Source organism: Streptopelia decaocto (genome assembly GCF_964273445.1).
Source record: "Streptopelia decaocto genome assembly, chromosome: 2".
NCBI classification, from domain to species: Eukaryota; Metazoa; Chordata; class Aves; order Columbiformes; family Columbidae; genus Streptopelia; species Streptopelia decaocto.
Window position 1 is genome coordinate 129,256,916 of NC_138655.1, and position 144,179 is coordinate 129,401,094.

The following is a 144,179-nucleotide window of genomic DNA, read 5'->3' on the forward strand; positions in this document are numbered from 1 at the left end:
GTGTCTGTGACACTGGCAACAATATGGTTTCCAAGTTACAGATCTATATGTCACCACCACACTCCACCCCCCCCCTTTTTTTTTTCTTTCTTACATGCCACTTTAATGGCACAAAATAAACCCAAATGTTGTTGGGATGTTTAACTGGCTTATGACTGGAACAGTTGGACAGGCACGGGTAAGAGAGACTCCTAGAGGGACTAGTAGCTTAGAAAAGCTTGCACTTTACTGTGTGCTGTGTTGTTCTAAACAAAACCTATTAAAACCAGATCCATGTATTATATGTAACATGAAGGAAATAACTCTGAATGCTTCCATTTTAAACCAAATCTGTCAGAATAGATGTGTATGTGAATTTTGCTTTTTGTTACGTTGAAGCCCCATTGTTGTGGAGGCAGACAGATGCTGTTTTCGCCATTTTTCACTTTGCCCAGGAACTCAGTATCATTTCCGTAATTTATAACCAAAGAAGTTAGCATAATTCTTTCTTTTAAATGTGTCTTTTAAAGACTTGACTACCATGCCAGCAGCTTACAATAAGACAAGGTTCACGTCAACATGAAGACAAAATCTGGGCTTTGGTTCCAAAGGAAATCTCAACCTTTGGGAGCTGTTTGACTTTTCAAGGAAAGTGAGGATCTTTCATGGCTTGTTCCCATCCTGTGTTTTATTCTTGTATTAACTGGCAAAACTTGGCACAGAAATGAGTTGATATTTGTACTTATCTTTGTTGTTGGTAATTATCATTTGTACTAAAAATAACATTCATTTAACAACAAAAGAGGGCAGGGGAAATAATTAAAAAGAAAAAAAAGCTTTCCAGAAAGGGAGGAAAATTTGTGGAGGATGCATTAAACTTGCTTAACATCATATTTGGCAGCTACTGTGTTTACTGTCTGTCTGATTGCTGGGTTTGTATTTTCTACATATGGAGAGGATTTTCCCCATACTTTGTCATATGACCTAATAGTTGATAGCGTCTGAAATTTAAAGGATGGAGACCAAAAGTCGAAGTTAAAAAACTGTAATGCATTAAAATCAGCAGATATTTAATGAAATGAATCTCATTTGGGGTGCATGAGTCATGATTTTTGAGAACTAAAACTGGCAGTGTTGCCTTCTATTTTACAATCTAAAACGTCTAAAATACATTTGACTAATGACAAGAAGCATTGGGCAGAAGAGTGCCTTATACAAAACTTTCTTCAGCAAAATTTCCATGTAAAGAAGGTAAACTTCAGTATTTTACCATTGTCTTGAGAAAAACAATACCTGAGAATAATCCAGGGCATTTCTTAAATACATGAAGCAAAGTCTCCTTTTGTAAATCTCTGATATGCACCTGCAAACCTGGTGTAACCAGTTGTGAATGATCTCATGTTTCCAACTGCAGGTATGGTTGGCCCTGCTTACTTTTGTACGAAACAATTTGGTTTAGTTGTTAAACTTCTATCAGCTGTATATTAAGAAGTGGAAGAAAATTGTCTCGATGTTACTTCTGTGTATTTCTGCATACAAATATATTCATAATTCACAAACCTTAATATACCCTATACAGTTATTCTTGGTAAAATATGAAATTTTGGTAATTTTCTTCTCCAAAACTTCAGATGTGTTAATGGGTGCAGAATGTACATTAGCTTTCTGCAATATAACTTAAGACAGCTGTTGTTTATAATAACTGACATGGAGGGACTTTTTTCCCCCATTTCCACCCTGAATGGTAAAAAGAACTTACTAGGCAACTTACTGGCTCCTTTCTTGCCCAGCGATGATCCCAAAGCTGTTGAGCTCAAAGGATCACTCTTAAAATTTCCTGATGACCATTGCCTGCTATGATAGCTCTTTATTTGATGACTCTATAAATATTACTTAATATCATTTTGGAGTGCACTTTGAGAAGCACTCATCTAGCACTGCCTTCCTTTGTGTTCCCATTCACAAAGTCAGAAACTCACTATAAACTTATGTTGAGATGATGGAGGAGCTCAGGCCTTTGGGTATCAACACACTGGCTCGGTTTTCAACTTGCACAGCAAAGAAAGGAAAAAAAAAATCCAGGGAAATTATGTTCATAGAAACAGAAACCCACAGCTCTGCTTCCAGATTTGCAGGTTCTGATTTTCATGCAGTGTAAGTTTGGGTTTACGAAACAACATAACTTGTTTAGGAGGCTACTCCTGACAGCGAAAAGAGCCCTTTAGAGTGGGCGGAACTGGAAAGCACTGTTAACCATTGTATCTCTTTCTTAATCTCTGCTCTCTGAGACTTGCTTTATATGTTAGTTTGCCAGCACATATCCACTTCTTGTAGATGCTTTTTGAAATACAGATCCAGCAAAGTACTTAGGTTCTTTATACAGAGCTTGGAAAATTAGATGCATGGAAAGAAGAATGAAAACAGCCAAAATTTTGAGAAGGAAACATCCTAGAAATCTTTTGTTCTACCACCACGTTTTCTTTGGAGGACTGGAAGCAGGATTGCTGCTTTCTTTTAAAACTTGGCTCCTGAAGGAGGTTGTGGTTGCAGACACGGTCACCTTATCATTTGGCAGTTTAGTGTTGAGGCCAGATCACTGTATGGAAAGGAAGACAAATTTGTGGGGCCAGAACATACAACTGGGGACGACTTTGGAGTTGCATGAAGGTCCAGTGCTGGTCCCAAAACAAAACAACACCCAAAACCCAACCTAATGAAAAACCTCACCCCTTCCCATGTTGTCTGCTTTCTCTCAGCTGTTTACGGTTCTGTTTATGTTTTCTCTGTGGCCCCTCATATCTGAAAGTCCTTATTCGGTGTCCCATTTTCTCTTTAAATAAAGACATTCTGAAGAACAGGAAAACAGTTCATTCTAACAAACTTTTAAATGAGAAATCTTGCCTAAAAGCTGCAGTTAAAACTAAAAAAAGCCAACACATTGTGGCTTACTTCTGTGTGTTTTCCTTGACTGTGAACAAGGCTTCCTTCCCACTTGCACTCGAGTCAGTCAGACCACAGCCTGGTAAGGGTGGCTACGGAAAGGTGCAGCTACATCTGCTCAGCACACTCCTAATTAACGTTCTTACATCTGCTTTTGTGGAAATCTCTACTGTCATCTCCCTAGATGACCAGCTTTACAGAGCAGGACATTTTCAGCATTTGTTATTTTGTCAATACAATTTTGTGTGTGTACAACTCGTACAGAGGGAGCAGGCTGAAGAGGAGTGTGAAACTTGGCCCACAGTGCATATATAACAGAGAGAAGGATGAAATCCAGCTTCTCCACACAGCTGAATACATCTTGCAAGGGCTAGAATCAGATGGTGCTATTCAGGGAAGTGAAGTTAAGATGGAAGGGATTTTTTTTTCTTGTTAGGTGTGTTTTCATTCATGGATTATGCCTACTATAAATAAATTTCACAATATTCACTAACTCATCCTTTCTGTTTTCTAGCTACTGGTGGGTGCAACTTACTCCAGCAGCATAAGAAACTGCATGTTATGTGGTTTATCTGTTGAAGCTTAGTAAATGCTGTAACTTATCACCATATGTATTACTGTACTGCTCAGTTCTTAGATACTGTTCTTTCTGCGGCTTTTGAAAGCAATAAGATAAATTTTCCACATAAATAGTTGCCATATGTTTAAAAGTTATATTAAGTTGTTCCTTTTTTATATAAATTGTGGATTTGGTGTTTTTGTTGTTTAAAACAAAACTATCAAAACTTATGAGAATGTTTGGGAGGCTGACCACAAGAGGTGATGAGCTCCTTCAGCTCCACACCTTTCAGATGGCTGCTATCCCTGAGAATCAGGCAGTCTCCTATTTATGTTAACAGTATTGGCAAAACATACCACATATATGAGGTATTACATATGCAAAGCTGCTAAATGCTGGATTTGTTTGTTTTGATAGGGCATTAGTGATTTCAGAATGAAGAAAAGTATCTTATGTGTTAGAATTATCAGTGGCTTTCAGATTTGTGAGAAAACTTTCTGTAGTCAGGATCATACCTGTTTTCTGCTTCACTTACTCCAAAAGTTTGTAATAATGTTGGAGCACCTTGATGCACAATTTGATTTATTATCTTTGTCTCTGTAACCAATTTAGTTGGATGTTAATAAATCATACTTGCAAAAGGTCGTAGAGCGCCCTGACTTTTTCCCAGGGGTTATAGGCATCTTTCTTCAAAGGTTGTTAGTGACAGCTGAAATAAGTCTAGTTGCTGTAGCGATCTGTGCTTTTTACACTTGCGAAAATGGTGAGTATGAAACAGATTCCATCTGCCAGGAGCTTTATTTATCACTTTACAATCTGTCTGGGAGTTGTGCAATGTTCTAGTTGTTTACCAGTTACCTGTATGCACAGTACAGCAGTGTCATGTAGCTATTACACCAGACACTGGGGCAGGGTGAGGGTTAAGTGTATGGAATTCATTTAGAGCTGGAAGCTGATTCTTGCAAGCAGTTTTTAGTAGGCAGATGTGCAGCATAAATGTTATGCTTTAGCATGAACCTGGAGACCATAAACCGTGTGCTCTCCGTAAAACAACTTTTAAAAACAAAGAAACATAGTATTTACTGGATAAAATAAATAACCGGAAGGAAACTGTATCAATGTGGTGTTTTCTCCCTCAGAAATGGTGATTCAGGGGAGCTCTGCTAATCACATCTCAACTATGTCTCATGATCTCACCGTATACGTATAAGATGCAATACGGATGGATTAGGGTCTTGAAAACCGTTGGAGTATAGTGAGTGTAATTCCTGACCAACCTGTGATTCCTGATGGCAGTTCTGCAGCACTTTCCAGGCTCGGTCTGTACAAAGATTTGGTGGGAAGGAGCATGGAGGTTCCAGGAAGAGATGGGAAAATTGGATCGATAAACCTGTTACCACACAAAACATTCTCAGCTGTTGTACATGGCAGAATAAGGACTGAGGCCAAAAGAACAACAGTTTTTGTAATGGGCAAGAATCAGCTCATATTTTTTGAAATCCAGCCATTTTGGTTCTGTGTTGGGCTAAGAACTTTGGAACTTGATCATAGTGTCAGTGAGAATCACATCATTGCTGATTAATTTTGTCGAATCACAGAACAGTTTGGGTTGGAAGGGACCTTCAAAGCTGATCTAGGCCAACCCTCCTGCACTGAGCAGGGACACCTTCAACCAGATCAGGTTGCTCAGAACCCCATCCAGCCTGGCCTTGAATCTCTCCAGAGATGGGGCATCTACCACCTCTCTGGGCAAATCTAATATGCTTTCATTGGTACCTCAATTAACTAGCATTTTGTTCAAATTGCTGGGAAAATAGCCATTTACAAAAACAGCAGTATTTTTTTCATAAGTATAAAAAGGAGAGGAAGATGGTACGGGATCCTCATTGTCGATGCCCAGGTGATCAGAACTTCTCTTACAGAGATCAGAATGTGGGGTGGATCCCTCATGGTTGCCCCTGGTGGTAATAACATGCACCAACCCACAGCGTGGTCAGCACTACCCAGGCAAAACAGCCTATTTCTGCTCTACAGAAGTGTAAGGTAAACTTGGCTCCTATAGACCTTGCATCCAATTTGTGTTTAAGTTCAGTTGTCTGTTCATTTACAGTAATCTCCATTTTAAAGTCATTTTGCTTGCTGCAAAATGATTCAAACCACCATAGCGTGAGGAAAAACACTGACAGCTGAGCAAAGCTTGCTCTGCGTGGTAGCTGTCACATCTTGGCTTCTTTTTATTTATTTATTTTTTTTAATGCCTCTGTTACATTTCTTTCATCTGTCAAATATTGCTCTCCGTGCTCAATTTGTTGATTTTAACTTAGACCCCCCCTCCCCGCCGCCAGTGCAGCAGATGAGTAAGAATTTGTAGGGTTACTCTCAGTTTTTTAAATAAGGTTAAAAGCTGGCCCGGTACCAAAATCTGCTGTATACTTATGAATTTGTATCTTTGCTTAGTCTGTACCAAGGAAAATATTTGAAATTGCTATGTGTAAACCCTTATTTGAGGTAAATCAACATTGCTCTACTGAGCTAACTGAGGCTTAAGTTAACCAAGAATTTGACTCTGTGGGTTCATTGATGTAAGTTTTTACAGGCTCTTGAAACAATAATAAATTCCTGGAAGACAAGATGGTGTATATGAACATCGGCTGACGTTTCTGTCCATAATTTCAGAGACTTCAGGAATTATTTGCTTTCTCAAACATGTTAGGCCACTATTTCTCTTTCAGGATTTTTTGAGCTGATGTTTCACTTGCTGTTTTACTAAGATGGGCTGTTAGAATTTGAAAACATTTTTTGCTTAGTTAACACTTTATTAAAATTAATACAAAATTGCTTTCCTAAATTACAAATTTCTTACCTTTTAACTTGTGTTAGTAAAAAAGAAGCTATGATAAAGGCTGCAGTAAATGTAGTTTGAATTACTGCAGTACGTGCCTTGAAAAAGCCTTTCCTTCTTAGGTTTTATGAGGATATGTCTGGCATGCCTAGATTGCTGCCTAGAGCAAGGAAGATTATGTAGATTTATCAAGAGATGAGAACCTGTCTAATAGCTGAGGGAGATTTACTGGTTTGTTTACTCTTAGGTTTGTTATAATTTCAGCCATTGACAGACTGAAGATAGAGTGAAGTCAAGAGATCATCCTGCTTGTATTCATTGTTTGCTACTTGCAAGAGTAAAGTGAAACAAATCTTGTGGAAGCAACTAGAGCTATATTTTATAATAGCAATATCGTTTTTTGGGATGGGAAAATAATTTTTCTGACTAAGTTCAAAAATAGTGCACCAAATTTCAAAGTTCTTTCATGGCAAAAACTTCCGATGAGGACTTTGCCTGAGAAAGTGCAACACAAGTAGGTCAGAACAAGCTTGACTTCTTCTGAGTTCTCTAGTTACCAGAGGATAGTGAGCACAGCCCATCCTTAACCTGTCCTTTTTTCATTTTGGACAGAGAGTAAAACTTCAGTCAAAGTTGATGGAGGGTGGAGAGCTCAAGGATGTTATATTCTCACCTTTTGTGAATATCAGAAACTGGAAAAGAGTTTGTGCCACGTCACAAGAAAGGCCATAGTAGGAGCTCCATTATATTTTATCCAGCTGTAAAGCTTCCTGAAGCTCATGCTCATGTGAATATTTTGGTCTTGATACCAACAGGAATTGTTTGTTTGAAATGATGGGGGAAAGGAATGAGAGGAAAGCATATATATTGTTGAAATAAGGTTCTCAGTATTGAAGTGTGCAGTCACGAGGCCCCAGCCAAAAGAATGGCTGCAGTTCATGCTTTCCCAGTACCAGTTGCTCATCGTTTCCTTTCATACTAATGCTTCCTCTCATGACACAACTGCTCTTCCTCCTTTCTTTGGAACTGCATTACTGACAGCGTGGTGTATGGGCAGTGCTGAGGCTGGACAGGAACTGCGGAAGAGCAAAATAAGCCCCAGCTCAAGCTGACTGCGACCAGTTCTGTAAGAGGAAGCCCATTCCTGTCTCCCAGTTGCGAAGAGGATAGTACTGGCAATAAGAAAGCCATCCACCCAAGGTCACTTGCATCATACATTACAGATGCTACTCTCCCAAATCAATGTGTCATTCAGACAAACAAGGATGGTACAAGCAGCAAGGACAGCAGTTTCAGTCCTACGATAGAACAAATAAAACAAGTTTTTAATTGTCAGAGAACAGGCCAATTAGTTTCATATGTGGTCTTTTCTTCCAGCATAATGCAGACCTGGTCTGTTTGTAACTCCAGTATAACAAACAGCATCAATGACCTGGCATTGTGTGACTCCAGCCCTTGTCAGCACCTGTACAAATGTGGAGGACACCACTGGTGCTTCCTTGCTCCATGTTTCAAAAAGAACTGTGTTCTCTTCACCCTGTGTCCCTCCAGTGGGGAAAACCCAGGTGTGTTCTTACCGTGCTGTCTGTAAGATGCTGAAAATAAGGCCCTCTGCGTCCTGAAACTAGGAGGCAGCAGCAGCAAGCTGAAAAATGAAATGGCTTTACAAAGAAACCTTAGTCTTCATACCTAATGGGGTTGAATTAGAAACAGGGTAGGTTTGGGTTTTTTTTCCTTTTGTTCCCCCTCATGGTGTACATTTCCACTGCTGAGGATGCAGACCTGGCAGCTCCTGCTGCAGAGGCCCCAGAAAGCCCCAGGAGCCTGGATTCAACCTGTAGTAGCAACGCAGCCTCGCAGCTCCTCAGGAGCCTTTGCAGCCACTCACTTCTTTGTTGTTTGTGGTCTTCTCCTTGGTGCATCTGCTGCTTTTGTGGGCCACGGCCTGCTTCAAAGATCTCTAAATAAAATTCTCAATTTCTGTCTTTGTGGGTACTTAAAAAATGCATTTACTTTGTTCTCCTAGAGAAAGTCCTTTCAGAATGCCCTGGAACAGGAATTAGGGTTGTTCAGTTCTGAAACAGAGATAGAGCTGACAGTAAACAGGTAATGAGAATGGGGGTTAAGGGCTGCAAAATAACTGGGAAATAAACCAGAAGACGTATACATGCACAACCCAACAACAACAAAAGACAAAATGTGTTTTAAATCATAATAAAGTTATTGCTACAAATGTTGTAGTAGATGAAAACACTTGTCAGGTGTTATTAGATGAAATATTAATGTTAGCTTCTGAACATTTTGCAAGGTTTGGCTATGGCCGTGCTCGGCTGCCCTGCAAGGAGCTGCAATCACACACTGTGGATTCGTTGGACAATTCTACCCAAATCATTTGCTCCCACAGTCAGACGGTGAGTGTTTTGGAGGGCACTTGTGCGTACACATCCATTCAGAGGATACAAGAGGAATTGTGTGAAGCAGAATAAACCTGGGAAGCTAATCAGAGAAAACTGTTCCTTACAGTTTTCCTCTCTACAGACAGCTTCAGTCACAGGCTCTTCCCCACGGATCACTTAACTCCTCTTGTTTTGCCAGTTTTGTCATGAGCTTTCTATGTATTCCTTAGATGTGCTTTCCTTAGTTCTTCCATCCACTGTAACTTTAAGGTTATCTGTAAATAACAAAATCAATATGAACTGCCCTAATTTTAGGATCACAATTTCATTGATCTTAAAATGTAACAGCGGAACAATAATGAGTGGAGGTACCATCTACTAAATCAATGTGTATTATGCAATCATTTGCAATCAGTTGTACCTAGCTGCCTGTAGTACCAGGCACTGTACAACTGTACTTGTACTATACAGCTATATGCCCTAGTTATATTTGAAAGAACCCTGCCAGAGTGCTTAGAGTCTCAAAGGTGTTTGTGTGCAGAAACAGAATGATGAAGGTCCTCATTTTTTCAAGGCTCAGTGGCAGGTATCTTCTGTCTGCAATGTTTTATCAAAAAAAACCCCACCCTAATATTTGTTATTTTAATATAATTCACCATTTGAGTTCGTAGGTCCTGTTCCAACCAGTTGAGAACTAAAGATGAAAAAAAAAAAAGTAAGAAGCATAGGGAATAAGCTTCTTTTCAGATTTTATTACTGACACATTTTTATAGACTTTTGTAGTTTAATGTGAAATAATATGCTTTTAAAATAACTGTTTATATAGGACATAGACAAATGTTTGGGGCTCCTACATAACATTTTCATAGCCATTCCTTTTGGCTAATTTATGAGGAAGTCCTATGACTGGATAGCTTGAACAATACAGCAGCCAGATGGATTTTGATAAAACATTAATGAGACCAGATGGTTCATAATAAACTATTACAGAAGAATACTTTGAGACACGCAAGAAACGCTATCTATTCCTAAGTCTTCATTATCATTATTGTAAAAGAAATAAAGTTCTGTGCCTGCCATCTAACCTGTAATTTCAAGTTAGAAGCGCTTAGTTCATGCAGTTTCATGCAAACTGTCCTCCATATTATTGTTGGAGGACAACGCAAGATGACACGTTAGCCAACCACAATATATCAGACACAATCCTAACCTAGTCTTTCTGACAATTTTCTTAAAATAATGTGGAAAATAATCAAATAATCACAAGGTTTTCATAGGCGGATCTTTAGATAGAGTTTCAGGTACTCTAAACCACAGTCACTGCACCCTTGGCACTCTCCCCTAAGCAGGACACAGTCACCTGCTCTTTGCTAAGCCTGTCACCGGCTGCTGGCACGATGGCAGGGCTGGTGACAGCCCTACCAGTGGGATTGCCGGAAAGCTGTTGTTTGCAACAGGAACTGCTCGGGAGGACTGAATTGTGTAGGCGAAAACTAGAGAGCATCCCACCAAAACAGGAGATGAATTTTAATGTGAAGTATAAATAAACCAAACAAAAAAACCTGCTCAGATCTTTTATGCTGTTAAAAGGAAATGGGGCAAAAAAGAAGTTCATTCTTTTGCTGGCGATTTGGCTTATGTTGCTGGACACCTTTAAAAAGATTTGCTACCCCAAGTATCCCTCTTTTCTAAATGGGAGCCCAAAATAGTTTGACACTTTTTTTCCTACTTCCTCCACAGAACTGAAGCCAGCAGACCCTTCTCTAGCCAGCACGAGGGTTTAACAACCTCCTGACATGTCAAGATGCAGGCTGGATTTCAGTGAGCACTTTCTAGCCAGGCTGGATGCAGCCTGAAATAACCCACTGATGGCTACAAGGCATTATATACCATTAGTACTGCTGTTAATACTGGCTCCATTCAAGCATTTAGAAAAGTTTTTAAGATAGAGACCAAAAAATACAGCCATTTAAGAAATTCGCCTTTGCAGACAATTTTGGGCTTGCATCTTAATGTCAGTTGCTGAAAAAAAGTAAGACCAGATTGTCCCATCAAACAAAAAAAGGAAACAAACAAACACACAACCACAAACAAAACAACAAGGAAACAAACAAAAGCACACACACACACAAAAAAACCCACACAATAAAGTCTAATGCCAAACCTTTATAGGGCCTTTTCTGTACCTGATAGGAATAACCATTCTGCAATGCTGACACCTTGTGGTGGCCTGCTCAGTGATTTCTTATATTACTACCATGCCTGAGGAATTTCTCACAGGTGTTTAAGCAGCATACAACTATTGTGTGTTCCTTTCTGGCTACTATATTTTGTGTTATTAGTCACTTATTATTTGCATTACTGTTTGTTTGTTTGTTTGTTTGTTTGTTTGTTTGTTTGTTTGTTTGTTTGTTTTAAGTTGTGGCTGTGAAGTTCTTGTGTTGATTGTCTCACTTATCTATTTGAGGTAGCTAAATCTTGCCCCATACCAAAAGCAGTTTGTTGCAGAGGCAAAAGTTTCTGGTTTTCTGCCTTCTGCTCTTTCTGTAAGAGGATCTTCTCATGCAGGAGGAATGCAGAAGGATCTTCTAACGCAGAAGTGTTACACTTGGTGCTTCAGCACAGGAGATGGAGCGTGTGCCAGACAGATCCCAACGCAGACCATGCTCACGATGTGTATTTCTCTGTCACAATGTTCTGCCAGTCCCTCCTAAAGTAACCGCCTGCTGTGACTTTGGACTGTGCAGTGCACCTGGAGAGCATTTCCATGCAGACTGAAGGCTCAAGGTGGGTGTTCAGTCCTAAATGTCTCCTGTTTGTGGCCATTTTTGATAAGTCTTGCAAGCCTTTAAGAGCGGCACAGCCCAAAAACTCTCTGCTAATACCCAGACCTACGTTTCTCTCTTCTAATTAATGAGAAGCATCTGGAAACTATGTTGGCTTGTGGCTTTCAAGTGGAGAGGTTTCTGCTCCGAAGTTTTTTCTTGAAAAGATGGAAACATTCCCGGTGTGGGTACCCTTTATTTGGCGCACACACAACCACCAGTAACATCCTTAAAATGCAAGTTTCACTGTTCTTGTTTGTGTCCTCCCTCCTCAGTGAACATTTCCATGGCAATGCAGTTCAGTGCAACTTCTTGGCTTGATTTCTCAAAAGAAGCTTTAGCAGAGACTTGCATTTGAAATGAATCATGCATTGCCACTCCCTGGAAAAACACATGATGGCTGATGAAATGTGTGCTATTATTGTGGGAGATCGCTACTGGAGTGAGCAATTCTGCAGCACAGCGCTGATCCTAAAAAGAGATCTCCTGAGGATGTGTGGGCACTCTTCCTCAAGATGAGGATCTAAGAATGGAGCTTTATATTTCATTTTTTATTAGTCCATAAAAAGTAAATTATCACAAATGCAGATACTTGCTTAGTTCCATTCAGGCTATTTGTTCAAATTTCTGTAAGCAGGTGCAACACCAGAAGGGAAATGTATTTATTGATTCACTATCAAGGATGTCACCTGGGCGGAAACAGAAATGGGTGATAGATTAAAATCCCCTGAAATTAATTGAGAGTTTTGGATAAGGTACATAGCTAAACAGAATGGAAGAAATGAATACTACTTCAGCTACACTCATTCAGTGTTACCTCTTACCCAGGATTGTTCATTTAAGGACATACAACTTGTTATTCTACTAAGATCTGGTGATACTTGTGACTGTACCCTACAACCTCAAATGCCCTCTCTTCAAACCACAAGTACCGGGCCTGTGGCATGGTTCACTTGAAAAATATTTCTTTAATGTTTATTGTCTTGGAAAAAACTACTCCCTGGGTTTCTGCAGACTCATCTATTTCTCACTGGATCGATCCTTTGGTATTGTAAACAACCAAGTTGTTTTATTCTGGTTTTGCATTGTTTTCAGAGGGCTGAGCTGCAGTGACAGAGCTCAGTATTTCATAATGCAGTTCATTAACCCGTTCCTATGCTCCATTGACCACATTTCTCATTTTTCAACTCCCTGGACAGGGAACTGGGAGCCTTGGCTTGGAGGGTCCCATTCAGACCCCTGCAACCGCACAGGGCCAACAGCACCGCACCAGCCCTGAAGCTGCGACCCCGCAGCCAAAAAATGTGTCAGGGCTGTTGCTTCCAGCAGATTTTGCACCAACTGTCTGCATTTCTGACCAGATTTGAGAGGATGTCACAAAAATTTATTTTCTAATTGTGCCATGAACTATCACGGTCCGGTCATTACCAGAAGGCAAGAGAAGCTACCTGTGCAGGACAATTAACTGTGCAGGACTAGCTGTCCCTTCCCCTGGATGGCAGGGCCCCCAAGTCCTGCACCTCAGCCTCTCACAGGGCCGCACCACTGAAACGGAGGAATAAACTTAACAGCAGAGTCAATTATACTGATAAGCAGCATTCTTTATCAGCGCTGCGGAGCTCTGGGGATCATCCTCCTTAAGTGCTCCCAAGACTAGATGCTCTTGTGTTGCTTATATTCACATAAATACTACATATGCTTTACAATTTTTGAAAATTTTGACATACATTTATATTAAGAAATAATCGATGTTAGTTATATTTGTTTAGCTTCTTACTTAAAATACATCTATTAATTGCTAAACATAAACTAAGCACTCTACTTCTAAACAATGTATTATTTTATCTTCTGTCTCCCTCTTCCTTGTATACATTCTCCTTCCCCTCTACTCCACCCTGGTGAGACTACATCTGGAATATTGTGTCCAGTTCTGGGCCCTTCAGTTCCAGAAGGACAGGGAACTGCTGGAGAGAGTCCAGGGCAGGGCAACAAAGATGATTAAGGGAGTGGAGCATCTCCCTTATGAGGAAAGGCTGAGGGAGCTGGGTCTCTTTAGCCTGGAGGAGACTGAGGGGTGACATTGTTTATAAATACGTAAAGGGTAAGTGTTGGGAGGATGGAGCCAGGCTCTTCTCGGTGACAACCAATTATAGGACAAAGGGCAATGGGAATAAACTAGAACACAGAAGGTTCCATTTAAATTTGAGAAGAAACTTCTTCTCAGTGAGGGTATCAGAACACTGGAACAGGCTGCCCAGGGGGGTTGTGGAGTCTCCTTCTCTGCAGACATTCAAAACCTGCCTGGACACATTCCTGTGTAACCTCACCTAGGCGTTCCTGCTCCGGCAGGGGGATCGGACTAGATGATCTTTTGAGGTCCCTCCCAATCCCTAACATTCTGTGATTCTGTGACCTTCCATCTCCATCTTCCTTGCAGAAGGATCTAAAACTTGAGAAATACCCCTTCATTTTGCAGGTGGTCAGAAAGCATTTATCATGCCAATTGGTTACCGATGGGTACACCTTTTGTAACTTAACCACAGTATACGTTAATTTAGCAGCTTCTCTTCACCACCTCGCAGGGCAGCAGCACACGGACACCCCAGCCCAGACCGCCCATCCCGTGTGTCCAGCCACAGTATCACAGTATGTTTGGGATTGGAAGGGACCTCAAAAGATCATCTAGTCCAACCCCCCTGCCGGAGCAGGAACACCTAAGTGAGGTTGCACAGGAACATGTCCAGGCGGGTTTGAATGTCTCCAGAGAAGGAGACTCCACAACCCCCCTGGGCAGCCTGTTCCAGTGCTCTGTCACCCTCACTGAGAAGAAGTTTCTTCTCAAATTTAGGTGGAACCTCTTGTGTTCCAGCTTGATCCCATTACCCCTTGTCCTATCATTGTTTGCCACCGAGAAGAGCCTGGCTCCATCCTCATGGCACGCACCCTTTATATATTTATAAACATTAATAAGGTCCCCCCTCAGTCTCCTCTTCTCCAAACTAAAGAGACCCAGCTCCCTCAGCCTTTCTTCATAAGGGAGATGCTCCACTTCCTTAATCATCTTCGTTGCCCTGTGCTGGACCCCCTCCAGCAGTTCCCTGTCCTTCTTGAACTGAGGGGCCCAGAACTGGACACAATATTCCAGATGTGGTCTCACCAGGGCGGAGTAGAGGGGAAGGAGAACCTCTCTCGACCTACTAACCACCCCCCTTCTAATACACCCCAGGATGCCATTGTCCTTCCTGGCCACAAGGGCACAGTGCTGGCTCACGGTCATCCTGTTGTCCACCAGGACCCCCAGGTCCCTTTCCCCTACACTGCTTTCTAACATGTAATTTCCCAACCTATACTGGAACCTGGGGTTGTTCCTGCCCAGATGCAGGACTCTACACTTTCCCTTGTTAAATTTCATTTCCTGTCCTCTTGACAGGATTTGCAGCCCCCGGGGAAGGTGACGCAGCCCCGGTGCATTCCCTCCCATATATTGGGGCAGCCGCCCTGCGCAACAAAATGGCGCCGGGGCGGCCATCGCGCCCCCCCCCCCGCGCACCGCCCCACCTCAGCACCCGGGCGGGGCTTGCGCTCCCTCGGCCGCGCCGGCAGGAAACCCCTTCGAGGTCAGGGCTTCAGGCTTCACCCCCGGCTACTCGCGCAGCTTCGTCCCCGACACCTCGCCTCGGGGCGCGGCGCGGCTGGGCACGCCCCGCGGGCGGAGCTCGCCGCATCCTCAGGGCCCGGTGGGGATCGCCGGTAAAGCCGTGAGTATGGGAACGGGCCTGGGGGAGGCGGAGGGAACCGGCCGTGTCCGCCTCTCCGCGTCCCGTTGGGGGGCACAGGGCGCGACCAGGCCCCGCTCCGCCCGTTCGGGCGGAGCGGGGCCTGGTCGCGCCCTGTGCCCCCCGCAGGAGCCCCTTATTAATGTCACTGTGTGTCTATTTGATACTTTCCCTTTTAATTCTGTCAAACCAAGTGCAGCTCTAACAAAATTTCCAGAGGAAGGAGCTCCAGAGGCAGAGTTTTCTAATGCTGTGCCCATAACCATTCCATATCCATTCAGTCAGCATGCTGTCAATCCTGGTAGCTCTGTTAACTCCCTCATGTTGGCTAAAGGCATGTTCGGGTGTTTTATGTCTTTATGAATGGGTGAAAGAAGGTTATTTGGGTGTGTTTTCAAATCTGTGTTAAAGGCACTATAGCTACAGAGACATAAACAGGAATTTGGACAGAATATTCTTGCTTTGCAGGTACAGCTGCACCAGCAAATATGCTCCTTGCAAAGACGTTCCCAGCACAGCAAAGCGTGGGAGATGCTGATGGTGTCGTTCTGAGGCTGAAGATGTTCACATCTCTCTTGCCTGGTGAGTCTCCGCAGCCCTTGTACACACTCTGCGGCCTTTCCCAGGTGTCCTTTTTGCTGGTTGTCGAGGGTTAAGATTGCGGGGTGACAATCAAACCCTGGCAGATGGATTGTTAACCCCCTCTCCCCCCCACTTCCCCTTTTTGCCCCTCCCTCTCCCCCCTTCCCACTCAGGACAGGCGATCGGGAGGGAAAGAAGGACAGAGAGAAGAGAGTTGGAAAAATTAAAGATGTTTTACTAATGCTACTAATAAGAATAGAGAAGATAATACAAAATATACAAAACCAATCTTGAAAGTCTCAGCAACTGCAGAGCCGACACCCAAAGTCCTGGATTAGACTCTGCAGCCAACCGGAGCTGGATTCAGTCTGTCACTAGGCCTCAGTTCTCAGGGACGACTCACAAGGTCCTCTCCTAAGGTCGGCCATAAGGAAAAAGGGAAAAGGGACGAGATCGTAGTGATCTCCCACTTTTATATGAAGTATTCACGTGAATGGAATGTTATACACAGTTGGTCAGTTTCTTAGTCACTTGTTTCTCGTCGCCCCTCTCGCGAGATGTCCATCCATGCTTATCAATAAGTTTGCATTCCATTGCTAGGTTTACCAAAACATGGGTCTGGTTCTCCAGAAAAATGCAGTTAATAAGAAGGCTTTAGCTGACAGGCAAAATTCACTGAAAGAGAAACTCGGTTTTAACAAAACCAGGACACTGGTCAAAAGTGTGGTGACTGAAAGCGAAGACAAACCACCATGAATCAGAAGTTTTATAGAACAGTGTTAATGCTTCTTTTCATGAGATTTAACGAGTGCGTAACAATGCCAGGTCATAGGAACTGTGTTTTGCGTTTTGGCTTATCATAAACTCCTCAGAAATGGGTGGGCCCTTTTCAGAGACTGTGTGCATGTGCGTTGGTTGTGTGGGACTGGGATCAGAATGAGTGAACCATCATGTAAAGCACAGAAACACTTGAGGAAGATGATGCTGGTGAAGAGCAGCTCACTCAGGCAATGAGAATTTTCCTGATGGGCCCCTCTGTTACAAATCAGTCATGTAGTTGGTTGTGAAATACAATGTCATGCAAGAGAAGTCCCAGGGAAAAGGAAGACTAGTTTTTGGGGCTGTTGGGGGTTGGTGTTGGGTTTTTTCTGTTGGTTGGTTGGTTGGTTGGTTTTGTGTGTGTGGTTTTGTCTTCTTTTTTTTTTTTCTTTTTTCTGCTGCAGTGAAGCTGCATTGCTTATTCTGTTAAAGTGTTCTCACTGAGATTAAAACTGTCGAAATTAAGGAAGAGAAATTTAAGAATGCAAAAATGAGTCTCAGTTCAGAGTCTAGGAAAAGCTCAGAGAACAAGGAAGTCAGTGGCAATGTTCCAAGTGCATGTAGCGGGGGGTGTGATGCATGTTTGTTGCAGCCACAATTACAGTCGAAATCCCAGAAGACTCTTCAGTAAAATGTTACGTGACTTTGATGCTGTTCAAATCTTTTCTGTGCAGGTGTTGTTGGGAAACACCCTTTACTTGCTTCCATAGAGAACTAAGAGTAGGCCATAGGGGTTTTGTGAGATGGTAGATACCTCAGCATGAACTGGTAAATACAGTGGGGAATATCTGAAATGGGATTTGGGAAAAGCTAATGGAAAGGTAAGTTCCCAGCTGCAAAAAACTTGCGGGTTTTGTTGGTTTTTAACTTTTTTTTCTCTGTCCTTCAGCTGATGTTAAGACATAAAGCCTGGGGTCCAACCACTGATGTGTTTATTCAGTTTACCATTTTCTCTTGATAATCCTGAGTGCCCACTACAATATTAGGGTTTTTTTTTGTTTCAAGTCTGTTCTAACTTATTCTGGCCTGTGTTTATAAATGGCAAATTTAACATTTCTGCAGAGCAAGATAAGTAACTAATTGTGAGTGTGTGGATGCCTTGCTAAGACATCTTGTGCTCTTAGTTGAACATTCTAACCAGTGTCAACTCTGGGATTCAACGGAATGCTGCCAACTTTAAAAAACTTATTTAATCCTGGAAATATTATTAGATGAAATAACACAGAGTGAAAAACTAAAAAAGATTAGATTTATTTAAAAAATAGTGCGTCAGAATTGGTGCTTCACACTTGCGAATGGTTGTTTTTACCATTTCTCCTGTGAGTTTAGACAGTTTCCCTGATTGAAAAAGTTGCTTGTAAATACAGAAAAATGCATTGCTTGGGATAAAGAGAACCTGACACAGTAAGAAACGCCTGTATTTTTATATTTAAGATATTTAAAAGCTAGAATAAGATAATGGATGCAGATGTTCAGTTGATATGAATAATAGTTGCAAATAACATGTTCAGTGTAGCTGTAGTTATGCTAATGAGAAATAGAGAATTGGAAAACGTTGGTATAAAGATTCAGAAAGGAAAAAAAAAAGATTTGGGCTTTTCAGGGGCGTAGTTCATAAACAGAACTTAGTCACAAAGAGGCCAGCACAAGTATTTGCTGCTTTTTATAGCACAGTTTTTATCATCCCTTTATGTGTTTACTTGGTATTAAAAATATCGAGATAATTTGTGTGACTAATACCCAATGACCTTGTTTGGAGTAAGATAATTCTGTGGTGGGTAATAAAAGGAGGATTCTGTGGGGAGGCAGGATCTTCTGCCCTTGCACCGGTGCTGTCATCCTCCCAGCTGGTCTCTGTGGGTGCTCATTAGCAAATGCTTTCTCTTAGCACTTCAGGTAAGCTGTGCAAGTTTTTTCCTCCCTAACAGTTTAATTACCTCTGAATGTTCCTTAAAGGAACTTTTCAGCTGTAGATTGGAATATTTTATTTTCTCACACTTTTGTCTTTTCTTTGTTATCTGCATGATCATGAACTCATGCATTGTTGTTGTAACGTTTAACCTTGCATATTGTGTTTGCAGTGCATCCTTTTTTGCTTATTTACTGTTGCTTATTTAAAATTTTAACTAAAATCCTTTTGTCTGTTAAGTGGTTTGAACCATCATGATTCCCAGCTCAGAGTGGAGAAGGTCGAGTGAAAACACTTGCTGTTCCTGCATTAATACCAATACTATTAAGAACTTCTTAAAGTAACAGTGTAAATATTTATACTTCCTAACTGTAGTTGTTGAAAAACAAATGTATTCTTTCAGAGTTCAATTGATTCCCTGAGATGTTTGCAAAAGCAACAAAGAATTTTGTGAGAGAAACTAATGATGGAGGCGACTTGATCCCTGTCTCCCACCTGAACGCCTCAGACAAGCTGCAGCTTCTGAGTTTAGTTACGAAGAGGAGGAGATTCTGGTGCTGGCAGAAGCCCAGGTATCATTTCTTGACAGTCACCCTGAGTGATGTGCTTACTGAAGACAAACCAATAAAACCAGGTAAAGCCATGCTTGGGCAGCACTATTAGTGCAGATAAAAAGAATGCAAAGCCTTATTTTTTTATTATTATTCTCAATCATGTTACTGGAGACCTTCTTTCAGGGGAATGATCTGAAGTATTCTCCATTTGTGGAAATGAGATGGGTGGATCTTTTCTCACTTGACTATTCATTTAACTAAAACCAGTAATAATGAATGTTAAAAAAAATGTTTTGCTTAGATAGACTAAGTAGTAATTTAAGTAAATTAGTGCTGAAGGCCGACAAGCTGTACAGACTTCCTGTTTAATAAGAGTGCTGTTTGCAGGCACGGGAGCTCCCCTAGAACATTTTTGGGTGATTCTAATATGGGATAGTAGTGTGAAACTACACTGTGCTCAAGGTCAAAAAGCTCTGGATAAACAGTGTCTTGTTGGTGATAGCAGCCCAGGGAATGCTGGCACAGGCAAGGCCAAGCAAGTTTTACCGCTGTTTCCTTTCTTCTTGCACAGACTGTTGGAAATTATTGACCCTTTTATGTCTTCCTTCATCCAGCTGCAGCAGTCCTAACCAGATTTTAGTATTAAAGAACTGGAATCTCATATTTCAGGGAATGTCACAATTCCATACAGGAAGTTAAAATTTAGATGTTGATTGTAGCTGACTTGGAAGACTAGCTGATTCTGAGCCATTCTTTGGTTTATAGGTGTATAAGATTCAGAGTTGTTTTAAGCCAATTAGATGCTTCCACAGGTTTTCAGTGAGCTTTGAGACAGGCATGTAATGAAATATGTTAAGATAATGGCAGAATATCAAATATCACCCCTGTTGTACAAGCAGGTCTGCTTTGTAGTTTTTCCTTGTAGCTGAAATAAGTTTGTCATTATAAGTCTTCCATAGCACTTGAGTTCAGCATTTCAGTCACCTTATGTTTTCCTAAAATGGCAAAATATAAAAGATAGCAGAGCAAAGATGATGAAAATATGGAGGAAGCAGAAGTAAGAGTTGCAGAGCTGTAAATTTCATTATTTACCTGCTCAGTACTGTTCTTTGCCTTCATTGACTTGTGGTATTTGCTGTAAGTTTCTTGTTTTTAATTACTTCAAGACCATTTCAGCACTTCCCTTCACAGGTTGAAATTACTTTTATTGCTTTCCTAGTAATTGTGGAGTCTGACTTTGCAAAATATATGGGGAAGTTTGAAGATTGTATTCAAGGAAGTATTGGAGCTTCATTTGGGAAGATCAGCCTGGGAGCTGGAGGGAAGGGCTATGTGGAAAATCAGTCCTCATTTGGAAACCTGAGGAAGCAGGAGATTGACTTGCAGCAGCTTATGAAAGACGTCAAGGACAGGTATGCTTTTAATGTGCATGTTGTAATGGTCAGGAGAGATTACTGAGATGAAAAGACTTTGGCCAGCTGTTATCAAGTTCTCATTTTCAAGTGATGAGTTAAAAATACCAAAATAAAAATTTGCCAGATTTCAAAAGCTTGGGAGTCAAACCTTTCCCTTTCATTTTAAAAACATCTCTCTGCAATTTCATCTTACACATTTGCATGAATTACAACATGGAACAAGAGCCAAATCCTTCCTTCTTTGGTGGACTCTAGTGAGGTGACAATCTGGAAGAAAAATGGGTGGTTTTCTCTCTGTTACTGAGGCAAATGCTATGGAAACTAAATTCAGAACTACCAATATTCTTGTAAGCAGGCTTTATAATTTTGTGTGTGTGTGTCAGTGACCATACAGAAAATCAGATTGTTTGAAGTTGAAGAAGGGGCAAAGGTGAGCAAGAGTGGTCAATGCATGTTCTGGTAGCTGAACAAAATGTAGTTTATAGATCTACTGTTCGCTGTTATTCACTGTAATAGCTGAGGGGCAAACCCCAAATTTTCCAAACTGTAGTCTTAATTGTAAATCCTGCTGTAAAATGGGATTGATTTAATGTTGCAATAAGACACTCATGGACCAAAGTCTACTAGGCAACCAGCTGACAAATCAGGGGGCTACTCTGTATTGCAAGTCCTGACTCATGGGAGAGGAGAGTGTTGTGTTTGTGACAGCATTGTACCCCGGGTCTGTAGGAGGTGGTGGTGTACCTTTTAGTAGCCTTTTCTGGCTCTCTGAAGATAAAGATTATAAATTTTTGTTATCAGGGCGAAAGTTGTTGAAGCAGTGTAAATTTTCTTTAGATAATACTGATGTTGTAGAAATAATCAATTCTCCATTTTCACAGGAACAAGTGCCTGCTGTTCTTTCTATTGTGAGCGTTCACAAGTCAACAAACTTGTTCTAATAAGGCATCTTGCCATCTTTGTACTAAATGCCTTGTTGAAAACAGAAAATACTGGGGTAAATGTATGTACCAGGCCTTTAAAATTACTATGCATCTAGTATCAGAAAAATAGTGTCAGTCAAGATTTAGAATCTGGTTCTAAAACTAGGCAGAGTCTTATAGAAAACCAAACTAGAATGACTTGTATTTAGATCAGTAAGCTCTTATGTAGTTTTCTGCAGTAAATTACCTGCTCTGTTCAAACAAATAATACTCCCATAGCATATCAGATTTACTTCAGAACATCTTGGGGTTATAGTCCTGAATGTAACTATGTACTTTAAAGTATATTATTTTATTTTGAGTGTGGAAAATCAGTAGGTCTACACCACTATTAACCTCATTTACAGTTATGTTCATGTCTGTGCATCTTTATACAAGCAACTAGTTCTTAGTTCATAGAAAAGCTTCTCATAGCTTTTTAAGGCTCATGATGCAAAAAGTATAATTGGTGTCCAGTCAGTCTGGCTTCTGTCAGGTCACTGAAAATGGTAAGGACAGCAGAATTTTTATTTTGGAAAAATAAAAGCATAATGCTGAGGCTTAATGGCAATTGTGGCAATACCTTACAAATGAAATTCCAGACACTCATTCATAAATATTATGTGATTTATGATGGATTATGTCCAAGCTTCTAGCTTCCATTTAATTCATGGAGCATTGTGTGGAATTCAGGAATTCAGCATTCAAGAGTGCTGGTGCCTAGAAGCCAGTGATTTTTGGATGCAAAGCATTATGGTACCATGAAGATGTTTGCCTGTCAGTCCTGAGATGAGAGTCAGACAAGTATTCTCAATTTCATCTCACGACATACGTTGCTTGTGCTTGTTAGATCAGTTGCTGTTTTTTTGTATTATTTGTATAAATGTAGCCTAAATAGGTTACTTTTTAAAACATTGTTCTTGTATTAGGCTGTTTGAGTCAAATAAATAACAGAAAATTCTAAAAAAAAAAAAAAAAAAAGTCAGAGCTGATACGGCATCTAAATTAAGTCCTCAAGGTTCAGCAAGCTGGAAGTGCTGAGTGGCAGCAAATCGGTTTCCTGTCGTTTCTCATGTGAACCTTCTGAAGGCAAATCTGACTGATCTTTTAATTAGATTCCAGATGCCACATGGGCTCTCCTTTTCTGAACAGACATGACAGCTGAAGGATGTGGGATGGGGTCCTTCCTGATTTGCAGAAGCAGTGACACTTTAAATGCAGAACACACTCATGTGCAATATAAAATTAAAGTTAGATGGTACTTTTAGGTATATAAACACAGCATATTTTATTTTACCTTATTGCTTTCGTAGTGCATTGTCCTTGCTAATTGACAGTACTGTAATGTACTGGTTTTTGGTCAGTTTTTGGTATGTTTGGTTGGTTTTTTGGTATGCCTTTAATGCAGTGAGACTGCTATGGATTTAAGAGTATTTTCCATCTTCTCTTTTAAGGCTTTCAATACTGTCTGCCATGAGATCCTCATAGAGAAGCAGATGAAGTATGGGCTGGATGAGCAGACAGTGAGTTGGACTGAAAACTGGCTGAATGGCTGGGCCCAGAGTGTGTTGATCAGTGGTACAAAGTCTAGTTGGAGGCCAGTAACTAATGCTGTACCCCAGGGGACAATACTGGGTCCAGTCATGTTTAACATCCTCATTAGTCGGCTGGGTGATGGGCTTGATGAGTGTACCCTCAGCAAGTTCGCTGATGACACAAAATTGGGAAAAGTGAGTGATTCACCATATAACCGTCCAGTTCTGGGCTCCCCAGTACAAGGGAGAGATGGAGCTACTGGAGGAAGTACAGTGAAGGGACACAAAGATGATGAAGGGAATCCTCATTTCCACATTTGAGGAAAGAGTGAGGGAGCTGGGACTGTTCAGCCTGGAGAAGAGAAAGCTCATGGTGGGGTGGATCTTGTTAATGTATATAAATACCTGAAGGACAGATGCAAAGAGTATGGAGCTGGACTCTTTTCGGTGGTGCCCAGTGACAGAAAAGGAGGCAGTGGGCACAAACTGAAACATGAGTCTCTGTCTGAACATCAGGAAACCCTTTTTGACTGTGAGGGTGACTAAGGATGGGCACAGGTTACCCAGAGAGGTTGTGGAACCTCCTTCTGTGGAGACATGAACCTCAGGAGCCTGCTCTAGGTGGCCCTGCTTGAGCAGGAGGGTTGGACAAGATGATATTCCAACATAACCATTCTGTATTCTCCCTTCCAGTGAAAAAGATGAGGAGGTTATAATCACTGTAGTTCTCAAGGATTAACACATTCACTTGGGTTTTTTGTGTTTTGCTTTGTTTTGTTCTTTACCATCTCACTAAACTGTGTTAGATAATTGAAGTTCTGAGAAGACAATGACAGCAGAGAGAAGGAAACAGGGTCAAATGGCAGCAGTCAGTTCACATCAGCAGAAAAGTTTGCCTATCCTACTTCCATCATTTTGTGTGAATGATTCCTACCTCTATGATTAGCATATTAGAAAAACAGAGCAAGTGTTATTAGTGGTATACTCTGACATGATTGAAAGGTATTTTTACATTATTGAATATTGCACTTTAATATGCACTTTAATGGATTCAATTATTGTCCTCACTGAGACAAAAAAGATGCCTAATCCTAATCTGAGTACAGTGGAAATTCAGCCCATTTTGTTATTTGTTCTTTGAAACTCCTTGAGCATTTATGCATATGATGAGAAAACCATTCATTTTTCTACCAAAGGTGCTACATGGGTAATATGAAGTCACACAGTGTTATGAGACAGGATTGAATAAAATCATGTGTGTCTCTGATTTTAAAAAATAAGAAGGATGCTGAATAGAAAATAGAGGAATTATCTGTCACTTGTACTCTCAAAAGTCTTTGGCACTCTTGGGAAAGATGTTCTATGAAGTAATTGTCAGGTTATTCTGTAGGGAAAATGGTGAAATGCTATCTTCCTGCAGCCTAGCACACTACTACATTATGCATGCACACACACAATAAAAATACCTATAATTTCATAATACATAATAAGCATGCAATGCAATCCATACATCACAAAGCTCTGCTTAGAAAGATTGAAACTGCAGTCAAGCTACTGGAAGTTAGGAAATACATAGCAAGCAATCTTCCAGTCTGCTTATTATCTCTCTTTGCAATCAAGCCTCACTTTTCCTTACAATAGTCCTTGGTTTTCTCTCTCTTACTTGACCGGATCAAGTCCCATTTGTTCCCCCTCCCTCTCATTCAGATCAGCTTTTTCTCACAGACAGCTCGCCAGTCCTACTTCATGTGGTTTCTCTGCTGTCTTCTACCCTTAGATGACACCAGCTGTTCATGGCTCCCAGCCTTCACCTCCACTTCTTCTCCCAGTTCATTGTCACCACTTTCCAATCACCTGGCCAAACTCAGGCTCATTTATCGCTGACAGAAGAAGCTGACTGTAGCAGATACTGTGTTCTGGTATGACTCTAAGAAGTAGGTCAGAGAGGTTATATTTGAAATGGATTAACAAAAGAAATATTATGCATCTGTGCTTAGTGGAAAGTGGCAGAGTGACGTCTGGTGAATTTTCCTCCATGGCGCTGATCTAGAGGTCTCTGTTAGAGAAGGAACAAGCTGGGTGAAGGCTCTCACTGTGCAGCAAGCAGCATTTGTAGGAAAGACATCAGACTGTTGCACATTATAAATAAGTGGAGAAGACTGAACAAGCTGAGGAATTTTGGCCGAGTCAGTCACGTGGATGTTATGGAAGAAGCTGCATTTGGGTGAGGCTGTGAGACACCCATGTGTCTGCAGTTGGGACAGGAGCTGTTGAGGTGGTCTTGCCCAGTGCAGGACGGAAAAGGTTTTTCACTTACGTGGGTAGTTTGGATTAGTGAAAATTTGTGCAGGTAGGCAAAAGTACTGACTTCGGTGTGAGCATGGACAGTTCTCACTGCAGTAGCCATTCTCTTTAGAATTCACAGTAAATTGGCAAGCACCTTGCCTTGAGGATTTGTGGGGCACAAGACTGAGAAGACTAGATGGGATTTGATGGAAAAATGGTCCTAGCCCCCTCCTTTGTGGATAGTGTGGTCAGATTCTATTCTTGAAGGAAAGACCCTCAGTCTCAGCTGCGGGTTTTAGAGCAGCCTCCTGCTCTCTCCTTTAACTGTGAGAGCCTGCTCTGTTGCCAGGTGTTGTCTGTTTTCTCTTTCTTTCCATTACTTTCTGCCTTTCTCCTTTCTTTTCTGTTTCCATTCTGCAGCAAATTGCCTTTGTGTCTATTCTCCAGTGCTTTCCTCATAAAAGAAGAAAAAGGTTGAATAAAAGCGAGGGAAACCTTTGTATTATAGGAGAGTATGAGTGTTTAATCCAATTAAATGTGGAGAGAGTGAGACCAAAACTCAAAGAAATTATTTTCTGTTCATGTTTGACCCATAGAGCTTACAGCATAGTAAATCATTGACCTCAGGAAAGTTATTTAAGCAGAACAAACAATCAAACAAAACCCCATAATCCTTATCTTTTAAATGATCTTTATTTGTACGGTCTCATACTCTGTGTGTTGATAACGGGACAGCGCTTCGTATGTTGTATAGTGTCACTTTTGAGTACTTCAGCTCAGCTTCTCAAGGTGGGAAGGGATAAAGTGATGTAGTGCAGGTCACGCAAGATCAGCGAGGGCTCCTGTGCAATATATGGTGAAAGAGATGGTAAGAGTGGTTATAAAACAGAAATAAGAGCTCTGAAATGTGACCTGTAGAACAGAAAAATGCAATTTGTGTGCCTGCATGCATGTATTCTCAGGGATTTATCTCAAACATCTCTTGTTATTCAGACACATACTTGATATTCAGGGTGTTATGCTAGCAAATTATTTCGGCTCTTGCAAAAATACACTTACAGATTCAGTGGCCATTGCCCTGCAATACTTAAACCCTGCTCTGATTGTCAAACTTTAACCCTATTGCGTGTTTCTCCTGATGACTGTTTTCAATGATAATTTAGATAAGCTGGGTATGTGCTTACCTCATGTTGTCTCCTGTTTGAGTCGCTGAGAAGAGCAGAATGTGTTGCCTTGTGCAGGCTGCGCCCCAGTGATAACTTGTGATGTGCCCTCACACAGCCCTGGAGTCGAAGGGGTTTTATGGTGTTCAGTGGTTTTATGATGTTCAGTGCCAGAAGTCTACAGGAAAGCATTTAACTGTGCTGTCTTAAAAGAAAAAGGTATTTGTAGCTGTTGGTAAGGGTATGGGTGGTGTTCATGTTGCTGCGTGGCCTCTGGTGCTGCTGCAGCTCATCCAGTGCTGCTGCCTCAGGAATTTCTTCGCTGCGTCCAGTTGCAAGCTCAGCTATGCCTTCTGATTCTTTGTTCTCCCCCTCTGCAGTGAGTTCTGCATCTGAACCTCAAAGCCAGGAGTCTGAGGGGGTCTGAGCCAGTCCCACCTTGGGCAGAATACTGTAGAAGTAGATGGAAGAAACAGTCTCTTGAATTATTTTGATCGTTTGTATAGAGTTAAATCATATTCTGTGTGCTTCTTTTGTTAGCACTCATTCAGAAACAGCAAATCTATATTTAATCTGTATTTCTCTACCTTTGATTGTTTTGTTTCATTTGCTCTGACTTTTGGGGATATCTGGTGTTTTGTCATTCCAGTAAAGCAGACAAAAAATACATCATATGAAAGCAAATGATAAATTGCTCTTATGCTTCTTCATTGTACTTCTTCCCCTGTGGCTTCTTGGGTCAGAAGTTAAAATTGCAAGTTCTTAGTGCCTTGATTTGTATTTTCAAGATGCTTAGCGCACCTCTTCAGAACCATAAATAATTATTGTGAAGTATGTGATAGGCTTGATGGTCTGTTATTGTGATAACTAATAGCTCTGCTTTGTCAGACACTTCTAAGAGCAGCAGTGTTTGTGATTGCTTGACATTTCTTCAATTTTTGCTTAATCCAAAGATTCACTGCATTCCAAATATAAAGCATGGTTTTGCACCACAATAAAAAAGTTATATTAATAATCTCAGGAATGCTTGGGGCTGCTTTTCTAGTGGCTACTGCTTTGCTTCAGAGGAATTTTCTTTCCCTTGTTTAAACAATCAACTTTAAGGATTTCAGACAGTTCATTCCAACTGATTGAACTTTCATACAAGCATGTAACTCTCCAAAGATCAAAAATTGCTTCAGGATATTTTTAATTTAATAAAGAAGCAAGCTGACCAGACTTAGAGGGACTGCATAAATCCAAAATTCCAGAATCTAATAAATCTGAAACTTTTTAATTAGAAGTGGAGATACCCTGATTTAAATAAAGTGGAATCAGACATGTCTTTCTGTCATATTTTTGGGGAATTGCCATTTAGTCCTATGAATAGCCATTTACGTTGAAAGGGAGGAGAAAAGACTGAGCAAGTTGAGCCAGGCCTAGCAATCTTTTAATCTTCCAGCTGTCATGCTAGAGTTATCTGTTCATAGAAAATACAACTTCTCATCTGCGGACCTCCAATGGGTATTTTACAAAAGTGTAATATAATTGAGTGTAATATAATTGGAGTAGGGATGACTTGTGAAGTTGGAGGCATGGGCTACAGACTTGAGGTCCTTCCCACCGTTAATTTTTGTTTGACTGTAACAGTCCTGGTCATTAATTGTAACTTGTGACGTTATACTGATGAATAACACAGGGGTTTATAGTGGGTGTTTTTTTCATTAATCTTCTGCAATCTCGAAATCCATTAAATCTTTTCTATGTTTTCTTGCCCAGCCCTTTGAAGTGCTGGGTCAGTGCTGATCCCACTCAGCCAGGTCAGGGTTGACATGGACAGTGCAACAGATCCACAGCAAGCTGTGAGAGCTGTCACTGAGATGTCATGCTCTCACCGTGCTGTTCATCCCTCAAGGAGAAATTCTGGTGACTCAGAATGTGGCAGTGGTGTGTCAGGGCACTCCTTTGCACATGGGCCTTCAGAGGCCAAACCAGCATTCCTAACAGTGGTGGCCTCAACCTGTCCTAGTCCAGGGTGAGTCTGGAGCACTTGGGCATGAAGGAGCCCATGTCACCTCTCCTGTTGAGGAGCGCCTGATGGCACACCTGCAGCAGGTGGAAGGACATACAAAGACAGGAGTCACAGGACTGAATGGTGACAAGGCGATAAATGAGCCTGAGTATGGCCAGGTGACTGGGAAGTGGTGACAATGAACTGGGAGAAGAAGTGGAGGTGAAGGCTGGGAGCCATGAACAGCTGGTGTCATCTAAGGGTAGAAGACAGCAGAGAAACCACATGAAGTAGGACTGGCGAGCTGTCTGTGAGACAAAGCTGATCTGAATGAGAGGGAGGGGGAACAAATGGGACTTGATCCGGTCAAGTAAGAGAGAGAAAACCAAGGACTATTGTAAGGAAAAGTGAGGCTTGATTGCAAAGAGAGATAATAAGCAGACTGGAAGATTGCTTGCTATGTATTTCCTAACTTCCAGTAGCTTGACTGCAGTTTCAATCTTTCTAAGCAGAGCTTTGTGATGTATGGATTGCATTGCATGCTTATTATGTATTATGAAATTATAGGTATTTTTATTGTGTGTGTGCATGCATAATGTAGTAGTGTGCTAGGCTGCAGGAACTTCATAACATGGACTGTGAGCACAGGTCTTTTTGTACTCTCTGATAACTTCTTTGGTTGAAATAATTATTTGACTAGAGACTGCAGGATGTGAGCTATTGACTTACTGCACTGTTTGTGCTGACGTGAGACCCAGAAGGGAATGGTTAACCAGCATCTCCTGCCATGGCCATGTTAGTGTCAGCGGGAGTTCATAGTAGCAAAAGATTTGGTCCAGTGTCCACGAACCTGGCTGGTTGTTTTCATTATACGCTGGACCTTAAAGTTGTCTTTAGCTCTCCCTTGCTTTTTTTTTTTGCTTAGCAGCCAGACGACCATGATTTTTTTTACAGAGTAAGGAATTAAGAATTCAATATGTGTGTTGGGACTTACTGTGGAATACAGATATTTACTGCTAGCAAGTAACAAAAGAGGACATAATAACTTTGAGGAGGCTGCTTATACAGCCATCATTGTTATTTTTACAATAAAAGCTTCTTCAAGCAATTAAGAAAATGTTTTTTTTCTCAATTCTAATATTTATGTTGCTAATGACATCTTTTCTTTTTCAGAACAATAAATCTAAACAGTAGTTTACTGCAACAAGTAATGGAAAGAAAGCATGAAGTGCTGTGCATCTTGAGAGAAAAGATAATAACAACTCAGAAGTGTACAATATCTGAACATATCCAGACAGAAGAAAAAGTCAGCGGCATGTTGGGATTCAGTACAAAAATAGTAAAGGTAGAAGTTGTTATAGTCTACAAGGAATAGAACATTTTGCAGATTAACTGAGAATTAATTTTGATTTCTCCAAATAGATTTCAGAGTATTTTTGCAAGAACTCACTGCACTGCTAATTGTAAATGTTTTTTCTGTTGCTTTACTACCAAAAGATGCCATCTTATAGTGCGACCCTGGACTGTGGTTTCCATCAATACTGCCAAATTGTGATTCAATTTCTATGTAAATTCCCACCTACAGCATAATGTAAACCAAATGTAACAACTGAGTGAAACTTGAGGAGCAAAAAGCATTGCTGAAGCAAATTTGTTCAAAAAGCCAAGTAGTTGTTCATCAAAAATGTTTGCAGTGTCTACTGAGTTTTAATATTTATTGAGAAGCTATTTTTTTTTCAGTCATGGGAGCAAACATTAGCTGCATCATGAGGATATCTGAAAAATTGCCCGTGAATTGGAAAAAAAAAATACCAAAGCCAAAATACATGCTAATTCATTTTAAGTTGTGGATTGTTTGGTTGGTTTTGTGTTTTTTTTTGTTTTGTTTTGTTTGGTTTTTTTTTGGTGTGTGTTTTGTTTATTTGTTTGTTTCTTTTGTGTGTGTATGTTGGGGATTTTTGTTGGTTGGTTAGTTTTTTGTTTTGTTGGTTTTGTTTGTTTCGGGTTTTGTGTGTGTGTTTTGTTTGTTTTAAGCTGCAGAGGAATCACTTCCGTGTACAGGGTGTCTCCAGTAGGAGAAATCTGGGAGTTGCAGTTCAGCAACCCTCTGTGCAAGTGCCACTCTCCTGGTGCCCGTCTCCAGCTGAGCCGAAGGGGTGTCAGGGCAGGCTACAGAAGTGGGTGCCTGTTTCCTAGTGACACGGTGTTTCATGTGTGGCAAAAGCTGCACCTGGAGCTCAACTTTGTACTAGGACAGGGTAGCTAAGAGTTCGATGATAACTGCCCTTGGCATTGTACTTCTACCTCGGTGTTCATCTTGTTCCTTTCATAGATGTCAAATGTGCTTTAGTCACTATGGAGAATAAAGCATATTCTTTCTCTGTATTTTTTTTCCCCCATAATTAAATCTGTGCTTAGGCTACACAATAGCTGAATCAGATGAACAACAAATAAATCTGTCCTCTAGGTTTCAGTGAGTGAAAATGGAAGTATGATGAAGGATTCTAGTGTGATCCTTGAAATTCCTCCAGCAACCACTATCGCCTATGGTGTAATTGAGCTGTTTATAAAGAACAGTGGCCAGTTTGGTAAGTATAAAGCTCGTTTTCTGTGGCATGTAGATTAGCTGTGGACAGAACTGTTTGTTGGGGAACCATTTGTGCATTTCTGTGTGTATGAAGGTGGTGATGTTGTATGGTCTCCATTCCCTTGATGGTTATTTGTGCTGTGAAATGCTGCTTGTCTGATTCAGTAATGCATTTTCACTTGTTTGAATAAATCATAAACTCAGACTAACTTAGGTCTCAGGGGACCGCAGGAGGCTGTCTAGCTCAAGATGCAGCTCACGGCAGGGCCAACTTTTGAAGTTTGATCTAAGTTCAGTTTTATATCAGATTGGTCATATCCTTGTCTATTCAAATTTTTATTCTCTCCCAGAGATGGAGATTTCATCACTCGTCAGGGCAACTTGTTCTTACATTTGACCACCATCATGGTGAACTTTCTTTTTTCTTGATATCTAATGAGAATTTTCCTTTCTCTGATTTTTCTCCTGCATTTTGTGTTATCATCATACAGAAGAGTCTGGCTCTGTCTTCATGCTTCCATTAGGTAGCCGTAGATAGTAATAAGGTTCTCTCTTAGCAATGCAAGGTGTTTTAAAAAGATAGACCAAATTTCAAAGGTATAGTGATTTCAAATTGGGTCCATCTTTTTGAAACACTCTCTGCTTTCTCCAGGCTGGGTGTACCCAGTCTCTCAGCCTCTTCTCAGACATGATGTTCTCTATCCCTCAGCCGTCTTGGTGGCTGTTTGCAAGATTGCTCCAGGATATGAATGTCTGTTTTGCACCAGGGGAGTCCAAAACTGGACAGAACACTCTGAATGCAGTCTCCCAAATAGAAAAATCACTTTCATCAGTCTGCTAGCCACACTCTTACCAGTACGGCCCAGAATGCGGCAAACTTCAATAGCTGCAAGGGCACACTGCTGATCCCCTTTAATTTGTTGTCCAGATCTTTTTCTGCAATTTTCCTTTTAGGCTGTTGCCTTCACCTCTTGGCAGGGAGAGTGAACTGAATATAAATCAGTGGTTTATAACTGAATATAAATCAGGAATGTTTAAACAACAGTCATTCTAAGAAAATAATTATTCATAAAGTATGGCACTAGAATTTAAACTTTTCTGTCTGTTTTAACTTTAATATATAGATTGCTCTCAGAATGGTTGCATAAGTGTCCTTGTCATGTTTTCAGGTCATGCTTTACTTAAGTCAAATACTTTCAGGTGTCAAGTTAAAAAAATAAAGTTGAAAGTAGCTTTGGGGGGAGTAGTAACGCTGCTCTGCAGAATCACCTGGGTTTTCTTTCCTGTTTATCCTCAGTTAAACTCCCTGAGCTAGGGGAGGTTTCAGGGTATCTTACGCAAGAAGGAAGGAAATCAGATGGACTGTGTGGGACTGGAAGTTGGAAAGGACTGATGTGGAGAGAAGCAGGAGATAATTGGAGTGCAGTTGAGATTCGAATCCAGGATGCACTTTATTTAGATAAGAAATGCAGAAGTTACTCCCCATCATTCTCCTTCAACTGACTTCTGGTATTAAGGAAGTCTATAGGTTCAGGAATGTAAGTAAATATCACCTAACCTGTAAAAAAAAAAAAAAGTGGAATTGCTCACATAGAATCATAGAATGTCCTGAGTCAGAAGGGACCCACAAGGATCATCAAGTCCAACTCCTGTCCCTGCATATGACAACCCCACAGTTCACACCATGTGTCTGAGAGTGTTGTCCGGTCTCTTCTTGAACACTGCCAGGCTTGGGGCTGTGACACCTCCCTGGGGAGCCTGTTCCAGTGCTCCACCACCCGCTGGGTGAAGAAACTTTTCCTGATGTTCAACCTAAACCTCCCCTGGCACATCTTCCTGCCATTCCCTCAGGTTCTGTCATTGGTCACCAAAGATAAGAGATCAGCACCTGCCCCTCCTCTTCCCCTTATGAGGAAGTTGTAGCTGCCACGAGGTCTCCTCTCAGTCTCCTCCAGGCTGAACAAACCAAATGACTTTAGCTGCTCCTCATATAGCTTCCTCTCCAAACCCTTCACCAACTTCATGGCCCATCTCTAGACACTCTCCAGTAGCTTTATATCCTCTTTATCCTGTGGCACCCAGAACTGCACACAGTGCAGTTACAGTACATAGACCGAACACAGAGATATACCAGGGGGCATTGACTTCTTGGTCATGATAGAGCTGTAATTCAGAGTCATCAGGTGCAGTTAAGGCCGTCTGACTGCAAAGGATGTACAGGTAGTGGCTTGCTTAGGTGTTTTCTGGCTGGGAATTCCTTTGTCCTGCTAGCTGATAATGCATGGGTTTTGTTAATGATCTGTATTTCTCTTTTTCCACTTCTTTTCCCCTTTTTTTTTTTTCTTTTTCATATTTAATGGTACATCTTTGAAGCTTCAAAACCAGCACAGCTTGTTTTGTGTTTTATCTCAACCAACCTATGTCTTGTCACCTTTTTTTTTAAAAAAAAAAATTTTTGCTCTCTTCCCTTGCCTGACTGTCATTGAGAAAGCAAAGTGGAGGAACTAACAACAAAATTAGGGATTTGCCAGCAAGAATAAGTATGGTGGAGCCTAACCTTCAACTGCTTAATGTCTGAGCAGTGATCAAGGTCTTTTTATTGAAATAAAAATAGCCTTTGAAGTTAAATCCAGAGACTAATATTGTCCTTTCACATGAGTCTGAAAGTGACCAGTAGCAGGTGTAACATAATGGGATTCTCTTCACAGAATTACAGAATAAAGTACACGCAAGGTTTTTTGCTTGTTTCTTTTTCTTTGCCACTGATAGTGCTTGAGTTATTTATAAAGAAGAATGGTTATAAATCTTATCTAAAACATTCTGGCTAATGTGACTAGACATGCTTGGACATTTTTATAAATACATTTTAAAAAGAAAGGGAAAAAAAAAGAAGTCTAGTCCTTTTCTGATCCCTTTACAATAATGTTTTCCTGTAATCATTCTGTTTGATTTCTACAGGTTAATTTTCCTCTACATGTAAAAGCTGTTCCTGTAAAAGGCTTTGCAGTTTTGTGTCTCCACACTGCAAGTCTTCTTGTTCTTGCTTTACAAAACAGGAGGTATAGTAGCACCTGACTTGATTTGCTTTGTTCTGTTCATTGCTGTGTATGTGTGACTTACTTCCTCTTAAACGTCTATAAATTAAACAATGTGAATCTTTTCAGCTTCTCCATGCAGAGGAGTCTCTTTGCCTTTGATTGCTTTCATTGATCATCTCTGCTTTTCTTCCATTTTTGTTAATGTTTCTGAATAACTAACAAGATCTAACTGCACTATCAGAGTTTTGTCATTGATGAGTGTAATAGAATTCAGTAGCAAAAATATCACAGTATTATCTATATTCTTTCATTCAATTATTTTCCCTTCTCTTTTTTTTTTAAAGAGTATGACAAAATTACTGTTACAAAATTAATTAACAGTCCTATTAAGACAAAATTTTCAGAGTTCTGTGTTTTTCTCTGAATCAAGTCTGATTATGAGATTTAACAGCAGAGTCTGAATCTCTTAAAACCTGTCACATGCTGCTGTGTATTGACTTTCCTTATTAGCATCATTCCACTCTAGGAGCGCAGGTAGTTTATTAGCAGAATCTTGCTCCTTCAGGGTTCATGTGAAAGCTGTGTTATTATCAATGGAAGGAACATGAGCGTCTTGGCCTTAAGGTGCCTGAGCTGCTCTGCGGAGTCTTGTTGCTTTGGGAAGTTCTTTAATTTGTGTTAATCGCTTTCGGCTCCCCTGCAGCTCGCTCTTCTCTGTGGAGGGTTATGGAGGCATAAAGGTTGCTCTTGTATTTCTCTATGGTGGAGAGTTCTTTGTCTGCTCTGCCTTTGAAAAAGCTTTTTGCTGATGGAGTGCTCTCTGTGCTTTCTCATCTACTTTGAATGTCCTTAATTTGGTAAGACAGACTCTTACAACTGCAGGAAGGTTATATTTAGGTTTTGTGCCTGGTACATGTGAGCACAGTGCTTGATTAGTTACCTTTTCTTTTCCCTTTGCTGTCAGGTGTTACTTTAAAATTGAGATCAGATCCTCTTGCTAGCCTGCCCGCCTTCTCCTCAGACCTGCTGCAGGATGCCAGGGGTACAGCTTCAAATCTTGCATTTGAGCCCATAAAAGGTCATCAAAATAATACACAGGGCTTTGATTATATTCTGCATCTTTGGGGCACAATATTGGACACATGAGCACAGAACCTGATATTCCAGGTTTCTCAGCATAACTTCTACAATGGGTCCCTGTGTAGCTTCCGGGAGTTCTTTGGCTTCATCGAGTGGGGGGATTTGGGTGGCAAGAAATCTGCGGTCCTGGTTTGGGGGTCAGTGCTTGCCATGAAGATGAGTCAAAGCAGAAAGGGTAATCCAGCCAGGGTGTGGTATTTTCTCCACAAAGTTATTGCAGCAAGACAGTATATTGCAGGGTGATTCTGTTAGTGAACGTGGCTGGGTGAAGTCCTTCAGAGACCTGGAAATGCCCTCTGCTCTCTACTCATCTGGAGATCTTGAGGATGAACGTGTGGCTTGGCTTAGAAAGAAGAGGGAGTCTATCAGCGCCATGACCAGAAGCAACTCTGTGAGGGACTCTCAGAGTCTGGATGAGTCTCAGAAAGTGCTTTGCTGTGTCTTCATCGTGAGTGGATCCTGTAGCTGCCACTACAGCACATCTCTTAATTGCTAGAAAATGTGAGGGATTCTTACCCGCATCTCATGCATGCAACATTCAGATATATGGTGTTGGTGAGAAGTTTTCATGTTATTTGCTGTCTAGATTACTTTGATTCACAGAAGCTGGTGTCACATTTTGTAGTTTGCAGCTGCACCCCAGGACCTTTATCTGCGCACACTGTACCAAACATCAGGGCTGCAGTAATGCTCAATAATTCATATACGTATCAACCTTTGGCATTCCTCCCATCTGGAAGAGATGAGACATGGAGAAATCACATGCAAAACCACTAGAGAATATAAGCTAGCATCTCTTTCGGTAATTGCTTATGTATTTTATTAATGATTTTTTTAAAATTGATTTTCTAATTGCAGAATTCTGTCTGCTAGATGAACAGCAAGGAGGTTTTGAAAAAGAAAGCACAGAAGGCTCGACATATCAACATTCAGCACTGTTCAGAGATGGTTCATTTCTCTATCAGCCAGATGCTGTTGATAATGAGATGTACTCGGGGGCTAAAAACCTCATTCCCAGTGATGCTTCTTTAAGTGTATTGAAACAAGGTATTACCAGCAATGCTTTACATGATTACCTTACAGGGAGTTAGGCAGCATGATAGGAGGAGATAATCTGGTACAACAGTACATAAAAAATTATGTTAGTTCACTTTAATAGCCCATATCAGGATGTCTTGGTGGAATGCACTGAAAGAATAGAAGAATTTACTTCTGCAATGGGTATATGCAGTAGAACATCCTGAATCCCTTTGTCATAAATATGATTTTACAAAATTGGGTTTCTGCGCCAGTTCTGTTGCATTCCAGATAAGCTCTAAGATCAGTGATGATTTATGCTTTCATTCAGAGACACTGAGAACATTTTTTAATGATTTGGAAAATGCTCAGTAAAGCTGTTCGGTCTAGGCTTATTTTCAGTCTCAAAAATTACAAAGACATCTCTCTTGCCTTCAATTAGTCTCATTATTTTCTGAGAAGCTTTATAGACATCTTTGGTATCAACTGCAGCTGCTGAAATGTATATGTGATTTAAATGGAAGTTTGCAAGTTGGTATAATATGCCAGGCACAAGTTATTTATTGTAGGGATGCAGAAGGAAGGGGCAGGATTGTCACCAGGGGAGTGAAAAAGGGGAAAACAAATCGAAGCCTCGGAAGACACTTCACTTTTCCTCAGTTGTTGGTGAAGCTCTGACAGCTTGTTCTAATGATGAACATCGCTTGTGTTAACTCTAAACTTTGCCCTTTGTTCGTGGCTCTTCAATAGACTCTGACCAAAATAGGTATTTATTGTCCTGAAATAAATTCTGTCATTTTCCAATGTAGACTTGTATGAAAGAAACGACTGTGTCCCCTTGTGTGTATAAAAGACACTTGCTTATGAAAGAATGGTATGCCACTGTTTGGGTTTTTTTGTTTCAGCTTGATGTATCCGTGTGCTTTTCTTGCTTAAAAGGCTCTGAGGTTTCTTTTAATTAATTAACCCAAACTGTTGGAAAAAACTAAAAAAAATTGTTTCTGCTGAAGCAATTTACAGTAGGTTTCCTCTTGTGTTATTTATGTGGACAGTCATACAATTGTGTCAGGTACAAAAAATGCCTGTGGCTGAGCTTTTTCTTTTTCTATTTTTTTTCCCCATGAAATAGTTTTTAGATATAAAAGGCATCTTCAAAGAGAGCGTGTTTCTTGACAAGAGTGACATGAAGGGCAATTTCTTTTAAAAAGGTTAAGAACACTTGCATGCCCATATATTTGGAATGTGGAAAACCACATTCCAACCTTTCAGTTGGCATTATTGACTTGAACATTTATTTTCTTTTAGCGAAGTGGTAATCTGATGTCTTAGAACGTTTTGGCTTTGGGTCATAATTGAATTGTGGAGAAGGAAGTGCAGTTATGTGTATCGTAATGGACTCAGTATTTCAATCAAAAAGAGATTTTTGTCCTCATTGTTGTAATACATCTTTTTAGGTCAGGGGTGCCAGGGTGTAATTCTTGGCACCTGGTGACATATGAAGGCAATAACAATTTAACATTGCAACAGGAACTTTTAATTCCTTGTGTGAACTCATACCATTGACTTTGTAACTCGTATTAACCAACAGATCAAGAAGTGAGGTTATGAGCAGAACTCTTATTCTGCCTTATAAAATAACACTCTCTGGAGATGAACTTTCAAGCGAGAAACCTAATATATGGTTAGTTCAGTTAAGGTTAAAATACTGACTTCTAAAATATTCAAAATACTGAACAGCAAATGTTGATCCTTGGTAGCTGTTCTTTTTTAGAATTTTCATTGATGCTTCATTGGCTCATTAGGAAAATATAATTAGATGTCTTCCAGCCTTGCATTGCAACCTGTGCTAATGGAAATCTGGATGTCAAGATGTGATAAATGAGCTTGTGAAACACATATTAACTGTTTTTACTGCCATTTGTGCAGAAATACTTAAGTTCTGCTTTTTACTGCTTTCTCGGGAAAGATCTGTCACAGTTGAAGACTCAGTTCCAGCCCTTCGTGAAGCTGCCGGAAGACAAGCAAAAAGCTTTATATAAAACCCTTTGTGAACTCCTGCTCCATGAAGAAATGGTAACTGCCCTGGAGGACACGGTAAGATGAAGAAACTTTGCTTGCTTCCTAAAAGTAATTTCAGAATAGAGCAAGCATTCTCTTTTGCTCAAACTTTTCTCTTTTCAGGAAGTTTTACTTATTCTTTTCCTCGCAGTTAGACGATATCTGCACAGGAGACAAGCCAGATCTGAAGGAGTTAAAGCCACCACAACAGCAAGACCTCCTTGGCTTCTTGCAGCTCTTAGGGTGCAGTTTACAGAGTGAGCTGCTGTTAGAGAAATATCAGCCTCAGGATGAAGAGCTCTTCTCAGCTGCTCACCTCCTCATCAGCGCGATCTCCGGTATGTTGTGAATGAAAAGAAGAGCTCTTTTTTCCATTTTCCTTTTAGAAGCTCCCTCTGTGTTACAGCGTTTATGGCTCTTTTTGAGCAGTTGGTGAGCTGAGTGAACATGATTTGTTCTGTTCCTTTTTAGGGGTTTCATATACCATACTTAGCATTCCTGGCTGTGAATTAAATTCAGCCCTCAATCACTCACAGATTTTGCTTGTAAAATACGCATTCCGCCAAGACTGCTCAGCTCTGCTTTCTGCAAAGTGTGGGCATTTCCAGTTTGGCAAGCTAATTTCTGTTCTTACTGGATACCGGAGTCCTTCCCAACGAAATGCTGAGAATTGCAAATTAGGTGGTTTTTTTTCAGTGTAACAGCATTTATTGTTGAGGTGCAAACTATATTTAGCAGAAATGAATTTAACATAGAGACGCTGCAATTACAGGGTTGTTTTGCAGCTGCTCAAAAAGGAGATTAAACATAAATGTCAAACAAATGCCATGCTCGCAATCTAGTTGGCACCACAGTGTTAATTAAAAGCTACCTGCGAAGTCCAAGACAGATTTCTTCCTGGCTTTTTCTCCCCTCTCTCACATATAAAGAATCTCCTGACATTAAGATAACGCAGGGAAGTCCGGTTGTGCTGTCAGCTGGATGTGGCGCTGTGCAGCAAAATGTCAGTGTGCATCCGTACACGCACAGCACCCGGGCAGGAAAGCTTAACTCGTTTGCGGAGACAGAAAAGGAACAGAAAACAGAAACCTGCTGATGTGGTAACGCTTGTCAGATGCTATTAGCAGCGGGGCACAGTTAATTGACTGTGTTGCATTATCACCTGACTTTGGACATAATGTCTGCTGCTAACTTCCAGGCGTCAATGTTGTTGGATCAAGAATCAAAAGCTGGTTTATGCCTTTTGCTTCTATTAGGAATTACGGCCTTGCAGGTACAGAGTTGAAGGGCACTACAGGGATTGTTTAGTCGGTGTCGCTGCCCCAGGGTAGGCTCAGGCTCTGTCTTTCAGATTGTGTTTTTGCTGAGGTCAGCATCACATAGATTTTTGAGAGTGGAGGTTCTTGTTTTATTTAAGGCCTAAATCATTCATCCAGCCTGCAGACTCGGAGTAGAACACTGGGAAGACACTTAGGGAGGCGACAAGAACAATGGGGAAGAAATCCTCTTTCTTGCAAGCTGCCTTCTCTCGAGGGCAGGGACAGTCAGTGTGGGGCTCGTACCCATCCCCCATCCCATTTTATTCTGTGCTCTGGGAAGCAGGCAGGGAAGGGCTGGGTCAGCCACTTCCAAACGTCCAGCAGAGCCCTTGTGGCAACTCTGCTCCTCCTTGAATTGCTTTAATCTCCAGTGTCCATGTCATGAGATGCTGTACCTGCGGTTGGGCCTCAGAAATGCAGCTCCTCTGTCTTTGCTTGGCAGGAGAACCTCGTAACAGAGCTCACTGTTAAGAGAGTCCCCTTTCCAGCAGCCAGCCTCATGCAGTGTTACTAGAAACAAGCTCTCCCTTGTAACATTTCCTCCCCAGAGCTGCCTGATTACACGCTGGTCCTGCTGCGTGCCTGCTGTGATCTTCAGGTTGTTCCAGCATTGTGTTCTTTGGTGAGTAATCGAAACGTGACTGTGTCCGTGTGGGCCCCAGCAGCAGTAATGACTGTGCTCTCGGCCGCCTTGTGTGGCTCACCCAATAAAGAAGATGTCAAGCTCCAGTGCGAATTTCAGCCCTAGGCAAGGTCAGAGGCTGCTGGTGACAAGCCATGCAGGTAATTTACTGCAGGTGGACACCTGCCTTGTAAAATGTTTCTGTATTTAGGAGGTTCCATGAGCTGTGAGCAAAGGAAAATTTGTAATTTAAGCTTGAATTTTAATTTAGTAAGTGTCTCAGTGGCCAATTTTAAAGTCTCAGTAACAGTAATCACCAGCCCTTGGGAAACATTTCAGTTTGATAGCAGCAGCGCTTGTGCCTTGGCAAATTCTGAAGTTCCAAAACGCTGAGGCTATCCATTAAAACTGCTGAAGGAATGGGGCAGGGCTGCCATTCTCCATGAAATTCTGACAAAAATAATAGTAAAAACCTCTTAAATATGTGGGGGCAAGGGGAATGCTACTGTTTTCTCAGAGTATGAGTGATAGTTAAGTGTGATCTTCAGCGAGAGAAGTTGAACTGGGGGAAAGGACACGACAGGAGAGAGATTTCTCTTTAGAGGGTGCCATAGACCTTTGGTTCTGGATGAGTACCTTGTACTTACCCAATAGTAGAGGAATCTCACCCTTTTGCAGCTGCCTTGTAGGCGCTCTGGTGGTTTTGTAAGGAAGAACTGAGCTGTGCAATGGCAGGAGCAGCACTGCTTGGAAAACCTTTTTAATGTCTCTGTCTTTTGCTCTCTCTCATGAATACAGCCTAACATCGCTTCAGCCGACGGCACTGTGGCGCTGAGCAGTCCTTTGGTGGCTTCCCTCGCTGACAGAGGGAGATTTGACGTCGTGCAAAGGCTGTTTGCTTCATCAAACATCAATTTGGAAATGACAGAGTCTTCTGTAAAAGCCGTAACTATGAAAGAACCTAGATTCTCCCCACTTGTTCTTTACGTTGCATTGTATGGATTTTACGCTTTAGGTGGGAATGTATAGGAGCTTTGCTGAGCGTCCAGTTACTGCTGTAGCCTGTTCTTTCTTCTGTAGCTCTGCGGTGTAGTGTCGGTGTGTTTGAACTAGCAGGAGAGCCACTCAATGGATGCTCATCACTGTTCCACCAGGGGGTGTGGGGTCAGGGTGGGCTCGGTGTGCCCGGGGTGAGCACCGCGCTGCCCTCCCGTGAACTGCTGCTCTGTATGTCTGCAGTGGAACATACGTAAACAAGGGATGAAGGGGAGGAAGTTAAAAAAGACAAGGCTGGAACAGAAATTATGTAGCTCTTCTGGTAGTTGTCAGATCTGCGTGGCGGTAGAAGCCTGATTGCTTGCATTAATATGCGTGGGAGAAGATGGCAAAGTACAAACTGCTTTTTGTAAGCAAGTAAACAAGCTGTGGAAATCTGGGGTTCTGCAATGCAGGAAATGTTTTGCGTATTTAAGGCTTGATGTGCAGAATGCATTCGCTCTGAGGCAAGTGGAATGGAGGGCTCTCAAAGAGGTACTTGATTATGTTTTTACTTATTAAGTGTAGTTTGGCTTTACGGACATGAACTGCGTGCTGCAGGAAACAAAAAAATAGCCTTTTTCAAAAACTAAGACCACTTAGGGATTTAGGCCTCTGTACAGCATTCCTGTTTTCTACTAAGTTTTTACTCACCTTAGCAAGTTTTAGCTGTTTAAATTGCATTTTTAACTTTGAGGTATGATGACGCCTTTTGGTGTGTGCACGTGAAATGTCCCTGCTGCTCTCCACAAAATTTTTTGTTTTACTCACATGATGTTTTGAGTGCAGATGTTTTACTTGTTTCCTTGACGAACGGTCAAGTGTCAGTGGAGCACTTTGTGCTTTAAACTGCTTTGCCTTTTTTTGTCATTATTTTTTGTAACGATGCGGGTGGGACAGAAATGCAGCCGAGGTCACTGCCAGTGTGGGCTTGGGAAGATGCTGTTCCAGGTCAGTGGAATATCAGTGCTTTCAGATCAGATTGTGAGATGACTGACAGACAAAAAGCGGGCACCTGTGTGTGGAGGTGATCAGTCACCAGGCCCTGCAGCTTAGCTGCTGGGTAGGAGTCCAGGGTTTGATTTTTCTGCTCTCTTCCCATGTGGTCTTGAGCAGGTTTCCCAAGGGGTCTTTAAAAACTCAGGTCAGTTAAGCTTTCCCTGACAAGCAGACTGTGCAGAAGAGCACCGTGGTACCTTGTTGTGCCCTGAGAGCGCAGGGAAGCCTTGCGTGCTGAGCTGCTGGCCTTTCTGTGCCTCATCTGTAAAACGAAGCTGCTGGTGTTGCCTGAGCCTTGCGCTGGTGTAAATGGAAATGGCCTCTAGGGGGATGGAAGCGTGTTACTCTGCTGCTGGGAGCGATGCGAGTTTGTAAATGGGAAAGTCTTCCTTTGCCAATCACTACTCAAATGTTGCCTCTGTAACTAACTATTTTATCAAAACTTTCTATTAAACTTTGTCAAAACAATGGAATAACTTATAACCATTGCTCTTTTTTTGAGGGGGGGATTCCAGTAATACCCATTGCCTCAAAAGATGGTGCACGCAGGCAGCAGATGGATATTTGGGCATCCACGTTGTGCTGCTGTCCATGCGCTCAAGTCTGCCTTACAGAGTTTTGGTGTAAGCCTTATGTGCACTATATTGCATAACTGCTTTCAGGGTGTGCATGCTGTGCCGTAAATGTAGGAAAGGGGATTTGTTTGAAGAGAGGAAAAACAAAACAACAAACCCTAGGTGTTCTATAGAAACGTCATTAAAAAATAAGAGGTTTTGTTTGTTTCCTGCTATTTTGCTTTCAGATGTAAATTAGTCTTTTGCTTCAGCTAAATCCAGGGAACAGGTTGAGGCTGAGGTTGCTGACAAAGCCCAGGTGAGGGCAGGTGGAGGCACTGGCAGTGTTGACAGTACTGGGGAGCTCTCCCAGCTTGACCAGCAGTACCTATAGCTGTACATACAGCCGAGGAGGATGAAGGCTCTATGACCTGTCACACGGTCCTGCTGCCTGTAACCCCTGGATGGATGGAAACTCAGGGAAGTGTTAAATGAGGCACCACCACTGCAGGGTGGGTTTCTCTGCCATTCCCTCATCTCTCATGTAGGACCAGTGCACGGTGCTTGAGGTGGAAGCAGGGAAGGGGGTAGACACCCCAAAAAGAGGGGTCATGGGGCAGCAGCTTAGGGGGACAGGGGCAGGAGTTGGGGCAGCCTCATGCTCACACAAGGTGAGACACTTGCACGAACAGCGTGCCAGGGACACCAGGCCTCCTGCTGCTGCCTGCTGGCCAGGGGCAGTGCTTGGGTCTCTTGGCCCCTTGCCTCATCTGCTGCCAGATGCTCAGGATGGATCAGTTTGTCTGCAGCAACCGTTGGTTGCACTTCAGTCTAGGCTTTGGCTTTTTATGTGCTCTTTGGAGAGGGGTTTCCTGGCTTTCCTCTATTTGGCAGCACTTGTGTGACCACAGAAGCTCCTCTAGACCAGCAGGCAGCCTGGGATGGCCTTTTTAGAATGGAGTCAGCAGTACAGCTGCGGGGAAAAAGAAACACCAAGGCAGTTCATGTGTTCATCATTTTCCCTCCAGTTCCTTCTGTGCTCTTGAAAGCAGGATCCTTGTGCACATTAATATTAAAAATAGCTCAGCCTGGGGATATGAAGGTCCAAGGGAACAGCAGAAGCATTAAGTCTCTCTCCAAGTAACTCTTGCCCTGCCCTTCCCTAAGCTGTATGAGGAGAAACCTCTGCTGGGACCCAGCCTAAGCAGCACTGATCTGAATTAATTCAGAATCCACTTTAAAAGAGGTGGATGTGCACCCACTAGGTATTAGATAAAACAGCAATTTCCTGTGGCAGGCTGGTCTTGCACAGAAAATGCTTTTTCAAGGTTAGATGAGGTCTTCCCTAGAAAACAGAGGTGGTTAAAGGGCTGTAGGCTCGAGAGGGTTGGAGCTTGTCTCATAAAAGTTTTGATTTCACACCCTGACTTAATTCCCCAAAACACTGCTTCCCTTTGCTTTATTTCTGCATTCCCTAGGAAGAGTGGGGGAGAAACCACAGCTTTGCAATTCAGAATTGGCTCAGGACCAGGGAAGACGAGGTCAGCAGCCTCTTCCCCAAGAGCCTGTGCTGTGTGCAGGCCAGCGGGCTCAGTCCTGCTGCCGGTCACCAGCGCTCCCCTTCCGCAGGCTGCAGCCCGAGGCCCTGGGGCTTTCATACACGGGCTGATCGCTTTGTGGGCCCAGGAGAACAATTCCCATAACGCTGCAGTGTCTAGAAGATGAACCCAAAGTCAGCAATGACATTTCTGGGATGGTTGAAGAGGTCCCAAGAGCTCTATATATTAAAAGGGAATTCGGCACATTCAGGAACATAAAGGTAAACAAGACCAACTGAAATGTTGCTTTTTGGAACATTGAGCACTAAATGAGGCAACAGCAGCAGTGCCCGTGTCCCCGCCGCGCTTACAGCAGTGCACAGAGCGTGAAGCCAAACCTGCGCACAGAAGCTGGTCAGAGTAATATGCAGTACTGGCACAGGAACCCACGGGCTGCCAGGACATCCTTTGTGAGTTCAGCTGGAGCCAATTTTCATCAGTAACGGGGTTTGGAAAGGATAAAAGGCAGATGTGCTCAGATTGCTTTGTGCTAGCTTCCTTAGTCAGATAAATTTTGGAGTGTGACAAAAAAAATCAGAAATAAGCTAATTACATTTTTTCAATATTAAATCTTTATTATATACAAAAATATTTTGTTGGGAATTAACAGGATTTCACAATTTGTACATTAACATGTTTATGTTTGGCTGTGTTTATTGTGAAAATATTAGCTGTGAAAAAGACAATGGGAGTTTTAGAAAACACGTCACCATTTAAAAATGTCCTACGTATTAGCTGACCTTATCAGTGTGAAGTCATAATGCTAACAAGTCCAAAGGCCTAGGCCTGTGCTACAGTATTGTATTCAAACAATAGTTAGGTACTAAATCATCTTGAGGTTTACATTAGAAAGTTTAGCTAATAGTTGAGATTTATTTTTTTTTTATAGGATGTTTTCAGCTAAAGAAACAGTATTTTCTTTACAGGAGAGCAGTTTTAAAAGTTTTACAAATGTCAAATCCAGTTTAATTTACTATGCTGTGGAAGAAAAAACAAAACCAAAACCAAAAAACCCATGAGAGATTCCAATAGGCAAAACCAGTTGTGAGAACAAGCAAGGTAAGGAAATACATGGTGACAGACTTTTAATGCACATTTAAATCCAAACACTTAACCAAGATGTTACAGTTCTTGGCCCAGTGTGGGGTGGGAGGGCGGCAAACTTAATTTTACTTTAAAAGCTAAGGAAGCAGCCACCCTTGTTACAGCACGGGACACAGCTCCTACACACCAGCACTGTATGATGAGGGACTGCAGGAAGGAATGCTCAACATGCATTCAAAGGGGGAAAAATAGAATACATTTCAGTTATTTTCATATATAATTGTGTACAAGATCTAACCCAACAAAAAAAATCAGTCAAAAAATATTTTCCTGGCAGCCAACGATTCTGCTGGCACCTCCAGAACTGTACAAAACAGTGTCACTCGTTTTGCTCTATGGTGTGGATCGTATAAGAGGTCCAGTACAGGAGAATGAAAAGGATAAATGGGAGAAAGTGTTTCCAGGACCACTGTAACTGTGTCAGCCCTGCAGGCTGGTCAGTAAGTTCCACCTCCAACCAGTGCCTTGGCAGCAATGGGAACTCCATTCCCAACTAGCATGAGAAAGGGCTAAAAACACAGAACAAAATTCACATTTACTCTAAGTTTAACTTATTCTATAAGATATAAATATCACTGAGAACCTGCTGAAAACAAAATCCTGTCTGGAAGCTGCTTAACAGCCTTCACCAAGCTAGAGTTCGTTTTAAGCCTGTACAGGTAAATTCCAGCTGCAGTACCAGCAAAGGAACTGGGAATTCCACAGTTTAATGTGACAGTTTGTGTACCAGTCTCCCACTAGAGAATTCAGGTAAATTAGCGGATAGAGTCTGAATTACTTCACAGAATCACAGAATGTTAGGAATTGGAAGGGACCTTGAAAGGTATTCTAGTCCAATCCCCCTGCTGGTACTTACCCCCAAGTTTTATTTTTTTATAGATGTGTGTGTGTGTGTGTGTGTGTGCAAGCACATGAGCACACTTTTAATCTGTTTGTAATCCAAAGCTGCCTCTCAAAACTGGTTATTTTACATATGTTTTCCTTTTTTCCTTGGGACTGAAAACAATAAGTTATACCATTCTTAAATACTGATATTTATATTGACCACTATTTCCTCTACAAGACATAAGTGGAGATTTAAAAACACATGAAAACAAAGAAGGGTAGGACAAAAAAAGAAACCCAGAAAAAAAAAAACCCAAACAAACCAACAACTGGGCCAGGACTTCACCACCTTCAGTATTGGCAGTTCCCAAGTTCCCATCACAAGCCAATGAAAGTGCCTTCACCCACAGCAACCCCCTCAATGGCCCTGGCGGGGTTTGGTGTGGGGAGGGACAGCTGGAGGGGTATTTAAGGCAAGAGGTGTAGCAAACTACACGTTTGTATCCAATAAGAACTACCTAGACATCAATAAATTGATCTCAACACATTTGCAAAAGTATTATGAAGTTTGGCAAAAACAATTTGGTGCTTTAACTCTTCAGAACTGGGGCGAGGCAGGAAACCCTAGCTAAGCAAGCAGTCCATACACAGCTGCGTGACGGATGCCACAGCCTCCACCTGCGGTTGGTTTTAAAGCTGTACCTACAGGCACAATGAGTGATGGGGATCTACTGCAGCAGACACTGCAGATGTGGTAAGAAACAGCATCTGCCTCAGCATTCCGGCAGAACGAAGAAGCAGGATCAATGAAGCCTGGATGGGAAACGAAGGAATGGGTGAAGAAAGTCTGAATTTGTGTTCACAATAATAGTTTGTGTAACGAGAGGTAATAACCCACATCTCCTGCTTTCTGCTTGGTTGTTCTCCACTGGTCCTTACTTAGGAAAAGCTTGGCTCCAAAGGGTGCCTGTAGCCAGGAATTTTGTGTGTTTCAAAAATAAAAATTTCCTATTCCTTACCTGAATCACCCTCTTCAAAACAAACAAAAAACAGATGAGTGCCTGAACACTGAGCTGCAGGCAATTTGTACAGCAAGTCATTCAGGTATGATTTTAGAAGATGCAGTGAGTTAGAATTGTAGAGAAGACTGGGGAAAAAAAGTGCCATGTTCTGAGCTATCCAAGATGTGGCAGCTATAAACACAAATTCAAAAGTGATGAGCTGATCTGCCATCCTGCTCCACAAAGCTTTGTGCAGCTAAATACACAGAGCTGCACTCATCTGAGAATGCAGCACAAGTTCAGGGTACTGCACTGGTTATAAATTCAATTTCCCTTGCCTACATTGGTTTCTCTGTTCCAATGTTACATTTCCAGAATATTTTGAAAGACCTTTATCAATGTACGCAGGATAACACCTCCCATTGTAACTATCCCACTAAACTTTGACTGCATCTTGCCACATGATGTGGGACCTAAAGCAGACCTGCTAGCGTAACATTTAGAAACAGCAAAGTAATCATTGGGTACATATGCACCAAAGTATTTACATTGAAGTTGAGAGTGGTGCACACTTAAGGGAATTTTTGGTGCATTTGAGGAAATACTTTATGGGTCTTGGAATACTGACCGTACTTTTATGTATAACTTTTCATTCACACGGCAACTACAGTATTTCTTCTGTGAGTCTCTATATGTACAGAATTTTACAGCACCTCATGCACTGTCCAAAACAGCTAGAAATTACAGATAAATATAGAATTTTTAGATTGAAATATCTGTATATTTAGAAAAATATACATTAGTAAACACAATAAACCAGGTAGAGAAGTGTACCAGTTCTAAAGTCTCACATGCAGGTACATTTTGGGATTAAGTCATGGTAGCTTAGTAATGTGATAGCAGACGTGAGCATTTTTTTTGTTTTACCATCCACATACATACATATACATAGACAACTATTTGATAATTTACTTTTCTAAACTACTTAAATATTTATCTTGTGATACATACCACATATCTTAAACATTTAGCAGCATCTTCACCTCGCTCAGACACACCTATTGTTATCATTAACAGTCAACGTAATAAGTTTTCCTGTTAGTATCTGCAAAATGAATGTTTAGTACAGAATGAAATACATGAAATCCTAGTTATTTTAACCCCCCCAAAATACTTCAAACAGCAGTTATATAAATATTCTCACTTGCTTAAAAATAATTGCCTTCCATCGTGACTTTGTCCCCTAACTGCACGATATACAGGTGTCTCTCTAACATCTGATCTACCCTACCTTGACAGGTAGAGACTATCACCACTGTGTACATGACTGAAGTGGCACCAGCACTCTAAGAACCTCCAAGAATGTTCTTTTTTGAAAAAAGTAACTCATTCCCATTCCAGTCATCCTACCAGGTAGTGACAAAGCAGAATGAAAATCAGCTTTTGCTAAAAAACAAAACAAAACCAAACCCTCCACCCCAAAACCGAACCACTCCCTCTCCCCACTTCAACATTACATACCTCCCAATCTCAGCTCTCAATTTTCAAGATTTAATGAATAGATGCAAGGAGTGTGGTGTTTGGTTTGGTTTGATTTTGTGGGTTTTTTTTCCTTGCAACCTGCATATGGACATGCAATTAAAACCTGCAGACACTTGGATACGATCTTTGCGTGCAACCTAAGCAAGCCATCTTCTCTTATTGCTTCAGAATTGTACTTCTCACTGGCATCTACATTACCACCACCACCAATCAGCCGTGAGGCTCCACCGTGCTCACTGCTTGATTTAAAACCACTACATAAACCTGTAGTGAACGCTTTAGGCTTTAGCAAGTACACGGCTATTCAGAGATTGCTGACTAGGGAGGCTCTTTTGACAGGATTAGTATTCTCTCTGGGATGGAAACAGAAGGAGAGGTTTTCCTGACTAAACCTTGGTGCCCATGTTCTGTGTTTCACTTGGTTAAATAAATTTATGGGAAAAAAAAAAAAAAGATGAAAGTGATATTTGCAATATAAAGTACTATGGTGTGGAAACTGAAGGATCTTCTCATTCCATTCATTAGGGAAGAGTGAGCTCAGCCCACTTTTGGCATCACAAATAGAGTATTTTCTAACTCATAACGAAAAGGCATCGTATCTGTCTAGATAGCACATCTTATTTACAGCATATGTAGGTGTCCTGTTACACAGTACACAAACACAGTTTAGTCACGTTCAGCATATAGTGCCAATAGCAAACCAATAAACAGCCAAGCAGTGGCTCTGCTATCACTGCTGCTAAATACAACCCTCCATCCATTTCTTAAAGCAGCCTCTGAGCAACAGGATCACAGAACATGTCTCCTGGGAAAGGAAAAGAGAAGCCTCATGCTGGTGCCACAGTTAAAAGCTCTGCCAAACTTCAAACAAAACCAGAGGAAATAAATACATCCTAAAAAGTATAATAATTAAACAAAGTAGTGGTACAAATTTCCCTTAAAGAACTTCATGTTCCCTCTAAAAGACTGAAGTCTCAGTATTAATAGCCACAAGGGCTAGCTGCGCTGTACACAGTTCTGACGTTTTCCACATACACTGCAATCTCAAGCCCCCCCACCCCTTTTCTCACACAACAACCAGCTTCACAGGCTTTGTAAAAATCATCTGTAGTATACTGATGTTTTTAGGGTTTTTTGTGACTTACACTTTTCCTATACTGCATCAGCTCCATTTTTCTTTTCCTTGTGCACATAAAAGTCTTTAAGAGCTTCAGGAAGCGATACTGTTTTACAGTGTCTAAGCCTCTTCTCCTTCAGATATAGTTCTGGGGAAGTTGCCTTTCGACAGCATCCCATGCCACACTTTCGTGTTGAAAAAGAATGCAGAAGCCAGGTGCCTGTCACCAGATGGAAGAATTTAAACAAATAGATGACTTCAGTTTAGACACCTAACCTGGTCAGTGATGGCGAATGTTACTATATACAACAGCTGACATTGCAATTTAAAATATGGTCACAAGAGCTTGTCTTAGTGACAAGCTGTATTTTGTTCTCCTTAAGCAGAAATTTACATCAGCATAAGTTTTGATCAATGAATTTGAAGCTAATAGGAATTTTATCAATGAGCCTACTGAGGGGAGAACTGTTACTGAACAAAAGGAAATACATTGTAAAACAAAAAGGTATAAATAACATTGCTTTTTAGCAGTAAGCGTCCAATTCACTGCTATGTAATGGAAAGCACAATTAAAAACAATGTAACAAAAGCACAGAAATTCCATTACATCACACTGAGAAAAATACAGAAATACAGCAGTTAATCACACACAAATATTCAAGAATATAGAACCCAGCTAGATCTCACAGGAAATTAAGCCACAGATCACTACACAAATATCAAACAATGACCTAAGAACCTAAGAAAAGAAAATGCCCTTTCTTTTTTTTTTTTTTATAAGCAATGTGTTTTCACAAGTGTGAATAAATACTCCTAAACATTAAGCGTCACTCAACAAGGCTCCACATTACCAGGTTCTCTCTCAGGCTACTTCACCGTTATTCAAATTGCACTGAATTACCTTGGTACAAGCTTTCTAACATCAGTACTTCAACCATAAGGAGCTAACAGGTTGGCTCCAAGAACAGCCTAATAAGCAGCTTGCAAGGTATTGCTTTATGTTATTTTAAGAGACACTTCTAAGGGAACCTACACAACAGTTGTCTAAATTAAAGAGACATCAAGAATTTGTGAAACATGGAGAATGCACCAACATTAAGCCAAAAGAAGCTAAAGCAATAGAGCTGTGTGTTTGGCTGCTGCTTTTAATACTTAAAATTCTGCTCCCATGAAATTATTATTTTGTTAAGGAAGAAAAAAAATAAAAAAAAAAATTAGTGTTCTTTCCTAATAAGAGCTATAGACTTTTTACCAGTTAAACACTGACATTAACAAGTTTTACAAAATTGTTTCAAGTATCCTTTTTTTAATCACAGTGAAAATGTAAGACTAAGATGTAAATGTTGAAGTGAATGACTGCAAGTTTCTTAGATGAAAAAGGCAAAGGTACTAAATCAAAACATATAAAAATGCTTAAACGCATTTCCTTCATGTGATATGAATAGAAAGGTTATCTGTAAAAAGTTAGAAAAATTAAAATAAATTACATATTTAAGTACACTTTCCCTTCAACATTTTTATAAAAATTCAGAATAGTGTACTTTTGAATATACAGAGTAAAAATGCACAGGTGCCGTAGGTTATCGTCAGTATCTACATAACGTCACATTAGTGTATTTGCTGCTGTTGATTTTATTTGTTACTTCAGCTCCTCTTGTGGACTCTCAGTACACCCAGCTAATTGGGACCCACTGTGGTTCCAGCCTCAGCCTCTCGATCGCAGTCTGTAGCTTCTCAAAGGCCTTGTCTAGGTTGTCGTTTACAATGGTCAGATCAAAATAGTGGTTGTACGCTCTCTGGATCCGAGCACTTTCATCCACTGTTTTTTTCAAATCAGTGTCCTGAGAGAGAGATTTCAAAGATTACTAAGAACATAAGACTTGGCAAATCCTTCAAAATAGCATCTATTAAAAAAAATAATTAAAGTTTTGATTTATAGTAAATTCATACAGAACTTAAGCTAAAATGCATGAAAGGGCTGAATTAGCTGTGCCAATAATGTTAAATATGGCAACCAAATGTTTGCAAATCTTGCAGTTTTTAAGAAAGTCAATAGAAGCACATGAACTTGGGCCAGTATGCACAACAAGCAGTTAATAATTTTCTATGTGCAACTGATGATCCAATCAGAATCAAATTAAATGCGTTAGGAAAGACCGAGTAAATAAGTTACATAAATATATTTGTGCCCTTTTTTATTTCCACAGAAAGCACCAAAAAATCCAAGAAATTAAAGTAGCATGTAATTAAAGACAATGAAAGTTGCATTTCTAGTAGAATAGAGCTCTAGGATACCTTATTGCTTTTTAAGGCTACATTCAGCCTTGCTCACCTGACATCAGTTCCTCATTTGTGAACTACTGCTGCATTATTTTAGGTCTGACATGAGCCACAAACTATGCAGAAAATTTCTATTCTTGCATTATGAAGCCTTCATGAAGTACTGCCATCCCTCTCTACTTTTGCACAAAAGCAATTTTTTGGTAAGCAGTTGTGAGATTTGTCCCCTTGACAATATTTATTTAAATATTTTCAAGTCCTGATACAGTTGTAAATACAAAAGCCAAAACGAAAAAGTAAGTTTGTGAATAGCCTTTCCTTCATAGTAAATGAAGGAGACAAGCAAATGTAGCACCAGAAGAATCAGAATTTTTGCAATGACTTAGGATACTAGAAATGATATAGAGGGACACATGAGCAAGCAGAACATAATCCTTTAAATGACATTCGGTTTTTATTTGTTCAGGAGGTTCAAGAACATGAAACAGGAAATCATACTCTATATGTATGTCCACAGATAGGATTTAGAGTCTGTAAAGATATATAGATGTATTTTTTTTAATGTAATTATCCTCTTTATTATTCATAGGGACATGTAAAACAAAGGCAAGGATATCCCTTAGGGCAGGGGCGTCAAACTCATTTTCACTGTGGGCCACATCAGCCTCGCAGTTGCTTTCAAAGCCTGAATGTAATTTTAGGACAGTATAAATATAACATCTCCTACATTTATACATTCGACCCTTTGAAGGCAACCACGAGGCCGATGTGGCCCCAGGTGAAAATGAGTTTGACACCCCTGCCTTATGGAATCAAGTATTAGGAAGTGTGGGAAATTATTTTTATACTTGTCTGAACAGTTTTAACCTTGTCTTCTCGTATACACATCACAAAATGCAGAGTTCATTTGGGGCAGGGATGAGAAAAGGCAGAGCACCCACAAAGACTCTAGAATCTGTAATAACCAGGATCCATGACTAGGACTGGATGGTCTCTCATGTGGTTGAGAGAATGAGATCTCACAGGTTTGCAAAAAAACCAAAAACCAAAACATATTAATTTAGTGGAAATTAACCCACCCCCCATTTTACTGCCCCATCAGCATTCTACAAGACATTGCTACTATCTAAGAAGGAATATTATGGTGAGTTCTCAGCAAGCCACGGCTTTTCCCAGGCAGGGAAGCTGTACTGCTGAACACTGAGGATGGTGATCTTAACTGCTAAGTTTGGCTTTTGTCCTGCAGCTGGGAAAGAGAATATTTATCATTTGCTGCTCTGGAGGAAGCATGTCTCTGTTCCCTCTGCTACACACTGTGTCCTGGAAAAGGATTGAATATCTAATGAATAAAATGTGCCACTGTGCTTTACACAACAAATCCAAGGAACTTAAGGGGAAAAGGAGCTATTCAACACTTCTTCTGGCAGCTCCCAGCCATTCACAGTGCACCATGTGCTGCTGCAGCAGCAGAAACACGGTCCAGCTGCATTCTGTTGTTGGTGGGATTTGGGTTTTGTTGATTTGTTTTGTTTGTTTTTCTTTTTGCGCAGGCTGCAATATCTTTCCTAAGGATTACAGATTCCATTTTGAAAGCACACCTACATTATAAGACAAACTTGAACAAAAGTCTTTGGGAGGAGTGACGGGGAAAGAGAAGGAAAGACATTTACATAAACAAACAATTCCCACTATCAAATATCTACCATTTGCTGCAAATAATCAAGTGACACTTACCAAAGAACACATTACAAGTAATTTTTGTAATCAAACACTTCTCTATAAGAGGTCTATTTTTGAGAAAGAAGCAATCTGTCTTATACATACTATTTGATTAACCTCTACTAAGTAATCAGCAAAAGTCTTGCCTAACTTTTCTTAGAGATATTATTTTCAAAATAAATTGAATCTACAATTAAAGATTAAAAAAAAATCCAAGAACATCCTGTTCAAAGCAAGCTTAAATATGAAATAATCTGCTTACAGTGAGAAGTTTGGTTGTAATTCCAGCATCTACCACAGCCTTGTGCATGGCACGCAAAGTCTCCAACTCTGGAGCAGCAATAAACACTACGTAGGGCATGAATTCTGAAGTCCTCAATATTTTCAGGGCCTAGAAGCAAAGAAAAAGAAAAAAAAACCTCTAAGTTTGAGAATGACTCACTGCATTTCCCCATTACTTACAGGGCACTGCAAAACCAGTCTGTTACAGTGGGCAGAAATGCGTAAGAGAAGATTCTAATTTCTATTTTAGAAACTCCTACACTGCCTTTTGAAATGCTCAACATAATTTCTTCTTTGGCTAAAAAGATTATTTACTACTCTGCAAAACTCCTAAGATTTTTTTTCCATCTTTCTAACTCAGTCCAATCAACTGCCACAAATGCAAGAATCCAGCTGGATCTTGTAATCTTTAAACCAGATATACCTGTGGATTCACGTCCAAGATGCAGGTCCTTCCTGTCTGAACAACTTCTAGGATGGAATCAATTTTGGTGCCATAAAGATTTCCTTCATATTCTCCATGTTCTAAGTATCTGCCGGCTTTAATATCCATCTCCATTTCAGCTCGTGACACAAATCTGTATGCTTGCCCATCCTTTTCATCATCCCTTGGTTTTCGTGAAGTAACTAAAGAAAATATTTCAAATATAAATTGAATGTTTTCTTTTTGTATTTCAAATACAAATGTGAGACGGGAATGCCTGTTATGTTACTGAGAGTATAATACGCATCAATATACAATTATAATTGTTCCATATACATTTTAATTAATTATTCTAGAGTAAGTTTCAAAACTGACACTTTATTTCTATTCATCCTATACGTTGCTTACCCACCCATTTGCTTATTTCCTTTGTCTTACTCCTTCATACTGGATACAATACTCATTCATATCATCTTTTCAATTATTCACTTCGTAAAATAATTATTTAAGTGACTTGGAAATCAAATGGAAATTGAACTCTCAAATGCCAAACGTACTTCTGAAAATCATGGAGTACACATCAAAATCTGTCCCGCCTATACAACTTTTATACTCTGACAAAATTACTCCTATCCTGAATCACTGGGATAAACATCAGGTATCTTCCAGATAATCAGACTTGAAGTATGATACTATGATAAGAATACTGACAACTTACATGGCACTGTAGTTCCAAATCTAGTAGGATTCAGTACTATAAACCTGTTTTTCAAACTTCTTCGCCCCACTCCTTGGGCCCCAATTAAGACCAGTGTCTTCCTCTGAAAAGGAGGCATTTTGGCTACTTCCTCATAGATCTGGATTTCATGACGATCAAATTCTACATTGAGAAATGTACAAAAAATAGTTAAAACACAGTCAGTAGTGTAATAAAAAAATAGACAACCCTACTATAGATTAGCAGACCACATGTGAATATAAATACTATGTAAAGGGCTGATACAATCTTTCTTCCTTTGAATTGGTAAGGGAATAAAACAGTTGCCCCTGCATGTACAGCACAAGATCACAGTATTACCTGTACTTCCAATGAGAAAATTCAAAATTGATCAGAATGGGAAAACTGTGATTAACAAATCAGTGAGTTTTCACAGAATCACAGAATGGTTGAGGTTGGAAGGGACCTCTGCAAGTCATCTGGTCCAACACCCCTGCTCAAGCAGGGCCACCTGGAGATGGTTGTTCAAGACCATGTGTAGATGGCTGTTAAATATCTTCAAGGATGGAGACTCTACAACCTCTCTGGGCAATCTGTGCCAGTACTCAAGTGACTCTTACAGTGGAAAAATCATTTCTTGATGTTCAGACAGAACCTCCTGTGTTGTTGCCTCTGGTCCTGTCACTAGGCTCCTCTGAAAAGAGCCTGCCTCCATCATCTTTGCACCTTCCCTTCAAATTTTTGGACACATGGATGAGACCCCTCCTGAGCCTTCTCTTCTGCAGGCTGAACAGTTCCACATGTCTCAGCCTGTCCTCATAGGAGGGACGCTCCAGTTCCTACATCATCTCTCTATGTCTGTATCTCCCTTGCACTGAGGAGGAGCCCAGTACACCCGAGGTGTGGCTTCACCAGCGCAGAGTAGAGGAAAAGGATCACATCCCTCAACCTGCTGACAACAAAGCCTTCACTTTTTCCTCTTTTAACACAAAATCCTTCTCTGACTTCCATGTACCGAAGGATGTACTCAGCACCACTGTATCTTCACTGGTCACTATTGCTTTTGAACCACAAAAATGATCTGATCTATCAAATTTATAATCAAATATTTTACTGCAAATCTTTCAGCTTTGGATACACTAGACTCTGCAAGTTTGGAAGCCCAGAGAACTTTCATTCATGTTAAGAGATACCTGCATTTCTCGTAGTGAGATACATCATCTTTTTCTTTTTTTTGCTGCTTATTGTTCCACAGAAAGGACCTAGAAATAAAAATTGAGACAAACTCATCACTTTTGTTAAATGTGTTTTTCTGAATCTTATTTACATGAACACACGCAAGTTTAGATTAATTACATTTACAAGGATTATTTCAGAGTTTTACGTATTCTAGGGCAGGAGATCACATCTATTTTCATCCACATGAAATAGTATAAGAAGAACTGAACACAACATAGAGAAAAAATTATTTTTTCTAGAAAGCTTTGTAAAAAGCAGCAGAAAAATCCATGAAACACGATTAATTTATTAACAGCGCATACTATAAAAACATAATTAAAAAAAAAAAGACAGCTAATTCTCATGCTTTTGCCACCTCATTTAGCTTTTCATCAGTAGGTGGACAAACTGATTCATGTATCTATGAAAACTAAAGATATACTTTAGCCTTTGTCCTTCACACAAAGCCAAAACATAATAACTAGCATTTCACAATATTCTGTGTATTTTCATACAGCAGTTTTCTAGTATTTATGAAGGCAGCAAAAGTAAAACAAATGGAGTCAGAGCAAAATCTATTCCTGAAATTCATTAAATCTCACCTGAGTTGTCCCAGTCCCTCCTAACAAAGGCCTTTCTCTTCTCTTCCAGGAACTGGCTTGGAATAAGACCTGCACTTCCCCCTTCTTTGACATGACTAGCCTGGAAAGAAGGAAAAAAAAAGAAAGAAAAAATTCGCAGGTAACTTGTGAGAAGCATTTTTCTCATTGACATAGTATTGAGTGATTTTCACACTGCCAGAGTTTCTCAGTGGTGAGTATTGGTATATTTACTACTGAGACTTGGAAATTCAAACTCACACGTGGATATTAAAATTCTTTCTTACAGTAACAGTGTCTCGCCATTGAGTATTTAAACTTAAATAAAACAGATAGAAGTTTCATTACTGGTTCTCTTTAAGTTAGTACAGTCTTATAGCCATGAACTTCTGACATCAAAATCCTAAATGGAATTCTATGGCTTCAGACACTTAACTCTCAGTGACAAAGCCCAAGACTTTCTGGTACACAGTACACTTATTTTGTATTCTTGAGCTGCTCCAGACAGGTTCCAGCACAGCTTATTAACTGTCATTTCACAAACAGTGAAAGCCATTTACACATGCTTAATCGTGCCTTCAAGCTTTTTGCACTAAGTAACTACAGATTTAAAAATCTCAGTGAGTTAAGTATTCCTGGTAATCAAAGTTCAGCTAAGATTCTCTATAAAATAATTTCATGGCAAGCTCAATTCTCAGCAAGCTTAACACAGACAAACACAGTTACGAACTACTACACTTTTCTTCCCATAACTGGTTGGCCTGTCTCTTGCTCACACGAACCGCTTCCTCTTCAGCTTATATGCTTTTACTTATGCCCGAGTCCAGCTTCTCTAGAAAGCACCAGGCAAAACTAACTTTGTTTTCCCCATGACATGATCTGCACAGCAATGCTTGCAACACTCTATGCCAGTTTAATGCATTTTATTTTTGCCACTGATCGAGTGTTTTAAGATTTACTTCTCCTGGACTCCAACAAGTTACAAGCTGGAGATTTTGAAAAGCAATGCAGAAGGCAGCATGTAAGCTAAATGTCAAACTGTTCCGGAGTTTTGGATTGTCTAACTTCTGAAACTAATTAACTTGGCAGTAACAAATTTTCTGCCTTCCCTCATTCTTTTTATTCTCTTTCTTTCTGTTATTACCATCACTGACAAGCAACAGAATTCAGCAACAGTTGTTGATGTATATTCAAATATTTTTGTTGCTTTTAAAGAAATCATATATATATATTGCTCTCAAGTAACATTTGGCTTACTGCTGCTTGTTATCTAGCAAAGAGTGAGTCTTTTAGAGGTAGAAAGGGAAATCAATAATGCTCAACTCTGCCTAGATTTCCACTGCCACTTGCAATTTTTAGTATCTCATTTGAGAAAAGTGTCTCAAAGGTTCACTCATCTCACTTTCAAGGGCACTGATGATGTTTAATATAGTGTATAGTGTCTTGGAAAAAATAAAAATAGCATAAGCACTAGATTACATTTCTACTGAAGGACTGAAGGTAGAAATACAACCTTAAAGCAGGATGAACTGTTAATATGTGAACTAGTGCCAAACACTTTGATTATGAACATGCATGGTACAGCTCACAGACACTGACCATCACTGTGGAAATAAAAGATACAGCTTCTCCAAGTAGCTATTCTCACCCCTCTTCAAATCCACAGGGTTAATTTCCCTCTCATTCCTCAACTCTGAGCACTTGGGAAGGGATCCACTTCTTCCACAGTCGCCGTCAGGGAAGGCTTACCACAATTAACATAGTTAACCTAAGACTTTCTGCTAGAAATTGTCCACTTAACTGATTTTGGAGTGTCTAGGCTTACAATACAAGAACAAAGACAAGCAAAGAATAGTAACAGCAAAACAGGCATTACATATACAGTTTATAACATTCAATTTTTTCTAGCATTTCAATTGTTAATATTCTTGATATTAGCTTGAAATTGGATTGCAGTGTAAATATATATATATATATATATATAAAAATAATCTACTTCCATTTAACAGCAGATATAACTTAGAGTTTATTTTTAAGGCAACTAGTGAAACTTTTCATTCTTTTAGTTTAATCTTTTTACCAACCTGCCACCAATTTGGATCTTCCCGGTTTACAATCTGAAGAATTTCTCCTTTAGAAAATTTCAAACCTGCTTCTTTGCATGGGATGAGGTTGTCATTATATGGATTATAATCAAAATGACACTTCACAAAAACCTGAAATGTGTAAAAATTTACAAAGCTTAAACACTATAAAATACATCTTTACTAATTCATCTGTCAAACTAAATACTGTCTTTACCTACAGCATAAAAAGTTTGATATGATCAAAGTTGCATTTGGCAAATAAAATATAACCTATGGAAAAAAAAAAAAAAAAGCATATACTAACTGAGAGAGTAGAAATAATCAGCAGTGTAAACCTCAGTTGAAGGAGCCTCATGATAAAATTAAAAAGCCAACTGTTCTATTAGGACGACATATTATAAAACACTCATTTCTACATTTCAGCATATATAATGGAGTATTCCTACTCTAATAACATAAAAATGTGAGAAAAATTCTCAGAATGTAAGCCTTGTCTTCAAGCCTGGTGGAATCTTAATAAGTAATTTTTCCATTAACTCAGTGTTTTAAAACAAATAAGATATGTGCCTGCTTAAGACTCAAATTTGTTGCAGGGGAAGAAACCGTGAGTTGCACCAGTAGATTGGAAATATCTTTGACTTTTTTCTTCCAGGTTGGGGAGCAGAGGAAACAGTGGACATGCCTCCAATACAGCACATTCCCCCAGCATCTACTCAATGTAATCATAGTCTTTTACAGTCATGGGCACTAGGACATGAAAAGTGTCTTACAAGATGTTTCAAATGCACTGATTTAGAGCAACAAGTTGCTTCTGCAGTGGAGAAATCAACAGCCTACAGCAACAACAAAAGGACAAGGAATAGCCACCATCCAAGTTCCTACTTAAGTCAACGAGTTCAAGCTCATCTGTTTAATTCAATATGTTTCTGAATTCTATCAAACAAATTACTTGGACACTGATCATGTTATAAACACATGCAGTTCACTGTAGTTTAGTGTGACCATGGCTAGGTCATCTGAGGTCACTGAACGTCAAAGAAAGATTCTTGGAAGTACACAAACAATTCTCAATCTTAGCTACTAATTAGAATTTTTTAAGCAGATATACTAGGCGTGGTATTAATCTACTGAATACACCCATTTCCAAAATGTACTTAAAGGTGAATACAGGTATCCACATTTCAGCCTTTGTGCTAGCATTAAACACACAAAATCATCAAAATATATTTAATCCAAAATCTTAAAATAATCTTATGCAATAGAGTACCAAGTAGTAGTTCTTTTGAAAGAATTGCTAGAAATGTGCTACTGACCTGCTGCGGAATAACAGTGTCTCTGTAGCTGGGGAGAATCTTCAGAGTGACACTGCCACTAATATTTTTCAGCAGTTCCTGCAGTTCTTTTGGATTGTTTCCAACCTCATGGCCATTCACCTCTTTAATAATGTCACCTACGTGCAGAAGACCTTGTCGATCTATCATTCCGCCATGAAGAATTCGTGCTATTACCAGATCATTGTTCTCAACTCTAAACGTAACACCCTGAAAGAGGTATGTGAAACCTAGTTCACCATTATTTGAATTTCAATTTCATTTTACTATTATCTCAAGCAAAAATATACAGCTATGGGTTATTCTATCTACCCCAAAGAAAAGAGCCAGTAATAGCTACTACAGTGTAAGAGTTCCTAATACACAGATAAGTGTCAGGTGACACAAAAGTGCTTTCAGACAAGGTTTTCATACAACCGAACAATGACAGTATTGTTCTTGATTGCATGCAATCCTGTCATTTTGTATAAGGGCCAAACAGATGTTGTCTTAAGTTGGTTATGCTAGCAAGTCATTCAGCCTAGTGACTGTCTATTCAATAGCTCACAATTTCTTAAAGAGAACATGATGGAGAACATGTAAATTATCTTATTTCAACCTCTCAATACTGATCCTATCATCCATTAAATTACACAACATAATAATGGAAATAATTAAAATGTAATGCACAAAATAGGGCATGCACAAATGTTTTCACTCACACATTAAAGACACACTCATCTTCAAATGCTTACCAGTGGTTCTCCTGCTCTTTTGTGAATTCCAAGTATACGAATAGCATCTACTGGAACAATCTGGTTGTTCACTGTAGAATTATTGACTTCTGGGCTAGAAGGAGGGGAATCGTAACATTTTGAAGCCACAATATCATGTGCTTCTAAGAGGGACTGCAAAAGAACAGAAAGATCCTTTTTCAAACCATGAAATAACCATCAGCAAAAGGATTTAGTTCTGAATAACCACTGAATCTGCCCTTTTGAGGCCAGATCATAAAACCCTTACTTCACATGGAATGGAACAAAAATTGACATATAAGTAGTCACATGGCCTGATAAGCCCACTGTCTTGGCAAATGTGCTCTCTTTTGTAAATACAAATGCTGCTTCTTAAGGATATATAGGAGAAATGTAATTAATTTGGGTGGAATATATGATCTTGCAGAGAAGATGGAAAAAGGAGTGCCTAAAATAGTATTTCACCTAATGAGACACTATCTGAGCAAATGATTAAAGTAAACGAACCCACAGCAACAAAAAAAACCCAAAGACAACTCATCATTAGAGACTTGTGTTTAATGAAATAAAATTTTCCTCCACAGTAATTTAGATAATTACAGGTATGCAGGCATTTCTAGGAACCTGCAGAATGAGTGATTTCTGCTTGCATAAAGACAAGGCAAAATTCTAGTACCAAATGAATCCAAGTTGACAGAATTCACTTTCTGTAAGACAAGAGCTCAGATTTCATAGTTAATGGTGTTTTCACTAGTCCATGTAAATAAATACAAAGCAAAAGGAGGTGATCCAAATAAATATTATCATATTTGGAAGACAAGGCAATTTAGACTTGATTTTCTCATAAAATATACTTTAAGATTTAAAGAAAGGATTTATAAGACAATACATACAGGCAAAACAAGATTAAACTTGTGAAATCAGACAATGGAGACTTTCTATCTTGAAAAGGGACAGCCTACAGCCACCATATACGGTAGTTCAACATAAAGCATCCTGTAGCGCAGAGAATCTCACTGACAGATACGAGAAAAGAAGCATGTAGAGATGCCCACTAGGCCTCAAACAACATAGCTTTGTTTCAAACCTGATGAGATACGATCTTAAGTCAGATCACTGGCTGATGTCAAGTAAGTAGCTAAAGAGCAGACACCAAAAACAAGACATCATGGGGACTATGACTGATAGTGACATGCACATGCTAGAGGGAGATGGCAAACTACTAGAAAGCAGAGCAGGTGAGCAGGCAACATTTACCACTTTGCTATTCAGTCTGCTCCATCCTTCTGTAAGCCACCTCTAACCTAAAAGTTGTGCAACCATATTAGTTTAGTGCTAAACTCAACACGCAAGCCCTCAAAGTGTCACAAACGTGAACAGTCATTTTAATCTGCCCACTACACAATGACCTTGCTGATATTTCAATTTCATGCTAGAAGGAAGTACTAATTCATCAATTTTGCCCCTGCCACTAAGACGGTGAAGACAGCTGCTTATTGTGGCTGCTCTGATACTGTGGACAGAAACCAAATCAAATTAAATAGGAAAAAACAATCAACTATTTAAATCAAACAGCTGTCAGATGGTAGCAATTTCTAATTCTTCATTATCCAAGATACATCCAATCCAGAAACCAGGAGAACAGATCTCTGTTTGCCAATGTTTGCAAGCAACATTTTTGGATTTTTCTACTTTTCCAAGATGAAAAAAACCTAGCATCAACTATACACGTTTTAACACATTGACACTGACAAACCAGGTAGATACACCCCTATGGTCCAACAGAACAATTAAATTACAAATTGGGGGCTGAAATTTGGGGTAATACAAAAGAGCAGAATAACACTACAGTCTTGCATTTAGAACTCCTAACACTTCAGGTCTCAGAAATACTTCAAATATTTTTGTTCCTCTTTTATGCACTAAATATGTGCTACTCTTCTCTCATAACACTGTTTTAAATGTTAGAACTTAATAAATTGATTACAGGCCCCTAATATACATGTGAAAAAGAAGACACTTCTAAAGGCTGTTCTGGAAAAGCGAGGAAATCGATATCTTAGAGAAATTGGGGGGGCTGCTAAGAAGGCATGAATATGTAGGGAAAATAACTCTCTAAATTAAGATCTCTCTAGAAGGCATTTAAGATCACTTTTCTAAAAAAAAACATTTTTAAGGTATGATTAGCCATTACAAAGCTAACTATTAGAAGAAAATATTAACTGCTTTTCAGATTAAGTATTTTATTGCCAGAAGACTCCTCTATTTAGGAGGAACAACTTGCATAACTCTTGAAAAGGTGAAAGTAACTGAACAAGTTCTTCCATAAGCAGCAGAAGCCATTCTTCTGCATGTTTAATCACTCTAACAGTACGGTACTTTCAACTTCCCTCAAGGCAACATCTTATCACTCTTGTATTCTGCCCTCCAGCCACTGTTAGGCAAGACTTGCTAGAGCCTTTCCTATGCATTGCATGTGCCACCTGGCACTTCATAGAATAGCTTGGGTTGGAAGGGACCTTCAAAGCTCATCTACTCCAAGCCCCCTGCAATGAGCACAGACACCTTCAACTAGGTTAGGTTGCTCAGAACCCTGTCCAGCCTGGCCTTGAATCTCTCCAGATATGGGGCATCTACCACCTCTCTGGGCAACCTGTGCCAGTGTTTCACCACCTCATTGTAAAAAATTTCTTCCTCATGGCTAGCCTGAATCTCCCCTCCTTTAGTTTAAAACCATCACCACTTGTCCTATCACAACATATGTCTGTACAGCAGAGGGTTTGTACCCAGAGAGGTGGGTCATGCTCTGGCAAATCTGCCACGTTCTAAGTTCCCCACACAGACAAAGGTGCCCACTATGGGGGGTGCTGGAAGGTTGAGCAGCATTTTCTAGCTTCAGTACATACTGGCCTGATGGTCAGCCATCAATGCTGTGAAACTCATATGAACTCAGTATCTTCCACACTTGGACTTCTGAAAAGTTTAGTTGAAGGGGGTAACAAGTGGAAGAAAAAAAAAAAAAAAGACAGGAATGAAGGTAGAAAAGAGAAAAAGGAGGCAGGCAGTCAAACACAGCAGTACAACCACACAGGCAGCTGTACTCCAGAGGCCAATCCCCAATGTATCTTCTGTAAAAATGTGTAAAAGAAACCGAGTAATTCAGTATTTTCACCACTAAATGATACATTCCATTAAGCTATTGCACTGAAGACTTGTATACCACATCTGATACTTGTATGCCGAGGCAGGTTACAACTGTAAGATGATGCTCTGATAAAGTGGCACCATTCATTTGTAAAATACAGAATCAGCCTCTAAAACAGTTATATAATAGTGTCCATTAAACTTTAAAAGAGCCAAGTCAAGGTGGCTTGTTTACGCATTTACTGAATTGGAGAAAGGATGCAGATCACATTTTCTATAATTAAAAATTACATTGTATTTTTCCTTTCTTCCTTACAGGCCCCTTCTTGCAGAATTTGGAATATGCTTCCTTGCACCAAATGATGAAGAAAAGACAGCACTTATTTCTTGAGTATTTAGTTTATTTTCTGTTTCCTTTTCAGAGAGAAAGACATACAGCCTCCCTGAGCCTTAGAAAGCCTATTGCAGCCACATTTTGGTCTGCAAATTTTCCTAAATGCTATTCCAGAGTGGTGATAACTATGACATCAGTTAAATAAAAACACTTAATCAAAATAATACTACTTTGGCTTTAGTTGTCTTTGTTGCCTGCCTCCAGATGCGGAATGGAAGCACAAAATTAAGGACAGAAAAGTACACCCCAATTTTAGGCTTGAAAATTGAATCACCTCAGATCTACCTTTTAAAAGTAAGTATCTAGTTGCTTTTTGCCTGCACACAGCAACCAAAACTGCTCATTGTTTCTTTAAATAACACTGAAGCCCTCACAAGAGGCACTTAGAAAACAACAACAAAAAAAAATAAAGCTGCTTCAGGCTTCTTTTTTTTTTTTTTTTTTTTTTAAATTAACTCTAATTCTGACAGAGTGAATGATAGGCTAGTTCTCCAGGGCTGCATTTAGCTACCTTAACAATCAACCAGTCTTTTCTCTTTCTTTTGTACCTATTTTTTTCTGTAACATCCAGGTTTTGCAGCAAATGAAGTAGGGAGCTCTAGAAATAGCTTATTTCTCTTACATACCCGTGACCCAGTCAACAGTTTAGCAAAAGAGGCAGCATGCAATCTTGTTCATAGTATGCAATAATCATGACATGAATTTTTAAACTGGGTGCCAAGGAAGAGTCAAAGTGCAAACCAGTAAGTCTGATGTTGATACCAAACAAATTAGAAGTAGTTTCCATAAAAAAACCCCCAGAATGATGGGACAATACAGATCATGGGAAAGCATCAAGATGCTTTAATAAACCGAAGTCATGCTTCTCAAATCTAGTTAAGTTCCTTGAAAGAGTCACCAAGCATGACAGTGAGGCAGTTTTAGTTGATAATATAGATTCCCAAAAGGGCCTTTGAAAGACTCCTTTATCAAAGTCTTTCAAAGAAACAAAGCTACTATAGGATAAGCAGTAAGGCTCTCAAGCAATCAAAAATATTGGTTAAAAAACTGAAAAAGTTGGGCCAGGAATTTATTAGTTTTCACAATTAATGTCACCAGGGGATTTCCCACAGGCATCTAGGCTTGGTTCTGTACCTGCCAATATGCTGACATGTCAGATAAGTCATCTAGGCAATGGGGCTGAGAAGTGAAATTACAGTGTGTGCTGATGCCAATAAACTAGTTGAGGAATAAAACAACTGACAGTAACCTGCAGGAGCACCTCATAAGCAACAGAGTGAGAACAAGGCAAATGAAATTCAACACTGACTTCAAAGGAAAACACGATCCCAATCTAACATTAGCTAACAGACTCAGAACTGGTATCTCAGATGTAAACAGTACAAAACCAAACCAAACCAACAACCCACCTCTACATCTACTGAGCCTAGAGGTACCTCTTCTTTACTGAGAGGGCAGTCAAACACTGCAACAGGCTTCCTAAAGAGGTGGTTGATGCTCCATGTCTCTCAGTGTTTAACAGGCGTTTGGACAATGCCCTTAATAATATGCTTTAACTTCTGGCCAGTCCTGAAACGGTCAGGCAGTTGAACCCGATGATCATTGTAGGTCCCTTCCAACTGAACTATTCTATTCACCAGCTGTTAAAAAGGCAAACCAAATACTAGGAATTTTTAGGCAATCAGTAGGAGATGCAGTGGAAATTATGACCCCACTTCATAAGTCCATGCTGCTGTGAATGACTCTGGGAAGCTGTATACAGCTGTACACAGCTTTGCTTCCCTTTGAGACAGATACACATAGACTATGAGGTCTTTCAAATCACAAGTAACATAGAAAAACTGACTAAGAAAAACTGTTTAGTCTCAAGGGGGCAGCAAGGGGATATTAAGTGAATTTGACAGGTGACAGTCTCAAAACATCATAGTCTCCACTCTGCTGCGGGATGTTGTGAGAGCCAGGTTTTCACATGGATTCAGAAAAACAACTGAGCAGCCTGACAGAAGGGAACATCATCACAGGTGGATTATGATACTTCTCACTCAGACATCTGAACACCAAATAATCAAATCCTCAGAAAACATTTTTGAAGGTATCACTTGTTGGCTTGTCCTAGCCTACAGTCCTCACTAGATGCCTACCGATGGGAACAGGGAAGGAAAACAGAAGAGATATTTGTTAAATGGACCTTTAATGTACAATTAGGAAGCACTAACAGAAGATCATAGCAAAACTACAAGTTAACATAGCATATATGCAATTTCAAGTCTGTTCTTTGTAAATCAAATAACAATAAATGTACAAGAAACAGTGTAAATATTGGCATTTTTGTTCACCTGCTACTTTGGAACTTTTAAATTAAATCTGTAAGCTGCTTAAGCCTGAACTTATGGGGTAACTGATACCAGAATCATGTGCCTCTCTAAATATGAGCACTGAATAGGAATGGATACTGGGTTTATCTTATTATTGGCTGTTCACCCTAATTAAAATTCATATTTGATCTCAGTCTCCTATAGCCACTTCCAGTCTCCACCACAAAGATTCTTTTCTCAGCCTCTGGTCTTTGCCATCTCTCTCCAGAGGTCATTGCTGCAGCACCTGTCAGAGTCAGTCTACTCCAGCACTTAAGTCCTCTTAATCTTTGATTCATACTCTTTGATTCGTCAGCTTTAGTTTCTGTGTCTAACATGATGGATCTTTGTCAGGTCTGTCACTGCACTAGTTGGCTCCTAATTCTAATGTTTTTGCATTGTAACTACAAATTCCTCCAAACTCATCCTCTTCTTCTCCAGTACCATTTTCTGCTAAGGGATCAAAGACTGATTTGCAGGTTTATTGACAAGGAAGTCTCCAAATCATAGTCTTTCATTCCTTAGTTATGATGCCCTTCTGGACAAATAAGAGCAAAAGGGAGGCAAACATACCACTCTTAGAAGAGGCAGAGGAACTGTCAGCACTCAGAATGGCTACTACCTCAAAAACTGAGCTCCTAAAGGGTTCCCTCTTCCAACAGGCCATAACATAGTTTGACAGCATTTCCAGTGTTTATCTATGTTAAACAGTAATGCACCTCACTGCTGTGCTTGTATAATATATAACTGAAAATTTAGGGGGGAAAAGAAAAAAAAAGTGTGTTTAAACTCACATACCCCAAAAATTTCTATGGCCCTATACATGTCTGCCAAAAATGCACATTCATACTGTGCAAAAGGTTTGCTTATGTTCTTCACAGGATACCTATAGCTAAGTATTAAAGTCACCAGAAGCCTGCCTACAAAGTCCAGAATCTGCCATAGACTTACAAACCCTAATCTTCAAGGGTCAGTACAGAAGCTGGCCATAGAATGGCAGCTATGGAAAAACATCTGCTTTTGACAAGTGTATATCAAAACTTAATTTATGTTAAGCAGAGCAATAGTGAGAAGGATGCATGTTCTCAACTTAACCTGCAGAGCAGATCATATAGAAGAAGCACATTCATCACTCTGCAAACTGTACGTATTACACCTGAGTACGAACACCAACAGCTGAACCAAAATGCAGAATGGTCAGTACCAGGAATGGAGACCACCTAGAAATGCTAAAGATGAAGCCTTTAAGGAATTGCTATGGAAACTCCAGTCATATAGTAAATGTTTGTCCAAGATTTATAACAGAAACTCCAGTGGATTTTAATACAATGAGTGAAGATATTCTTGAGGTGATATCAAAGAATAAAATCATGCTCATTCTTAGCTTCACATGGTTTCTACTTTACCTTTCATTTGGAGTAAAGTCCTACATTTTAAAGTTTGCCACAGTTCAGTTTTTGTTTCATTATTATTCCTACATCCATCTGTGGACACTGATACAGTAAGTTGGTAATACACGGTAAAAAGGTGGCACCTGAAAATGAGGCTCCTTCAGTATTCCAACCAATTCTGCAATATTTTCATCTTTATTTACTAAGGGACTGATGTCTTCAAGAATTTCATTCACCAACTCCAGGTTGTTGTCACTGACAGCCTCAAGTTTAGAATCTTCTAGTCGCTCATGAGCCTATAAGATTAAATAAATGAGAATATATTATAAATAAGTTTCAAGTAGTTCCAATTTATAAACCTTTTAAATAATTTATTGGTGCAACCTTAAGCAGGAAAGCCAGAAAAATTACATAGAGTATAACCTGTATATTTTATCTTTATAACTGCTGAAGGATTTTGCATGCTTAACTACGTGACCCAGCATACTTTATAAGCAGCACTTGTCAGAGGTATTCATATGTCCTCATTTCCTACAACATCTATGCTGTATACACCAAACAGTCCTCTCTGAACAGAATAGCACATCAGACCTTTCCTGTTTCAGAACCTAGTGCAAGTACACCTTCTATAAGAAGGACAAAAAAGGAAATATGCGATGTGCTCAGAAAAAAAATAAAGTCTGCAAGGGAAGCATCTACCCTTGGCTCCTCCCATTCAAACACCTTCAAAACAGAAAATTCTAAAGGAAAATCTGCACAAGAAAAGGAAATGCTAAAGAAAAGTCTGCGGCAAAGACTGCTAACAGTATCCTGGGCTGTATTAAGAAGACTGTTGCCAGAAGGCTGACCTCTACTCAGCATTGGTGAAGTGACATCTGGAGCACTGTGTCCAGTTTTGGACATACTGAAGGGAGTCCAGTGAAGGGTCAGGAAGATGATGAAGGGACTGGAGCACTTCACATTTGAGGAAAGGCTGAGAGAGACGCGACTGTTCAGCCTCGAGAAGAGAAGGTTCAGGAAGGGATCTCATCTGTATGAATACCTGAAGGGATGGTGCAAAAGACAATGGAGCCAGCCTATTTTCAGTGGTGTCCAGTGACAGGACAGGAGGCAATGGGCACAAATTGAAACATGGGAGGTTCCCTCTGTGCATCAGGAAACACTTTTTCCACTGTGTTGGAAGCCATCTGTATGTGGTCCTGAGCAACCACCTCCAGGTGATCTTGCTTGAGCAGAAGCTTAGACTAGATGCCCTCCAAAGGTCCCTTGCAACCTCAACCATTCTGTGATTTCATTATAACTTTTTATCTCTTTCTAGAGCTATTGCTGCAGACATAATACTTTCCTAAGCACTGCAGATACTTAAAGTCACTGAAAGGTAGGAGCTTTCAGCTACAAAAGAAACACCTCATAAATCCAAATGCTTCACTGATTTATTACAGGTAGTGCTGTATCATAAAATACAGGAATACAAGGAGTCCAAAAATAACTAATTCTCAACGCACTCAATTAAGAGTTATTTACAACACCATAGCAACTACAAGTTTTAAAAAAAGAACAATTGCTTTGTCATGTAAAAACACAACAAATAACAGATATATTTGGCAGTCATCTATATATATTTCCAATATATATATAATTCGAAGGTATGCACACACATTCCACTTTCTTATTAGTGCTTTAAAACAGATGTTAAAATAAAATTTTCTAAAACTTTTTTTTCCTGAAATAATCTGAATATTAAATTCTACTTCATATCTATAAAATGGTATTTCTGCAAGGCTGATGACCAAACATTGGGAAGACTAACTTAACAGAGAAAGACATTTCAAACATTCCCCAACACCAACATGCACAAACCAAATGACCACGTTTATAAAGTCATAGGAAGCCTGTCACCTACACACATTCTCCTTACTAAGGGAATGCTACTTTGTATAATACATACAATAAACAATACCCTTCTTTTAAAGTTTACTACTTTTACAGCAAGTAAAAACACAAATCTATTGACTTTCAAACATATTCCAACTACAAAACCTTTGTAAGATTAGAAAGTATGGGTTACCTTCTTTCTCACTCATTTTCTTTAAAATACAACTACTAACACAAGAATATAATCTAAATTCAAATATCCTTCACTCCAAAATCAAGGCCATGTATATACTGAGGAACAGAAAGTTTTTCAGTCAATAACTTCTGATCTTGTAATATGTAGGGGAGTAGCAGGATAGGAAGAGGTACAAATAATTAGAAAAAAAAAAAAAAAGGCTAACTTAGATATTTCATATTTTTTTTTCATTTCAGTTCATCATTTCAGAAATAGTGATACTGAGCTGAGTCTCTTGATTCATTCAATATTTATTATACTTGCCAAATGTTCAAATAGTAAGGCTTTTGCCTCCAACAATCTGATATCCTAAATACTGAACTCAGTGTTTATGCCTAAGATGTTTCTTCGATCTGGTTTAGGCATTCACTTGGTACACTGTGGGTTATGCGACAATACTAAAAGCAATAGTATGACTGCAGGAAAGAAAAGAATTTTGATGAGACAGTTCAGCAGCAAAACTGAGTAACATTCAATCATGTTTTAAAGTCAACAACTTTTTTCAAAAAAGCATAACAATTAATAAAGGCTAGTTAGGACTAGGCATAAACCTCAACACAGGAAAGACAAAGAACTGTTCAAGAGGGTCCAGAGGAGGACACAAAAATCATTAGAGGGATGAAACCCTTCTCCTATGAGGACAGGCTGAATTGGGGTTGTTCAGCCTGGAGAAGGCTCCAAGGAGACCTTATTGCAGCCTTTCAGTACTTAAAAGGGTCTTAGAGGAAGGATGGGGACAAACTTTTTAGCATAGCCTATTGCAATAGGACAAGGGGTTTCAAACTAAGAAGGAATAGATTTCAAACTAAGAGAGAGTAGATTTAGATTAGATGGAAGGAAGAAATTTTTTACAATGAGGGTGGTGAAAAACTGGCACAGGTTGCCCAGAGAGGTGGTAGATGCCCCATCCCTGGAGACATTCAAGGCCAGGCTGGATGGGGCTCTGAGCAACCTGATCTAGTTGAAGATGTCCCTGCTCAGTGCAGGGCAGTTGGACTAGATGGCCTTTGGAGGTCTCTTCCAACCCAAACTATTCTCTGATTCTACAAACACCAGTAAATGACAGGATAATGCATTTCACAGTATTTTACATCTTATCCTACCACCTACTGAAGAATGGAAGGTACAGTAAAAGAATCCTATTCCCAAAAAAGATTTGTAACTTCTATCTTGATGCCTTTATTCTAGACAGAAAAAGTGTGAAATGAACTTAATGCAATTTTTAAAATATTAGCCAGACTTTGAATTGCAAAACATTATAAACTAACCACTATGCTTATTGTTTGCCTTCATTTTTTCTAAGGACTGAAAAAAAAAAATAAGCTTGTATGGCTCATGACACATTTCCCTAAGTTTCTTCTCACCCTTTTTGGGATGCTTTACATAATTATTAGTCTTAATAACTAATAAAGGAAAATGAAAAAGCTTTTATATTTCTGGCCCAGTCTGAAATGAATCTGCTTAAATAATCTGACTATGTCAGGGTCCTGAGAATTGTCTATTCTGTTAAAACTCAGTCTTCTCATAGAAAAACAAGTTTTACGTATTTTTAGAGACAAATGGACATATATATGAACTATATATACTTAATGAAATGTGTTGTCATTTTGATCTTGTCCTTATTTAGCTCTGCTGGTTAGGACTGAGTTTTTGGGCTTATTTCTAAAATAATTACAAAAGAAAATATAAGTGTGGTCATGCCATATGAACACAATTAAAATGTTTCAGCATTCTAGATAAAGCAAGTTTATAGTTAAGAGTCTGTTTCCATTACATGCATTTTTTTTTACATCTGCTAGTCATTAAATTCCACATAATTGTAATTGGCCATTAAAGCACAAATTCTTGATAAGAAAAAAAATGCTTTGCAATGAACATTTTCTTCATGATAAATATTAAATTAAAGAGGACATATGCAGCAGATTCTGAAGTTGGAAATAACTCTAAGTAAGAAAATGCTTTTACTTACTCTAGTAAATTTAGTACACAAATCTTTCCCTCTGCAGTCATCTCACCAGCAGATGAGACACTTCCTAAGTTTCTTACTATGCAATGTCTTCCAATTACAACTAATTTTTTTTAACAGCTAAACAGAAGTAAATTCTTATATGAATTCTTATGAGAAGTTTTCCTTTCTAGATTTTTATACTGAGCAAAATCCCTGCACAACAATTCTTTAAAGTATTTTGTGCCTGTCCAGAGGGCATTGCTTTCAGATGTTTGTTCATATTAAAGAAACAGCTACATTTAAATTAACTGCTTTTTTCCTCATGAAAGAAGCTTATTTTTATGAAGTAAGACTAAGAAAGAATATAAGGGCTGTACAATATTGACTGCATCTCCTACTGGTAAAATAAGCTACATTTTAATTACAGAGTCTAAAGATTTCTTGTAAATATCACCTTATATATTTATAACTGATTGCTAACATCTATAAATAAAATATTTTAATAATGCAAGACCAAAACGGGATAGCCCATGTCTCACAGAGCTGACAATCAAAGGTTCCAGTATTACTCTGAGATCCAGGAAAGGGCATGGTGGGTATATTTCACTGGGCTGATCAGAATGTCATTTTGAGACAAAGACAAAAAGAAAACTTGTTTATGCCATGGGGGAAAGAAGGTTATTGCTCTCACTTTTCACCTTTGGCAAAAATGCTAGAAGTCAGAAGGCATATGGGTTTTGCACACAACAGTGTTCACAAGACTATATTAAAGCCAACTGCTTCTAATTTTAAGTATTTTGACATTTTCTTCATAAATATTTTTACCACATTATTTCTGGATTCTCTGAATTTTTCTTCTTTGTTTAGATTCTTCCATGTAACAATAAATCAGTGTGAACAGAAATTACATTATACCAAATCTTCACCTTTAAGAACTCCTTCAAGTCTTATTCTGAATAAGACATACTGTACATAAAAGCCATTGTTAATACCTCAGTCCATACTCAGTGTTCACGCAATAATTTAAGAGGTAAAATATTCCCAGATTCTACTCAGAGCAGCAAGTTTAAATACCTTAGCAAGTGATCTTACAATAGGATTTTCCATAATTCCTTTAAGAAAAATCAGGTCTATTTCTTCAGCTCCTGTCGATGTCGGCAGATCAGTAAGGTTATCCAGGACCTGCTGCATGGCTGCTGACAAAACAAAAACAAAAAGTAAGTACTGACCAAAATAGGCTTGCATAAATAAAAGCTCTGGGAAGCACCACAATACTAACTTTAGAGATGTTAAGCAGCCAACTAAATATATGAAAGCAAGTGGACAGAACAGAAAAAGGACTTTTTTTGTCGTTGTTTGAAAAGTGGAAATAAAGGATCTATTCAAATCCTTATCATCACAATCAATTTAAATCCATGCCCAGCACATTCCTTTCAAGATTCACTACTACTTAAAGATCGAAAAAAACCAACCAAACAAACAAAAAAATCCCACCAAAACAAAACAAAACCATACCCAAACAAACAAGTATAAACTAATATAAGGTCTGCATAACCTTCCAAATGCAATATAAGCAACTCATTCATGACTCTTTTCATTTAATCTGTCTTTCAGAGGAAGTTTTCACCCCTCATACGTACACCAACCAACTACAAGTTTTACAATGCTTTTATAAGACAGACATCACTGTTTTAAAAATGAACACATAGTTTCAAACCATTTTTCTTCAACCAACAATTTGCTTCCAAGCAGGTTTTACCTTGAGGACAATTGTGTCGATCCCCATCAGTGCTTTGCAATGAGTTCTGACTTTACAACCAGTTCTGACTTACTGCACTCCAGCATGAAGTGCAGACAGCGGCGATGCTAATACCAACCAGGCACCACAACACACTGCAACCAGAAGTATATCCTACAACACAAAACATATCGTGCCTGCCCAGTACGCTCAGTGGAGATATTCCTGGCTGTCTACAGACTCGGAGAGAACTGCAGCGGCTTGAGTGAGAGTGAACAATGGTGGCCACGAAAAAGCCAGATAATACCACCATCTCAGCTGTCCTGTCCTGTGAAGTCATCAAGGTGAGTGATGAGAACTTGTAACTGTGCCCTTCAACCCTCCTGTTTAAAATAAAGCTGAACAAAGCACATCTTTTCTGTTAGACATCAGATTCAGTTATGTTCACGTGTTACAGAGTTCTTGTGCATTTGGGCACACGTGCAGCAACCCTTAGCAGGGATTACATCAGGTAGCCCCGAGCTTGCAGAGATGAACATGTGCCAGCTTAGGTTGAGCACAAAAGAGGTCACCCCTGGAGACAGTTATGACATCCTTTGCAAAGTAAATGGTCATTCTCCTCCTGTTTTCCAGCATTTGACTAAATATTATTATCTCGCAGTACTATCTTAACAGTGAATAACCTATACTGTTTTTCTTTTTAATGGTATTCTTTTAAACTCCTGCTGAGTTTTATGTCCATGCTCAGACCCACAGACACTAACAAAAAAAAAACCAAAACAACAAACTTCTGTTGAAATCCCCGACAAGCTAAAAAGCATTAGAACAACCACTGTGTACTGCAATGCTCCACATGTTGCATAGCAGCATGTATCAAGAGAATTGGAAGGCCTATATGCTCATTCTCCCACACAGGAATTTACCCTTAACTTTCCTCATTGCTTTATAATGAAAACTATTATGAAACACTGCACAGTAACAGAACGAACAGCATTTCTCAACACCTACCTTCTAATTTCAATTCTTCCTAGAAAATTCCATCCCAAGAAAAATTTTCTAGCCATTGTTTCTGACAAGTGGAACTGACATTTCAACAATCAAATTGTCTTGTGTGCCACATTTTAACTACAGCAGTCTATGCTAAAAGACTGCATTTTTAAAAAAATATGTTTTAACCAGACTTCTTGCTTTCAAAAAGCGGATCTTCTGTGAAGCCATGAGTAGGAGGGAAAAATGACACTTTATGCTTTCAGATTCTGAAGCAATATTATTCCTGTTTTTTTAACAAAGTGCTGTTAGCAATCACACATTACGTAAACTCACCAAATAAACCTGTAAATAGTCCACATCTTCCTCAGACTAGGTATGTCCTATATCTTGACTAGTTCAGCTGCAGATGCAACTGCCTTGTTTCAAGTTTTTTCAATCCTCAGTTATACATTCATGACTCTTGATGCAATCACGCAAGCTATAGTATTTGCAGAAGCAGACAGATGTTTCTAGCCAATTTACATAGTGTACTAAGTGCTACATGAATACTGCAAGTGTTATAATAATAAGCTTTACTTACATTTTTAATGGTTATATAAATTGTTTTTAAGGGATGTCAGGTTAGCAATTTTGTGCTTATAAATAATCTGAGTAAAAATGTAAAGTTTCATTCAGGTTGAAGCATGCATCTAAACTATGAGCTGCTTTTCCAGCACTTGATGCTGACAGAGGTGGGCATAATAAAGACATTTCTTATATGTCTTCATGTTAATAAGCTGTTTCTTACATAACCATTTCAGAATTCTGCCTATCTTACAATGATCAAATTTTAAAAAATCAAATTCCTATATAAAAACTTCATCACCAAGGAGAAACTGTTGAGAGCAACATTAAGCTTCACAAGAATGACTTGCAAGGTTTGTGCAGCTAGACATTATATTTTTCAAATGAATATTTTATTTAATAAAGGTTTCAAAAATTCCAGCATTAAAACAGCTTAAGTATATTTTAGCTTTCTTGGAAAGCAGCAAACACCTTTATCAACATGCAGAGTTCAAAAAAATTCAACAGCAGACTTGCATGCCAGGCGATCAAAACCAAACCCAGCTGTTTTCAGAAATAAGTTCCTTTTGCTGTTCATCTGATGGTTGTCTTCTTTCATGGCACAGCCATCACAGTAAGAGTCTTCTTAGCTATCAATTGTGCTGCCTCAATATTAGAAAGAAAAACAAAAATGCAGGCATGTGTAAGTTGAGATAAAACACCTTTACTCACCCTGAATTGTTTACATTTCAACACAACATGGGTCTCTATATTGCCTCCATGTAGCTAGTTCCCCATCTTAAGGGGAAGATCCTTCTAAGTAGTTGAATAAAAAAAATAATGCTGTTAAGTGCCCCTTTATTTTAACCAGCTACAAATTTTTAAAAAATCAATTTAAATTAAAAAAAAAATAATAGCACAAGAGAAAGCTTTAAGAAGCTTAATCAAAGTCTTTGCACCTGTTACCTACTACATTGTAATGAAATCAATGTTTATATGTTTCACAATGTTTCACTGCTTTACATTCACCTGAAAAAAAAAAAAATCAGAACATGACCAAATGTTATTTTTCAAAAAGTCAACAAGAGCATCTTCCAACAGGAATTATGTCAGCTGGTTTATTTTAAAAGAATAGATAACAACACATGGGTACTTTCTGTGACAGACTAAACACTTTAATTTCACTGTTCTTAATTTATTATGCAAGTTATGGCCCAGCTTCAAACATAGTTCCTGTTTAATGTGAAATGCTAATATTTGTTCACATGTGTAAATAGCTTTGAAAGTCTAAGCAACACACTGACCTACATATGCCTTAGATATTCATACATATATTTTCAAGCAATTTGATTTTTACAAAGACAATTTAAGGGGGAGGGGAGGAGGGGAAGAAACTTTGGTAAATGTATTATGGACCTTCTTTTTATGCATCTATTCAACAGGCTTTTGATTTTTTATTTCTAGGGAAAAAAAATCTTATTAAAATACAAATACAAATACAAAATAGCTTTAAACTAGGCTCGAAGGGGGATGGGGTTGTAGCTGGGCTTGTCCCAGTGGGGCTGCAATCTAAAACTGATGAGGACCGGGTGGCCTCCTATGCCCCTAGGGAGAAACTGGTGTGCTCTGCTCGCTCCCTGAAATGCCTGTATACCAATGCGCGCAGCATGGGGAATAAGCAGGAGGAGCTAGAATCCTATGTTCGGTCGGGAGATTATGATCTGGTGGCAATTACAGAAACATGGTGGGACAGTTCACATGACTGGAATGTGGTCATGGATGGCTATGCCCTTTTCAGGAAAGACAGGCCAGCCAGGCGTGGTGGTGGAGTTGCTCTCTATGTGAGACAGCAACTACAATGTACTAAATTCTGCCCAGGAGCGGATGACGAGCGAGTTGAGAGTGTATGGATCAGGATCAAGGGGCAGGCTGGCAGGGCTGACACTGTTGTGGGCGTCTGCTACAGGCCGCCAGATCAGGCTGAGGAAGTTGATGAGGCCTTCTATGGGCAGCTGAGAGTGGCCTCACAGTCACAGGCCATGGTTGTTGTGGGTGATTTTAACTTCCCTGATGTTTGCTGGAAGGACCATTCAGCCAGCCAGCCACAGTCCAGGAGGTTCCTCCAGTGCATTGATGATAACTTCCTCATGCAGATGGTGGAGGAGCCGACTAGGAGAGGTGCACTGCTGGATCTCATCCTCACTAACAAGGAGGGTCTGGTCGAAGCAGTAAAGGTTGAGGGCTGCCTGGGTTGCAGTGACCACGAGATGGTGGAGTTCAGCATCTCATGTGGCAGGAACAGAATAGCAAGTAGAATTGCAACCCTGGACTTCAGCAGGGCTAACTTTGGCCTTTTCAAGCAATTGCTGGGGGAAATCCCATGGGCAAGACTGCTTGAAGGAAAAGGGGCCCAAGATAGCTGGGTGGCATTCAGAGATTGCTTCTTCCACGCTCAGGATCAGAGCATCCCCACACGTAGGAAGTCAAGGAAGGGAGCCAGGAGGCCTGCGTGGTTGGATAGGGAGCTGTTGGGTATGCTCAAGCAGAAGAGGAGAGTTTACAGGTCATGGAAGCAGGGGCTGGCCACTTGGGAGGAATATAAGGCTGCTGTTAGAGGATATAGGAAGGCAGCTAGGATAGCCAAGGCCTCCTTAGAATTACAGCTGGCGAGAGGGGTCAAGGACAGCAAAAAGAACTTTTTCAAATACATAGCAGATAAAACTAACACCAGAGGCAATGTAGGCCCACTGATGAATGGGGTGGGTGCCCTGGTGGCAGAAGATACAGAGAAGGCAGAATTACTGAATGCCTTCTTTGTCTCTGTCTACTCTGCCGGAGGCTGTCCTGGGGAGCCCTGTACCCCTGAGACCCCGGATGAAGCCAGGTCAATGGAGGAGTTTGCTTTAGTCGATGAGGACTGGGTTAGGGAGCAATTAAATAGTCTGGACATTCATAAATCCATGGGTCCAGATGGGATGCATCCGCGGGTGCTGAGGGAGCTGGCTGAAGTCATTGCTGGACCGCTCTCCATCATCTTTGCCAAGTCTTGGGAAACGGGAGAGGTGCCCGAGGATTGGAGGAAAGCAAATGTCACTCCAGTCTTCAAAAAGGGCAGGAGGGAGGACCCGGGTAATTATAGACCGGTCAGCCTCACCTCTGTCCCTGGGAAAGTAATGGAACAGCTTGTCCTTGGTGCCATCTCAAGGCATATCAAGGATAAGAGGGTTATTAGGGGCAGTCAGCATGGCTTTACCAAGGGTAGGTCATGCTTGACCAACCTCATAGCCTTTTATGAGAATGTAACAAGGTGGATGGATGGTGGCAGAGCGGTGGATGTTGTCTACCTTGACTTCAGTAAAGCCTTTGACACAGTCTCCCACAGCATCCTCACAGCTAAGTTGAGGAGGTGTGGTCTAGACAATAGAGTAGTGAGGTGGGTTGCAAACTGGCTTAGGGAGAGAAGCCAGAGAGTGGTAGTCAATGGTGCGGAGTCTAGTTGGAGGCCAGTATCTAGTGGAGTGCCCCAAGGGTCAGTGCTGGGGCCAATATTATTCAATATATTCATTAACGACTTGGACGAGGGAATTGAGTGTACTATCAGCAAGTTTGCTGATGACACCAAGCTAGGAGGAGTGGCTGACACGCCGGAGGGCTGTGCTGCCATCCAGCGGGACCTGGACAGGCTGGAGAGCTGGGCAGGGAATAACCTGATGAAATTTAACAAGGACAAGTGTAGAGTCCTGCATCTGGGCAGGAACAACCCCAGGTTCCAGTATAGGTTGGGAGATTACATATTAGAGAGCAGTGTAGGGGAAAGGGACCTGGGGGTCCTGGTGGACAACAGGATGACCATGAGCCAGCACTGTGCCCTTGTGGCCAGGAAGGCCAATGGCATCCTGGGGTGTATTAGAAGGGGGGTGGTTAGTAGATCGAGAGAGGTCCTCCTTCCCCTCTACTCTGCCCTGGTGAGACCACATCTGGAATATTGTGTCCAGTTCTGGGCCCCTCAGTTCAAGAAGGACAGGGAACTGCTGGAGAGGGTCCAGCGTAGGGCAACGAAGATGATTAAGGGAGTGGAGCACCTCCCTTATGAAGAAAGGCTGAGGGAGCTGGGTCTCTTTAGTTTGGAGAAGAGGAGACTAAGGGGGGACCTTATTAATGTTTATAAATATGTAAAGGGTGAGTGCCATGAGGATGGAGCCAGACTCTTCTCAGTGGCAAACAATGATAAGACAAGGGGTAATGGGATCAAGCTGGAACACAAGAGGTTCCACTTAAATTTGAGAAGAAACTTCTTCTCAGTGAGGGTGACAGAGCACTGGAACAGGCTGCCCAGGGAGGTTGTGGAGTCTCCTTCTCTGGAGACGTTCAAAACCCGCCTGGACATGTTCCTGTGCGACCTCACCTAGGTGTTCCTGCTCCAGCAGGGGGATTGGACTAGATGATCTTTTGAGGTCCCTTCCAATCCCAAACATACTGTGATACTGTGATACTGTGATACAAACAGCAGGAGACACATTGTTTACAGGCTTGATCTTTCAGAATAATGTAGATACACACAGAATTTCAAGTAGCAGTCTTTAAAACAATTTCACTTTTCTCTTTCCTGGGGCAAAGCCACCTTAGCTCTGTTAGTAAAGTATCTTATGTTTGAGCAGCAGGAATTAAATCTGAAGATGTAAGTACTCACGCAGGAAAGTTTTACTTAAAAGATCAGGTCCTATCAAGCAAGAAACAGATGGAACTAAGGAGTTTATAGACTAACAAATCTAAATATGCTATAAAAAATGCCTTTTGAGCCTTCTGCCTTTTCTTTGGTGAATCTGCCCTTGAAACGTTCTTCTAGGTTATTCACTGGGGGTGGGAAGACCTGTAGAACTTACATTTAAGTCAGGTATTCAAGAACTAAGGACTACAGTGAACAAACACACAGCTTGGTAAGCAGTCAAACTGCACAGACCATGTTGTCAGGAGTGCTCCTTATTGTTGAATACTTTGGTGTCCAATAAAAGCAAATGCATGCTTTGCCTTCAGTGGAAAAATAATTGGGTCTCTCTTGCCTCTCTTGTCCCATCTTTTAAAGGAAACTGGTAATAACATACCAACTTTGAGAGCTCTACCACATACTTCATTCTCTCTCTGAAGACAAGCCTTCCTTAAAGACCCATCTGGCTAAGTTTTAAATTCTCATCACAACACAAAAGGATTTACTTTTGTAAGGAGAGCATGAGATGGGCATGGTTGACTACGATGGTTAACAAAACCATCTAGGAATGCACATATTACAAGAAACGTGTACAACAGCCTCCAGACAGAACAGGAGGAACTGAGCAGCAGAAACAGGCTCTCAGTTGACCCAAGGTGTTGAAATAAAGGGATTCTTAGGAAAAAGTGACAACAAACTGAGTTTGAGCTGGGACTCCTAAGAGAAAATGAGATTGCAATGGGACATGCTCCACTTCAGCCCATGGCTTTGGTGACAGGGAACACACAGAATTAATTTCCACAGTCAGTTTTCAAAGAACATATTCATAACCATACCTCATTCACATATAGCTTTTCAGACAACCAAAGAATGCTTCAAAGGTTCAATCTACATACTGTACTTTACAATAGTAAATTCAGATTAAATAGAAGTAAAAGATACTATGATAACTCTTCTCTTCTTGTATTGTAAGAAAAAGACAGGTTTTCACCAAGCTTTCAACTGTAACTCTTCTATCAAATTTTATTTTACTCTTTCTTTCAGTGCCTAATTCTTGCCTACATTAATTCTATGTAAAGGAAAAAGGAAGCATACATTTAAATAAATTTTCCACATTTGCAGACAGAAGACAAATGTGTCACTCACTGGGGAAAATTAAAGCTTTTGAGAGTTAATACCTTGCACAGATTTTTTTAGTCCAATTTGATTTTATTAGTCTCCAAGCTTACAAACAGGAATTAACAGAAAAATATGTATAATATATTTAAATAAATGTATGTATATTTATTTCCACATGACCTACTCATCTGGATAGAAAGGTATAATAAATACCTCTAGGATTTTTGGTGAGGCTGGTGCTTCACACAAAGTATAGAAAATTAGACTTAAAATCCTGTCACATACATAAACTTTGGAAACAATTTTGTACATTATTTTTAACTTTTTCAAGAGGGATATATCCAAAAGAAAAGTTTCACAAGACACCCAATATGCATAAACAAAATAAGATTAATTTGTAACTCATATAGACCTTAACCAACGAGAGCTGTTTATTTTTTTTTTCCATTTGTATTGATGTTTTAAGATAAAATGGATTTATACTTTAACATACGGCAGGAAAAAAAAAAAAAAAGTTATTTTGCATTGACCACTTCTCTCCTCAGTTACAAATTATAACATTTTTGGTAGCCTAGGTCTGAGAAAAGGAGTACCTATGAACAAGATAACATTTTGAGCTAGGACAAACAAGCTCATTCAGTAACAGACTATTGACCAAGAATACATGAAAGACTGACAAAGCCCTCTGTTGCTAGTGTTGCAGTAAGTTTCAGAAACCAGGTTTTAAGATAAAAGTCCCTGGTCAAGCATTATGCAGTGACCACGCAGAACACTAGGTTTGCGTTGCCACAGCCAGTGACTGTATTCACTGAGCGGAGATTGCTTTTAGCTTTGAAAAGAAATAACATAAATGCTTAGAAGGGTTTACTAATTTTTTTTACTTTTCTCCAAGTCTCCTGGCAAGCCAAGATTCAGCTACTGTAGCATAACTATAAATAGAAGCTTGAGCAGTCCCTTCCCTTATCAAACCTAGCTCAACTACATCTTACATGCCCTTTTTTTTTCATGACTCTTAAGGTCACAAAAGCTATGGGGAAGAGCAAACAACCCTTTCCCAACACTGTAACCACACTTCTTTCAGGCTGTGAAGTTTGTCTAAAAAAAGATGAAGCACAAATTTTCTGACGAACAGATGGACCTCACAGCTGCATCTTTTGGAAAGAAAAGCAATATTTTAAAATTATTTCAGCAAAGACAAAAAGGGAACAAAGCATCACATCTCCAAACCCAGTCAAATTAAAAGGTTGAATCTTATTTGAATATATCTATCACGACCAACAATGAAATATTGATAAGAGACATACTGAAATTCAGTGCTGAGGAAATTGTGTCAGTCTTCTCTTTCTTAAAGGATTATAAAGAAAAATATCTCAATTGTAAAGTACAAAGGCAATTAACTTGATGCTCACTAACTCAGCTTGATGCTTTGAAGATAACCCTATACAGCTGTTAAAAACTACCAAGTCCTCTGTCTTTTTAAAATTGAAGACTGATACAAGCTTCAGGCACAAATGATGACTAACCCAGGAGGCATATACATGCACACACACAAATACATTGAATGTGTCTTTTCTGCCAGAGAAGCTTCTCATATAATGGTTTAAATTGTACACGTCAAAACTCACAATTTAAAGTTCTCTGCAGCAAACAAATGGTAGAACAGCAGGAACCTGCATGGTGATTCCTCTATTGTAGTCTGAGCCATCTAATGAATTTCCTGCTTCATTATGGTACTTGTGCCACACCAGAAGGCTTAAGATGCCTTCTGAAAGGTTCAGGAAATGCAATTATTAAAAAAAGATAATATACTTTCCCATTTTCCTGCTTAAATAGTTTTCAAGCTCCACTAAAAAAGTAGCATTTCTTACTGAATTACAGCATATACAACTGTTTAAGAGTAATCAGGTAAAACAAATGAGGAAAATAACTGGATCAAGTTATGAAAGCTTAACTCAAGTGGGAAGGGTCCCCTGAGGTCTCTAATCCAACCTCATGCTCTAAGAAGGCACAGTTATGAAAGCATACCACGTTGCTCAGGACTTTGTCCAGTAAAGTCTTGAAAACTTCCCAGGATGGAGAGACAACACAATTTCTTTTGGCAACCACTTTTAGTACTTCCTAATGACAAAAATGTTTTCTTTACCTACAGCCTGAGTTTCTCTTTCTTCCATTTGTGTCATTTGTCTCTCACGCTCACTGGAACAGGTTGCCCACAGAAGCTGGGAAGTCTCTATCCCTGGAGATATTCAAAACCTAATGGACCCAGGCCTGGACAACCTGCTCCAGTTGATCCTGTTTGAGCAGGGGGGTTGGGCCAGATGGTCTGAAGAAGTCCCTTTCAACCTCAATGGTTCTGTGATTTTGTAACTATTTCCTGGCATAGTGAGCTTTGCTCACTACTATTGCTCTTCTTGAACTTTGCTATATGCTCTTTCACACCATGTAAATACTACCTTTGAATAAATACTGGAAACTCATATTGCTACTGGAAGACTGAAATCTCCACTCTTTCTGTAATATAAAAGGCTCTAGTCTAAACCCATAAATACTATCATGTCAGTTACAGATGCCTGCACTTCTCCACAGCATCTCAAGCAATACTGAAAAAGCTATGCTGTCAGTGGTCAGTTTGAACTAACTCTAAGAATTTTCACACCATTAAAAACCAAAACAGAACAGACTTATGTCTCCAAATAATTATGAATTGATATCAAATTGCTAGTATGCTGTTTTACAGCTTCTAAATACTGTTAATCAAAAATTTAATAACTTCAGTAAGCCTTTGCTGAACATCACCACCGTCAGCTACCAACCAATAAATAAATCTACTTACACAGTTTCTGAAAACTTTACACATAGCCCTAAATAAACCAATCTTTTGCTCTAGCTGACTCTTTGTATTAGTCTTCCTAGAAGGTCATAGTAAGGAGCCAAATTTTGAAACCAGATCCATTTCCCCTCTAAACTGTATCTTATATGGTTATGATAAGGCACAGCTTAAAGGAAAACACTACTTTTCCTCTTGCTATTACAAATGTTCCTATGTTGCCATTTGGAAGAAATAACAATGAGGAGATCTTTGAAAGAACTCCAAAACTTAAGCACTTCTCTGCATCTGCCAAGCTGCACAAATATGAAGGCCAAATATTCCAGACATTGGAGAAATCATTAAAAAGCATTTAAACAATCTAGAAACCTAATTCTGTTGGAGGCAATGGAGGTCAGTGGAAATAAAAGAAGATATTCAATAGTTTTGAAAGCCTCTACCTATAGTCTAGACAAGTAGGGCTGTACATGTAAAGACTTTCATTGCAGTAAAAATGTAAGTGTTCCAAAAGGAGAGAAATTGAACACAGTATTGTACCTCAAATTACAAGCAGCAGTTGCATTTGAAATAAAATACAGAAGGATTTTGTTGTAAAAGCTTCAAGCACCAGATAGCACAAACTGGAATGTATAAAAGTGAGTAAACTAAAAGCTTTTTTAAATGGCTGAATTATTTCAATTTTTGTAGTGTTCTTACTTTTCAGCTACTGATGTTAGGGAAGTATGTATTGATGTCACACAAAGACTACTGTGCTTTAAATGAATACTAGCAAATGCCCCAGGAGGAATTTCAATTTTGGTGAATAAAGACTGTACTCCTTTAGTTTTTCAACTACTTTAGTAATTCAAGTACTGAAAGATAATTTAAAACTTATTTTTAAATGAAGGCAAAATACAATCAGTGGATATGCAGCCTAAGATGCTACTTTGTACCCAAAGTTTCAGTACAAATTTAGCAAGTTTCAGGATATATCCTGCACTCCACTCAACTTATACAACATGTTGAACTTACTGGATCATAATCATCACCTTCCCTGGTATTTCACCAGAAACAGCTGGATGAAGAAACTTATATTCTCTGTTGTCACATACACAGGCAATTAACACCAGTATTTATAAAGTTCAAAATGCCAGTATAACAGATGCAACAAGATACGCATAGCTTTTGATGTGTGCTTTCTCTGTATCTTAATTTTATTAAAATTATTCATCTGTTGCAGGGTGACAGAGCCTGAAGACAGTGTAAATGACTGAAAAAATACTAACAACATAAGTAAAGACCACAGCTATATAGCCAGGAGCAAGTAATGTGTAAAAAAAAAATAATCATAATTCAGTTTATTGTACCAGTTTCCTGGTACAATAAACTGGTGGAAAAGTTGAGGCGAAGTCATACAGAACCATATATACAATTTCACCCCATTGATAACTTTATCCTAAGACCAAGTGGAAATCAATGAAGATACCTTCTTAAATCAAATCCCCTCTTCACACAAGTACTAAATTTAGACCTGAAGAAAAAATAGTCAACAGTCTTCCAAAGGGAAAGGAGAATTCCACTTTAAGTGTTAGTGATTTCATCTTGTTACTGGTCTCCAATCAACATTGTCACAGTGGATAATGGCAAACTGTGAAAACTTCCAAGTTGTATATTCTGCCTCACTTCTAAGACCAGACATCCCACCAGCAATAAAACAGAAGGTTCAGATTCTGTTACGAACATGTTTCTTCAACCATTAGCACTTTCATCAAGGCAGACTATGCAGGCATATTTTCAAAGAAAGTTAAAATTCACAAGGATTGTAAGGTACTTCACTGTCAGTGTAAATGTCATGGCTCAGACCATACTTACAGCGCTATTTTGTAATGTCATTTGGGTTCAACTACAAACAAGAAAAGGTATTTCCAATACACAAAATTGGATACTCTGCTGCATGGCAAAGTAACAACACCGTGCTTCTCCAGAGACCCAGGATGAATCTGATCACTAGAGATCTTGTTGATTCTACTGGAGTTTGCATCTCAGAGGTGCTTGCATCCTTCCATCTGAAAGAAGCTGACCACTCAACAGAACACCAGTGAGAAATTATTAAAAAAAAAAAAATCCACACTTCAGATGCTTGGATGTTTCCTTAATCTTGCTTAATATGAAATTTGCTTTAAACAATTCTTTCTGCTCCCTGTTCTAAATCTGAATTATTTATAGGTAGTAAACAATGCTTCAGTTTTCATTCTTCTAACCTAAAGAGGATAATTTTCTGCCCTAAGGAGGGCAATTTCTCTCTTCTGCTATATTGACTGGGAAAGAAAGCCAGGCATAATTCCTCTTTAACTCTTCCAGTCTGTACCTTTTTTCAATATAGACAGTCAGAATTGTGCAAAGTATATCAGAAGCATATCAGCGTCTCATGAGTGCCTTAAACAACACCATTAATACTTCTGTTTCTACTCATACAGATAGGTCATGAGATCTATTTTGACTTTATCACAGTTATATCATGCTGTCGGCTCAATCTACCGGTCTGTCACAAAAGGATATAAAAGATCATTTTGAACCTCTTCCTCCTCCAAACCTTAAATTTGTACCTGAACAAAATGTCCTTTTCCTTAAGTGCAAAACACTACATGTATATTTTGTCCTACTGCTATTACTCAAGGCTTCAAATCAGGTTTTGACACTTTGGTTTGGATCCTCTCTTGCTTCAGTGAAAATGCTTGGACAATGAATTTCATCAGAAACCACCTTTCATCCAGATACTGCTGCTGCTTTTACCACTACCTCCTTCAACAGCTTTAAGTGTAGGAGACACTGAGGAATTCTAACAATTAAGAATTTTTATGATTAAGAGTTTTGATATTGAGTGAAGTAAGGCTATATTAACACATTTTCAGACTTATTTTGTAAGAACAGCAGAATGCTTTTTTAAATGACAGCATCCAAACATGGCACTTTCAAAATCTGATTGTCCCGTTATGATGCAGTCACTCCAAAAAGGACACCTATGCCCTTTTAATACATCACACCCATATATTAACATTTCATGCACGCCCTGCTTCTAGATTTCTCTTATGGTGAAGTATCTGTTTAATTATCACTTCCAACCTAAAGCACTGAGGTATTTAAATTAGATCTGCATCAATGCAGACATAAAAGTATTTTTATTTGAGGTTCTATTACAGATGCTGCACAAGCATTTGAAAATTGTTCAATAAATTCATATACAGAAAACAGAAAAGCAAGACAGCTTTTTAGAGCACGAAATAAAGCACTTTAGATCGAGACTACCTCAACACATTATTTAATAAACAATGAAGGTGATTCTAATTTAAAATAGAAAATATATTTGACTATTATATTACTATATTATATCTACCCCATTTTTCTAAGAGGAGAAAGACTCATCATCCAAAATGTCCACAGGGAAGTTTACAGTTAATTCAGAGTCTACTTAATTTCACTGAAATTCAGTGAAATTCACTCTGCATTGCAACTTGCAAGTGAAAAATTTAAGACATGAATAAAACTGAAAAAAATTATAAAATCTACATGGAATTATCTCTGGCCTAGGACCTCAATTTCCAATATTACATGATCACCGATTACATTTTACAGAAGTTTCATTTAAAGTTCATTCCTAAACTCTAATGCTCCTGCTCCCACTAAAATAAACTCTCTTATGCAAGCACTCCCTGTCTCTGCCCAAGCAAACTTATTACAAAGTTGTAAAAACAAGTTGCTAAATTAACATTGTTACAGTTTAGAGTGACTTGCAACAGAAAAAAAGAAAAAAGTTTCCTTTACTACCCTTGCTATATGATGCAGTTCTTGTTTACTCTAAGGACACAAAGTAAAGCCTTACCTACAAAGAACATTTACCAAACACACCTGGAATGTTAGTAGCGATGTACTGAATATAAAAGGGCTTTTCCGAATTCATTTGCAGAACAACACTGCTGTTGTTTTTAAATAGTGAAAAATATCACATAAAATCTTTGTACTTAATACATAAATGGCAAAACTTGATAGCATGTTAAATACTTACTTGACCTGTATGAATGCCCTAGCAAGAGAGTCTATTCTAGACTTTACACAGTCAAGATTTACATTAGCCTCAACAGTTACCTTCCCTTAATCCTTTGAAGAGTATGTTCAAGAACCCCAGAAAAGGAATAAAGAGATCACCTAGACAATGGAGATTGTGAAAGGAACTGAAAAACTCCAGAGAGTAACACTGCACTTAGTAATTTGCTTCACCCCATTACTACTTCCCCACAATATGCAGTCAGGATTTATTTAGGATCACAAGCACGTAATTAAAAGTAGAAAATTTAATTTCAATTTAAGAATATCTGGGCACAATAACAGAGGAAAAAGTTATTTCTAGTGGTCTTGGGACAGCTTGCACTTCTGAATTTTCAGTCATGTACTCTGTCATGCCAACTGCATAACCAGAGAACTTTTAAGTAAAGGCTTACAAGTTTTCTAATTAAACAATGAGTTTTAAACATTTTTCCATTCAACTCTTCCTTTGGAAAGTGTGATACTAGATGACAGAGTCACAGAATGGTTGGGGTTGGAAGGGACCTCAAAATATCATCTAGTCCAACCCACCTGCTAGAGCAGGTTCTCCCAGAGCAGATCACACAGGAAGGTGTCCAGGAGGGTTTGAATGTCTCCAAAGAAGGAGACTCCACAACCTCTCTGGGCAGCCTGTTCCAGTGCTCTGGCACCCTCAAAGTAAAGAAGTTTCTCCTCATATTCACACAGAACCTTCTATGCTTCAGTCTGTGCCTGTTGCTCCTCATCCTATCATTGGGCATCCCTGAAAAGAGTCTGGTTCCATCCTCTTGACACCCATCCTTGAGATATTTATAAGCAAAAATAAGATCCCCTCTCAGAAGCTCAAGGACATAACTGAAACTTCAGACTAGTGGAAGGGCTGCAGTAAAAGACAGGGCAGTGCTCAGAAATACAGTGAACAGCTTCATATACAAAAATCTTGCTTCCAACAACTATTGATGGCTTCATTCCCAATGAGCAAATAATGTGCTTATATGAAGTATAGCTTACTACCAGAACTGAAGATTAAGTTGGAAGTTAAAAGCATGTTATATGCCCAGATATAATCTGCTGCTATTGTTTCAAGCCTGCAACAGATGACATGAAAGTACGCACAGCCTAGTAACTGCTGTAGTGGCAGTCATCTCACTTCAGTTTATTTCTCTTCCTTGATAGCACTAACTATTCAAGTACATACTTCCAGTCACCCACATTACACAAATCACTCCCTTAATTACTGTTGCACAAGCCAAGTTCTGTACATCTTCAGTTCATTTATTTTCTTTTTTTCAAAAGCCATTCTGGCAAATGCAAAGACAGCTGAAGTTTTATTCCTGGACAGTTCACACCACTGCAAAACTTGAAGAATACAGTCTATCAAGGCTTTTCATAATTTTCTGAGACAGGTAAAGTGTTGTAATATCTGAAAGCAGAAATGTCTAAAACTACAAATTTTACTTATATTTCATTATCTCTTTTATAACATGTTCTTTTGTAAAAAAGAAGCTATGATGCAACTTGGCTTTCTCACTGCATCTGAAACATTATGAAGTCTACAAAGGTGAAAAAAATAAAGAAATTTAAAAATCATTTCTTTCTAGACTCCAAACTACAATTGTGGTTTCTTAAAAGCAGTTCATGCATATCCTCAACTCTCTTCAATCCCATTTATGGTGAAATAATAATAGTCACAGAATCTCTTGGTTTTGACCCAAGTCATTTGTTCTATTCTTTCCTTCACTGCTTAGGGGTTTTGGAGAAAGGGATGGCAGGAGAGAGGAGAGAAAGAGGTAAGTACAAGGACCACCTGACTCAGCCAAGAACTTCATTCATTTTTGATAACAGAACCTCTCAGATTCATACAAGTTTCTAGGCCCAGTTATTCAGTTATCAGTAATCACAATCAAGAGAAAAGAAGTGGGAAGGACTCTCAAAATAGCCTATTGGAGTCCTTCCATCTACAATCAGAAATGGCAGGTTAGGCATCACGATTTTCCTCCATCCCTAACCTTGGAATTCCACTGCAATAGATAAATAATTCCATGTTTCAGCTTTTCCACAAGGAAGTTTTATGAAGTCTGGGTCTTGACTTGGAAAAGAGTAATTGCTTTGCTAACCACCTTCAGCATGGCTGTTAAAAGGACTGTCTCGTCACACTAAATGAGTTCTCAGAGCAGTCAGCCCCATCTATAGTAGTTTCTGCTTATTATACTCCCCATTAAATTCCTCTTTACCAGAAGAGTATTGGGCCTGAGAGATATATAAAGAGGAAACAATGTACCCTCCTATGGATAAATGGGTTCTTTGGACACAACCAGATTTAAGATTGTGAAATAATTTAACATGAAGTTACACTCAAGTTCCCAAGTGAATTCAAAAGGGCAACGATGTCTTTTTCTGTAATGCTAAGATACCAAAGATTTTATGTGTCTTACATGGACCAAAAAAACATTTATGACATTTATAACTACTGGCAACAGAGAAAACAAGCTGTACCTCAGCACACTCAAGAATCAAATAGATGGAGTACTCATGGCTCGTGCAAACGCAGCACTGAAGTTATATGGCCACATTCTTCCTCATAATTTTTAAAGGTCTGAAAAAAAATATAGTCTAAGAATGCATTTTCAGAAAATGTAAATGCATTTTCAGAAAATGTAAATTCCTTCTTGATAAAAAGGATATCAACCCGTTTAGTTGCTTTGTTTTGTTTTTCAAACAATCAACCATATTTCTTTCACTTTCCACTACATCATTCCTGGAGACATACAGAAACTGAAGTGAAATCTTGATTCTGCTTGGACTTTTAGGATATTCTTTCTGTTAACATGGCCCCCAGCATACCTGCACACATTCCACTTGTCATGTGGTGCAAGAACAAGTCTTACACTCACAACAGAATCTGGTTGGCTCTCTCTCCTCAAAGAGCAGCTGGGATTTTTAAGCAGCCCAAGCTTGCTGTACCCTAAATCAATACATCCTGACAGCTCAGCTACAGAATTCTACACGTCAGCTACATGCACATGCAAAGCTGCAAGATACCATGCTGGACTTTAGTTTGCTTTTTGGTCCAGTCAGGAGGGATAAATAGCTTGATGAGACAGATATAAAGTAAACCACACGCAGGCAGACTGGCAGAACACCTGTCCCTAGGCAGATCCAATGGCACATGAACAAAGGCACAAGTTCTGCAGCCTGTGAGTAGCCAGGTAGACACTCACTGGTCCGCCTACTAGCGTTAGTCTGCACATTCAGATTCATTATAAGCATCAGATCTCCATGTTGAAACTTCCTTTGGAATACTCAGTTTGGAAGTGAACTCGGCAATAATAATAGCACACTGCTTGCGAAGGTGGTTTTTTTTTGTTTTCATTAATATAATATCCTTTCCGTAAATCATGCTTACTGATGGCACTGAGTACTTCTCTACAGAAACCGGCCATGGTAGCAAACAGACACTTGATGCCATAAGAAGGAATTTGTGTTCAATGACTGAAGCAGTTGAAACATGAAAGCAGCTTTCTCAAGTGTAGAAACGCTGGCAGATTTTCTGTTTCCCAAAACACAGTGTCAGGATTTAAACACCACATCACTTCTCAGCATAAGTTTTCAGACTCAGACAAGGCAACTTTCACACAGAAGGAATCAACACTTGCTTTGTAGTATCAGAGAGACTGGTTTGAATGAACTGCTGCCAGTAGTTCAAAAAAGAAGCCAAGGCTCTGTATTTAAAAATTCTTTTCTCAAATTAATTACCACCCCCGAGTTGAGAACAACGGACATCAAGGGCTATGAAGGAAAACAATACAATAAAGCATGCATCACATCGGCTCAACATAGGATTAAATCATGGCTGAAAGGGTAGAGAATTAAATAGCCTAATGATAATTTTTTATCTAGATTTTAAGTACTTGCAATTCACAATGCAATTACACAAATTTCACATATGCTCAAAACTGTGATTTTTCCTGTGCTTAAAAAATGAACTGTAGGCATACTGAACAAGTTTCAGCAGATTATATCACAGAGCCTTGTAATTTCCCAGTCTCACATGTCCATTATACTTTTCTTGCTCTGATAATACCTGTAAACCCATACTCTGGCTCCATATAACACCTCTTCACCTATATTCTACAAGCATACTTGACTACAAGAAGAGAAAGAAGTGTAGGAAGCAAGCAGAAACACAGATATCCAAACTAAAGATCTGGCATGTGAACTATGATTTAGAAACAGCAATTCATATTTTCACTATTGGCACTAAACTGAGATATGCACCAATGGATTTTACACTTCTTTAGCCTCATGAGGTGTCAGTCTTCTCTGTTCCTACAGGTAGTAAGTCCAAACAAAATTAAGCATTACCCAATCCACTGACTGCCTCAAGACAAACATGAAGAGTTCAATTACCCATATACTATTGCTGTGTATGACAAATGTTGAATGAGAGTCTCAAGAGGGTTATTTGATATTAAAGCCAAAAGTAGTCAATGGTCCATATTCAGTAGTATAATACACTGAAAAACAAGTAGTCTAAACTTAAGTACAAACAAATAAAAAAAATTTCATCCTTTCTGAAGACAATACTAACAGCAGGAAACTGTAGCATCCTTCCCCCAAAGGATTTTCACCAAAGACTTACAGATAAAGCACTGTCTGTCAGTTTTCCTATTTTAACCAAGTCCATCACTCACCAGACAGCTCCTGTTCTAGACAGATACCTAAACCTAAACAGGTATATTTTTGTGAGAAAGGAACACTCATACAATGTTGTAAGAGCACATATGTCAGATGTCTCTCAATGTAAAGTATCAGGAAGACTATCTTAATGTCAAGACTTAATAAAATAAATCAGAAAAGTAAATCTATTAGTCTTGCTTTTCAGTTATTAGGTTTTCTAAGAACATATGAATATAGGTTTTTCTGTATGAAAGATACAGAAAAACAATGCGAACACTAACAAGAAGTGCATAGTGCAGCACAAATTTGCTTGTTCAGCAGAGCTGCAAGACTCTACTGTAAATTTGAAGCACAGAAATATCACTGCAATTGCATCTGAGAGATACTTGCTTTCTCTAAAAATTTCTACTTGCATCTACAGTGCTAACAGCAAAGCCAATACAAAACACAGTGTGCTGTGATTTTTGAGGAAGGAAAACAGATTCCATAAATGACACACACACTACATCAAGAGCACCCCAAACAAACTTACAGACACAGCACTTCTGACACCTTGTACAAAGATGCCTCTAATAAAGAACAAGTGAATTTCAAGCTTTTGAAGGTTTTTGCTGCATTATATTTTTGGGAGGCATGGAAAATGTATTTTAATGAGTTTAATCATCACTGAGATTAAGAAATTCAAGATCATCTTAGTGTCAGATTATCTTTCATGGTTTTTTGCAGTCATCTCTTTTATACATTTCCAAATTATACCAGCCATCATGACACACACACCCATGCGTGCACACACTCCAACACCAGTGTTCACAACACTAAGCCAAAATTTAAAGCTTACCATACACAGAAAAGCTGGTCACTTCTCCAACACAAAAACATGAGTAAAATTTTGTTTGAGGCCCAAAAGTCCTGAACACCTATTTAACAGAGAATTATTTGGAAACATATTGAATAAAAGGCAAAAAGTGGCTAGAAAGTAGTCAACACATTATGATGAAGTTAAAAAACTAGATATAGCAAAAGGAACATCTCAGAAAGAAAAAGAAAAATTGTAAGATGGCTTACAGAACGTTCCAGCTGATGGCCCAAGCACCACACCTGGCCTGTCATTTTTGCACACAGTCTAGCACTAAACTATAGTGCCTTCATCATGCTGAAAGGGATAGTGTCTAAATGGGACTGCCACCCGCCCCACCTGTGTTCATGTATACAGTCCGGCACTTCTGTCTGGAAGATGACATTACGTTTACTACTCCCTCCTTGAAGGGAAAGAGAGGGAGATTCCCAAAGCTGAGTAGGTTCAACTTGCCACTAATTGTGCTCCTTTTCAGCCTACTGCCTTAAAAAAAGTTCATTAGATGTGAGAAATGCAGTTGTGATTCGTGCTGTCTAATGTTTACAGATATAACCAAATGAGGCACGGGCTCCGAACCTGGAAAAAGGAAAAGGTGGTTAAGTTCTATGTAAAAAGTTATGAAACTTGTTTATGAAGTTATATTGATAGAGGGAACTAACATTTTAAGGGTTAACCAACCACATAATAAGGGCCTACTAATGAACTAACACTTTAAGCCACATAATGAATATCTAGTTTAGAGCTATATGTAACCAGTTGTGTTAAGAAAAGAACAGAACCTCATCAAATGCAGAGATAAGAAGTTTTACAGCACCAGCTGTAACCTTGAGGAGACAAGATGGCCAAGATTTACAGCAAAAAGGGGGCACCAGTCTGATTTCGGTCAACTTGGCAGCTTGGGTTCCAGTCAATTCATCATAATGAGCCAAAGGTAAAAAGTTCACTGTGACAAAGCTGAAGGAGCTTTCATCCAAAGACCCTCAAAGACCCCTCCTCAAAATCACCAAGTGACACTGCGCAAGTGCAATAGGGGAGGGTCAAGGAGGAGACTATGGAAATGGTTATCTGAGACTCATTTTAATAAAAAGTGGGGAAAAGTTATAAATATGTATAGGTGTTCCTGGGGTTATTATGAATATGTAATACCTTACTGTATTTAAGCACACTTCTTATTGTTAAAAGGTGTGTGTGTTGGGCGGAGCGAATCCCCCACGCACCCAGCACTGTTTTGCTTATGCTCTAATGAACACGTGTTTAAGGAATACAAATAAGGAATTGGATTAAACGTTGTTTATCCATAGAAAAAGTGTAAGTTATTTATTTCATTAGACAATACTACAGAATTGAGATTCACTAAAATATTACTGAAATTATTTAAGTATATGTTCAGCTGCAAGCAGGTAAGTAGTCCCAGTGACTTCAGAGTTAAGGCATCTGTTAAAGTTGTTCTTTGGAATTAGGCCACAGAAAAAGAGCAAAAAGGAAGGAAGTGACCTACTTGAATGAAAGATTCATTCTGAGGATTTTATGTTCAGATCCCCTCAAAAGAGGCTGACAAGAGGTATTTGCATATATTGCCTTAAGTACAAACTGTAAAATGTCACATAGTATAACTCTTGATCAACCCATTCGGTTCACAAAGGTTATTCATACTTGTATATCCATAAGATTTTTTTCAACTGTCCTTCCATCCATTGCCTATTTCTGTTCACCCAAGAAAGTACACTTCCTGTTTCCCAAGTATGCCCAAATGCTTGAAAGCAGAGTAGCAACTAAAACCAAAATGGTAGCTTAGCTGAATTGAAAGGATAAGAAGTTTGATTAAAAACAATCTGTACTATAGACATTTAGAGATCTAATATGTTTAAACTATATTTTAAAAGATAGCCAGAATCTAGAGTCCTGGTGAATCTTCTTTTGCCTTTCTTCATCTTGCTAACTCAGTCAGAAGCTGCCAATGAGCTCTAAAAGCTACATAATAAAAGCTTTAGCAGGATTCTAATTTTGGTCACAGATAACCAAATACAGTAATTCTAGATAATATTAGCTAAGATTTATGATGCATTCAACATCTTCAGATGCACTGAAGTATTTTTGGGCATCACTTGAACAGACAATATTCAATGTACAGCTGGTAAATTTTACTCCTCTTTTTTCTCCTATTTCTATACAAGAACTAGATGTATTCTGCACTTTATTTCATTTTTCTTCCAAAAGATCCATTTCTTCAGAAAGAGAAGAGACAAGTCTAGTTAAGCCTCACTTTCAAGACATCAGAAGGTCAAACTATAGCTGGTTTTGATAACAGAAGTTAGGTACATCATCAATTCTGTGAGCAACAAGTACCAATAATTACAGGAAGACCTGCCCTCCTGGTGCAACTTTGAATAAGAAAAGTTGGTCAATTATTTCTAAGCTCCACTGTTGCATTATTTCTAAACTAGAGAAATAACCCCAATTATTTGTTTTACCCACCACTATCAAAATCTCTTATCCCAAAAAGCCTAGATCAAGTTCTTGCTAACGGAACTGCTCTTACTTTTATACACTTCCCAACTTATGTCAAACCTGAGGACTTCTACATTCCACTTATTCCAAACTAGGGTTTTGCTAGTGACTATACTACTTGTTCAAAGGTAAGAGAGTAACCTTGAAAAAATATTTTTAAGCGTTTTTAGAAAACTACGTTGAGATGCTGCTTCTTTATCACCTCTTCAACTGGCCAATGAAGGGATCAAACACAACAACCTCAACTACTACCAACAAGTATGAAAATATGAAATACTGAAAAGCAAAGAGGAAAGAGATCTTTACATCCCTCTAGGTTCTAGTCATCACATTTCCAACAGGTAGCAGAAGCTATTTCTATAGCACTATATCTCTATTCTGTATGGGAATCACTTTGGATTCTAAGATCTCACATCAATCTGATTTCACTAAACAAAATACACTTCCTGTTCACTATTAACACAGGATGGTCTAGAAGTCCTGACTCCATCCCTCTTACTTGCATCAGAGGATTTAATCAAGAAGCTTCAAAGTCATCGGGTATTACTATAAACTTGGAAGTGTTTTCCAAGTGATACTGAATGTAACAAATTGCTAAATAGAACGACTGAAGTGAGTGAAAGATGCACCAGTTGCTACCGTTGGTTCCCAATTCTGAGTATAGATACAGGACAACATGAGAAGGGACTTTAAGAAGAATGTTTTTTAATCACAGCAATCTAAAACAGATCACTGTTTCCTTATTATCTTCGCATTTCCACAGATTGGTTGAAGATCTGTTTCCAAGCACAGGATACCATACTGTCAGTCTGACTTGAAAGAATATTTCTGTTGCTAATCTAGAAGTCTTTCCTTTAACTTCAGACAGCCACCTGCTACCAGCACAGATATGTAAATTCAAAGGACCCCATAACCAACCAACCCAAAATTCAGACTATTAAAATGCTCTTCATTTAGCCCCATCACACTGTATCTTTCCACGTTTATTAAAACCCCACATGGAGAGCAGAAGAACCTTTAGAGCCACACGAAGATCTTGGCCAAGGCTAGGTCTGCCTTACACAGAGTGCCTGTGTGAAAAGTGGGATCAGAAGAAACATGTCACACAGCAGCTGTCAGATTTCTGGAGAGCAGGTAAATATATAAACAGGAATACAGGCTCCAGTGCTTGGAGCCTAAATACGTAGCTCTGCTGTTCCATCTGGACACACCGCTAGGCAGAACAGAGCAATGGCCAACCAAAGAACAATCTGTGGGTATACTGGTCAGTCTGACATGCTTTCTAATCTACATATATGGGTAAACATTAATCTGCTGCAAACTTACCACCAGCTCTATTACCAAAAGAAGAACTAGTACTGGATCAATCTTCACAGTAGGCTACAATGATACACATATCAGTTATCAAGCACTACAAAGAAAATCCATGTCAATTATTTAAAGAAACTAAAGAGTAAACCAGTCCAAGGATAAGAGTTTCTCGTGTTTAATCAAACGGTTCTCCAGTGCATCAGTGCAATATTAGGGAGTAGTGATCTTTTTCTTACAGGTAGCCATACCCCGAGCTGCTTTCCTGTGCCAGGTATTTTAGGTCATCCTCTTGTGTTTATGCTGGCTCCCTAATAACTTGTAGAAAAGCAGAGAAACAGTGGCAAATGTGTTATGTTTGTTGTCTATAAGCGGATGGACTTTCCAGAGACGTTCAGTCGGATGCCTTTAGCATTATCAGTCATTCCGCCGTCTTAGTTTTCAATCCCCTCTGCAATTACATTCAGATCTTTTTTGAAGCTGTTAATGTGCAGGCCCAGGGCAATTACATAAGATGTTATTTTAGTCATGAATAACACATCAAATTTTGGATTCTGCCACTGTTGCAGATTACCACAATGAAATTCTTTACCAGTTTGTGGTTAATGATGTCTAGGAGCTTGGGGGACCATCATATGCTTCTTTATACCTCTCTAGAAATTGAATTTAAGGCTAAATTTTCTGGCCCCAGCTTCTTCACATCAAGGGACATCAATGTCTTCCCTCTTCTTGAAAATCTGCTCAGATATAACGTTAACAGGAGCTCCTGATAGATTCTGAATGGTTTCAGAAGTTGCACTGCATGTTGGAAAAAGGATATGGAGTTACATGGACCTTCAGTCTGACCCAATGACAGTTCTTATTATTTAAAACTTACCTTATTAAAGAGCGCTCAAATACTATTTTCAGGTTCATAGTGTATTATGTAACTAGGCTGTAGGACTTCAGTAGCAATGCACATAACAAGTTTTACCCATTAATGTTACATTTAACAAACAAATCTTGCATTAGTATATAATGCTCTGCACTGTGATACCAGATGCCATCTACAGAATTAAAATGAACTGCCTCTACACATTTCCTGCTAGCCTTGTATTCAACATAAAAAGGAAGTCATGTCCTGAGACCTCAAAGTACCAAAGATTTCCTTCTGCCTATTTCAAGATGGCACTATATTCTCAAATAATAAGGTTCACGTACAAATTCATCTTTGTAGACTTATGTGACCTAATGTTAAAGTGCACAGCTATTTCTTAAAGCAAGTAAAATCCGAATAGAAACAGGCCATCTATATGCAAGTATTTGCATTTTGGAATTAGTGTCTCACCATGGTTCACAATCTTCTATTTAGGAAATTGCCCTTCCAGCTGAAGTTCATGAAGAAAAATAAGAAAAACATTTTCTTGACTGTAGTATCTCCCAAGACTAACTCTGCTCCTCTGTTTATTTCATACCGACTGGTTTTCTGTCCCAAGATTTTGTAATAGAGGTAAAATGTAGTAACTTGTTTTATTCACACAGCTTACTGCCAAACTACTTGAAAAGTTTGCAAACCCAGATGTCTGGAAATACAGATTTAACAAAAACATTGCTCTAGCTAGCCTTACTTAAATGTCACAACTGAAAGACTTAGTGTGCTTACTCTCTGCTTATTAAGTAAATATTTCAAGTATTTCCAAATTAAGAAACTCTACAACTGAAACTAAGTGAATCCAACATAACCTCCAGGAGTAGAGCTACCTGGAAAAAATACAGTTGTGGGTTAAAAAAAAAAAAAAAAGATTAACATTAATCTTTAAAATTGAAGTATTCGTAGCTATCTCAGTCTAGTAGTAAGAATAGTAAGCATTAAAAGTGATCTGAAGTTTGAAGTAATTACAGAAAAATAAAACTGAATGTATTAACTTACCCTGGAGGAAAAAAACAGAGTGATCTAATTCAAACTAGTGTAGCACTGTCCAGAGAGATTACCTTCTGGAAGTATAGTAATTATATTTGTAAAGTAAAATCACTTATGCTTAGGGTGGGGAGGCTCAAGGGATTATTTTTTTTTTTTAATTTGAAATATGTGAGAGCTTCATAATGGCATGAATACTGAGTAAAAAAATTTGTGTATGGAAGTACACACTCTGTTTAATGGTCTTTCTGTTTAACGGTCTTTTTCAGTGGTGGTAAACAGATATATGTAACTGGTAAGACTGCAGAACACCAAATGTCAAGCATGAACAGACATACAGTTCCACTTTTCCATATAGTGCCCATACACTCTAAGCTAGGTAGCAGAGTGTTTCGAAACTTCTTGCAAAAGCACTTCTTGCCAAATTTGTAATTAGACTAATCCTTATAACTCTAACAAAAAAACCTCCTAGTGGTTTCACTGAAAGTTTCTCCGTATAGGCTTTTGCCAGTATCTTACAAATGACGTTACTTTAAAAAAATAAACCACTATATTCTTGAGACTTACTTAATAGTCCACATAAAGTTTTAATTCAACATCTCCTGTTAATAGCAAGACATAACAGCACCATTTGGATACCCTCACTTTGATACAAAACTGTCTCAAAAACAGTTTTGGTGGCTTTATGGAGAAGTAAGATTTGTGGTCAAACAAAGCCTAACCTTATGTCTTGTATATCAAAAGTAACTTCATTGGGAGCCAGAAGGTCAAGTTTTGAACAGTTAAAAAGAAACAAAGTGAAACAATACCTGAAGCTTGGAATCAGGTATGAACCATTCACTTCTCTTAGAAATTTCAAATTACTTACAACAATACCTTTTGAGACCTTCCACTTTATTAGGAGTCCAGAGCTGAACAGTCCACTCTTCTCTTTTCCATTTCCCATTGATCAGTACCAATTAAGTACTTCCTCCTGAAGATCCCTGTTCAACAGTTTTTACTGTTGCTGCTTGCAGCTCTTCTGAACTGTAATAGCATGGAATCTCGCCTAAAACTGAGAACTGTATGGTAAATTGATAAGAACTATATAATTTAATCTGCTGCTGTTTAGTTAGTCTGTGCTATTTGCAGAGCTACTTGCCAAGATTTGGAAGTTAAATGTGTACACTTCAGTTTATAGCTAATAAATTCCCTTCAATGGTAAACTTGAATGCTTCCAGGTGACAGCACAAAAAGTCCCAGCAGACTGCAATGACCTCCCCAAGAAACAGACTACTAGATGGGACAGAATGCCTTTTTGATTCAATCACCAGACCAAGATTTCAAAATGTGTAGGTTTTGGCTGCAGTGGATTTTCTTTATTTTAACGTATTTAGTTACTTACTTGTTAAGCAGCACTGGCTTATTATCACTTTACACAGCTATGCAAGCAGGCCCCCACACCACCCGAGCAGTACCTGGCTTCCCAGAGCTCTTCTCCCACGGAGATGTCGGAGCGTCCCCACTAGAGGGAGCGTTCGAGCTACATTTCTGCTACGAAACAGGAGGGGCTCTGCTTCACGCTTTCGTACTTGACACTCGGAACTTGAAAATAATAAAAAACACCTTTCTACACCTTTTATCCACACCCAAAGCCTCTTACCATTCTCACCAGTGTACACATCCCGTTACTCTCCCATTCAAACAGCAAGATTTCTAACAACACATTGATCCCTAAGACCTACATATTGGGAGCCGATGGGGGGACGCACAGACAGACAGGTTTTTCCTACCTATGTGTCAAACTTAAGAAACAATTCAACTGCCAACTCTTCAGTGTTCTCCTACCACTTTCCTAACGTTTCTTTTGGTGTATTTATTGCCTGTCCTAGAAATTGCCCAAACATTTCTCCCTCCAACCTAGCAGGGGAACATGAAACAGACATGATCCCTGCAGGCAGCAGCAGCAGGATGAGGGTTCTCAACCATCAGTCAGAGCAACTCAAACACAGTTGTTATCACTATGTCACCAGCTAATCTTACAGAAATGCTTCGTTTAAAACCCACTGGTTACCAGTTTATCTTGCTTCCCAAAGAACAGTGACTCAAATGAAAAGTGTCCATCTTATCACCCTTGAGCCACAACACCTGTAAGATCATCACAGAGCTAATGATGGACAACTCCCCTCACACAACAGGTTCATGCCAAGGTTAAGTTTTATTTGTGTGACAAGTGAGCCACCCTGGAGAAAGCTATGAAAGAATGACACAAAAATCACAGAGCCAGCCCAAATACCAGTAGTGTTTCACTTCATAAATAAGCTTCAGTTGAACACTGCTTTAAATATCAAAATAGCAAAATACACAAAACAAAAAGTTTGTCCTCAGAGGAAGGTTCACATATGACAAATGCCAATAACACCAAGTAACATGCTTCTGGAAGCTGCTCAAATACTACATAGATTAAATGCATATAAAAGAGCTTCACTGATCAGAACTGACCAAATCAAGCACTGCTCATTCCATTTTGCTATTGCCTACCAAATCTGGCATAAGCAACAAAACTGTACCAGTAGATCTGGAAAAAGAGACTGAATATCTGCATGATTTGCATTCAGATGATTGCCTTACAGTCATACACTCTATAAACATCAAGTTTCACTTAACAATTTCTCCCTGCCCATATGTTCTTTACCAATGAATGCATAAACTGAACTTCCAATCGTTAATCACACTTCCTCCTCCTGCACTTCTAGTGACTGGAAAAATGCAAGTGAAGCTTTAAGAAGCAGTATAACTATGGCAAACTTAATATCATTCAAGCAATTTCTGTCCAGCAACACTGCACTTTGTTACAGTACAATGGTTCACAATATAGCAAGCCAGAATTGCTTGGAAAGGCAAATAAACTTTTTGCTCATTTCATTCATTAAACTGCAGTGTGCCTTCCCAGTTTCAGGACTTCTGCTGTATAAGCAGTTTCATCTTGCCAAAAAGACTTCTGTAAACTTCAACAGTGGATCAGGAAAGGCATGGGGTGGAATTTTAATAAGATATGTAAAGGCTGACTTACCACTGCCTAGTTAAAAAAAATAAATCAATGTCGCATAAAAAGTACTTAAGATGTCTTACACACTAAACCTCTCACATGATAGCTGCATGCATATCTCCAAATATAACATTGGTAGCTAATGAATTAACATGGAATTATATTTACATTATATTTCCTGTGTTTAGATACTGTAAACGGTATCACTTTAACTTTTCATTAATTCACATTTGACCAGCGGGTGGAGATAAGGTTTTAATACGAAAGCTAAAACCAAACTATTTGCGTAGCCACACTTACTACAGAAATAATATTTGAATGCCAACATCATCTCAGAAAAGAGGCTTAAATGAACTGCCTTAAAATAAAAATGTAAACCATTTTCCTTACCTCCTAATTTTCACTATTTCAACAGTATCTTGACAAAATATTTGGAATCAAAAAGTAAAGGCTTAAGCTTATTTGAACAGTTGTGTCTCCACTTACTGGAAAAGTGAATTTAACTGAAACACTAATTTGATCCTTTGAGATCTGAGTAAGCAAAAGCTGCGAGAGGAAAGTTTTTGTGTGAGATGCAAAGAATTGGTTCCCTCTCCACCCATGAATTTCATGAGGTTCCTACTCTCAAATAGTTGCTTGTCACAATCCCAAACTAGTCAATACTTTTGAAATAACCTGTCCAAGCAATTTCTTAAATAATACTTGTCAGTAAATCTGATATGTCACCTAATTTCAATATCTTGCTAATTTCCACAATGCTTTCATGATGACCAAGGAATCAGATAATACCTTAACTTAAAAATTATCTTAACTCCTCCCCCCCACAACCTGAACCATTATTCTGACATTTTGTTGAACTGGGATTAGAAAGACTCTAGTCACAACTGTACTGAGCTAGCCAAAAACACCTACTGGTCCAGCTATTTGGCACTGCCTTCTAGCTAAGACACACTTAAATAAAATCTTAGATCAATTTTAAGCTCTGAAACAATCATAATCTATTTATCCTGTGATTAAAAAGTCACATCGACACCTTCCTTTCAATGAAAACAAGCCATTACACTCTTTTAATAGTATTTGTGACAGGCACATCTGTATTTCAGCCTGTCTCTCACATGTCAGCCTGAACTAAACTCACCTTTCCCCAGGACCCTTTATGAGCTTTTATTGTGGAGGACAGTAAAACCACTTTCCCCCTCACAGACTTACTCTTAACCTTGCTATCATATTCTACATCATGTTTCCACACAATTCCAATAATATCTGTGCCACTCCAGTAACAGGATGTTCCTAAAAAGTCCATTTTGCACCACATGTGCAAAGCCAAACCCATTCCAGTTTGCCTCAGCACTGAATTTACAGAACACATACTGTGCACTTCCACTGGTACAGTAACTTGTCCAGCTTGTTAAGAAGAAGTGTTAAGAAGAGTTTCTCCCTACACATCAACTCCTCTGTTGTCTCTTTTCCTCGAAAGAACAAACAGGAACATTTCACTCAAGGTCAGCTAAAAAAAAAACCCACAAAGTACAAACCAAACAACAAAAACATCAGACAAACAAACAAAAAAAAAAGGGGGGGGGGGGGAGGGGAGAGAAAGAATAAGCAGCAAAAAGCAAGCTCAGGTGTGTGTAGTGTTGAGAACTCATTTGTCCATCCTGTGGTACTCTGTCTGCAACAAACACTCTTTCCTCATGTAGTAGCATTATCACTGTCTCATTCAATTCCTTCAAACCAGAATAAGTCAATTGTATCCATTTTTACCTTAAACACAGAATGCAACAGGGCATTTTATTTAAAGTTGTGGGAGTGTTTTATCCTTTCAAATCTTGGGACAGTATAATTCATTCCGCATCTGGATGGAGACTGCAACACATAAATACTACCACAAACACTATCACAATCCCAAGTGTATCCATGTCTCTTAAGTAAAAAGAAATTCCTCCCCCTTTTCTACAGCATAAGAAAAGATTCACTGATCTACATACAGATCAGTGTCCTGCACAGAGGATCAAAGGGCACTCACAAGAGCCTGAGACAGTGATGTAAAATCAGAACTTTAAATCACCTATAACTAGAGCAGAAAGCATGGTTTTAAAGCAGGACACTAAACTTTCCTAAAACTGCATTCAAAGTATAAGGAATTTTTACAAATAAATACATTTAGAAAAACAGAATGATTCAGGCAGGGACTGAGTCACTGTACAAACAGACTCATGCTAAAGACTCTTTTGCCTGTCATTACAACACTACAAAGATTTTCCCTGGCTCATTGACCTTTGTTTTGTTTCTGCACATAGAAATACCCAACATAAGGACATAATATCAAGCTGGAGCTTGATACTGACTGAAAAAGCTGAGAGTTTGAGGACAGTGTTCAGATCACATCCTCAACAGCTCAAAGTAAAGCCTGCCAAATTATTTGGTAGATTATTTGGTTTTCCTGCTTTTACTGTGGTTAAACATCAACTAAAAATGTCAAAAGTAGGAAGTTATATTGTTTCTGTTCCCTTCTATCTCCCTAAGGTATGCATACACAGTAATTCAGAAAAAAAGGTCAGATTAAAATGCTATGCTTTAAGTAAGAAACATCCTAGAAGTCAGGGTTCTTGCAGAGATTCACACTCTCTATTCGACTTCATTAAGACTCCTTCATATTAGCCAGGCACTTTTTCACTACTTCTTTTCTTATTTTTATTTTATTAACAAAAATAAAAACAAAAAACAAACAAAACACATGTGATTAAGCCATGATTTAACTTAATAGTGTCCATTATTTGTTTAAAGAAAAATAAACAACAAGAGGTAGTTCAAGAAAGGTCCAACTGCATGTATGTTGCAACAGCTTTTCAGTCATCTTAGAGACTTTTAGTATGCACAGCTAGCCCACTAATATAGCACCAGCACAGACACCATTCCACATAGCTGGTACAGTATATTCATCAATAATTTCCATATTAAATAGTTCTTGACAAGACAGGCTGAAACAGCAGTGATCCATAGGATCTGAAACAAATCAAGCACCCAGAATTCAAAGAAGCTCTATGTATATGCTTTTGGTTTGATGCTAAAGGTTCCATAAAAACCCACAAACACAAAAAACCCACCAACCAACCAACAACAACAAAAGGAAAGTAGTAAAGTGTCTTATCCAGAAAAGAGAAGGAAATAAAAAACTAACAATGGTACAAGCATTATGACACCATGCCTCGGTACTGCAGATTTTTCACAGCAACTCAGGTAATCTATACAGTGCAATGCTTCAAGAACAAAATAAGGAGAGTGAGATGATCAATTTCAAATATTTCAAGGGAAAGAAGAGGAAATTAAAGATTTATCTGAAGAGTCCTTTAAAAAAATCACATTAAAATGAGCTCAAACTAGACTCCAATTATCAGCACTTTATTCAAATGAAAATTTTCTCTATGACATCTTCAAGAATAATTTTGTGGCAGATGTTGCATGGTCCAGTCAGAAGTCACAGTGTACCACCTCAGCAGAAATAAAAGGAAACAGTATGATGCTAGTGTCAACTCAACCAGTTTAACAGACACTATCTGTTCAGAAGCAGCATGCTAAGATTTGTTCAAAGCCTCCTCTAGTCCGACATCTATTTATAGATGCCCAGCCTCTCTACAATTTCTCACAGCCCCTCCTCCTCTCAAAGCCAAGTCAGGGAAGTTTAATGGATATAATCCCGGGCCTTGTGCTGCAAGATGGTTAGAAGATCTGCAACTCTCCTCCAGCGATTCCATGTGCAATAAAATCAAGAGTAATGAGAATAGTCTAACCTACACAGGAGCTACATGCATGGGATAAACCCCATCTTTTCAGGAAAAACCTCATTTTTCCTTTGCCAGCATGTTGATGGTAATGAACCACATAAGCATCAGAGCCTAAGGAAAAGAGACCTGCCTCCTTCCTCTTCACCACAGAGCAATAGCCTAAGCCAACTGCCTTGAAAGCCAAGACAGAAGCTATCCAAGTCCACTTTGACCCCTGGACAGCACCAATGTCATCCATGCACCCTCCCACTTACATTATAGAGCTACTACTGTACATCGTACCTTCCTCAAAGAAACTATGAGTCTGTTCTTTTTCTCAGTGCAGTTTCTGGTTAACATGCGATATCCACCATCCAGCCACACATGTGCACATCTTTATAAAGCATTGATCCAGATAGTCTCTCTTTGACCAGCATCTCCTCCAAACAGCTGTAACATCACAGAGAGGGTGCAGATATTTTCCTGCATATGGAGCACAACGCCACAGGCTGAACTCCGCCACAAGCTTTCTACATGCTTGGTGCCTCTCCTACCACCTACATCCACTTGCCTGTAGTACTAGCACAGAGACCAAGGAGATGACAGCACTATTGGAAACTCCTGCCCACCCGATTACAACCACATTTTCTCCCCTTTCCCCAGTTACAGGCAGACGGAAGGGGAGGGATAACTTCCTCAGGAGGAAAATAACCAGGGAAAAGCCGGGGCAGAGATCAAGAGAGGAGGAATCACCCCAAAGGGAGAGCAGATAATCCCTGAGAGGCGAGGCTGCGGAGGGGCATAGCACTGGATAGAGGGACAGGGAGAGCGAACGGGGGCATAATCCGGCAGAGAAGGGGGAGATAATCCCCTCGGAGGAGGGGGGAGGCGGAGGATCCCGGAGAGGGAGGGGCGGGAAATCTGATAATCTCCAGGAGAAAATACCGGGAAAGGGGTGGGGGAAGGAGGGTGGGCGGGTAGATAATCCGGAGCGGCAGATGAAGACCGAGTCTCCCGGGGACGCATCCGGAGGCGGGAAGAGGAGGGTTAATCCTCGCTCTGGGGGCAAAATTCCCTCTTCCCCGACTCCGGCGCTGCCATGTTCGCTTCCCCCGCAGGCCCGCCCGGCACCGGTACCTGCGGGCGGCTCTTCCCCCCTCACGCCACACGCACACGGGGCGCCTCAGCTCCCGCCGCCGGGGCAGCGCGCCCCGCTCCGGCCGCCCAGCTCTGGGGCAAGGGACTCGGCCGGGACCGCTGCGTGACTTCGCCTCCCGCCACCATTTCCCCGCCGGCTTGAAGCGACGGAGGGAGAAACGGGCGGGCGAACCCTCCCCCCCGCACACGCGACCTCCTCGCCGGTACCGCAACTCACCGGCTGGCACCGGCTCCCGCTCTCCGTTCCCTCCTCAGCAGGCGCCGCTGAGCCCCATCTACGAACTCGAGCGCGCGAGCTGCCGGTTGGCGGAGGGAGAGCACGAGCCGGAGGTGCCGCCGCTTACCCCGCCGGCTCCGCAGCCACCGCCGCTCTGCGCGCGCCGCCGGCGTGGCCGTGGCACGGTGCTCGCGCTCCTCCTCCCCCGCCCCCTCGCCTCCCCGGCGCGCGCGCGCGCTCGCTCGCTCGCTAGCGGCCTCCGCGGCGGTGGCGCGCGAGCACCTCCCCCGTCTCCCGGAGCCCAACGGCCGGGCGCGTGAGGGGGCGCGCGCCTCCGCCTCGGCCCGGCGCGGGTGTGAGGGACGAGGGGGCGAGTGTCCCTGGGACCGTGTGCGAGAGACGGCAGCGGGGGGTGCGACCGCGCCTGCGAGGGACACAGCGCATGGGTGTGTCACGGAGGGAGCCGCTCTATATGTGGAGGCACGTGTGTGCTTGTGTAACGGCAAGTGTGTGTGTGGGGCCGAGCGTGTTGGTGATGGAGAGCAGCGTATGAGAGAGCAAGCGTGCGTGTGTGACCCCCCGCTCCCCGCCGGTGCCGTGTGCCGGTGCTTGCCGGGGCAGGTTGGGACTCTCCTTCCTCCGAGTCAGGAGAGGACACGCCAGCGTTTCGCTTGACGCTGCCTGTTCAGTCACCAAGTGCAAGAAACGCTGGCAAAGACTAAGTCAAATATTGCAAAGGGGAGGGGGAGGAATTTCCCCTGACACTAGTAACATCCAAGACCACTGAGGTGGAAACAACACTGAAAAACCGATTTTGCTGCACTTCTGATCACTGTTTACTTTAAACATTTTGTTTGTTTTGAACAGCGATAATAGAGCAGCTTTTGCTTTCTGCTTCTTGCTGATTTTGCAGACACTATCAACTTTAAATACTCTTGGACTTACTGAAATTTGAGTTGTAGCATTGAGTCAGTCTTGCATGCCCAGTTCTCACTAAAGCTGGAGTGTATGTCTCAGGGTAAAATTTACCCCAGAAAATAAAATGTTCAGATCCAAAACAATACTTCATTCGTCAGCTTGTTTTCATTCATTTTTTCCTACTCTTACTGACTTTCCGAAAATTTTTAAGTCCAGGACTACAGTTTGACTGTAATCTACTTAATCGTGCTGTTTTAAGAATACGTGATAGCTTAGTGTGGCATATGGTAACCCTTAACAATAAATTGCCTGCAGTTCACACTGGCTTTTGCTTTGGGAGCCACTGGAGAATGTGGGGGTAGAGTTTGAACAGAAAATCCAGTAAGTATTGATTTTCATTTTAACAGGTTCAGATTGTGCTTTCCTACCAGATTTTTATGCAACCAAAGATATCAAGTGGCATATCTATGATGGGCATAATTAAACAAATTGTGGAACAGCAGCCAGCAGGTGAAAAACCTTCCTCAGATTGACCAATAATGATGCATCAAGTAAATAAGATCTTGCTGTCCTCATCTTAGGAAACCAGCATGTGAAATTCCTTTAGGAATTATTTTTACTTTTCAAATTACAGTAGCTATCAAAGGCTCTGCTCCGAAGAGTCACTGTGCTAAGAGCTTCACAAGCATGTGGAATTATGCATCCCTGGGTCCAAAGAGCTTACAGCCCCTCTATGATTTCTCAGTAAAAGCATCCAAAATTAACATATTTTGGGTAATTTGCTTCACAAGCAGTTATCTTTTCCTTATTAAACGGAAAGGAAACTTAACATGTCATGAGGGATTCTAAGCTAAGTAGCGACCTACCACCCTTTTCAGTGTTCAAACCTCTACAGCTACGATGGCAAAATTGCCAGGCACAGAAAATCCTCATTCCCCAAAAAATAACTCCAGCTCTTTCTCGTTTACCTCTCATTTATTTTTTGTGATGTTGTAATGGAAAATGTTTTGAACCAGCGCCACAAAATGCATAACTGTCATCTCGTTTCTGTATTTCACAACTCAACATCTTGTTGATTTCTTCTTTTACAGTCCCTGTGTTTGAGGAGGCTGAACATTATTCTGTTAAGGAGAAAGAGTTGTAGCAATTTATGCTGATATCTTTCATCATGTCCTGACTTTACTTTCATGGCCAATGAAAGAAAATCACTTCAATGCAAAACTTGAGAGATTCCTTATTACGGTTCAACTCAAAGCTTGAACGCAAACCTGTGAAACATGAGAGCCTGGTTTTGGCTGTAACAGAAATATCTAAACATAAAGTACTTTGACTGCTCCACAACCTTTCGAATGTCTTCCATGCTGGCCTCTGCAGCTGTTATTTGGCTATTAAAGCCCTTTAGGGAATGTGTCCCAAATGCTTTCACACCATTTCTTGCCCACTACTTAATCCATTTGACCTCCTGGGGTCAAGGGAGAAACAGAGATGGATTGTTTTAGATAAGAATTTAGAAATTGGTGTTTACAGTCTGGCAGGAATTATCATATCCTTTTGGCTTCTTATCACTGACATTCACATGCTTGTCATAACAGAAATCACCCATCCAAGGACAGTCGTTTTGCATCATTCCTGCAGTGCAAAACGACTGTAAATCTGTCTTATCCATTTAATGGGCAATTACTGCACTTCAGCCAAGCCTCACCCTGTTCCCAGTTTAGGGCAGAGAAGACAGGGACCTGGCCAGGGCTGACTTATGCCCCAGCAATTTCTAGCTGGTGATCATGGTCAGTGAGGCATAAATTAGAATGGTGCCAAAGCCAAGTTTCTTTATGCCAGGGATTATCTCAGTCAGTCTCTGTCTAGCCACAGGATTCAGGGAGCATGAAGACTTCATGGTAGGTCAGGCCCAGCTCTCATACTTTTGGGCTGACTGATTAGTATTCACTTGAACTGAAGTTATAACTCTACAGAGCTTTGAACTCTGCCTTTGATGATACAGATCTCACTCAAGCAAAAGGTTTCTTTTACTATGAAGCCTGGTGATCCTCTCTTTAAAACTGCAGAAACTAGCATTACTAATGTTGTGATCATTCTCTGCTGGTGCTACAAGTAGTATGGCAGGGGTCTTTCTCCGGGGTCTTTTGGTTTTGCTAGATGTCCTGCCTTGATGTAGAGAGGTTAGAGGAGCAGACACTCCAGTGTATAAAATGTGGGAAGGAGGATGATGTGCTTTTCAGTTCCCTTATAGTTCTGGGTGTACAAATGAAAAATAAAACCTATAATCACCACCAGCACCACATTTGCTTATTACTGCAGGAATGATCTACTGGTTCATGTAAACTATGCACATTTTTCTTTGTCTTATGCTCTGCAGAATTCTGGCCTTAAATTCTCTGTCACGGTTCTGATGACTATTTAAATGACAAAATGAACAGGTGTACCCACAGAAGAGCTGCTTCTTTGACCTAGTTCTCCTTTTTATATTTAATTGTTGTGGGCAACTGATGTTGAGCACTTAGAGTGAAGGACTTTGAGACAGTACATTTTTAAAATGATGTTTTAAGCTGATTGCTGGCATACTCTGCAAATCCAGTGTTCTGTGTACTTCAGTTTACTAGCCTGGATAATCAGTTGTTACAATCAGTCTTCAAACAGCTGGAACTCTAGATGACTTCTTTATTTGATAACCATTAAAATACACTGTCTACATCACCTGAAAAATTAGAGACAACAAAGTGTCAGCTTCTTTGCCATGTTTATCACCATTTGGAAATCTTATAACAATAACTTGTTTATGTATTCACTGGCATACCGTACAAGGTCATCATCATCAAAACAGAGAGACGTTTTAATGAAGTTCTTTGTGCCAAAGAAATGAGATAGGGTATTGTGGTTTTTTTGGTATACAGCATGATTTCATGTCTGTACACAAAAAGTCATTCAAGATTTTCAAAAAGATCCAGTAAAATCTGAAAAATCTGTGAGAAATTGTATGATTTTCTAAACTATCCCAGAGGAACTCATTGAAAGATCACATGGATGATTACAAAGATTGAAGTTAAAATAAAAAGTCTTTTCTTTTCTTTTCTTTTCTTTTCTTTTCTTTTCTTTTCTTTTCTTTTCTTTTCTTTTCTTTTCTTTTCTTTTCTTTTCTTTTCTTTTCTTTTCTTTTCTTTTCTTTTCTTTTCTTTTCTTTTCTTTTCTTTCCTTTCCTTTCCTTTCCTTTCCTTTCCTTTCCTTTCTTTTTTCTTTTTTCTTTTTTCTTTTTTCTTTTTTCTTTTTTCTTTTTTCTTTTTTCTTTTTTCTTTTTTTTTCTTTTTTTCTTTCTTTTGAGGGGGGTGATCAAAACCACAATAATTAGAAGAATGTTGATTTACATGAAAAGGCAATATGAAATAATAAAGTAGACAGCACCTACAGAGTTAAAAGGCTATACATCTAACTCATATACTATTTTCATCACCGAGGTCTGTTTGCATGTGGAATTCAACTCCACGGGAGGAGATAATCAAGACAAATAGTATGGCTTTATTTTTAAAAGGGGTGGATAATTTCATGGCAGCTTACAACATTGGTAACTGGGCAAGCTAAGATAATAACGCTAATCAAATCTCATGCTTCACAGCACTAGTTCCCTACGGGGTCAGGAAAAATCTTTCCACTGTATACAACACTACAATTAGCAAGGTTATTATTGGGGAGCAGAGGTACAGCCTTCTAAAGCAACAAGCTTTTGCCATTATCAAAGAATAGAGGCTGTACTTTCCCAGATAGAGAAAAAAGCATTATTTTCTTACACCAGTTCTGCTCCTCTTCCATGTCAGAGTCTTAGAATTACAATACTTGGGTTTGTTGTGAAACAACAAAAACAAAAATCCCCTAAACACAAGTACCTAAGTGTATTGCTGTCTGAAATCGATCAAAAACTCTTACACCTGTGACTGGTAGCCCAGTTCAAAAACAGCTGTCACTGACTGGACATGGGGATGGTATTGATTAAGCTCTTCTAGGTTGCAAGTAAACACTGTCCTTTGATTAGGTCAGTATTGTTACAGAATTTGCGTCTCAGTAGTGGTTTAGGCAGAAAGACATAGTTGAAGTTGAAATTACATGTATTTGGAATATTTAGTTTTGGAAGTACTGTTCATTTTCTTTAATTGCCTGAACATATTGTTGTAGGTGTTCTGTGTGTATACTTGAATTTTATTTTCTGCCAGTGTGTGCATCAGAGAAATTATATTAGCTGCAATTGAAAATATTTAGCTATTTTTTCTGCAAAATTTATGTTCTGTATGTGAATGTGATACTCTTTACGAGTTGGTGTGGGTTTGTGTTTTTTTTTTTTTGTACAAGGTGGAGGAAGCACAATAGCATTCTTTGAGAACCTATATTATGAAAAAACCCCTTTCTATGAGCTATGCCTCAAACACCAAGAGTAGGTGTTTCCTTGACCCGCATCTCAAAGATATTTATTGTAAATATCTTTTCTCCTGTGCATAACCTATGTGCATTCTCAATTCTCAGCCCATATACTGTTCAGAGCAGGAAAAAAAACAAAACCAAAACAATAAACCAAACCACCACCACCAACAACAAAAACACAAAACCAAAAGAAAACAAAGAAAACCCCACAAAACAAAACAAACAAACAAAAAAGTACAACCTTACTTCCATGTTGAAGTTTGGGTTAAATGACAAGAAAATCCAAAAACCTGGGGGGAGCTTACAAAAAGTTAATTTCAAGATTTCTTCACAGGCGCAAAGTGCTAATCTTTCCTATATAAAGAATATTCAGCCCCTTTCTTTCACTACATTGCACGGCCATGAGCTGTAGAGGGTTCAGCTAAACAAAGCTGAATTAAAAATTAAATTTTTGTTTATTCCTTGGGTCTCAGTAACAAATTCAGTGAAGGATCTACTGTCTACAGTATCCTCCTGAATACAGAGTTAGGCACAAAATATCCACAGAACTGTACAATGAAAATGTGGGTGTGTTGCTGAATAGGGTGATTCAGTGGCAACAGACACAGCTATGTTTAGGTACTCAGTGCCTTCTTTCCCCTCGTTCTTCACCAATAAGGTCTCCCTAGCCTCTGTGCAAGGAGAAGTACCAGAAGTTGATGAAAAACAAGAAAGGGATTACTTGTGAGAACTCAGCTCATACAAGTCCATGGGACCAGATGGGCTGCATCTGAGAGAGTGGAGAGGGCTGGTGGATGCCCTTACAATGCTGCTCTCTGCCGCCTTTGAAAAGTCACAGAGATCAGAGGAGGTAAATCTTGCACCCATTTTCAGAAAAGGCCAACAGGGTGATTTGGGAAATTATGAGAGGGACAGCCTCACTTAGATTCCTGGGAAAAACCTGGAGCAAATCCTCTTGGAACTCATTTCTAGACATATGAAGGAGGTGACTGGAAAAAGTCAGCATGAACTGACAAAGAGTAAACCATGCCTTACCAACTTGAATGCGTTTCTATGGTAAAATGACTGTATTTGTGGATGATGGGAGAGACGTGGATGTCAAGACTTTAGCAAGCCTTAAAAAGTTTAATAGACTATAGCAGCAAGGTTTTCGACAATGACTCTCAAAACGTCCATGTATTTAGGTTCACATGTTTCAGTCGTGTTGAACAGACGGCAGATGGTTTGAATGGTCAGACCCAGAAGGCAGCAGATAATGGACCATACTTTATGCAGAGGCCAGTAGCAAGAAAAACAAGTGGAATACTGCAGGGGTCTGTCCTGGGACCTGTCCTGTTTAATGTCCTTAAAAACTACCAGAGGAGGTGTTGGTCGTTGGTTACTCAAGAAATTTGCAGATGAGATCAGGCTGAAGGTACAGTTAACATGCTGGTGGGGAGGGCTGCCATCCAAAAAGACCTTGACATGCTGGAGGAATGGGCTAACAGAAACCTCACGAAATTCAGCAAGGACAAATGCTGAGTCCTGCACCAAAGATGGAGTAAGCCCTTGCGCTCATCCAGGCTGTGGGGAAGCATGTCTGCTTGGCTGGGCAGCAGATTTCCTGAAAAGGCCCAGGAGGTGTTGGTAGACAGTGAGCTGAACATGAGCCAGGGGTGTCCTCTGGCAACAAAGAAGATCAACAGCAACTTGGACTCTATTAATATAGAGTCCCCTGTTACTTGGCACCTGTTAGATCACATTGAAATACTGCCTTGAGTTTGAGACTCCCAGTACAAGAAATATATTGGATAAACTGAAACAAGTTCAGCAGAGGGCCACCAAGATGGCTGAGGACTAGAGCACTTGGCCAGTGAGGAGAGGCTGAGGGAACTAGGCTTGTTCAGTCTGCTTGTTCAGGAGCAGAGGATGGCTTTGAGGGAAACATAACAGTAGCCTGTCAGTGCCTACGAGGAGGTTGTCAGGAAGGTGGAACCAGGCTCTTCCGTGCCACATGGCTGAAGGATGAGGGACAAAGGACATAAATGGAAGCAAGGGAAATTCTGGCTGTATATAAGGAAAACCTTTTTCATCATTATGAAGCATTAGAAGCGTTTGCCAAGAGAAGTTGTATATTCTCCATCCTGGGAGGTTTTCAAGGCTCAGTTGGATAAAGCCCTGAACAATGTGGTGTGCTCTCATAGCTGTGCCTTCTTAGAGCATGAGGTTGGACTAGAGACCTCCTGAGGTCCCTTCCTATCTGAATTACTCAATGATTCAGTGACTCACTGAGTTCACAATTTGTATAGAAAACATGGGGAAAAGGAACTGTGCCTGCAGGGCGAGAAGACAGTTCTGGCATACATGGTTTATCCAGTGAAATGACAAATCTTAAATTATACTGGGAGCATGGACCAGAATGCAGGCTATGACTGCCCAGCTGTGCTGTAGTAAGTTGGCTGTAGTTCCATATTCCCTCCGTTTGCTCTCCTTCTGGCCTCAGCAACCTTGCATTCTTAGCTGCACAGTTTTAAGTGTAAGGCTTGCATATTTTGAAGTCTTTTTTGGCCACCAGAAAATTTATTAGGTTTTTCCTTTTCCATAGCCTCTTTCCCAGAGAAGCAGGTCCCCAGAGTGAAAGAGAAGCCACAGCAAAATTCTGAAAATAGCACTTGCCAGATCTCTTGACCAGGTACTCATTAATGAAAACAATTTCTTAAAAGAAAATGCAGAAATTCCCCTATGTCAGCATCCTGGCTTCAGGCCAGACACACAAAGATGAAATTCCAGAAAAGTAAATACAGACATTCTCATTTTCCCTAAGGTTTGCTTTAATTGTTAAAACAATGTCATTTACACCCACTTCAAATTTTTTTACACTATGTGATGGCTGTAAAGGGACCCTAGTTTAAACAAAAATCAAGTCTCAAGAAATCTTTGTTATATTCAATAAAATCAGAATACCAATGCAGAGAATTTTAATTAAAAACTTCAAATAAACTCCAGGGAATAAAATCATTTGTGAACCTAAGTGTATCAGAAAAGCCGTGGCTCAGCGGCCTACATGAGTAGACTCAGCTCATTTCCTAACAGTGTTCTCCACCTTACAAAAAGTGTTGCCAGAGAGACTCTGTATCCTCATGCTTCAAGTCAAAATTAATAGTTAGCTAAGGTCAGGAAGAACCATTCCTTACAACAGAGAAATGAGCAGTATTAGCTTCGGACTGCAAGGCCCTCTTCCCTAAGCTGCTATTGTAGCTCTGGCTACAAAACGTCGCCCCTTTCCCAAACTCCTCGGCTGCAAATCTTTTCTATACAAAATACATTGCTGTTTGTGACTCCAGCTCAATGGGATGCCAGCAAAAAATTGTGTCTCCAGTGAAAAAACAGTAGAAGATAATCACTGTCAGTAGCAAGCATTGCTGCCTGTTCTCTCCTATCTGCCATGGCAAATTCATTTAAAGAAACCCACAAGTCAGTCTGGCAAAGATGACAGGAGCATCAGAGGACACTTTTCTGCCTGAATGAGGAAATAAAGAAGAAGAAATACTGAAGACAAAATATGAGGTGATTTTAAAAGGTACAAGGATTAGAAAGGGGAACAAAAGGGAAAGTAAATGCTGATTTGTTATTTTTCTTTTTTAGAAAGGACTCATTTTACTTGTAACCACATTTAGGGATCAAATTCTCATTTTAGACAAATATAATATAATGGGAAGAACAGTTAAGGAATTATTCCACCAATATTGATCTTAGATAACTTCTGGTTCCTTTTCTTCTTTAATTTTCAAATGCTTCTAAGAATGTAATATGTAATTTTAATATTTGACCCTGTTTATCCTGAAAGTAATTGAAAGAAATCCAATGATGGCCACTACAGTAGACTAGGCTTACAAAAAAAAAACCAAACTGTAGGCACATGTTACACAATGTCTCCATTTAAAATCTAATTACTCACAGTGGATGGTCTAAACAGACCCAAAACCTGTACATTTTATTGCTGCAGTTAATTTATTTCACATAATTGCTTATCATTTGAGAAACCTGGCTTGTAGGACTAATGGTATCCTTTTGTTTTAAGTTTTGTGTCCAGTCAAAACACCACTTTTGCTGTGGAGTGCATTTTGGAAGGCCAGAGAAAACTGGGCCTCCTGAACTTATTTGTGCAATTTCTTCTGGGGCAGGACGATGGTTACAAGACAGATGTACAGAGTTGTACAATACAAATCAGTTTGTGGAAGCTACAAAGCTCTCATTTCCTTTGCCTCAGACAAATTTCTGGCAGAGGAGGCAGCTGAGAGCAAAGCTGACTAAATGTGGGGCAGCACATGCCAAAGGGGAGGTACAGACTAGTTACTAGTTACTTTATGTTTCTCAGAGGACAAAGGCTGTTGGCAGGGCTCAGTTTCTGGTTACTGGTTAAACTCTCATGCAAGATACGATTTTCGCACATTACCTGGGAAATGCAGCAGAATTCCCATCATCATCAATCTTTGGGAACTTTCAGAGTATCACAAGTGTGGTTCATCCTGCTACAGACAGGGAATGATTGACTTGTGACGTCCTTTGTGTTCCTAGTTTTCTGTCATTTATAGAGAATAACTTGCAAAACAACTGGAAATTATATTTATCCAGTGTTCTACATTGCACAGGATTATTAAAGTACCATCTATGATCTTTTATACAAAGTAATTACATATTTTAAAGAAGTTGTAATATATAAAGAAACTGTCCTTCTTTAGAGTATTTATCTACTCTGTACCCTTTTCCTTATTGTTTTCCAGACTTGTTTATTTACATTTAAGCTCCATAAAGCAAGGATTATCTTCATTCTGCGTCTGAACAGTGCTTAATCTGTTAAAACTATTTCTTGTTGGTCCCCAGGCAGTCCTATGAATAAAACTACTAAAAATAGTAAATTATGTTTCCTGGTTTTCAGCAACATTACATTCAGGGTCCTCTTATTTGTTTTGAATTCAGATTTTAGCAGACCCTCTCCTAGGTGTTCTGGTGCATTTCTATGCCTTTCAAAAGCCATGTACCCACCAAAGAATTTCCTTTCAACATCTTAAAGATTTTACTAAAAAACCAATGGTGTGAAGCTTAGGATGTTTTTAAAAATTTAGAAGCAGTAAGGTCTGAAATCCACAGCTGAGTTAGTGCTATCAGACAAAGGTAAAAGTCCTTTTCATTTTTTAAACAGACTGCCAATGACTTTCAATAGCACTTCCTTCCTACCTGGCTTTTCATTTCTCATTAAAGAAATAAAAAACAAAAACAAAAACAAACACAAAAACAAACCTCTTCAATCAAAGTTGAAAGCTGGCAGCAGTATTTTCCCAGGCATAAGACTACTCAAAGCAACGACATGTAACCTAGTAGTGTATTGGACTTCAGCCTAAGAGAGACCAAATTAATTTATAAACTTTCAGATATGTTATGCAGAGATATTATTAAGTCTACTAGTCAAATACTGGAATCTGGAGAGGGGAAGGGAGAAGAGGACATGCCATTGATATTTAACAGCACGCAGCTGTTTCAGATAAAAAATAAGACAGGAAGTAAAGAAAGTACTTGGCTGCAGGTTGAATTTCTGAAAGTGGTGAACAAAATCTAGCCAGGTCACAAGACCATGTGATTTCTTCTGATCACAACCAAGGGTCAGGTTTCTGAATTTATATCATATCTAGATTCCTATCTGTGTCTGAAGAATGCAAGACACAGCTCAAAGGCAGGGCAAAAATGACTTATAGCAAGGCCAGGTGCAACCACCCTATAGATGCAATGCATACATAAGCATGTGCTACTTCCATATCACGCAATCTCAAAAGCTCGCTGCACCCACTGGCGCTGTTGCAGAGGCTGCAGTTGTGCTGATTCTGGTTATCTACACTGACTTTGTGGCAGTCTGAGCTGGGCACGGCTGCTCTTGTTCCAGTACAGGATAGACTGCTGTCCACTAAGAACCAGGGGCCGGCTCCTGGATTAGACTTTCAGTTCATTGCTGCTTCAGGAAGAGATGCATCCACCCTCAAATCACCGGTACCACTGCTCGTGAGAGCTCATGTTTCCAGGTGTACCTTACACCACTACTGCTAAGGTCAGCAGCTGAGGTTGTGCAACAGCTAATAGGCTTGTTCCTCAAGCTGGAAATTAATTGGGATCCTCCAAATGCAAAGCAGAGGAAATCAAAATCAGGTTTTAAAGGCCAAACACTGAATGCAAGTGTCAGCTGTTAAAAACTTGAAATAAATGGTTAGAAGTTAGGATCCATGGTTCCTATTCTTTCCCCAATGGTGAAGGCTGACCTCTGCTGCTTATGGCAAATGCAGCCCTTCACAGGGAGGGTGCATGTCCTTCACAGCAGCAGTCCCAGGAGTAAGACCTACCTTAGAAAGAGATATCAAATCATCATTGGGAATATGGCATAAATTAGATCTTTCAGTGTTAGAGAAGTCTTTCTGTGTTGTGTTAAAAGCCAATGTAGAGTTGACAATCTCTACTGGGGGTCCATCCTGTTGCTGGGCTGTGCAGCTGTCTGCCCTCTTCCACTCACAGAAACAGAAAGAACATTCGACTTTGTACATCTGTCTTCTGTGGCATGACCTTTTTTCCTTTGCATAAGGGAACTAGAACATAGAAAAATCCTACCTTTTTTAGCGGTGTATTAATCATCAAGTGCAAATTCACAATCATCTAAACTGAACACTTGAGTTTGTTTTTTTTTTAAAGAAATCTTAGCCCAGCAGATATGATTTGTAATTATCATTTACATTTCCAGTGTGCTAGATTAAAATGACAGACTTAAAAAATCATTATAGAGTGCACTAGAAGACCTCTTCTTTTATTACAATCTATTTTCCCTAAATAAGAGTATGAATTCATTGAAATATATTTCATTAAAATGGATTTTTTTTAATAAATACTAGAGGAACATATTATTATAGGAGTAGCACACAATAAGGCATGTATTAATTGACCATTAGTATAGTTCTTGGGTAGCTGAAGTTTCACAACCTTAAGCTTCTTGAAGCATATAAGGTGCATTTTAATAGACCATTAAAACACGGAATGTTGTGTCTTACTGCAATATATTATGGAGCGAAACAAGCTGCATTTCACTGAGAACATATTGACTACTTTTAGCCTGAAAGTAGGATGAGAACACTGTGTTCCATACATGTTGGGAGAACCAGAAAATTGTGACGTTTCTCCCCAGTGACACAGAACTTCATGGAAAGATGTGAGTCTTACTGGGTAGGAATCTGTTGCTTAAAGTAAGACATTTTTGACACTGCAGGCAGCCTGCATGGTGTCCAGCTGTCTCTCCAGAAGGTGCCAGCTTCTTCTAGATCTCTCTTCATCTTCACTGTCATTTCCGTGCAGATGTCTTGCATACTTTATGTCATCTGAAGGACTTCAAATGCCTACTAGTTGGCACCTAAATGACTACTGTTGCAACCTCTACCTCCAGTAATAAACCTGCTAGACCGGTACAGAAATACTTCAGCCATGAGCTATGGACGGACAGATGTATGGATAGAGAGGTAAGCTCCATGCAGCACAATTTTCCAGACTTCCTGTGCAACTTTCTTCTTGAGGCGTTCTGGTTCCTCCAAGGCAATAAGAAATAGATAACAGAGCTCATCTCAGTGCAGTTGTCACAGCTGAGACAGCTGATACCTTTCTCACCAAGAGTTTTTACTGCCTCAGAGAGTAGTTCCTGCAAGGACTTCTCCATGAACACTTTGGCTCTTCCGCAGAAGGGGATGAGCTAAGGAAAGCTGCCAGCCAACACCTCATGAAGCTCCTCAAGCATCCATGTCCTATCTGGATATCTAACAAGGACAGGAGTTTCAACCCAATGTGTTGAGATTTCCTCTCCCTGCCACAATTCAGGCAGTTGTTATCAGAGCTGCAGATTACTGGAAATGAGAGGGGGAAAAGTTCTTAAACCAGAACAGATTAATTTGGAAATGTTCTAAATTTACCTGCTACTTTAATGAAGTCAGTACATTTTTTCTTCTTTTAGTGTATAAACTTTTACAGCAGAGAGTTGTCTTTGTATTTGTGCCTAGTGCTTTAACAGATCTTAATAAACACATAATGATAAATGGTCCCAAATCGGTAAGCTATGATAACTTACAAATATAGCAATGCTTTTGAGTTTTCTAGCGCATTAAAAAAATACTACATTAGTGCTTCAAAAATAGTGTGAAGTAAATAAGCTATCACAGTATAAAGAAATATTGGAGAGAACGGAACCAAGTTAGCAAAGTAACTTCTCTGTTTATTCGGAACAGAGTTTGATGTGCTAACTATTAAACATTAACATATTATCTTGATGGATTTTGTTCCTACACACTTTAACATCACAGATGAGAAAGCTTTAAAAACAGTGCATTATAATATGTACTTACTTACTAAAAATGTATGGACATAGTAGATTGTGTTTTTCATCCTCTTCACAGTCTTGTCATTGTTCTCACAGTGAAAATTACAAATTCTGTTTTGAGACTGAAAATGAATTGCAGTTGTCATTAAATGTAGGTGTTTACAGATGTTATTAATTGAGAAAATACTACACTGTTCTCAACAAGAGGTTGCTTCATTTTGTACTCTGGAGAGCTGAAAGCTACCCTAGAAGGAGAGAAGACCACTTAGCAGCTTTTGGGACATGAAAAACAGCACATGAAGAATATTATCTGTCTATTATATTTCTTTATTAATAACCTGAAATAGTTTTTACTCTATTTGAAATTTCTTCTATCAAATGTCACCAGTAACTTTGGCAGCCAAACAAGGATCTAATCCTTCTGAATTTTTAATAACTATTACAAACTGTTGAAAACAGGCAATGTCCAAGTTAGATTATTGAATGGACAGCATCCAAAACCTTCCACATTGTGTGTCCCCCTTCCAGTTTTGCTTGTGGTCCAACTACACCAGCTTTCTTCAGTTTTAGTAGGAGATTCAAACTACATTCATCTCTTGGGATCAGGAAATTTATTTCCAGCAGAAATGTTTTGTGCAAAATACATCTGTTCCTGTAAAAAAAAAATAAAAAAAATAAAAAAAATTCTTTCCTATTTAAAGAGTATTTTACTCCAGATTTTTTTATTTGAACAGCTTTGTATCAATGGAAATCAGAATCAGCACTTCTGAATTATATTAGGAAACTGAAGGCAGAATTGGCCTCTAATTATCTTGCTCATTCCAAAATAATCTGAAATGTAATAACATACAATTGACTCTTCTCTTTCAGGAATCAAAATACAGGCTATTAAGACAGATGTTCCACTAAAGCAAGTATGCATGTAGGTTTTGGCAGGTAAGAAAGAATGGGAAAAGTACAGAATGAACAATGTCTGTACTTAATTTTCAAATTAGCTTGTTAAAGATTTTCAAAATGTTTTTTGTTGGTTTAATAGGAAAATACAGAACGCCTCTTGTGGCAAAAATATGTTTCAATTTGTTAGTGTGGTATCCTGAACTAGCACATTTGAGTGCTAACAGTATTTATCCTTCATACATTTCCGTGGTAGCAAATAGTGTTGCTATGACTAATACATATACCAAGATGTCCCTTACTTCTTTTTCAAATATATGTTTTTTACTGTATCTTACTACTTCTTGAAAGACAAATATAAAGTCAAAAAGTGGCCTATGTAAAAATAACCAATGAATAAAACCCAAGACTGCAGACCAAGATATACAGCCTGCATCTGCACTGCTTCACACTGTGCAAAACCACCTTCCAAATCGTGGGGTCCTATAAATACGTGTTTGACAGCTTGGCAGCGAAGTATATTCCCACTTTGGGTGGAACATTGCAATTCTGTAGGGTGTTCATTCGTTGTGAGTTTGTCCAGTTGGCAAGTTAATTAATGTCAATAAATGAGAAGAGTTATAAAAATACCCTCATACACCATACTCTTCCTTTGGCTTCTTCAGTCCTACTACGCATGATAGTTTTGACCTGTGCATGATCATTAGGTTACTTGAACTGTGTCTTACTTAAGTTGATCAATTAAACAGTTAACCCTTGCTTAACATGGTGGCTCATTACTGAAGGGCATCTCAAAGTACAATCCTTTGTGGCTCAGCAGGGGTTTGCAAGCAGATGGTGACTGCTTTTGTGCTGGGAAATGCTTGAAAAAATCACACAACAAAGTGCTTAAACTAAGATTCCACCTTAGCCACATCATATTGCTTATGGGATTCTTCAATAATGTTTCCCAAACTGGGGTCTCATGAACCTTGTCAGGAAATGGCTCTACTGGGTTTGGAAAATACTGGAAAAATGTAATTGCACCAAATCAGAGTTTTCTTCTCAGGTGAGATGTCAGCAGCTCAGTGCCTGTAGGGCTGAACAGGGAGAAGCACTGCAATTGTGTTTGTGCAGCAGCACTGCAAACGTCTTTTATGTACATTCAGCAGCTTGCATGTCCCTGGTCCATACAAACAACATGTATATCAGCTCTCATTCTGTGCCCCAGAGGGCCTGGGTACCAGCTGACAGCTCCAGGACTGCACTCCTGAGCTCACCCAAACCTGAGCTTAAATTCAGCTTGGCTGAAAGTGGCCATGTAAGTCTTCCTCTGACCTGTCTGAGAACACAGCCCAGCAGCAGTTTTTCGTGAGCTTTCCTAGTTGGGCTCTCTCAACCGAGACTTTCCTACCAACAAGCTGGTTTCTTCCTAGTGCCTTTCTCTTATTTTAATGGGAAATACTGAATGCTGCTCATGTCCCTGCGAAGCAGCAAGAGACACCTGGGCAAGGGATGTCAGCATGTGGTGTGAAAAACTTGTGCATGGCAGGAGCATCTCCTGCCCGCCAGTCCCGAGTGCCTGTGTTTTCTCTGTTCACTTCCACAAACTGCTGCTGAACAAGCCCTCTGCCCCCGCAAAGAGGCTGGGAACTCAGGTACTTACCACAGAGTACGACCTCCCACTCTCTGGGCCAAGTTTGGGAAAGACAGGCATTTCAATGCCTCAATTTAATTACCCACATTATTTATTGGCTCCCACTTCTTTCCATTGATTGTATGTCAGAATCTAATTTAACAGTAGCGGAGTGACAGGGAACAGAGGGCACCCAGGGGCTTAAGGCACTTACGTTGTTTTCCTAAAATATCCTGAATCATGCTGATTTGATTTTTTTTTTCTCTCTCTAAGGAATGGGAGAATATACATTAAAATCAGAACTAAACAGTTTGACACGTGAAGTCAAGGAGAGTTTTGCCATCAGCTTCGGTGGAGCATGGTTAAATTGTAGCTGACCGGCTGCTAATAAGGTAAAAACATGTCCACGTGTTAATACATTTTCATGATGTCCAGATGTGTACATTTACAAGCACAGGAAAGGGCATCCCTGCTAATCTGAATTACAGTGTGTCTTTTCTAAGTTGGCAGAGGTGCTACTCTTGCTGCTACTCTTTAATATGGGGCAGATCCTGTCACCTGACAGGAGGACATCTATTCCCTATATTCCACTGTTTATTTGAAATACGTATGTAGCATAATAAGTAGGGAAGAGCTTTGTCAGTAGGAAAACAGAAACAGACAAGTCTAAATATGCACATTCTCGGGAAAAGCCTAGCTTTCCTATGAAGAGAGATTCACAGAGCAGCTGAAGACTAATTAATAGAAATTTGAATGAATGAAGAGTTTCACTAAACTAGAGACTAGTCTGGTCCTGCAAGCCAGCCATCATCTGATGTGGCATCAGATGCGTGACCCTCCCACTCGAAAAAAAATCAAATTCTTTCGTACCCTGAAGTTAAGATTCTTTCATTTGTGTACACACTGTTGTATTACTTCTTTGGTGCCGTATGGGAAGATGAGTCATTAGGAGAAACTTGAACATGGAGAAGGCTTGACACTCTGGGATGGGGAGGACAGGAATAATAAAAATAATGAATATGGCTGAGGATTTGGGAGGAGAAGGCAGAAGAGATGACTAGAGTATTGATATGGCCTGCGACTGACAGCCTCGGGAAAACTAATTAAGGCTGAGAAGGCTGATGAATTCCATATGAGAAAATGGAGTTTGAATATTAATAGACTCTGCCCCATTATTGTCCAATTTTAAATCCATTAAATTTGAGGGGGCTTTACATTTTGGAAAATACATTTTCTTGTTCTTGTGACATAATAAATAGTGCAAGGATAAGGATTTGCAAGGGTCCAAACCCATGTGTATACTGGGGGTTAGCATATAGCTAATGCACGACTGAATTCTCACTTAAATAATTTCTTTTTTGAGGGCTCTGTTTCTGCATAAACTTGGCAATGTCACTCAGTATTTGCTCTCAGACAAGGAAAAAGTGTTACACTGTGTATTTTTCATTTGTTTTGCTATTATGTTGTTTTAAGAATAATGATTTTCCATTGCTTGTCTCTGTGATTCATTTGATTGTTTTCCCCCATTTTGAGATGAATCGTAGTTTTTAATCTGTTTGCTGTCATCTCTCATTTCACTGAAGCACAGATATTTCTCTTATTGCCATGCAAATAGGTGCTATATAAATAAAACATATTATTATGATCATCAAAGTAAAAGAACCCAGAGTCATCTGTTACACAGTGTGCTCTTTGCTGGACTCGCTGCTCATGTTCACAGTCCGTCTCCGCACTTGTGCTGGTGTTGCTCTGGGGAGACAGCGTTTCCGAGCTGTAACCGCCCGAGAAGCACCAGGGCAAAGAAGTAAATGGAAGTAATGGGGCAGATTTATTGCTGGTACTTCCAGAGAATTATGACTTGCTTTCTTCAGGCAGAAACCACTGATAAGGATACAGCTGTGTGTTTTGAGCTCATCATACCTCAGAGGAATGCAGACAGCAGATTAGCGCTTGGGTGGGAAGCTTCCCAGGAGCACCTGTGGCTACAGTCTGACAACCATATTCCCATGTCTCTCTCCTGCACTTACCTGCCGGATGCTCTCCTGTCTCAGTTGCCTCCCAGAGGAGGAAAAGCAGCAAGTACAGAGGCACAAAAGCCTCCCCCCATCTGCCTTTTCCCAGCTTTCCTTCCATTAGGCAGCGTATGGAGAAGCAACACTCACGGAGATACGGGAAGCAGTTCTGGGGTGGGTGTAGCTTGAAAGGGCTATAGGTCCTCCAGGTCTTTCTGACAATATTTCTATAATGCAGTGAGAGTGTTTGTTTAGGTGTCTGTATTGTAAACCGAAGTCCTGGAGATATAAATGTGACAGACTGACACTTCTTGCTTTGGTCAGAAGGACAAGGATGCCTGACATGTTCATTCCAGAATGACATCTGCTTGAAGATAAGAAGCCTCAAGGAATATATTTTGGAGTGCTGTCTGCATGGTTGTGTTGTGGGGGAGGAGGAAGAGATCTTACTTATATTCTATTAATTAAGTTGTTCTGCTATAAAACAGAGTATATATTCTGCTAAATTAGGCCAAAAAATTAAATGTGTTACCTGGATGCTTGGGTAAAAGGGGCTTATCTATATTGGTTCCATGCACATGGTGTTTCAGTGTATTCTCTGGACTCCTGAGAGAGGCTGGTTAGCCTGTGTTGGTCACATCTTGCTGCTGCCACTTTCCGTGCTGCCACGTAACGTACCTGCAGGCTCTATATTTCCTAATTACTTGTGTTGTACTGCAAACCGAGACTAGCCATATTTCACAATATTCCTGAGGGAATAAATATATTCACCTTGTTGAAGCTGAATGCTCTCTCACTTATTGCAGGTTTTCTTGTCATTTATCCCAGCCACCAGCTGGGTTATGGTGTGATCTGCTTCCACTGGACTTCTGCTGAGCATCCTCAGAATGTCTAGACATAGGGTCCACACCAGGGAGGGATCTCAAAGTGGGAAGAAAAGTCTGGCTGGGTGTGAAGCACAGGGGAAGGAAACTGCCAGACTGCGGTAGCCATTCATGACAGGGAAATGTTATTTTAAGGCTTAGGACAGGATACATGGAGGATTTTCAAGTCTGGCATATATTGTATTGGGCAGGGGAGCATGGAAGGGAGGACAGATGCTTAAGGATACTTCATGCGATAAAGTTGCAGGGGAATGGCTGACTCTGAAAGAGGAAATAGGAGCAGCAGGGGCAGGAGGAGGTCGAGGTGTCTGGAAAGAAAGCAATGCTCGAGAGCATGGAGGCCTAGAGGCTGTGACATACACAGTGCCCTTTAACATTGTACTCAGTGCTGGTGAGGCTGCACCTTGAAGACTTTGTCCAGTGTTGGACCCCTCACTATAAGAAAGACATTGAGGTGCTGGAGAGAGTTCAGAGAAGGGCAACTAAGCTGGTGAAGGGTCTGGAGCACAAGTCTGATGAGGAGCGGCCAAGGGAACTGGGGCTGTCTACCTGGAGAAAAGGAGGCTGAGGGGGAGATCTTATTGCTGTCTACAACTACCTGAAAGGAGGTTGTAGCATGGAGGGTTTTGGTCTCTTCTCCCAGGTAACAAATGACAGGATGAGAGGAAATGTCCTCAAGTTGCACCCGGGGAGATTAAGACTGGATATTGGGAAACATTTCTTCATGGAAAGGGTTGTCATGCACTGGAACAGGCTGCCCAGGGAAATAGTTTAGTCATCATCACTGGAGGTGTTTAGAAGATGTGTAGAAGAGGTTCTTAGGGACATGGTTTAGTGCCAGAATTAGGTTACTGGTTGGACTCAGTGATCTGGAGGGTTTCTTACAACTGAAATGATTTCATGATTCTATGACCTACACAGACACGCACCACACCACAGTCTCCCCTTTCCTTGTAGGGCCCTAACAGATGATGGTGGCACTATCAGTCTGTGAAAACACTCCCCCAAGTCCTGGCTGTGCCATCACACATCATGTCAGCATCAGTGGCAACCAGCAACATGCAACTTGTTTGCAGAATGAATTCAATGTGGAGGATCCTCACTTGAGCGTATTGGTGACTTCCTTGACAGCCTTGTTCTTAGTTAACATGTCCCAGTGTCCCCCAATGTCAGCTTTGTCCCAGTTTTTACAAGTGATCCTCTTTGTAATCCAGCTTTTCATGGCCTCTCTCAGGGGTTATTGTAACTCTACCAGTGAACAGATATCAGCTCCACAGCATCTCCTACACCTTCCACATCTCCATGCTCTGCCTCTGAGCGATCAGAGGGCAGTGGCTTTTTGCTGACAATCTCTGCTCAGCAAGGAAGGGGCATCCCCAGGGCTGCCACTCCAAGCACAGGAACACTGAAACACCTGTCTTTCTAGTATGGTGCTGGATTCATATCAGAAGCATTCTGCAAATTTACTGAATTTCATTGATCTGCCAAAGGAAAATAGTAGAAAAAGTTATGGCTTCCCTCATCCTAAAAATAAACTTTTCCCTCATAAGCAAAATACCATTTATTTTCTGTGAGCAACACTACTACCTGTTTTGATGGGACCTTTAAATAAAACCAGACAACACTTGATGCAAGGCAAAAAACTATCAAAGAACAAAAAAAATGGCTCTGGATGTATTGCTGATCCAGACAAACTGCTGCTGACACATTGACACCTCATGCAGAATGCAACATAAAAATTTGCAATTTTTGCTGTTTCCTGGTCAAGTAGAAAAACTGGAGGAGTTTTAAACATTCACCAAGGTGCGGTGTACAATGTTGAGAGATGGACCAGCACAGGTCCCAGCTCCTGAGCACATGCAAGGCACTTATGCTGGCCTGAAGTAACACTTCACATCTCATGAAATCTATTTTACATGGTGCAGAAATTGTCTGGGGACTCACTTTCTGAGGTTGGACTGGTTGGTTTTGTTTGTTTTTTTTAGGGGGGGTGTTTTTTTATATAAAAACTGGTATTTTTCATTTTGTTTATCAAGGAATTGAAATAAACATCAACAAGAAATGTTGAAGTAGTCTCAGAAACAGCCCACAAGAAAGCAAGCTGAGCAATGAGGATTTGTGGTAGAAGTTACCTGATACAGCCAACAGAAATACCCCTGAAAATGGCTGTGCTGCTTCAGAGCTGAGTCTCCAGAGCCAAGTGGCTTAACTTGATGGATCTGTATGGACTGAGAGGGCAAAGCTCAGGGTTGCCTCTGTGCTTCCATTTTCCTGCCAGGAAACCAGGATGCTTCCTCCAAACTGGAGGCAGAGGGTGAGACAAAACTGCAGACAGCTGTAGACAAGCAGGGGATGAGGCGGGGTAAGTGCAGCCACAACCCCCAATGAACACAAGAGTGTGGGTCTGACTGCCTCAGCCACTCTGAAATATGGGACTTGCTGAAAAGGTTCAGGCAGGGAAAACAGCTAGCTAGCTCTAGACTGAACCATGGGGAAGGAGAGCCTTCCTCTGCCACTTCACAGGTAATCCTGCCTCTTGTTCAAAGTAGTTGCTTGACAGTGTGAAGTCCCTTCCAAACTTTCCATTCATAACAAGTTATCGTCAGTGTGTCTGAAGATCCAAATGTAGAAGAAAAAGCAGAAAATGTATCTGAAATTGTTAAACGTTTTCTTACCATTTAATCTTGAAGACAGCTTCAAAAACACCGTGTTCTGACTTCCATGACAACTTGGTCAAGAACAAAGATATCCATCATGAAATAGATGCTCTAAAAAAAATCCCTCTGCAGAACTTCAGCTACTTCAGCTGAGCAATTCTGACTATCTATATCTCAGTAACATCTGGTATATGTCTTTGGTGCACATTTTGATTTGTAAATATGTTTGGTCTTAGCACCATGTGTTAATATAATTTTTCTTGTATGGGTGGATTATTTTTCCCTGTGTGGCACAGTTAAGAATCTCTCATTTGTAACAACATATCTTAGCAGTTTTGTCAAAATATATACAATCATTAAAAGCTAATAGGTAACTGGTATTAAATTGCACTGAAAGTTGGTACATTCTAGATTTAAGTAATCCTGAGTAGATGCTATTGATTTTACTGGGCTATGAATGTTCAGCACTTATGAGATCTGGGTCCATAAAGTGTTGGGTTTTTTATAACTGTCCAAATTAATAGCCTTAATGCCTGAGAATTGTCCTTTCCTCTCTTGAAAATAACAGTCACATTCTTATTGTGACTCTTACACACCCTGCAGATTTGTTTGCAAAAAGACCTGGGCAAATTAGTACAATCTCTAATATACCAACATTTAAAAACAGCATGACAACAGTAGCCTGTACATACTCTGTCTTCATCACACCAGAGACTGAAACTTCCCAGCAACTGGAGAAAAAGCCATTAATACTCATAGCCTTTTATTAGCCAGATCAGATTTGTTTTAATTTTCCTTCGGCAATAGCAGTAGCTCCTTCAGACTACACAAGCAGCTACACCTGAGCAGAATCCAAAAAGGACACCTTGCTTCCACCGCAGAAATGTTAACTATTGCACCATGGCTGTGAAAAAGCTCCTGGTACTTCAGTGCCGGGGGAGTCCTCTTGACAGTCAGGCAGCTAAAACTGACTGTGACTCACAATACAACCACTATTTGAGCCAACATAACTGTAAGAGTGAAGATTCACCTAACCTGTACCCTACACCACTGCTGAAAATGCTTTTCAGATGCGAACACTCCTCGTTTATTCTTCTCAGGAGAGAAGACACAATATGATCTCCAAACACAAAATTTGTTGGTGATATGAGATCAGGTACTGGTAGAGAAACCAATAATATCATGAGGTAATAATTTGGTTCTGATTAAGCCCATTTCTAGGCGATTGATTTTTGCAGTCTGAAGTGTCTCCCCCAAAACACGATTTTTGTGCTGCTTGTCAAAGCTGTGAGTTTGCAAAACCGTTCAGGCCCTCCCTCTTGGAGTCAGTTCACCTGAACTGTTGGGTGATGGTGGCTCCCCTGACATTTTCCTTCTGAAGGTGAAGGCAGAGCTACCTTTAACCAGTCATTCCCCACACCAACACCACCTATTTTTGTATTCTGTTCTCATCTCCATTCTAGTGAGAATCGTGCTTTGCAAACTAAATAGGGGGGAAAATGCAGTACTATCTGTGTTTGGTATTATTTTGTTCATAGTCCAACCACACATCTTTAAAACTTTGAGCTTTTCATTTTGTTTGAAGCTAGCACATTAAGGTTCATTTATCCTTACGAAAATATATATGTTGAAGTTGTTGTCTTTGAGAGCATCTGACTGTTATTCTTTGACAGAGCTGTCACTAGAGGGTCCATTTTGAGCTCATTCATTGAAAGCTGTGGCAGCAACAGCATCCAGCCTTAGCTCAGTTCTGCCTCCAGAGATTTGCAGAAAAGCTATTTGGAGTTTATCACACAGTTTTGCAAAACAGTACAGCCTCGGCAAGCTGTCATAAAGAGCCTCTCATTCCAACTGGGCTCGTTTACAAATAGTATTTTATTACTCTCTGGTCTGTTTTACCCTGCACCTTGCAAAATCTTTCTTCACCTCTTTTACTCTGTTGATAGATTAAAAAATTCTGAAATATGACTCCAAAAAATGTTAGGTATTTTTAAGGCATTTATAATTCAAGAGCTACCCAGCTCCCTTCAGACCAGAGCTCTTTGATGCTAAGCTGTTCCGCATACCGAGAGCCCCTGGCCACGACCTGCAGCCGAAAGCCTTATCCTGGGCAGAGCCGCTTCCCAAAGCCACTCTGCAGACCTGCAACCAGCTCCCACCCGTGACCGTGCCACTTGCTGACAATCACCCACTTCCATCTGCTCTTTTTGTAGGAGAATTTTTAACGTGAGCACTAAAAACCACTGGTGTCTGAGAAGCAACGCACTTTTGATCCCATGACAGGGATCTCAGAGCAAAGAAGAAAAGTCCACAAGGCCAATTTCACCCCTGTACCTTGCCCTGTGTATGTTGGCTCTGCCACAAATCTGTCTCCCAGGGAAACTCCACTGGGAGCCAGCACAGCGGCTCCACACCACCCTTTCCTCTGCATAGTGTGACAAGGGATTTGAGGGTGTTCCAGGTAAGAAGCTCGAATTTGGAGTTGTATCAGACTTGTCATCTTAAGTACACTAATCTGCGTCAATAGAAGCCTAGGTGTGCCCCCCCCCACCAACTGCTGGCACTCCAAGCTGCAGTGCTGCCAAATCTCACAATTTTATCTAAGGGCATATAAACATTTGGTACTTTTCCCAAAGTCTCAGCTCCTTGAGTCAAGTGATTATGCGCACAGACCAGCTTGCAAAGGTGAAGAGCCAAGTTCTTGCCACCACTCTGCCCTTTTCAGCAGAGCTAAAATGTCATGGGAAGAGAAGAAAAATGCCCCATTTGACAGGTAAAATGCAGTGGATAATGTGGTCTTGCAAGCCAGGTGCACACCACAAGCTCATCACTGAGGTTCTGAGCCACATCCACCAGAAGCAAGGATATAAATGAAGGAGATGGGTTTGTGCAGCTGCCTGGGCCCCCAAGGATGCTCCACATTTGGTTCTGTTTGACGCAAGCTCATCCCACAACACTGCGTTTTCCAATAGGGAGAGAAAAGCAGCTGCCACCTTAAAGTTGCTGTTTTGCACAACTGCCTTCTAGCTAAGCTTCCGCCCTTCCAGCACTTGTGCTTAACTCCTGCTCTGTTTTCTGGAGTCTCTTAATCCTCAGAGGCAGCGTGTCCTCACATACTTTTCTAGTGGAGAAGGAACTGTCTTCTCCCTATACATCAGTTTCATCAGTCATGTGAATTCTGTATGAGACTTAAAAACCATTGGCCTGCATGGGATTCTTGAGTCTGTTTAGCGGCAGTAATTCAGGTGATTTTTCTCTTCCTCTTCTTGTTCATCCACATTAGTGGGTGACAGCCTGTAACAAATGCATTTGTACCTTGCAGATAGAATTTATTAGCATAAATTCCAGCTCCTTCATGAGGTAATTAATACCAAACATTTCTGTCATTTCATAAGATCATAATTCTGAGAACCATTTTTTAACCCATGTAAACCATGATGAATTACAGCTTTGCAGATCTGTGACTGAAACCAGCTCCTCTTTTTTATGCAGAGGGCTCAGTTTGTTGTAAAATGAAGTTTTCTCAAAATCTAGTCTATAAAGCAGAGTCAAACCACATTCATTTATTTTTCCTCAGAGACTTTCTCATACTTAAAATAGTAACTCCTTTTAAAACTGTGTATTTGTGCCTTTGATGTCTGTTGATATAGCAGCAATTTCACGGTTGCCAGCAGTAAGTTTTCTGGGTGACCGCACCAAGAGTTTCACCTCTCTTTTGATCGGAGGAACTCAGTTTCCTTCCCCAGCCCAGCCTGGTCCTTCCCACTTTTACATTCTCTTACCAAAATAAGCTTTGTTTCCATGTAGCTTGAAGAATCTAGTAGGTAGGTCTGCTCTTTCAAATTGCTTTTCTGACACAAGGAAAAAAAATGTTAAGAATATGGTATCTTATTTAGAAAATGTTGCATGCCCTCTGAAACCTAACATCTCATCCAAGAACCTTGCCAGAAGTTTGGCCGTAATTGTAATTAGTGCTAGCATTAACCAGAAGGTTTGAGCTTCTTCTTCTTCCCTGCCCTGTTAGCAATTTCTGCCTAATGAGAAGTGTAAGGGGTGGTATTGCTTGCACTGGTGAGAAGAAGGATGGCCTTCCACACGTTGCTGCCTGAAGCCCCATCCATGCAGACGTGTGTTTCTGGATCTCTCCTCCTGCCCCTACCAGACTCTGGCATTGAGAACAATGCAACCTGGTGGTGCACATCCTTTTCTGGTACCCCCATTGCCACAAACCCGGCAGGTGCAGCTCTCTTCTGCAGGATGCACAAACTCCTAGCAGAGAGGTGGTGGGGACAGGCACCCCAGGCTGCCCCTGGGGACCCTGAGGCTGTGTCACAAGTGCAGGCTGACGGGGGGTGAGCTGAGGGCTGGGGGTGCAGGCAGGCAGGGGTGAGACCCTCTGTCTGTTCCATGCAGAGAATTGAAGGTCTTGTTGTGCAGCAGCTTTTGATCACTACCCACTTTGGACGAGAGCCAGAAGCAATGACGTAGAGATGAAAGCTTCTGTATCCCAAAAGCAATCCTCTAAGCCATCCAAGTCCCTTTAAAGCTCTGACTGTTTGCTGTCTGAAGACTTTTTTGTTGGTTATGTAGCAAGGACAAGAGCGAAAACGCTCCTGTAGAGAACACCAGCACTCTTTTTAGTTTGGATGTTCAGTCTCTTTCCATTCCAAGTATTTATTTGTTTGTTTGCTTATTTTTGCTGTACCACTGCCCTTTGAGAGATTCGCGCCTGAGGGGATGTAGCTGTCTTCACTTCTAAAAATGTGCTACCTTTTGTACCTCTTTTGTTAGTTCAAACAAAGGAGTCTTATTAGTATAGACTGTTCCATTTAAATTACGTGTTTATGCTGCTTGAGCTTATGGACTTACATTAGATTTAATTCTTACACTGAAATAAGCAATAAACTAAAGCTGAAAAACACCCAGTGCTGCCAGGGTCACATTTTTCAGCTGAACTGCTAAGGGGGCATTAAAAATGCTTTGGCTTTTTCGATAAGTTGTGATTTCTTCTCTCCCCAAATCAACAGAGGAGTAGTATTACATGTTTGTTTCTTCCACCTCTTTGTAAAACTCAGTGTGTTTTACAATCCTTGGTACGGGGCGCCTAAGTCTGCAAAGCACTTACACACATACAAAAAATCCTCAGAGCAACTCCTGAAAGCCACTGATTAAAATCAGACTGATTTAAGAGGCAGAGAATATTCCTATCTGCTTGATTTTAATCAACCTGCTTCAGGAGATGGCCCTGATGCTCTCTGTTATTTTCAAATGCTTGATCCCTATGCTACATGAATTTGCTATTACAGCAGGGTCAGCAAAGTGTTCTCTCTGCTGAGATCAATGGGAGTTTTGCTGCTGACTTCAGTGGAGTCCTGATTCACCAGTGATATATTACAGCTGGGGTTATCTACTTTTGATTTGACTGCTGCAGCATCCCCCCATGCATGCTGAACATGGACATTTTCCATGTGTTTGCCATCAATGGACATCACTGGCTTTCACCAGATAACCCCAATGCAAACACTAAGTTTAGCCAATTAACCATTATAAAGACTAAATTTAAATTTATTATACTAGTGAGTGTGTAACACACAAATATCTATAACGCCATTTGATTCCTGAGCAAATGAGTCTTTGTGAAGAGATTTGATGATCTGCATGAAGGCCATCAAAATCATTGTGCAGGACTTGAGCAAAACAGAACAGATCACAGATCTGGACTCTTATGCAATGATTTAAGTTTGCAGAGCAAAAAGTATCCAGGAGCTCTCTATCAAAATTTCAGATGTACTTTTTATCTAACAGTGGAAATATTTAAATAAAATCACGCTCTTTAGCACTTTCACCACCAATGTTTAAAAGATGCCTCCTTCAAAGCATGCCTAGAAACATGCCAGTTCACTGCTCACTGGAGACAAGAACCATGCAGCTTGTTGCTGAACACCTTTTTTTGATCTGGGCTGCTTCTCAATTGAATCAGGCTGATGTTGCATGCTCTGTAGCTGGTAGAACTGGTCTAATTCCCTAACTCCCTAATAGTTCAGGGAGTTTAAAGAAATATCACTATACTGGAAGGTGTACAAAGGTATAAATAATTTAATTTACAGTTATATGCACAAGAATCATAAATAGAATTAAACTCATTAATAAAGACATTTTGCTACATTCACAGCAATGTGCAAATCCATTAAAAGCTCTAAGTTAAATTCTAAATAGAAAGTTGAGGGTGGCTCTTCATTTAATTTAAAAGCTTTTTTTTTAAACTGAGACTAACTGTATTGTGGGCGGTGTGCTTCTGCTGCTGAATAATTTCTGAACGTCAGAGCCCTCAGCACTTCAAAGAAGGTGATCAGCACCTCAAAGAACACAGACCTAACTCCAGCAAGCAAGATAATTTTGATCATTTAATGTTAATGAAAAACTAATTTCCAGTAAACATTAAGCATGCTAATGAAATCCATTCTGGTGGTAGTGGATTTATCCTCTACTAATCATTTTTTATTCAAGCAGTTGAAGTTACCTAAAGAGAAATGGAGATTCACACACAAGTTATTAGTTTGAATTGTTAAAAAGAAACCCCTAAGAACTCTATAAATCTCTTTGAAATTTCCTTTATCTTTAGATTTCTAACAAGGAAAGTACTTTAACGAGGAAATGAAAGTTTGTCATATCTGAAGTTTTAATTGAGTTTGTTGACAATCTTCTAATAGCAGCAGCAGAGTGCAAACAAGGACTTTGAAACAAATGAAATGAGCCAGCCAGTTGCTGAATGGCAGTTTATGTGCAATTGAATATATAATCCTATAGAATATTTTGTCCTAGCTTCCATTAATAAGCTTATTAATCTGTGTGTGCGTATGTGTATTTTCAGCTTGAGACTGAGACTCTGGAACCTGCATCCATAGCTGAACAATTCTGGATGTGGCTGTGGTCCTGATTCAGCTCTCTCTAGTATATAGCTGCACCTATGGAGACGATAGGAGGTGGTGGGCAGATCACAGCTGCCTGTGCTGTGGCGGCTAAAGAGCAGTGTCTCCAGGCAGACACCCACATTACCAAACCTGCGCTCGTCTGCATCGTACCCCAAGGTCAGAGGCTGCTTTTGGCAATGTTTGCTTTAACTGTTTGCTCAGGATATTTTACATTTGCCAAATTAAATTAGTACATTGACTGGTGCCCCGATCACCTGCTAGTAGGATATGATGTCAACGGAGTAAGGTACACAACTTAAAGTGCTGTTCAAAAGGGCACGCTCATCACCCAGAAGAAAGAAATCTGAAAAAACATGGCACATTACCTCTGAACATCACTGGTGGTACTTCTCATGTACAAACAGCCAGGATCAAAATAAATTACTGGAAATATCAAACCATTTACAAATGTAAATGCTACTAACCAGTTGACTTACAGCTCAATCAAAGAGGAATCACAGTTTTCTCGTGATTCCAAGTCTCATCTAAAATATTTTGGGGCAGGGAAAAATGTAATGAAATATAACAAGGGCAAGTGTAGAGCCTTGCATCTGGGCAGGAACAACTCCAGGTTCCAGTATAGGCTGGGGAATGACCTATTAGAGAGCAGCATAGGGGAAAGGGAGCTGGGCTTCCTGGTGGACAACAGGATGACCATGAGCCAGCACTGTGCCCTTGTGGCCAGGAAGGCCAATGGCATCCTGGGGTGTATTAGAAGGGGGGTGGTTAGTAGGTCGAGAGAGGTTTTCCTTCCCCTCTACTCTGCCCTGGTGAGACCACACCTGGAATATTGTGTCCAGTTCTGGGCCCCTCAGTTCAAGAAGGACAGGGAACTGCTGGAGAGGGTCCAGCGCACGGCAAAAAAGATGATTAAGGGAGTGGAGGAAAGGCTGAGGGAGCTGGGTCTCTTTAGCTTGGAGAAGAGGAGACTGAGGGGTGACCTCATTAATATTTATAAATGTATAAAGGGTGAGTGTCACAAGGATGGAGTCAGGCTCTTCTTGGTAACAATCAATGATAGGACAAGGGGCAATGGGTACAAACTGGAACACAAGAGGTTCCACTTAAATATGAGAAGGAACTTCTTCACAGTGAGGGTAACAGAGCCTGGAACAGACTGCCCAGGGAGGTTGTGGAGTCTCCTTCGCTGCAGACATTCAAAACCCGCCTGGACACCTTCCTGTGTAACCTCATCTAGGTGTTCCTGCTCCGGCAGGGGAATTGGACTAGATGATCTTTTGAGGTCCCTCCCAATCCCTGACATTCTGTGATTCTGTGATTCTGTGATCAGCTGCTTCTGGCTTCAGAAGAAATATGTGCTTTTGTTATCAGGCACCTGACATTTGCAGGATGAATCTTGTGCGAATTTTAAAATAGAGAATGAAAGTGAAAATCCTTCTCATTTGATGAAAGGTAAACTGACTAATTCCCAAGAAGATTACAATTTTCTGCTCCTGAAAAGAAGCACTTGGGTATTGTCAGGGAAATTTAATTTTCCGTTTCCAACAGATAACAAGAAATGAACACTACAAAGCTCTGTTTGTGTCATCAATGCAGATCACAAATCTTTGCCATAGAACTGGGCATTGCTGAAATTAGTCAGAAACACACTTTAGTATGGGAGAAAATAAAATCTCTTTGAAATATCACATTAAAAACTTCCAGGCCTCCACTACAAGATACCTGAAAGGGAATGAAAAATAGCAATTTCCCAATTAATTTGATTTTTAAATCAGAACTGCAATGACTACTTCAATAATTTTCTATTATTGTCCTGAGAGACAGAAAATGCTTCGCAGTAAAATAAGCATTTAAATCCTGTTTTGAAGACCTCTTGAATTTCACCTCATGGCCACCATGAGTTTGAAACTACTGTCTATTCTTGGCACAACAGAAGGAACAAGTGATTGAAATTGCATTTCTTTGGGATGGGGAGATAAAGACTTAGAGAGAAAAAATGTTAGCAGTTCCCTGATGATGTGACTCCACCAGAGTTAAGCCAGCAGTGAATGTGGCCATTTTTCCTTGAAAAAGAATACATTCCAGTAGAAATATTCCTGCCACAGACAAGACACCACGATTTTACAAGACTGGGGCACACCACTTTCCATGTGTAAAATTAGTGTTAGAAACAGTATTTCTGGTACTGTGGAAGTTCACTTTTTGTCATTTCAGTTCTGTACCCAACCAGAAGAATAATAACCACAATTAAACAGCATCAGAATATGTTTTGCTGCTATTTGCTAGTAAAATTTGTAATAAATTAATTCAAGACCTGTGTATTGTAAAAACTTAAGCCCTGGTGACCTAAGGTTAATATTCCTGTATTAAGATTGTTGTCAGTTCCCAGGATTTAAGAAAAGCCTGAGATTTAACAGGGTGATTAAAGTAATCATAGGAAGCTGCTGTTAGAGACACCAGATTGAGCTTGAACTGTCCATTGCTTCTAAAATAATGTACATATATGAACAAGGTTATCAGGTGACCATGAAAGGTTTTTTGTCATCAGCTAGCAAAAGCTTCAAGAGCTACAGGCTCTTGAAGTGGCAAAGCTCTTGGAGTCTGGGGCAGAGGAAGGGCTCAAGAATCCCTGCAGCTTCCCCAGCACTGACTGGAGGGAAATATCTGTATTCCTGGCTGCTTCTGCAGCAAACGTTGTTAAGGTTGGTTGGGGTTTTTTCAGTTGATTGGGTTGTTGTTGTTGTTTTGTTTGCTTGTTTCTTTCTTTGTTTTTTTCCAGCTGGAATAGTTCTTTAGCCTATAGCTAAAGAATAGCCTATGTGAACAGAAGAGAGAGTCATGGTAGGAAATCCAAGCTGCTGCCTTCTTAGGAGAAACTTTGATGCAGCTGTGCAGCTTCATGGGGAAGGAGGGACATCACTGCTTGTACAGTATCAGCTGTAAAGCCTCATACAGAGGAAGTTTCTATTCTGGTCAGTTCACATGTCAATGTATTAATAATGCCCCCTAAAGCCCCAAAGAAATATTAGAAAAAATATGTGGAGGAAAAAACCACTTGGATTTCTTTTGTTGAAGTACTGTACTACAAGCCTCAGTATCAAACTGTTCCCTCTGAGTTTCAGTGGGAGGGATGAAAACCTGACATAATCTGGACCATAATTCCTCCATAGCACAGTCTCTCTGTCAGTTGGACATAAAATAAGATGCCCCGAGGTATTTCAGTGAGCCTGGGGTAATCAGTGAGGCAGGAGGGACATATCAGAGAGCGACTCCTGTCTATAACGCTGTCCTCAGCTGACCCCAGGGATTTCCGACTGGAAATCAGAGCTATGGCTAATGCTGCTTGGCAGAGAATTAACTCTCCCAGGGCCTCCTCTTTGCTTCTGCAGAGCTGCCGTGGAAAAAAAGAATATATATATGTATATATATATATATATATATATATATATATATATATCTGCCTTGGATCATGCTGCGAGGAAGATGAGGAAGAGGAGAAGTGCGAAAGGGGAACCCCTTGAAAGATCCATCTTGCAGCCCCATAGGGTACAGTCTGAGGGAGAGTCCATAGTTTAAACTGGTATAAATATTATATATCTCCCATATCTTGCCCACAAGAATAACAACGGCCTGCAGCAAAAAGCAGCAGGAGTTCTGTATTGTCTTTCATGCTGGTATATTTGGACAGAAACTAGAAAATAAACTTTGAGTTTCATCACCTTTTCAGACTTCAAACATACATGTAAAACTGCTTTCTCTCTCTTATAACTGCAAGCATAAGTGTTTTATCCGTTCCAAGCACTTTCGCAGCACTCAAGAGCATAGCAATTATTTCCTCCTCAGTCATTTTATCATCTTACTTTTTAGGTGCAATTCATTGTTTCATAGATTTTCTAATTTAACATGCACATACCTCTCCAGTGAAGAACGGTAACAGGAACTTTTACGTCTAGAATAATGTGAAATTGCTCCAAACGCTGCACTAAGACATGAGAGAGACACCTGTGGTGTGGAGCCCCCAGGATTTCCTCAGACCAGCTCTGCAGCATCACCAAACCCCAGGTCCCTCCCAGGGAGGCAGGGACCACATCACACAAGGTGACTCAACCCCACTGACTTCCCAGGCACAAGAGCCCCCTCCCAGGCAAGAGCAGCTGGTCCTACAGTGTCTGTCATCAAGGAGAGTGCAGGCAGACAGGCATTTCTGGAGGCTGGATGGAGAATATAGCATTTCAGTTGGGAAAAAGGAGCCCTTCCCAGAACCCAGCTGAGCCAAAAGGGCTTGAGGAACCTCAGGCAGCAGACACCTTAACGAGATGTTGTTTCCTCTTTGCATGAGACAGATGTTTTCTGTGCTGTGATCAAGCCAACAGCTGTTTACCAGGAACTTGGCTCAGTGCTGGACCTCCAGTTAACCAGAGCATGTCAACCCCGGATCAGCCCAGAGCAGCCCCAGCAGTTACAAGGGGTTAACCTTCACCCATGTAGCACTGGTTCAAACTTGTTAAAATCTGCAATCAGTAATGTAACAGCACAAATTCTTCCGCTGATGCAGAATAAAAAGCTTCCGAGAGATGTTGAACAAATCATGGGTTAGACATTGTCCTGGAAAGACCCCTGGAGCTGCCTTCATATGCTGCATTTTTTTTCCCTCCTGAAAAAGAGGATTTTGCAAGCCGTGCAAACAAGTAAATTCAGCATGTGTTTCCAGAGTGGTATGTAGCTCCTCTCCTGCCACATACACAGGCACTGCTTTTAGTGCACATCATCACATGGTGATTAATGGTAACATGGCATTTACTCCAGGGAACACAGCCAGCTTAAACATGAAAACCCACATTGACTCAGATGGACAGACACATAAACTTTATTTATTTTGTCAGCCAAGTAGGCAAACTGTAAAAATAAGAATACGAATATCTGCTCTGATGTTTGCTTTACTGAGGGATAAAGTGATTTAACAGAATTACCAACCATGATTTTTTCTGAATAGGGTCACACATACTAGCCTGTTACTGCCGCTGTAGCTAAGCTGCGCTCGGCATGGCACCAGATGCAAGAGAGAGAGAAGAGAGAGGGACTTTTCATCACCTCTTTGTTCCTTTATTTTGGTGTCCTCAGGGGATACCATAAAGATACCAGCCTCAGGAGTGGCATCAGTCATGGTCAAACCTAAGGGGCTGTTTTAACAGCAAGGGGTCGCTGGCCTGTAGTAGCATTTACATCAAGCTGCCTCCTCCTCACCCAGCTGCTCAGTGGCGAGAGTTGTCACCAAGGCTCCTGCCGCAATGGAAAAGCTCCTCAGGAGACCAGTTAAGGTGCTTTATGGCCCTTTCTGTTACTCTGGAGTTGCAGAAGTGATATATATGTATTATGAGACTAATGTTCAGGTCTGATATTTGTATTCCATACATATTTCATCTTTCATAGCCACTGGAGACTCTATCAGATGACAAACTGGCTCTCCAGATATTAAAGGTTTAGTGCCACTAATACAAATAAGTGAAAAGGACAAAGGTTTGTGCTATAAATATGACACACAGAGTGCAGTTGAATTAGGTTATTTTTACATCTTGTATTAAATTGTTCCTTTCTCCTTAATTTTTCTGTTTTTTAGCTTAAATCTTTCAACGTCGGTGCTTCTCTGGGGTAGTTTTGTGTTATCTGATATGCCCTTTCCTGATTTTCTCAATGGTGTCCCTCAAAAGGATTTTCTCTTAACCTTTTCATCTTTAATATGGGATTTTCTTCTCCTGAAATTGTTTCAAGGAAAAGCAGATAAAGCTCTTTTAAAAAGTGGTGGGTTTTTTAGAGAAAGATTGCTTTCTGTTAGAATCATTCCATGTAGCATGGCATTATAATTCCATTTTGCTAGCCAGCTACCAAAGGAAGCATTTGTGAATAGGGTAGAAAGGACAAGGGAATAGAAACCAGAAGTCTGATGCCTTTCAAATGTTCTACTCTATGTAACTCTATGTATCATTTTCCCCTACTCTGTTGGACTACATGGGAATTTCAGAGTCTATTATATATATATATATATATATATATATATAAAAAATACACAAGTACTTATCTATTTAATATATAAATGCTAGTTAAAGTCCTTTTGATGGAACATAAAATCCTCCATTTATTTAGTTTGCATGTGTTTACGTGAGCATATCAAAGGGATGCTGGGAAGGAGGGAAGATCCTTCATTTTCGTCATCAGAGATATTTTTAAATAATTGTCCATTCATGACTAAATTTTAAAACATCAGACATCCAAGGGAGACAAAGACAAATCTAAAACCCCTTACATGATTCAGGCATACTCTTGCTGTGACCCATGCAAGTATTTGCCTATCCTGGATAATTTTTCTGGTTTGATGTTTTAAATCAAGCTCATGTAGAGAAATAAGACTAACCAAATTATCACACTGTGCTACGTTTCTTTACACAAACACTGCCATAATTTTTAGTAATGAACCCCAGATAATAGGAAACAATAATGACCTCTTTTATAATATAAACCCCACATTCTGTGCAAATTGCGATATTATCAGGAAGCCAAATTTCTTACTAATATATTATGGACTTCTCAGCTATTTGCATGCAGCAAGGGTATTAGAATGATAGTATTTTAAAAATAGACTCACATAGAATTTTTTAGTGTAATCAACCATGGATGAGACCCATCTGTCATATCTAGTCTGTATGACTAATTGTTAGTGGTCTCTAATTGAAATTTAGATGTATTAAATAAACAGAGATGCCATTATAAATGCACTAATTCAATATCTGGAGGAGGGAGGGCAGGATATGAAACTGGGCAGTAGCTTCTGAGCATTCTTTATGTTTATACATATTCAGATTAATATGTTCCCATCTACTACTGGGCGAATCCGTCCGCAAGACACATGATAGCAGGCTGGCAGATGCCTAAATCACGGCAAACATTCTCCTCATTTTTCCACACTTATAAGGCGATTGTGAATGGAACGTGGGCTTATGCTTTTTGGAGGTTTAGATTTTCTATAAGCACCTAAAAAAAATAAAAAAAGGGTTCCTTGTTATTGTTATAAAATTTGTCAACCTCCAAAAGATGACCTGTGGTTTCATATACACTGTAACAGTGGCCAAGGCCAGCGGAGTGTCAAAGAATCTACAGAATCTGTATGCAGACAGGAGACAGGTTTGTTTTATAGACCTAGGATGAAATCCTAGCCAGATTGATGGCAGAACTCCTGTTAACTTCAAAAGAGTCAGGAT

General features: G+C 39.9%; 2 protein-coding genes across 11 annotated transcripts; one reads left to right on the forward strand and one right to left on the reverse strand.

Annotated features, from left to right (window-relative positions):
• Positions 1-15,275: 15,275 nt before the first annotated feature.
• On the forward strand, positions 15,276-42,805 carry GSDME (gasdermin E). Of its 2 annotated transcripts, XM_082046242.1 has the most exons (11): positions 15,276-15,299; positions 15,786-15,899; positions 19,031-19,261; positions 20,401-20,593; positions 29,706-29,877; positions 31,000-31,120; positions 36,156-36,344; positions 38,281-38,408; positions 38,524-38,710; positions 40,240-40,313; positions 41,112-42,805. In XM_082046242.1, exons 3-11 carry the CDS (start codon positions 19,051-19,053, stop codon positions 41,340-41,342), a joined length of 1,506 nt encoding a protein of 501 aa, XP_081902368.1. In that variant the 5' UTR covers positions 15,276-15,299; positions 15,786-15,899; positions 19,031-19,050; the 3' UTR covers positions 41,343-42,805. The 2 variants fall into 2 exon arrangements, with proteins under 2 accessions (XP_081902368.1, XP_081902369.1); XM_082046243.1 differs by lacking the exons at positions 15,276-15,299; positions 15,786-15,899 and adding an exon at positions 17,417-17,539.
• A 3,272-nt stretch (positions 42,806-46,077) lies between these two features.
• On the reverse strand, positions 46,078-108,430 carry PALS2 (protein associated with LIN7 2, MAGUK p55 family member). Of its 9 annotated transcripts, XR_014183463.1 has the most exons (14): positions 73,896-74,109; positions 68,907-69,059; positions 61,481-61,633; positions 60,729-60,956; positions 59,413-59,544; positions 57,332-57,431; positions 56,705-56,773; positions 55,512-55,673; positions 54,794-54,996; positions 54,350-54,478; positions 51,781-51,929; positions 50,117-50,308; positions 48,441-48,534; positions 46,078-47,241 (listed from the first exon to the last, which is right to left on the reverse strand). XR_014183463.1 is itself a non-coding variant. In XM_082046816.1 (13 exons), exons 2-13 carry the CDS (start codon positions 74,010-74,012, stop codon positions 50,209-50,211), a joined length of 1,695 nt encoding a protein of 564 aa, XP_081902942.1. In that variant the 5' UTR covers positions 74,013-74,014; positions 108,219-108,430; the 3' UTR covers positions 46,078-50,208. The 9 variants fall into 9 exon arrangements, 6 of the variants coding, with proteins under 6 accessions (XP_081902942.1, XP_081902943.1, XP_081902941.1 ...); XR_014183464.1 differs by having other exon boundaries at positions 46,078-48,534; XR_014183465.1 differs by having other exon boundaries at positions 48,441-50,308.
• Between the last annotated feature and the right edge of the window lie 35,749 nt (positions 108,431-144,179).

Coding starts and splice junctions, on each gene's coding strand:
- GSDME (XM_082046242.1), top strand. CDS start 19,051: ATGTTTGCAAAAGCAACAAAGAATTTTGTGAGAGAAACTAATGATGGA. Junction 20,594..29,705: donor ATGAAAGACGTCAAGGACAG/GTATGCTTTTAA, acceptor TTTCTTTTTCAG/AACAATAAATCTAAACAGTA. Junction 36,345..38,280: donor TTTAAGTGTATTGAAACAAG/GTATTACCAGCA, acceptor TTCTCGGGAAAG/ATCTGTCACAGTTGAAGACT.
- PALS2 (XM_082046814.1), bottom strand. CDS start 74,066: ATGCAAGCCTATTTTGGTCAGTACTTACTTTTTGTTTTTGTTTTGTCA. Junction 59,545..60,728: donor ACACTGTTATTCCGCAGCAG/GTCAGTAGCACA, acceptor TACACATTTCAG/GTTTTTGTGAAGTGTCATTT. Junction 54,479..54,793: donor TCTTGGACGTGAATCCACAG/GTATATCTGGTT, acceptor CTTTGCTTCTAG/GCCCTGAAAATATTGAGGAC.